The sequence below is a fragment of the Malaclemys terrapin genome, chromosome 13, assembly GCF_027887155.1.
Source record: "Malaclemys terrapin pileata isolate rMalTer1 chromosome 13, rMalTer1.hap1, whole genome shotgun sequence".
Lineage (NCBI taxonomy): Eukaryota > Metazoa > Chordata > Testudines > Emydidae > Malaclemys > Malaclemys terrapin.
Genome location: NC_071517.1, coordinates 39,255,244 through 39,390,402, shown reverse-complemented (window position 1 = coordinate 39,390,402; position 135,159 = coordinate 39,255,244). Strand labels below are relative to the sequence as shown.

At 51.6% G+C, this 135,159-nt stretch overlaps 3 protein-coding genes across 3 annotated transcripts; all 3 read right to left on the bottom strand.

Annotated features, from left to right (window-relative positions):
- Positions 1–20,828: 20,828 nt before the first annotated feature.
- Positions 20,829–29,455, bottom strand: LOC128847374 (E3 ubiquitin-protein ligase TRIM39-like). The gene is made up of 3 exons (XM_054046763.1): positions 29,354–29,455; positions 28,275–28,347; positions 20,829–21,430 (listed from the first exon to the last, which is right to left on the bottom strand). The coding sequence occupies exons 1-3, from the start codon at positions 29,453–29,455 to the stop codon at positions 20,829–20,831; spliced, it is 777 nt and encodes a 258-aa protein (XP_053902738.1).
- An 18,121-nt stretch (positions 29,456–47,576) lies between these two features.
- LOC128847373 (E3 ubiquitin-protein ligase TRIM39-like) lies at positions 47,577–70,395 on the bottom strand. Its single transcript, XM_054046762.1, has 6 exons — positions 70,288–70,395; positions 68,733–68,921; positions 68,188–68,210; positions 67,985–68,088; positions 57,334–57,600; positions 47,577–47,869 (listed from the first exon to the last, which is right to left on the bottom strand). Exons 1-6 carry the CDS (start codon positions 70,393–70,395, stop codon positions 47,577–47,579), a joined length of 984 nt encoding a protein of 327 aa, XP_053902737.1.
- Positions 70,396–100,338: 29,943 nt separating this feature from the next.
- On the bottom strand, positions 100,339–131,440 carry LOC128847241 (butyrophilin subfamily 1 member A1-like). The gene is made up of 7 exons (XM_054046622.1): positions 131,179–131,440; positions 121,381–121,662; positions 118,959–119,066; positions 113,801–113,821; positions 111,066–111,086; positions 110,936–110,962; positions 100,339–101,434 (listed from the first exon to the last, which is right to left on the bottom strand). The coding sequence occupies exons 1-7, from the start codon at positions 131,438–131,440 to the stop codon at positions 100,875–100,877; spliced, it is 1,281 nt and encodes a 426-aa protein (XP_053902597.1). The 3' UTR covers positions 100,339–100,874.
- Positions 131,441–135,159: the final 3,719 nt, after the last annotated feature.

Below are 135,159 nucleotides of genomic sequence, written 5' to 3'. Positions count from 1 at the left end.
CCCTTCATCTCCCTTCAGCCATTGCCCTAGCCAGATCACTTATTCCCCATCCAGCCAAATACCTCCCCTCTGCCCTTCCCTCCCCGAGACCAGCCTCGTGCAGAACCCTGTTGATTTTGGTGAAAATCAGAAACATTGAAAAGCTGGATTTTAGTGGATTTTGGTTTTCCAATTTTCACCTAGATCAATAGGGATCCGCCCCGAATGGGGGGTGGGGTGGGGTGAAGGACCTGGCTGTAGTGGGCTGAGGGCCTGCCTGGGTGTACAGCTCAGCCTACATTAGTAACAAAGCGTGTTCCCCTCTCTGTGTTATGGCAGTGCCTAGCGGCCAGCCCAGGCCAGTGCTGGGCACTGCACAGACACGGAGGAGTCACAAGTCCCTGCTCTGAAGAGCTCACAGTCTAACCAGACAAGACAGGCACAGGGCAGGGAAGTTCGAGCAAGTTAGAGCGCTATAAAATTTAAGTGTAGACAAGTCCTTAAACTGCTCTTGTTACACAGGTATAACACTCCATGCCAGTGCTGTTATTCCGTAATGGGAGTGAGTTTTTCTGGTTTAGCTTGTGCCTTTAGTTATGGCAGCCGTTCCCTGGGGGAAGGGCAGCAGCACGGCCCAGAATCTCTGCAGCACTGGGCCCCTTTCCTGACACCCCCCTCATGTTCCCAGGCCCATCTCCCACACACCCCTACAATAGAGCTTGTGGGTGGGTCCTCAGAGGGCAGCCTGTAGCTGTTCTCTGTACCACCTGCACTGGAGGAATCCTCCCACAGCTGGATACAAGCCTTCTGCAGCCCTTTTATGCTGCTCTGGTCTTTTTACTGACCATAAAGGGGTTGAAGTATGAGTGAAAATCTCACCCTCCATTTATTAAAATGTGCCCAGCTTTTATGGGTGTGAAGGTATAATTGAGCAAGTGACCTACCTGGGTGTAAGCAGTGCTCCAGCCCAGAGAGATCTGCCTGAGTCTGCAGGCAGCACTGTTTGCTGCTCTCACTTTCAGGTGACATTGTAAATAAGAAGCGGGCAGCATTATCTCCCATAAATGTAAACAAACTTGTTTGTCTTAGCGAAGAAGTAGGACTCAGTGGACTTGTAGGCTCTAAAGTTTTATATTGTTTTGTTTTTGAGTGCAGTTATGTAACAAAAATAGTCTACATTTGTAAGTTGCACTTTCACAATAAAGTGATGGCACTCTGGTACTTGTATGAGGTGAATTGAAAAATACTATTTCTTTTGTTTATCATGTTTACAGTGCAAAATATTTGTAATCAGAAATAATATAAAGTGAACACTGGACACTTTATATTCTGCGTTGTAATTGAAATCAATATATTTGAAAATGTAGAAAACATCCAAAAATATTTAAATAAATGGTATTCTATTATTATTTAACAGTGCAAGTAATCACACAATTAATCACGATTACTTTTTTTAATTGCTTGACAGCCCTAAAACAAATGTAAAACTTCAGAGCCTAAATATTTAATAAATTTCAGCTGGTATTCTATTATTGTTTAACAGTGTGATTAACAGTGTGATTAAAAGTACAATTATTTTTTTGAATTGCAATTAATTTTTTTTTAGTTAATCGCGTGAGTTAAGTGCCATTAATTAAAGTCCTAGTATTTTTAGTAAAAGTCAGGGACTGGTCACAGCCAATAAACAAAAATTCATGCAAGCCCGCAACTTGTCCCTGACTTTTACTAATAATACCCTGGGGGGGGGGACGGGGGACTAAGACTGTGAGCAGTGCCAGGGGCTGACTGCCGGCAGGGGCTGCTGCCACTGCTCCATGTCTCTGTGACAGAATCATATCCTCACGTATGACATTTGCTGCATGTGAACACTCAATAATGTTTAGAGCAGGACACAAAAGTTTAGTCATGGAAGAAAGAAAAACTTTCTAAGGGCCCCATTGTATCTGCAGTTATATTTCATCTCAGAAGCATTCAGAAAGGATGTAATTCTCCTCTTCACAGGGGACCAGCACAAGGTCTAGCCACTTACATCCCATTTAGAGCCTAAAAATGGGACTTAAGCAGAATTTCAGTTGGGTCTAGGTTTCATGATGGCCTTCCAGATGGATGTACATTTGCCACAGAGCTCCCCTGGTCTACTTTGGGTTTATCTATTTCATCACAGAAAATGTGGCCATGTGCCTCTCAGTTCTACAGCTCCCTGTTTAGGACCAATGCTAACACCAGCATAGCTAATTATTATTATTATTATTCACAGACCATTTCTCTCAGTGTCAGAGAAGCTGGAGCAGATGTGTCAGACATTTTTTTGTTTTCAAAAGAGCATTAAAATCAATTTTAGACACCTGTGGAGTCTGAACACAAACCTGGAGAGCCACCACCACCACCACCATTTGAGCTAACGCCCCAACTCCAGGAGATGCTCACATGTGTACATGTGTTCTTGAGACTGGCTGTGCATCCTGAAAGAGCGCGCACAGACTGTGAGGCAGGGAGTGGGGAATGGGATGCCTGGAATGTCCTTAAATGATAAAAAATGAGGTGGTGCAATTGGTTTTGTTCAAAATCTTGTGATATTTGTATCCAGTCTTGTCATGTATTGGGACCTGGCTCAGGAGTTGTGAGCACTTGACGTGGGCACTGCTGAATATGAGAGTGGTGTTCGTTTACCTCTGAGCTCCTGCTGTTGAGTAGAAATGGCTTCCTGTTCCTGACCGTTCACATTTTCACTCCTAAAGAGAAGAGATTCTCAGCTGCTCAGTGCAGTAATGCTGCAGCGCATCGAACAGGAACGTAAGGGAAAATGACAAAGGCAAATGTATGTACAGTACCTGCTCGATGTGCTTGCCTCCCCCTGAAAGGAGAAATGGGGAAACTCTCAATAATATTCTATAATTTAATAAAACCAGGTGAAGAAACATCCAGGGACCATTCCCTATAGGTGTGCCACACACTTCCAGGCACAAAACCCTCTTCCCATAAGGGCAAACCCATTTCAGAAGGGTAAATTCCCAGCTATCCCTGCTTCCCTAGGTATTTATGAATTTCATTCATCTGAGCAAATAATGTAGCTAACTTATTCACCCCTCTATGGCTACTGTTGGCTAAACCCACCGCCATGCACTTTTGTCAACCTCAAAGGGTTACGCTTCTGTATGGAGCAGCATTAGCCAGAATAAGTGATAGATTCACAGCTGATAAGGCCATAAGGGACCTTTCTGAACATCTGGTCTGACCTCTTGTTTTTGAGCACAGGCCAAAGAACCTCCCGCAGAGATACCTGCAGCATCAACTTGTGGCTGAGATAAAGCAGGCCTCTGAGAGATGCCCAGCAATGATTTAAAGACTCCAAGTCATGGGGACCCACCAGAACCCTTGGTAAGTTTTTCCAATGGTAAATCCTCCTTGTGGTAAAATATGGGCACCTTAATTCTAGCCTAAATCTGTCTAGCTTTAACTTCCAGCCATTAGATCTCACTCTGCCTTCGTCTGCTGGATTAAAGAGCCCTCTCCCAGACCTGACTTCCCTCTGCAGGCTAATAAGATTAAAAGGCAGAAAAAACATCTCTTAGTAACTAAAACAAGGAGATCTGACTCTGCTATTGGCATGGGGATGGAGTTTAGTAAAGAATTTATTTGACAAATAAGATTGGTCCGTGGAGCTCAGACAATTCCATGTGGCAAAAGGGGACAGAGACTATATTGAAGGGGGGATTCTCTCAGAACAAGAGGGGCCATCGACCGCCATTTGCCAGAAGACAAGGCTGGAGACAGAGAAAGCAGGAGAGTCTCTGCCTTGCCTGAGTTGCTGACCAGACCTCAGAGTCATATGTCTACACTAGAAGGGCTGCGGCCGCTCAGCTCTCCTGATACAGCTGCGCCGCTGCAGCACGTGTGGTGAAGACGCTTTATGCCGATGGGAGAGAGCGCTCCTGTTAGCATAAAAAACCCAACCCCGGGAGCGGCGGTACCTATGTCAGCGTAACTTATGTCACTCATGTGGGTGGAATATTCACACCCCTGAGCGACACAAGGTTTGCCAACATAGGCTGTAGTGTAGCCATAGTGATAGAAGGGGTGAGACCAGACGCAGAGGATAGGGGGCAGTTTGTCTCAGGACTGTTTGTTATTTTGTGTAGCTCTGTAACTCTCTCTTTGCTTTCTTAAAAATACAAGTGCCAGTGGTTAAGAAATCCCTGTGGTAAGCCTGTGTTCCTGGCTCGCCCGACACATTGTCCCTGAAGGGGTCAATCGACAACTCAGCATGCCCACAGTGAGCTGGAAATCTGCCAGAGCATGTGTAACCAAGTAGGAGCTTGGCAGGGCTGCGGCTCTGGGTCTGGGGTTTCAGACAGCTGAGGTGCAGAGGACCACATCCCAAAGAAGGGGGGCAGACATGGGGTCTGCAGGTGGGAGTGCAGCTGAGAGACCCAGCGCTGGAGTGTTAGAAGCACATGGGATCCTGTGGTTAGGTCCAGTCACAACAGACTGGTATCTGTCCAGAAAGGGGGTGACACAGGGACCTGAAGGGATTGAATTAGCAAACAAAAACACCACTACCTGGGACTCGTGGGCAGCCTTTGCCATGGGAATCCCAGTGTGAGAGCGGTGAGCCGGGATCCTTTGCAATCCTCACAAAGGTCTTTGGCATCCTCTGTACAGAACCACGTGAGCTCTTTGCCATGTTCCTCACAGACATTCCTTTCCCTTCCCCTTTGTCCTGGCTTTAAGCCCCGTTGTTTGATGAATAGCACTATCCTGCCTACCTGCATGTTGGACCTGAAGACTCTTTTCTGGAACGTTTCTCCACACTGAGGACAGGCGGCTGTCTCCACCCCCTCGCAGCGCTGGCTGATGCAGACCCGGCAGAATTTGTGCCCACATTCTAGAGTCACTGGATCTGTCAAATAATCCTGACAGATGTGACAAATGGTATCATCTAGCTTTCTACCAGCTAAAGATGTTGGAGCTGGAGGTTCCTGACCCTCAGCCTTACGTTTCCTCTTCCCTGGTCGAGCAGGTGTCCCCATGGCTGCTGGGCTCTCAGTCTGTCTGTCTCCTTCCCCAGCACTGTGTGTTCTGCTGTCACTGGTGGGAGGTGCCTCAGCCGCTGGCCTCTGCCCTGCTTGGTGGCAGGGGGAGGTGAAGAGAAAGGAGGGGCCCGGAGGGGAAAGAGGAGATGGAAAACAGAAAAACGGGGACACGGAACTGACTGTGAGAGGAGGAGGAATGACAGTTAGAAAGGGTGGGAAAGCAGCTCTGTCAGACACCCCCTCGCCAGTGAGCAGGAGCATGGAGGGGGTTTTAGCTCCATTTTCAGCACCGGTGAGATGGACCCTGGAACGCTGTGGCCATTTCTAATGACCACATTTTGAAAAAGATGTTCAAAAAGAGTGGAGAGGGTGCAAAAAAGAGCCAGAAATGTGATTTGGGGGCTGGAGAAAATGTCCTCAAGGGGCAGAATGAAAGAGCTCGATCTGTTCAGTTTATCAAAAGGAAGAGTGAGAGGTGACTTGATCATGGTGTTTATGTGATCCAGCTCCCTAATCATTTTTGTTGCCCTCCACTGGACTTTTTCCGATTTTTCCACATCCTTCTTGTAGTGTGGTGCCTAAAACTGGACACAGTACTCCAGATGAGGCCTCACCAGTGCCAAATAGAGGGGAAAGTTCACATCCCTTGATCTGCTGGAAATGCCCCTACTTATACAACCCAAAATGCCATTAGCCTTCCTGGCAAGAAGGACACACAGTTGACTCATAACTAGCTTTTTGTCCACTGTAACTCCTAGTTCCATTTCTGCAGAACTGCTGCCTAGCCATTCAGTCCCTAGTCTGTAGCAGTGCATGGGATTCTTCCGTCCTAAGGGCAGGACTCTGCACTTCTCCTTGTTGAACCTCATTAGATTTCTTTGGCCCAATCCTCTAATTTGTCTAGGTCCCTCTGTATCCTATCCCTCCCCTCCAGCGTATCTATCACTCCTCCCAGTTTAGTGTCATCTGCAAACTTGCTGAGAGTGAAGTCCACACCATCCTCCAGATCATTAATGAAGATATTGAATAAAACCGGCCTCATGACTGACCCTTGGGGCACCGCACTTGATACCGGCTGCCAACTAGACATGGAGCCGTTGATCACTACCCATTGAGCCTGACGATCTAGCCAGCTTTCTATCCACCTTATAGTCCATTCATCCAGCCCATACTTCTTTAACTTGCTGGCAAGAATACTGTGGGAGACCATATCAAAATCTTTGCTAAAGTCAAGGAATAACATTCACTGCTTTCCCCTCATCCACAGAGCCAGTTATCTCGTCATAGAAGGCAATTAGGTTAGTCAGTCATGACATGCCCTTGGTGAATCCATGCTGACTGTTCCTGATCACTTTCCTCTCCTCTAAGTGCTTCAGAATTGATTCCTTGAGGACCTGCTCCATGATTTTTCCAGGGACTGAGGTGAGACTGACTGGCCTCTAGTTCCCCGGATCCTCCCTCTTCCCTTTTTTAAAGATGGACATTACATTAGCCTTTTCCCAGTCATCCTGTGCCTCCCCCAATCACCATGACGTTTCAGAGGTAAGTTACCTCTGTGTCAGTTACCTCTGACCTATCTGAGGGTACGTCTACACTACGAAATTAGGTCAAATTTATAGAAACTGGATTTATAGAAATTGGTTTTATACAGTCGATTGTGTGTGTCCCCACATAAAATGCTCTAAGTGCATTAAGTCGGCAGACCACGTCCACAGTACCAAGGCTACCGTCGACTTCCGGAGCGTTGCACTGTGGGTAGCTATCCCACAGTTCCCGCAGTCTCCGCTGCCCATTGGAATTCTGGGTTGAGATCCCAATGCCTGATGATGCAAAAACAGTGTCGCGGGGGGTTCTGGGTACATGTTGTCAGGCCCCTCCCCCTCAGTCAGAGCAATGGCAGACAATCGATTCATGCCTTTTTACCTGGGTTTCCTGTGCAGCGAACATACCGCGGCAAGCATGGAGCCCGCTCAGCTCAGGTCACTGTCACCATATGTCATCTGGGTGCCGGAAGACATGGTACTGCATTGCTACACAGCAGCAGATAATTGCCTTTTGGCAGTAGACGGTGCAGTATGACTGGTAGCCATCATCAGCTATCTGGGTGCTGGCAGACGCGGGGCTGCATTGCTACACAGCACCAGCTCCTTGCCTTTTGGCAGTTAATGGTGTATTACGACTGGCATCCGTCATCGTCATATTCCTCAGTGAGTTCAATCAGAGGCACCTGGGCAGACATGTTTTGTCTCCTGGCCTATTGAACAATCTTGACGATGATGGCTAGCAGTTGTAGAACATCATTTTCTGCCAAGCGCCCAGAAGATGCCGATGGCTATCAGTCATGCTGCACCATCTGCTGCCAGCTTAAGATGTAAAAAATAGATGGACCAGATTTGTTCTGTATTCATTTGCTTCCCCCTCCCTCCGTGAAATCAATGGCTTGCTAAACCCAGGGTTTTGATTTCAATCTTTGGGTTGGCCATTCTGTGTGACAGTTGTTTGTGTTTCTCCCTGATGCACAGCCACCTTTGTTGATTTTAATTCCCTGTACCGGTAAGCCATGTCGTCACTCGCCCCTCCCTCCCTCCGTCAGACAATAGTTTCATGCCTTTTTTCAGCCCCAGACGCCATAGCACTGGGATCATGGAGTCCACTCAGATCACCGCGGCAATTATGAGCACTATGAACACCACGCGCATTGTCCTGGAGTATATGCAGCAGGTCCGGCTTTAGGCCGATTCAGCCGATTCGGCTGAATTGGGCCCCGCGCCAAGAGGGCCCCGTGCTGCAGCTCTCCACCCCGCCCTCAGCTCACTTCCCCCTCCTCCCCTCCCCTGAACGCTCCGCCCCCTCCCCTGCTTCCCGCGAATCAGAGATTCGCGGGGAGTCTGAAAAGAAGCAGGGGCGGGCCGGCAGCACCAGGTAAGCTGGGGTGGTGGGGGCACGAGAAGGGCTCTGGGGAGGCGCGGCCCATTCCCACCGAGCAGGCAGGCCCCAGCGGCTCTGGCCTGGCTTGGCTCCAGCCCAGCCCCTGCGGCGCGGCCCGGCTCCGGCCCGGCCCCCTGCGGCTCGGCTAGGGTTGGCTCCAGCCCGGCCCGGTCCCCGCGGCTCGGCTCAGGTCGGCTCCAGCCCGGCTCGGTCCCCGCGGCTTGGCTCGGGTCGGCTCCGGCCCGGCCCGGTCCCCACAGCTCGGGTTGGTCGGCTCCGGCCCGGCCCGGTCCCCGTGGCTCAGGTCGGCTCCGGCCCAGCCCGGTCCCCGCGGCTCGGGTTGGCTCCGGCCCGGCCCCGGCCCGGCCCGGTCCCCGCGGCGCGGCGCGGGTCGGCTCTGGCCCGGCGCGGCCCCAGCGGCGCGGCTCCGGGTCGGACCCAAGCCTGGCAACCCTGGGCGGAGCACGGCTCGATTCCTGGGGGCGGGGCTTGCAGCAAGCCCCGCCCCCAGAAATCGGGCCCCGCTCTTGCTAAAGCCGGTCCTGATATGCAGAGCCAGGACATGCCAAAGCAAAACTAGGTGAGGAAGCGATTGCAGCTTGGCGACGAGAGTGATGAGGAAATTGACATGGACATAGACCTCTCACAAAGTACAGGCCCCAGCAATGTGCAAATCATGGAGTTACTGGGGCAGGTTCATGCCATGGAATGCTGATTCTGGGCCCGGGAAACAAGCACAGACTGTAAAAAGCAACAGAGAGTCCTGTGGCACCTTTAAGACTAACAGAAGTATTGGGACCATAAGCTTTCATGGGTAAAAACCTCACTTCTTCAGACTTGCATCTGAAGAAGTGAGGTTCTTACCCACAAAATCTTATGCTCCCAATTCTTCTGTTAGTCTTAAGGGTGCCACAGGACTCTCTGTTGCTTTTTACAGATTCAGACTAACATGGCTACCCTCTGATACTAAGCACAGACTGGTGGGACCGCATCGTGTTGCAGGTGTGGGACGATTCCCAGTGGCTGCAAAACTTTCCCATGCATAAGGGCACTTTCATGGAACTTTGTGACTTGCTTTCCCCTGCCCTGAAGCACCAGAATACCAGAATGAGAGTAGCCCTCACAGTTGAGAAGCGAGTGGCGATAGCCCTGTGGAAGCTTGCACCGCCAGACAGCTACCGGTCAGTCGGGAATCAATTTGGAGTGGGCAAATCTACTGTGGGGGCTGCTGTGATCCAAAGTAGCCAACGCAATCAAAGACCCGCTGATATCAAGGGTAGTGACTCTGGGAATCGTGCAGGTCATAGTGGATGGTTTTGCTGCAATGGGATTCCCAAACTGTGGTGGGGTGAGAGACGGAACCCTATCCCTATCTTGGCACCGGAGCACCAAGCCACCGAGTACATAAACCGCAAGGGGTACTTTTCAATGGTGCTGCAAGCCCTGGTGGATCACAAGGGACATTTCACTAACATCAACGTGGAATGGCCGGGAAAGGTACATGATGCTCGTGTCTTCAGGAACTCTGGTCTGTTTCAAAAGCTGGAGGAAGGGACTTTCTTCCTGGACCAGAAAATAACCGTTGGGGATGTTGAAATACCTATCGTTATCCTTGGGGATCCAGCCTACCCCTTAATGCCATGGCTCATGAAGCCATACACAGGCAGCCTGGACAGGAGTCAGGACCTGTTCAACTATAGGCTGAGCAAGTGCAGAATGGTGGTGGAATGCGCATTTGGATGTTTAAAAGCCCACTGGTGCAGTTTACTGACTTGGATAGACCTCAGCAAAGCCAATATTCCAATTCTTATTGCTGCTTGCTGTGCGCTCCACAATATATGAGAGAGTAAGGGGGAGACATTTATGGCAGGGTGGGAGGTTGAGGCAAATCGCCTGGCCACTGATTACATGCAGCCAGACCCCAGGGCGGTTAGAAGAGTACAGCAGGGCGCAGTGCGCATCAGAGAAACTTTGAAAACGAGTTTTGTGACTGGCCAGGCTACGGTGTGAAACTTCTGTTTGTTTCTCCTTGATGAACCCTCCCCCCCAGTTCACTCTACTTCCCTGTAAGCTAACCACTCTCCCCTCCTGCCTTCGAGCACCGCTTGCAGAGGCAATAAAGTCATTGTTACTTCACATTCGTGCATTCTTTATTAATTCATCACACAACTAGGGGGATAACTGCCAAGGTAGCCCGGGAGGGGTGGGGGAGGAGGGAAGCGCCAGGTGGGGTGGGGGAGGAGGGAACGGCAAGGACACACTGCAGTTTAAAAAACTTTAAAACTTTAACTCTTATTGAAGGCCAGCCTTCTGATGCTTGGGCAATCATCTGGGGTGGAGTGGCTGGGTGGCCGGAGGCCCCCCCAGCGCATTCTTGGGCGTCTGGATGAGGAGGCAATGGAACTTGGGGAGAAGGGCTGTTGGTTACACAGGGGCTGTAGCGGCGGTCTCTGCTCCTGCTGCCTTTCCTTCAGCTCAACCATATGCTGGAGCATATCAGTTTGATGCTCCAGCAGCCGGAGCATCGACTCTTGCCTTCTGTCAGCAAGCTGATGCCACCTATCCTCTTCAGCCTGCCACTAGCTCTCTTTAGCCCGCGATTCAGCCCGCCACCTCTCCTCTTGTTCATACTGTGATTTTTTGCACTGTGACATTGACTGCCTCCACGCATTCTGCTGTGCTCTGTCAGTGTGGGAGGACATCTGGAGCTCCGAGAACATATCATCCTGAGTCCACTGTTTTCTCCTTCTAATCTTCACTAGCCTCTGTGAAGGAGAAACATTTGCAGCTGGTGGAGGAGAAGGGAGAGGTGGTTAAAAAGACACATTTTAGAGAACAATGGGTACACTCTTTCACGTTAAATTTTGCTGTTCACATTACATAGCACATGTGCTTTCGTTACAAGGTCGCATTTTTCCTCTTATATTGAGGGCCTGCCAGTTTGGTGTGAAAGATCACTCACGCAGTGCCAGGCAACAGAATTCGGCTTGCAGGCAGCCATGGTAAGCCACAGTCTTTTGGCATTTTTAACCTCATAACATGTGGGAATGGTTTCATACAGCAGCGCCCTTATTTCCCATACCAAGGACCCGTTGGGTTGACCATTTAAAATGGGTTTGCAATGTAAAAGGAGGAGCTGCGGTTTCCGGGTTAACATGCAGCACAAACCCAACTACCCCCCCCCCCCCACGCAATTCTCTTGAAAGATCACTTCATCCCTCCCCCCCACCGCGTGGCTAACAGCGGGGAACATTTCTGTTCAGCCAAGCAGGAACGGGCACCTCTGAATGTCCCCTTAATAAAATCACCCCATTTCAACCAGGTGACCGTGAATGATATCACTCTGCTGAGGATAACAAAGAGAGATAAGGAATGGATGTTGTCTGCATGCCAGCAAACACCGGAACCATACACTGCCATGCCTTGTTATGCAATGATTCCAGACTATGTGCTACTGGCCTGGCGTGGTAAAGTGTCCTACCATGGCGGACAGGATTAGGCAGCCCTACCCAGAAACCTTTTGCAAAGGCTTTGGGAGTACATGAAGGAGAGCTTTCTGGAGATGTCCCTGGAGGATTTCCACTCCATCCCCATACACGTTAACAGACTTTTCCAGTAGCTTTACTGGCCGCGATTGCAAGGGCAAATTAATCATTAATCATTAAACACGATGGCTTTTAAACCATGTGTAATATTTACAAAGGTAGACTCCACAGAGGTCCCTTGTGTGCCCTCAGGGTCTGGGAGCACACCTTGGGTGAGTTCGGGGTTACTGATTCCAGGTCCAGGGTGATAAACATATCCTGGCTGTTGGGGAAACCAGTTTTTCCGCTTCCTTGCTGTTCGCTATCTTCATTGTCTTCATCATCATCATCCTCTTCCGTGTACCCCAAACCCACTTCCCTGTTGCGTGTTTCTCCATTGACGGAGTCAAAGCACACAGTTGGGGTAGTGGTGGCTGCACCCCCTAGAATGGCATGCAGCTCCGCGTAGAAGCGGCATGTTTATGGCTGGGCCCCAGACCTTCCGTTTGCCTCTCTGGCTTTGTGGTAGGCTTGCCTTAGCTCCTTAATTTTCACGTGGCACTGCTGTGCATCCCTGTTATGGCCTCTGTCCTTCATTGCCTTGGAGACTTTTTCTAATATTTTGCCATTTCGTTTACTGCTACGGAGTTCAGCTAGCACTGATTCGTCTCCCCATATGACGAGCAGATCCCGTACCTCCCGTTCGGTCCATGCTGGAGCTGTTTTGCGATCCTGGGACTCCATCATGGTTGCCTGTGCTGATGTGCTCTGCGTGGTCAACTGTGCTCTCCACGCTGGGCAAACAGGATATGAAATTCAAAAGTTCGCGGGTCTTTTCCTGTCTACCTGGTCAGTGCATCTGAGTTGAGAGTGCTGTCCAGAGTGGTCACAATGAAACACTGTGGGATAGGTCCCGGAGGCCAATAACGTTGAATTCCGTCCACACTACCCCAAATCCGACCTGCAAAGGCTGATTTTAGTGCTAATCCCCTCGTCGGAGGTGGAGTAAAGAAACTGGTTTAAAGGGCCTTTTAAGTCGAAAGAAAGGGCTTCGTCGTGTGGACTTAATTCAATTTAACGCTGCTAAAGTCCACCTAAACTTCTAGTGTAGACCAGGCCTGAGACTCTCTGGGCCTTGGAGCATGACCCGGTGCCCATTGCAGTCAATGATCAGATTCCTATTGGCCATTGGATCTGGCCCTAGCACACATCTCCTCACCTGTTATTGCACTGTGCATTGTTAGGGGCCTAGCAACCCCCTGGGTTATTGTTACAGAGAGACACTGAGCTGAGCTCACAGAGTTCTGTCTTGTCTGTTAATCTGCTCTGGGTTTCTGCCATCCTGCCCCTGAAAATGAAAATGTCAGAAAGTAACAACAGCCCTGGGGCTGCTCCGAGTGACTCTGCAGAGACACTGCGACTTCTATTTCTCCAGAGGCTGAAGTGCAACCCCAGCCCAACCCAGGTGCCAGATAAGACGCAGGCTGCAGCTTTCAGCTTGAATGTGGCAAACCTCAGGTAACTGAAGAGGAAGGAGCAAAGAGAAACTAACAATGTGATTTTATCAGCTGTTCTTTTATGTGGCCACATTATTTTTTTCCAAGAAAATAGGCTCAGTCCAGTGAGAGTGAAGGAGAAAAATAGCAATTCAAAATTAAGGGGAAAAGTTATCAACACACCCTAGTTAATGTCTAGCTCTACCCACCATTCCCAGGGTATTCTAACCACACACTAACCCATGGAAAGCTTCCTACCAACACTACAAAAAGAAGGATTCTGCGTGGACTCCTCCTGAAGATCAAAACAACAGACTGGACTTCTACAGAGAGTGCTTCCGGCAATGTGCACGGGCTGAAATTGTGGAAAAGCAGCATCACTTGCCCCATAACTTCAGCCATGCAGAACACAACGCCATCCACAGTCTCAGAAAAAACTCTGACATTATAATCAAAAAGGCTGACAAAGGAGGTGCTGTAGTCATCATGAATAGGTTGAAATATGAACAAGAGGCTGCTAGACAACTCTCTGACACCATTACCCACTGACCCCACTGAGGATTACCAAAAGAAACTACACCATCTGCTCAAGAAACTCCCTAAAGAAGCACAGGAACAAATCTACACTAACACACCCCTAGAGCCCCAACCAGGGGTATTCTATCTGCTACCCAAAATCCATAAACCTGGTAATACCGGATGCCCATCATCTCAGGCATTGGCACCCTGACAACAGGATTATCTGGCTATGTGGACTCTCTCCTCAGGCCCTATGCTACCAGCATTCCCAGCTATCTTCGAGACACCACTGACTTCCTGAGGAAACTACGATCCATTGGTGATCTTGGAGAAAACACCATCCTAGCCACTATGGAGGTAGAAGCTCTCTACACCAACACTCTACACAAAGATGGACTACTGGCTGACAGGAATAGTGTCCTGAATACTATCGCGGAAAACCTGGTGACGAAACTTTGTGACTTTGTCCTCACCCACAACTATTTCAGATTTGGGGACAATTTATACCTTCAAGTCAGTGGGACTGCCATGGGTGCCTGCATGGCCCCATAGTATGCCAACATTTTTATGGCTGACTTAGAACAAATCTTCCTCAGCTCTTATCCCCTAACACCCCTACTCCACTTGACCTACATTGATGACATCTTCATCATCTAGACCCATAGGAAGAAGGGCCCTGAGGAATTCCACCAGGATTGCAACAATTTCTATCCCACCATCAACCTCAGCCTGCACCAGTCCACACAAGAGATCCACTTCCTAGACACTACAGTGCTAATAAGCGACGGTTACATATACACCACCCTATACCGGAAACCTACTGACCACAATACTTACCTACATGCCTCCAGCTTTCATCCAGACCACATCACATGATCCATTGTCTACAGCCAAGCACTAAGATATAACCACATTTGCTCCAATCCCTGAGACAGAGACAAACACCTACAGGATCTCTATCAAGCATTCTTAAAACTACAATACCCACCTGTTGAAGTGAAGAAACAGATTATCAGAGCCAGAGGGGTACCCAGAAGTCACCTACTACAAGACAGGCCCAACAAAGAAAGTAACAGAACGCCACTAGCCATCACCTTCAGCCCCCAACTAAAACCTCTCGAGTGCATCATCAAGGATCTACAACCTATCCTGAAGGATGATCCCTCACTCTCGCAGACCTTGAGAGACAGGCTAGTCCTCGTTTAGAGACAGCCCCCCAGCCTAAAGCAAATACTCAGGAGCAACTACACACCATACAACAAAAATACCAAACCAGGAACCAAACCCTACAACAAACCCCAGTGCTAACTCTGTCCACATATCTATTCAAGGGACACCATCATAGGACTTAACCACATCAGCCACACCATCAGGGGCTTGTTCACCTGCACATCTACCAATGTGATATATGACATGATGTGCCAGCAACGCTCCTCTGCCATGTACACTGGCCAAACTGGACAGTCTCTATACAAAAGAATAAATGGACACAAATCGAACATCAAGAATTGTAACATCCAAAAACCAGTAGTAGAGCACTTAAATCTCCCTGGTTACTCGATAACAGACCTAAAAGTGGCAATCTTCAACAAAAACCCTTCAAAAACGGACTCCAATGTGAAACTGCAGAATTGGAATTAATTTGCAAACTGGACACCATCAAATTAGGCCTGAATAAAGACTGAATTAGGGCTGGTTGGGTCATTACAAAACCTAAACCTAATTTCCCCCCTACTAATTTCCCCCTACTGTTACAACTTTTTGTCAACTGTTTAAATGGGCCACTCTCATTACCACTATAAAAGTTATTTTTCCTCCCTTGGTATCCTACTGTTAATTGAATTGTCTCGTTAGACTGACCTCACACTCGGTAAGGCAACTCCTATCTTTTCATGTATTTATATCTGCTCCTGTATTTTCTATTCCATGCATATGATGAAGTGGGTTCTAGCCCATGAAAGTTTATAACCAAATAAATTTGTCAGTCTCTAAGGTGCCACAAGGACTCCTTGTTGTTTTTGCTGATACAGACTAACATGGCTACCACTCTGAAATCTCCCCTCCCTCATTGTTTATGATCCTGCTAAGATGATGACCTTGGGTAACAGCAGCGGAAAGGTGCAGGAGGCGAGCGTGGGGTACAAAGGGTAACAATAAGCAGCAGTTTATTGAGCTGCAGAGGGGAGCCTCTGGGGTCAGAGTCTCCTTTTTTATTGCACATCATTGAACTATTATCTGAAAGATGGTAACATGGTAACAGCAACGATGTTAGGGTCACAGCAACGCTGAGCCTGTGTGCCCCAGAACACACTGATAGGGAACGTAAACACTCCGCTGCCTGTGCTGACAGAGCTCAGGGGATCTGAGACCCTTCAGGTGCGGCTCTGAAGGGAGTGCCAGGGTAAGGTGCATAATTCCCTTCTCTGCTACAGACTCCCTGTGTGGCCTTAGGCACATCACTTAGGCCCAGAGTTTCCAAGGTGTTTTGATGTCTAACGATTCTGATAGGTGCCTAGTGGAACTTTCAAGGGTGCCTGGGAACTTAGTTTCCAATGGCAGTTAGGCACCTAGGTGTTTTTGAAAATCCCACTTGATGACTAACTACATCTTTCGGTGACTACAGACCTTCAGTCTCTGACTACAGGCCCCTTAGTCTCTGTGCCAGATTTGCAAAGCTATTTAGGCTCCTAAAGATGCAGACAGGAGCCTAGTGGGACTTTCAAAAGTGCCTGCATGAGTTAGGTGCCTGACTCCCATGAATTCCCTTTAGCGCCTGCCCCTTCTGCACTCGTCCCATGTACGTTCCATCGAAGGCGCCTGCTGGCAGGAATGTCCACGCGAACAAGGGATTTCTACTAAATGTTATAAAGTATTCCTGGGAAGCAATGTCTGACCATTTAGGCCCTGACCCAACAAGGTCCTTAAGTATGTGTATAACTTTCAGCATGCAAGCATTCCCACCAAAGCATTAATCACAAATATTTGCACCAAAAACCTGTTTCTAAGAATTAAATCCAGCCAATCAAGAAACAGAAACAATCCCATGTGACCTGGGTGTCGAATCATAACGAACCCCTCAAAGGTCAATGTATTTGACAAATGTATTTAGTAAATATTTTTGAACAACAAATAAATCTGAGAAAATTGTGGGCAGTTTGCAAACTGGAACAGAAGCTGAGCTCACTGGACACATCACATGCTGCACATTATTCTCCCAGCTCTGCTTTCAGCCCTTCTGTCCTCTCTCTGCCATCCCCCCCTACCCGCAACCCTGGGTCTTGATCTCTTGCCTTTTATTTATGCCTTTGCTCTGCCTGAAGAATTACTGGTGTTACTATTATTCCATGTTATTTCTGTAGCCCCCTCAGTGCTCTGGGCATGTTGCATGGTCCCTGCCCTGCGAGCTCCCAAGCAGGGCTGGGCTCAGGGGCTCACTAATGGGTGTATGGAAGGAGAAGTCTTCAGGCCCTGAGCAATAGGTCAGGGTGGGTGTCCCAAGCATGGAGGCAGGTACAAAGATAGAAGGACATGGGGAGGGGCCTCTTAGTCTCTGTGCCAGATTTGCAGTTATTTATGCTCCTAAAAATGCAGACAGGAGACTAGTTGGACAATCTCACCTGCCCTGGAAGCTGATTGATATTTTTTAAGATAATGTAAAAATGGACGGGAAACAGTAAATGTTTAACAGTTTCCCTCTATTCCACAATATCACTATTGCAAGAAAAATGTATTTAACTAAGAATATCAACTTTATTAATACGACAACAACCCAACACTCTTGGCTCAATAACCCTCAAAAGCAAATACTTTTTAAAATTAAAACAAAATGTAGCCCCTTTTTTGTGATGTTCTTCAGGGGGCAGCAAACACTTTTGTCATTGTTCAGTGGGGGATGGGGCTGCCCCTTGCCCAGCCTGGGGCAGGAGTGGTGACAGTGGGGAGTGGAGGGGGGGCAGGCTCTCACGACACTCACCCAAGTCCCAGAAGCTCTGGTTCAGGAAACCCACTTGCCTCCCTTGTGGGGGGTGCCCAGGTGGGGCTTCCATCACATGTGCGCCTCCTCCCTCTGCAGCTGCCCCTCACTGTAGCATCACGGGGGTGGGGGATGGGGCTGCCCCTTGCCAAGCATGGGGCAGGAGAGGTGACTGCAGGCGAGGGCCTGAGTCTGACATTGACCCAAGCCCCAGCTGCTCAGGTGCAGACTCCAGAAAGCCCTTTCAGAGTCAGAGTCATCTCCCAGTGGGTGCCAGGGGGGGCTGCCATCACATGTGCGCCTCCTCCCCTCCTCCCTCTGCAGGCACACAGCCACCTCAGCCTGCTGATGGTACCGATCCCTTTGCAGTAGCCAGCCCAGCAGCGGCTGGTGAGGGAGCGCAGTGCAGAGAGGCTGGTGGGGCAGGAGGTGCTCCAGGGGAGGCCTGCAGGGGTGGCAGGTGGACCCAGACCCCCAGCCCTGAATATTGCTGGAGCACGAGCACCATGGGCCCATATAACTCGCTGCCACTGCACAGTGTATCTATGCAAGTTTTCAGTTGCAGACGTTTGGCCTGTATTTATTTACTTCTGAAAAACAACAAAAGTTAGATTCTGACTGTGTGGAGACATCAACTATTATAGAAACCACATTATAACATTTACTTTGCTTACTATGTAAGGGATTATAACAAAAATGTCATAGGAAAGATCCAAATGATAACTCTAGACTGTTTTCCTGCACATAAGTTGCTAAACCCTGGGAATTGCTGGGAGCAGATTTAATCAGGCTATATCCAGTACCACAGAAGTGATACCAGTATGTACTGACAGCTACAGATGATTTTTCAAAAGAACATAGAGGAATTTCCACTTAGAACTATGACAGAACATGAGGTGGAGAAGAAAACATGTGAAATTATATACCAACATGACTGTCCAGAGCAGATCCTGGCAGATCTAGGTTCTGAATTGAATAATGAGGTAACAGTTTACATTTGGTGTTATTTTCACTAAAGGGTCAATTACACACTCACGGTCATGTGACAGGGGGCTGTTAGCAGCTACAAACTGAGCCCTTTAGAAGCCGGCACCCTGGTCACTGAGAACACCCAGGGCACGAGTGCAGTTAGAGGAGGAGGGACTGAGTAGTTTGGGTTTGGAAGGGCAGAGGGGATCACTTGCACCTGTAGGGAGCCTGATGAGGTCACTAGCTCAGCACTGAGAAGAAAGCAGCAGTATAAACGTCTGAATCAGGGAGCAGGAAGGGGGCTCCTCGTAACTGCTACTCTGTTGTGATGCACCATAAAAAGTCATAAAGACACTTGGTGGAGGTTCCTGTCAGACCGCCTGCTGCTTCATTCACACAGAGCTCTGCCAGCCAGGGGTTGCAGGAACTGATGGGGGAGCCCTTTCATAGTTAGAAATTTAAAAATGAACATTGCCTGCAATCTCTTCATGACACTTCATGCTGTCAACTGTGAGTCACAACACATTTTTATGTCTTGTCAGATACTAAAAACCATGTTGTATATTAACCTATTTGCCAACATATTTTCCCATGTAATAACACAATAAGATTGGTTAAGAGACTACAGTAATTACACATAATTCAGTGGGAAATAGGGAAAGGAACGCAGATATTTCTGAAGGAAATTTTAGGAGAAATCTATCTATTTTTAGATTAAAATTTCCCTGTGTTAAAAACCAGGAAAAACACAAAGCTTCAGCAGCTCATGCCATCCAGACACCAGCGGACTGGATAAAAACACAAATGAATTCATCGAAAGATAATTTCAGGGTATTTATTTTCAAATAATCAAGGTAAGTTTAGGGCACTCTGCAATGAACGGCATATTGTGAATAAATCTTCAAAACTGAATTATGACATTGAAAATGTTCATAACACATCATGTTTAAAACGAACAGTTGTCCTAGCAATGCCATGTGATGTGCCTCCCCTCAGACTCTGCTCAGCTAGATCTTCAAGAAATTAGGTTCAGTTGCTCATTTGAAGGAATTAGACCAATCAGTCACTATTTTTACAGAGCATTCCAGAAGGTGGTGGACAGAACCCAGAGGAATTGTGATGAATTTCCTGGAGCAATTTTCTTTTCTTTGTACTCTAAACCTCACATGACAACAAAAATATCACCCTTTTGACTGATTTATGGCTGAGAAGAAAGGTTTCCCAAGAAAGCTTCATCAATTTTCATGTTATGTGTCATTAAGTGCTGGTGTCTTTAATACAATTAAGTGAATTTGTGATGATTCAGTAAAGGAATCCAACCCCTTCTCTATTTCTTTATCAAACTGCATTTGTTGTGTCCTTATGAAAAAAGAACATGAAGAGCCCAGCAGTGCACTGAAATCAATAGTAGACACTGACAGTGCATTGCCTGCAAATAATATTTCTAAAAGAAATAAACTAAAAAATGGAGATTGTAGAAGAGATTTTTGTGTATAGGAAGATAGCATGTGAGGTTGGGGACCATGTTTTGTTAATTGCTGTGAGAAAAACAAAGGAAGGGTCATATCTTAATTAACGATTATATGTAGCTAGAAAGTTAAAAATCACATGAATTAATGCTGACAGAAGTTCAAAGAACATTATGTAATTTTGGGTGAGTTCACTTAAATATATTGCTTAATTAAGTCTATAATTTTTAACCTATTAATTTTCAAAGATGTAGTGCAGGAGGTCGGTGTATGTCCCCTGCCTGCCAAAGAGAACCAGTCAAGACAATAAAGAGAGGGGGAGAGAGAGAGAGAAGCTGCACATGTGTGTAGTTGTGATGTTTAAGACATATGTACATTGTAACTGAACAGCCCAGTCTGACAATTTAATAGTTTATTTTGTGACGATAAACATTTTAGATTTCTTGAAATTCCACAGTTGAAATACAAATGACATTATTTAGAGAAGTTAAACTTCAATATAGATTTGATGGAAGAATCAAAAAATAAATGTAAATTCCATTTCTAAAAATATGTTTAGATGCTTGATTTTGAAATACTGTTGAAATGTAAATTAAAATATTATTGTATTTACACCTTGTTACAATAATATTTTCTAAATTAGAATAATTTTTTTTCTTTCATATTTTACATTGAGATTTCACAGGGGTAGAAAATTCTGACAGGATTGAATGACCCCATCCACCAACATCTGCTGCCTCTGGGGCAGAGGATGGGGAAAGGTGAGGGCTGGGGGTTGCCAGGTGTCCAGTTTTTGATTGGAACCTCCAGTTGAAAAGGGAAACTGGCAGTGTCCGGTCAGCACAAAACATCCAGTTACTGCAGTAACTGGGGCCCACCACTGGGGGCGGGAAGATTAGCAGGGCTGGGAGGGGACAGTCTGTGCCGCGGGGTCACTGTCAGGGACAGAGATTCCCTCCGGCCTCAACTGGGACCTGGCAGATTATCAGGGGAGCCGCGTTTGTACCAGTGTTGACACCAGGACAGAAATAAGGGCGGAGCTTCCTGCGGAAGGTGACAGTGAAAGTGTAGAGATGGGACCTGTCAGTCACATTGTAAAACGAGACCTCGCCCGTCTCACAGTCCAGGAAAATCCCCACCCGGGTGGGCCTCACACTCACAGGGAGGGAGGTCGGTGGGGAGGTGATGGCCTTGTATTCCCCATCCCACAGCCACACGACCCAGTATCCATTCCTAGGTGTGGGCATGGCATTCCCCTTCCTGCTCAGAGATTCCCTGCAAACCCCCAGGTCCCAGCCTGTCTTGTCTCCCACCTCCACCTCCCAGTAATGCCTCCCGCTGTTGAACACCTCAGCGCCCAGGACACAGGGACGAGAATCAAATCTCTCAGGGTTGTCGGGCAGATCCTGGCGTTTGTCTCCATAACTCACACGTTTCCGATCCTCAGACAGGACGAGTCTGGGATGAGCCGTGTCTGGATCCAGAGTCACGTCCACTGGGGAGAGAGTCACAGAGTCAGGGCCGGGGCAGAGGCTGGTCACTGGGATCAAAGGAAAATTAACCTGTTCCCTGTTAATCACTGGGGGGGGGGGGGAATTGTTGCCTGAGGGAAGTCAGGGCCCCTCTACCTGTGAGGAGGGAATGAGGGGGAAAGGGCAGAAGGAGTGGGGGAGGGGTGGGAAGGTGTCAGTGGAGGTGAGGAGGGGAGGGGAAAAGATGCTGGGAGAAGAAAGGGGAGGGGGAGGTGACAGGAGCAGAGGCGGTGGAGGGGGAACAGAGGAGTGGCACAGGGGAGAAAGGGACATACCCCATTGGGTTGTGGGGGGGGAAAGAGGATCAGGCACCATGAGGACAGAGGGGGGTGAAGGGAAAGTTCCAGGGGATGAAGGGGCTGAGGGGGGGGGGAACAGGGAAGAAGGGGACAGACCCCAGGGGGCACAGAGTAGCAAGGGAAGGGGTGGGCAGCAGGGGGAAGAGGGATGTGAGGGAATGCAGGGCTCCAAGGGGGCAGAGGGAATCTGAAATCACCAGTGGATTGCCTGGAAATAATATTTAAAAAAAATAAACTAAAAAAATGGAGATTGTAGAAGGGATTTCTATCTATAGGAAGATAGCATTTGAGGTTGGGGACCGTGTTTTGTTAATTGATGTGAGAAAAAGAAAGGAAGGGTCATATCTTGATTACCGATTGTACGTAGCTAAAAAGTTAATAATCACATGAATTAATGCTGACAGAAGTTCAAAGACTATTATATAATCTTGTGTGAATTAAGTTAAATATATTGCTTAATTAATTCTAACATTTTTAACCTATTAATTTTCAAAGATGTAGTGCAGGAGGTGGGTGTATGTTCCCTGCCTGCCAGAGAGAACCAGTCAAGACAATAAAGAGAGGGGGACAGAGAACAGAGAGCAGGGAGAGGCTGGTACCTAGTGGGAGAGAGGGGAGGGGTGGGCACCAGGGGGTCAAAGATGGGCAAGAGAAGGGGCATGCACTGGGGCACAGTGGGCAGCAGAGAGGGAAGGGGGTTGCACCATTGGGCACAAGGGGTGAATGGAGGGGAAGGCACCAGGGGGGCAGAGGAGGTGAAAAAGGAGGGATTGGCACCAGGGGGCTAGAGGGGAGCAAGGGAAGGGACGGGCATGAGATGGGCAAAGGAGGGGATGGGCGAAGGCGCAGGTTACCAGTGGTCAAAGGCAGTGAGGTGTGGGGCTCCACCAGAGGGGAATGGGGGGAGTGAGGGGAAATGTAGGCATCAAGAGGGAGATGGTGGGAAGGAGCAGACCCCAGAAGGGTTGGCGGAGTTGAGCAGAGGGGCAAATGCAAGTAGGGCAGGGTGGCAGAGTGGGGGGTGAGGAAGAAGATGAGCACAAGGGGAGCAGAGACAGGAGTGTGGAAAAGGGCAGGCGCTAGAAGGACACAGGGGTGTGAAGGAAGGTGTGGGAAACAGGGGGGCCGAGAGAACATGAGGAGAGGAGCATACTGCAGGGGGTGAGGGAAGGAGCTTGTGTCAGGGGGCAAGGGGAGTGGAGGGGGTCAGTGTGGGAGAAGGAAGAGGCAGGCACCAGGGGACAGAGTGGGGGAGAGGCAGGCAGTGATGGGGTGTGGTATGGGCTAGGCATAGGGTGACCAGATGTCCCAATTTTATAGGGACAGTCCCGATTTTTGGGTCTTTTTCTTATATAGGCTCCTATTACCCCCCACCCCCTGTCCCGATTTTTCACATTTGCTGTCCGGTGGTCACCCTAGGCAGGCACCAGGACCAACAAAAGTCAAGGGGAGGGGAAGGCAGGAGAGGGTAGAGGGGACAAGGGAAGGGGTGGGTGCCAAAGGGGCAGGGTGTGGGGAAGGTGCCAGAGGGACAAAAAGGGGAGGGAAAGGAAGGGCCAGGAAAAAGGAGGGAAAGCGGGGAGGGCAGGAGTGTGTGCCAGGGGCAGAGGGAAGGGGGTGGGCACCAGGCAGGAAGGGGGCAAAGGGAGGGGAAGGTGCCAGGGGGATTGAGGGGGGTTGAGCAGGGGCAGACAAAAGAAGGGTTGGAGGGAGGGACTGGCATCAGTGGGGCAGAGGGAGGGGTGAGTAGACGGGAGGACTAGAGAGGGGCAAAGGGGATCAGAATGGGTCTAGAAGAGGGGTGGGCACAGGCGGGCAAGGGGAAGGATAGGGGTGAGGGGTGAGGAGAAGGACAGGAGCCAGGAGGATGAGGGTGGGGTGGGAATCGTGGGCGAGGGCAGTGGCAGGCACAGGGGGGCAGATGGGGGTGATGGGAGGGTGGGAGATATGGGATCAGAGGTGGGAAAGAGAGAGGTGGATGCCAAGCGGTCAGGACTGCCCCCAGGGTGGGCAAAGGGGGCAATTTTCCAGGGGCCCAGGCAATGCAGAAGGACTCGGGGGCTTCCAGCCACCGCTAGCAGTGCAGTGGGGCTAAGGTAGACTTCCTGCCCACCCTCGTTGCATGCCACTCCTGGAACTGCAGTCAATGGGAGCTGTGGGGGCAGAACCTGTGGGCAGCAGTATATGGAGACCCTCTGCCCCCCTCCGCCCACCTAGAAGCCACTGCCAGAGGGGTGTGCTGGCCATTTTCCAGAGCTGTCTGAGATAAGCACCAACCCCTTGACCCCCTCCTGCATCCCAACCCCCTGCCCTAGGCTAGAGCCCACCCCCCACCCCGGTTCCCAGAGCCTACACCCCGCATCCCCTCCCGCACCCAAACTCCCTCCCAGAGCCCGATCCTGCCCCCTCTCCCACACACAAACAGGGGTGTGGCTTCAGGGAAGGGGCGGGGCAAGCGTCTTTGGGTTTGCGTGATTAGACAGTTGGGAACCCTTCCAGGCGGGCACGTGGAAGCCTTGGCCGTGCCAGAAGAGCGCGGCCAGCAGTGCAACCTGCAGCTTGCTGTGCACCAGCCATTGCAGGTGCAGCACCCCCCCTAATGTCAGGCGGACGGCGTCCACATGGGCTCAGCTTGTGCCTGCCTGGAGCCCATTGACTGTTCTGCCCCAGGGCCTGGAATTGCTGTCGGCAGGGCTGCAGGCACTTGAAAGGGGGTGAAGTGACGGGTGGGATCCAGGGTGCAGACGGTGTTTGGGGGAGAGGGGCAGGTGCCAGGAGGTCAGGGGGACAAAGGAGAGGGGAAGAGGTGGGTGGAGGGCAGGGGCACGTTTCAGGGAGACAAAGCAGAGGGGGAAGGGGCCAAAGGGAGCAGAAGGGGTTGAAAGGAGGGGCTGGGGAAAGGTGGAGGGGGGAGGATAAAGGCAGGGGCCAGGTGAGCACAGGGGTGAGGGAAGGGTAAGGGAGGGGCAGGTGCCGTGGGCGTAGAGGGGCGAAGGGGGACCGGCCCCAGGGAATCTGGGTTGGTTTGTTACTAAGAGCAGGTCAGTGCCGTCCCCACACACAGGACAAAGACACAATAATCAGATAATCAAATCTCTCAGGATTGTCAGGCAGAACCTGGCGTTTGTCTCTGCGTCTCACGTTTCCGATCCTCAGACAGGAACCTGCCCCCTCCATCTGGGAGAAGCTGTACCGGGGGACAGTCCCAGTTCACATCCGTGTCTACACTAGGGGTTTGCACAGAGGCACTGACATGGCTGAGACACTGCTGTGCCAGGGGCCATAACCCCTCCCCTGACTGGGGTTATGGATCAATAATTACAGGGTCACTGGAGCAGGGGAACTGGATTCTGGGCTCCCAGGTGTGGCCCAACCCACTGGGCTGCAGAGTCATTCTCACTCCCACGCTCTGGCCCAGTGCCTATGGCAGTGCTTAGACACAGGGGGACGTCTTCAGCAGGAAAGATTGAGGGAGCCCCACATCAGACACCTGGAGCTCACCTGAGGGGAGGAGACCCACATTCCAATTCCTTCCCCACAAGACACGGGGGACTGAACCCAGGGCTCCCAGCTGAGGGCCCAGCCACTAGGCTAAAGGCTAGATGGGAAGCGGCTGCACCTTTTTCTGTTCATTGAATCTATTCAGCAAACTCGACATGGACTGGCAAATAGTTCCAGTCGACATGAAATATAATTTTTCTGCAAACGAACTATTTTCACCCAAAATTCACCCAGTTCCACTGCAAACCTGTCTGAGCAATTTAGGAGCCCAAATCCCAGTGACTTGCAATAAGTGACTGTCAACACCCCCAGAAACGCACTGTTTTGGGCAGGCCAGACTCAGGACATCAGTTATGAAACACTCCTGAGCTGCTATTTAATTTGCGCTGGGTAGAAATATTCCCCGTGGACCCCTGATCTCACCCCCATGAATCAGGCTGAAAATGGAGACTTGGCTCCAGCCTGAACTCTCTGCCCAGAGTGATTTGTCCCATGATGCTGCTAGCAGCACAGACCCTCTGCAGCTGCACCTGGGCATCTCCCAGAGCGGATAATGGTCCCAGAGACCGTCTCAGAGCCCCAGGGGCTCAGGTGTCTCCATCTAACGACTGCACCAGCCACCCCTCCCCCCACCTCGCTCTCATTAACCAGCCCTGGGTCAGACACGCTGGGAACTTTCACACCCAGACTCTGGAGACACTTTGGGTTCATCTACACAGCCCACGGCAGCGAGTCTCAGAACTGGGTGGACAGATTCAAGCTTGTGGGGCTCCCTCTTTGGCACTAAAAATAGCCGGGTAGACATTCAGGCTCAGGCTGGAGCTCAGGCTCGGAAGCCCAGGGTCGAGCCGGGTCTGCCCCTCCGCGCCGCGCGGGGGGACGGGGACGGGGGGGGGGATCCCAGCCGCGCCGCGGAAGCTGCGCCGGGGGGACGGGGGGACACGAGCCGCGCCGCGGGGGGGACGGGGACGGGGGGGGGATCCCAGCCGCGCCGCAGAAGCCGCGCCACGCCGCCGGGGGGCCCCGAGCCGCGCCGCCGGGGGGGACGGGGACGGGGGGACCCGAGCCGCGCCGCGGGGGGGGATCCCAGCCGCGCCGCGGAAGCCGCGCCGGGGGGGGGATCCCAGCCGCGCCGCGGAAGCCGCGCCAGGGGGACGGGTGGACCCGAGCCGCGCCACGCCGCCGGGGGCACCTGAGCCGCACCGCGCCGCCGGGGGGGCCGGGGGGACCCGAGCCGCGCCGCGCCGCAGGGGGAACGGGGGGACCCGAGCCGCGGGGGCCGCGCCGGAGGGGGGATCCCAGCCGCGCCGCGGAAGCCGCGCCGGGGGTGGGAGGGATCCCAGCCGCGCCGTGCCGCGGGGGGGACGGGAGCCCCGAGCCTCGGGGACCGGGACGGGCCGGAGCCGGGCAGCGGGGGCCGGGCTGGAGCCAAGCCGGGCCAGAGCCGCTGGGGCCTGCGGGATGGGCGCGCCTCCCCGGAGCCCTTCTCCCGCCCCCACCCCAGCTTACCTCGTGCTGCTGGCCCGCCCCTGCTTCATCTCAGACTTCTGAGATTCGCGGGAAGCAGGGGAGGGGGCGGGGCGTTCAGGGGAGGGGAGGAGGGGCCGGGGAAGTGAGCTGGGGGCGGGGCAGGGTTGATAGCTGCAGCGCGGGGCCCTCATGGCGCGGGGCCCAATTCAGCCGAATCGGCTGAATCGGCCTAAAGCCGGCCCTGCCCCCCCCCCGCCCGGCACCGCACCAGCTAGCACGGCTTCCTCTACCCCGACGCCACGGCCTCTGTTGGCTGGGCGCATCTGGGTATGTGTGTTGGCGGGGTGGGCACGTGGAATGCAGAGCGCGGGGGGCTGGCCAGGCCCAGCCAGTCCGTGGTGGGAGGCCGGCCTGTGTGGATTTAGCATTCCAGCCTCTGCCTTTCTCCTGCTCACTGGCAATTCCTGTTCATCCAATTAGCCAGAGACAAGGCCGGGTCTGTGCAGCGGCTGGGCTAATGACCCCCATGCACCCCCCCAGCCCATCTCTTCAGGGAGAGACCCGCTTGCAAATATGCCTCTCCGCTAAGAACCCCAGACAATAGCCCCTTGTACACACACACACCCCCAGCAGCCACCGAGCCCCAGTGATTTGCCTAATCAAGATATTTATGCAAATTAGTCCTCGTTAGGCCCCATGGGAAGGGAGAGGTTTTTAAGGGCGAAAAGGCCCGGCAAGCCGGGCATGGCACCTCTGCTCTGCCTGCATCCTGGGGTTGACAGCAAACCCATCTGCGGAGGCGATACCGGTTTTCAAGCGCCACCTTGTTCAGGGCCGGCTTTAGCAAGAGCGGGGCCCGATTCCTGGGGGCGGGGCTTGCAGCAAGCCCCGCCCCCAGGACCCGAGCCGCGCCGCCGGGGGGCCGGGGCCAGGGGGACCCGCGCCGCGCCACGGGGGGAATGGGGACGGGGGGACCCGAGCCGCGCCGCGGGGGGGACAGGGACGGGGGGACCCGAGCCGCGCCGCAGAAGCCGCGCCGGGGGGACGGGGGGACCCGAGCCTTGTAAGAACAGGACAAACCCCTGCCAGGGAGGGTCTAGGCCTTGTCCCAGCACGGGGCACTGGAGTAGACAACCTCTCGCGGTCCCTTCCAACCCTGCATTGCCATGAGTCTAGGTTACAGCTGTTCTGGGCTGGGCCCAGGGGGCTCTAAGTGTGGCGTATGGCACGTGGGAGAGTTAACACAGTTAATGACCCTGGCAGCTCAGAGTCCCTGCCAGTGGCCTGAGCTGGCACGTGTCTTGCTACCTGTACCCGGCTCAGCTGGGTGTTACTGGGCTGTGTGGACAGGTCTTAGGGTTGGCACCTGTCCAGGTTTTCCCAGGATCATCCCTTTGTTCAGGTCACTGTCCTGGGAAATCTGTGAGTCTGTCCAGGACATGACAAGGCCCGGTGTGTCAGTGGCTATAGCGGGGGGCAGCGGGGTGTCGGTGCCTGCACAGAGGGAATGGGGCAGCTTGAGAGCAGTGAGTGAGATGGGGAGCTCGGGGCCAGCAGGGCCCATTCACTACCACGCAGGTACGGGCTGTGGGGGTCACCGCTGGGGGCGTGCGGGGTAGATTTAGTGCCATGCCCTCCTTGGTGAAGTTGTGTGCCTGGGGCAGCCAAAGGGACAGGAGCCTACAGGGGCTGGTGCCCTCTCCCGGGGATGGGGACACAGTGCTCTGGGTGGGGGGACAGGTGCTGTATGTGCAGCAGAGGTGGCAACCCTAACAGGACCCCAACGGTGTTTGTGTAACTGTCCTGGGCTCCCTCCCAGCTCTGTGTGGTAGGACACCCTGGGGTGCATGGACACCTGGGCCAGTGCTGCTGTAATGTGTGCACACAGCCCCTGGAGCTGGAACTGCCGGGGAGCTGCCAGGCTCTCCCAGCATGCAACAGGACACACACTTGGTCAGGCAGCATAGTGGGAGCAAACACACACACGCACAGCTCAGCCATGGCTGTGAGGCAGGAAAGCTGTTGCGTGGGCACAATTTGTTGTAACTGGGTCAGGGGAGTGTCACAAGCCAGTTATAAAAATGTGTCTGCTCTTGCAGTGGGGACAGGGCCTTCCTCACCCCAAATCCACGGGGACACTGAACAGCTCCTGTCTGGGCATGTTATGCTAGAAGGAAATTGTGGGCTAAAGCCTTCTCTGATCGTGCTGCTGGGAAGAGAGCTTGGCAGTTCAGTTCAATTATGGCCAGATAAGAATGTCCATCCAACCCCCCCTCCTCGTCCCCTGACCACCCCCTCCTGAGACCCCCCCCACCCTAACTGCCCCTCCCAGAAACCCCCCACCCAACCCCCCTGCTCCCTGTCCCCTGACTGCCCCAAGCCCTATCCACCCCTCCACCTCCTGACAGACCCCGGGACTCCCACGCCCATCCAACCCTCCTGTTCCCCATCCCCTGACTGCCCCGAGCCCTATCTACCCCACGTCCCCTGACAGACCCCCCCAGGACTCCCACGCCCATCCAACCCCCCTCTTTCCCATCCCCTGACCGCCCCCCCCGAACCTCTGCCCCATCCAACTCCCCCTGTCCTCTGACCACGCCCCCAGGACTCCCTGTCCCTTATCCAAACCCCCGGCCCCAGCCACGGCTCCAGCCCCCTTACCATGCTGTTCAGCAGTGTCTCTGGCAGCTTTGTGGAGCCAGACATGCTGTCCCTCAAGAGCGCGCAGCCCTGCCTCCCAGAGCGCTGCCAGCGCATCGGCATAGCTCCAGGGGAGGGGTGAAGGCGGGAGAGGGGCTGGAGCTCAGGGGCCGGGCAGGACTATCCCAAGGACTGGATGTGGCCCACGGGCTGTAGTTTGCCCACCCCTGGCCTAGGTAGATGGGGAGTCCCCCAGCTAAGAATGGGTTTGAGATGCCTTTCTTTAGCTGGGTGCTCAGGTCAGCGTGAGCCAGGGAGTGAGGTGTGGATGGGCCCCTACATGCACCGCCTCTAAGATCAGCTCTTTCCCACTGGGAGTTGACCCCATACAGACTAACACGGCTACCCCCTGATACTTGACCCCATGGTGTGTCAGCCCTGGGGTACCAACACTGCTGGGAATGGAGGTCGCGTCATGTCTGCCAGTCACTGCTGAGCACAGCCTGAGCTAGAGCATCTTGTGTCCTAGAGTCAGGGCCGGCTCTAGGTTTTTTGCTGCCCCAAGCAAAAAAAATTTTGGCTGCCGCCCCCTCCCCCCACTGCACCCTCCTGCCACCCCAGCCCTGGGTTACTGGTAACTCGCTCCCAGGGCGGGTCATTCAGCAGGAATTTTGGATGTGCACAGAACACAGACAGGATTGGTTCCCATATGGTTACAGAACTGCAGTAAAGTGGAACAATTTTCAGCTTGTGTGATTGGAGGATATCTGGATGCATATTATAAGACTGTCCTCCATAAATGAGGAAAAGTTGAGGTGCCTTTATTATTCTTTTGTTCCACTCTTTGTTTCTATGGGGAATTTGCCAATGCAATATCACTGTCTTCCTTTTAAACAAATAAAACTAAAACTTAAAATAAAATAATAATAATAATTTCTGTATGTGCCCAGAGAGAGCTATGTTGGGCGCATTTCCAACCACTAAAAAATCAAGAACAATTAACTGTCACTGTCTTGTTCCCTGGGCCTTTTAGAGAATTCTCCACACCAGCTGCACTGGTGAGCTGCGGCTAGGATGCTGTAATAACACAAACACACTCAGGATTTTCACGGCTGGTCTGACACACATAAAGCAATGGCTGTTGAAAATAGCAATTCCTATTAACCACCGGGAAGCATTTCTTGCTCAATTTTATCCTACTTTTTCTACAGCAAGTTACAGTGGATCAGTATATTTGATTTGGGGGAAATGAAGTAACAGCTGCCCAAATTGAGCTTGAGCACTCCTGAATTTTGAGGGTGTTCAAATCTGGAAGGCAGGTGCTAGATTCCCTTTCTGAATATTAGCTAAATCTGGAAAGGAAAAGTCAATTTCTGCTTCCATGGCTCAGAAGTGGAAATCCTCCTAAGTGCCTGATACTGTATCTAAAGCTGCCCAGTCTAGCAGAGCCTCCCCTCCCTTACTTTTCATTTTAAATTCTAGTGGGATCCACATACCTCCCTTGCTAGGCTTCAGATAGAGAGGTGCAATGTCTATTTGCTGAGGGTGAGCACTCTATAATGTTTAGAGCAGGACACAAACGTTTAGTCATGGAAAAAAGAACAATGTTCTAAGTGCCCCATTGTTTCTGCAGTTATATTTCATTTCAGAAGCATTCGGGAATGATGAAATTCTCCTCTTCACAGGGGACCAGCACAAAGTCTAGCCACTTACATCCCATTTACAGCCTAAAAATGGGACTTAAGCAGGATTTCAGTTGGGTCTAGTTCTCACGCTGGCCTTCCAAATGGATGTACGTTTCCCACAGAGCTTCTCCAGTCTACTTTGGGTTTATTTAATTCAACACAGAAAATGTGGATATGTGCCTGTCAGTTTTACATCTCCCTGTTTAGGACCAATGCTAACACCAGCATAGCTAATTATTATTATTATACACAGACCATTTCTCTCAGTGTCAGAGAAGGTGGAGCAGATGTGCCAGACATTTTTTTTCAGAGCATTCACATTAATTTTAGATTTTAAGAAATTGAACTTTTAAAACCATGGACATTAAAAGTTAAGATTCAGCTTTAAGTAAAATCACTCAGAAGTTAAACTATTGCAAACCACTATTGCAAACCACATTTCGGGTCACCCAAACCAATGTCACTTGATCACCACAGTATTGAAAATGTTGCCCACATCTCTTTAGGATTAAACACACATCTCTGGTACTGAGTAGAATACTCTGACAGGAGACTGAACTCTTCTGGTGCTGGTGTCATAATCTGTTTTGGTACTGATCTGGCCCTCATTACCATCCCCTCTGGGCTCCTCACAACCTTTAGTGTATTTATCCTCACAACCCCTCTGGGAGGTAGAGCCCAACTACTATCCCCATTGTACAGATGGGGACCAGAGTCACAGAGGGACAGGTTTCCTAAAGGGATTGAGGCACCCAAAGACTCTGATAGGCACCTAGTAGGATTTTCAAAAGCAACTAGGCACCTAACTCCTATTGAAATCATTGGGAGTTTGGCAAGTGAATATGTCCAATTTAGGCACCTACACAGCTTTAATAATCTGTCCCTAAGTGACTCACCCAGATCCCACAGCATGTCTGTGGCACAGCAGGCTAGTTCTGTAACCACTGGACCATCCTGCCTCTCTAATCTCATTATCTCAGCCTGAGTATTTGCACATGAGGGTATGTGACCAACCCCACCTGTGGAGTCTGAACACAAACCTGGAGAGCCACCACCACCACCACCATTTGAGCTAACGCCCCAACTCCAGGAGATGCTCACATGTGTACGTGGGTTCTTGAGACTGGCTGTGCATCCTGAAAGAGCGCACACAGACTGTGGGGCAGGGAGTGGGGAATGGGATGCCTGGAATGTCCTTAAATGATCAAAAATGAGGTGGTGCAATTGGTTTTGTTCAAAATCTTGTGATATTTGTATCCAGTCTTGTCATGTATTGGGACCTGGCTCAGGAGTTGTGAGCGCTTGGTGTGGGCACTGCTGAATATGAGAGTGGTGTTCATTTACCTCTGAGCGCCTGCAGTTGAGTAGAAATGGCTTCCTGTTCCTGAATGTTCACATTTTCACTCCTAAAGAGAAGAGATTCTCAGCTGCTCAGTGCAGTAATGCTGCAGTGCATCGAACAGGAATGTCAGGGGAAATGACAATGGCAAATGCATGTACAGTACCTGTTTGATGTGCTTGCCTCCCCCTGAAAGGAGAAATGGGGAATTTGTCAATAACTTAAAAAACCAAGTGAAAAAATCACCTAGTGACCATTGCCCATGGATGTGCCACACAAAACCCCCTCCCCATCAGGGCAATCCCATTTCAGAAGGGTAAATTCTCAGCCATCTCTGCTTCCTTAGGTATTTATGAATTTCATTCATCTGAGCAAATAATGAAGCTTCTTTATTCACCCCTCTATGGCTACAGTTTGCTAAACCCACTGCCATGTACCTTTGTCAACCACAAAGGGTTACGCTTCTGTATGGAGCAGCATTAGCCAGAATAAGTGATAGATTCACAGCTGATACGGCCTGAAGAGGTCCATTCTGAACTTCTGGTCTGACCTCCTGTTTTTGAGCAGAGGCTAGAGAACCTCCCCCAGAGATTCCTGCAGCATCAGCTTGTGGCTGAGATAAAGCCTCCGAGAGATGCCCAGCAATGATTTAAAGACTCCAAGTCATGGGGAACCCACAACAACCTTTGGTAAGTTTTTCCAATGGTAAATCCCCCTCATGGTAACAAAAACAAAAACACCCCTACCTTGGACTCGTGGACAGCCTTTCCCATGGGAATCACAACGTGAGAGCAGTGAGCCGGGGATTCTTTGCTATCCTCACAAAAGGCTTTGACATCCTCCGTACAGAACCCTGCCAGTTCTTTGCCATGTTCCCCACAGACATTCTCTTCCCTTCCCCTTTGTCCTGGCTTTAACCCGCGTTTTTTGATCGCCTGTATTATGCTGCCCAGCAGTGCATCCTGACCCTCAACCTTACATTTCCCACTCCCTGGTGGAGCAGGTGTCTCCATGGCTGCTGGGCTCTCAGTCTGTCTGTCTCCTTCCCCAGCACTGTGTGTTCTGCTGTCACTGGTGGGTGGTGCCTGCTGCTGGCCTCTGCCCTGCTCCGTGCAAGGGGAGGTGAAGAGAAAGGAGGGGCCGGAGGGGAAAGAGGAGATGGAAAACAGAAAAAAGGGGATGAGGAACTGACTGGGAGAGGAGAAGGAATGACAGTTAGAAAGGGTGGGAAAGCAGCTCTGCTGGACACCCCGTCGCCAGTGAGCAGAGGCAGGGAGGGGTTTTAGCTCTGTGTTTGGCACGGGTGAGATGGACACTGGAACACTGCACCTGGTTCTAATGGCCGCATTTTGAAAAGGACGTTCAAAAAGAGTGGAGAGGGTGCAAAAAAGAGCCACAAATGTGAATCGAAGGCTGGAGAAAATGCCCTCCAGGGGCAGAATGAAAGCACTCAATCTGTTCGGTTTATCAAAAGGAAGAGTGAGAGGTGACTTGATCATGGTGTTTATGTGCCTTCGTGGGGAGAAAATCCTGGTCATTAAAGGACTCTGTAATCTAGTGGAGAAAGGCAGGACAAGAATCAATGGCTGGAAACTGAAGCCAGACAAATCCAAATGAGAAATAAAGCACAAGTTTTTAACAGTGCAGGTGATTAACAAATTCCAAAGGTGGTGGCTGCTCCATCCCTTAATGTCTCCCAGTCCAGACTGGTGCCTTTCTGGAAAGACAGGTTAGTCAAACACAAGTTATTGGGCTCAGTAACTAGATGAAATTCACTGGCCTGTGTTATAAAGGTCAGACTAAATCTAATGTTCCCTTTGGGTTTTAAAAACTAGGAATCTGTGAATTCCAGCAGGGCTAAGATCATCCGAGGCCTCAGTGCTGGAGAAACAGCATCAATAATGCTATACTGTGTAGGCTGTGGGTAAAGTGTGCTCATTGCCAGGATCTTTCCTGCAGGAGGACGATAGGGAAAAGAACCCATGAGTTTGAGGGTCTGAGACCAGCCTAGTGCTTCCAAGGGAACAATGAATGTTCCACTGTCCTCTGTTCACACTCACTTTCCATCCAATTTTGATTCTGGTTTCATATTTAGAATAAAACATTGACCATTACACCGTGACCTGAACCCACAAGAACACTCTCTTATTCAGTAGTGCTGGGGCCAGGTTTTCTCTGCTCCTAAGAACAGACAAATAAGTGTGTTAGCCAGAGGCGTAGCGAGCACCCTCCATACCCTCCGACCGGAGGGGGCCCCGCAAGGAAGGGGACCCCTAAAAGTGGCAAAATAAATACCGCATTCCAGTTTCTGCATTGTAAGGGGCCCCGCCCAGACATATGTTCAGAGGGGGCCATGTTCGGAGGGGGCCACGTTCTTTGTTGCTACAGCCCTGGTGTTAGCGCTCACACCCCACTTGGATTTATTGTTTCCTCATCCTCCCTGCACACAGTTGTGCTGGAAGTCTCTGTCACTCACGTTACATCTCTTGTGTAGATTGTGAGCTCCCTGGGCCAGGAACGTATCTTTGTTACACGTTGGTGACTGGGGTTCCTAGGCACTAGTATACCATTACTGATACTGATAACCATTAACAGCAACTGGGGGAATAAAGAAATGTTGTGGCCAGGCTGCCTCCTTCATCGCCAAGCCCACCTCAGAGTAATACAGCACCACTTGCCCCTACTTAATTCCCCAGAGAGGGGTCCCAGGGGGCCCAAGGCACAAATGTGGACAAGGGAGCTGACTTGGGTGAAAGAATGTATTAGAGGGAATTACTGAGCTCCTGAGGACAGATGGTTTCTTTAGCAAAGCTTTGATACGGTCTCCCACAGTATTGTTGCCACCAAGTTAAACAAGTATGGATTGGATGAATGGGCTATAAGGTGGATAGAGAGCTGGCTAGATCATTGGCCTCAACAGGTATTGATCAGCGGCTCGATGTCTAGTTGGTAACCGGTATCAAGCGGAGTGCCCCAGGGGTCGGTCCTGGGTCTGGTTCTGTTCAACATCTTCATTAATGATCTGGATGATGGGATGGATTGCACCCTCAGCAAGTTTGCAGATGACACTAAGATGGGGGAAGAGGTAGATATGCTGGAGGGTAGGGATAGGGTCCAGAGTGACCTAGACAAATTGGAGGATTGGGCCAAAAGAAATCTGATGAGGTTCAACAAGGACAAGTGCTGAGTCCTGCATTTAGGACAGAAGAATCCCGTGCACTGCTACAGGACAGGGACCAACCGGCTAAGCGGCAGTTCTGTAGAAAAGGATCTGAGGATTATAGTGGCCGAGAAGCTGGATATGAGTCAACAGTGTGTCCTTCTTGCCAAGAAGCCCATCGGCATATTGGGCTGCATTAATAGGAGCATTGCCAGCAGATCAAGGGAAGACATAATTCCCCTCTACTCAACACTGGTGAAGCCAGATCTGGCGTATTGCATCCAGTTTTGGGCCCCCTACAGAAACAATGTGGACAAGTTGGAGATAGTCCAGCGGAGGGCAATCAAAATTATTAGGGGGCTGGGGCACATGACTTACGAGGAGTGGCTGAGAGAACTGGGTTTGTTTAGTCTCAGAAGAGAAGAATGAGGGGGGATTTGATAGCAGCCTTCATTTACCTGAAGGGGGTTCCAAAGAGAATGGAGCTCGGCTGTTCTCAGTGGTGGCAGATGACAGAACAAGGAGCAATGGTCTCAAGTTGCAGCGGGGGAGGTCTAGGTTGGATATTAGGAAACACAATTTCACTAGGAAGGTGGTGAAGCACTGGAATGCATTATCTAGGGAGGTGGTAAAATCTCCTTCCTTTGAGGTTTTTAAGGCCGCCTTGACAAAGCCCTGGCTGGGATGATTCGGTTAGTGTTAGTCCTGCTTTGAGCAGGGGGTTGGACTAGATGACCTGCTGAGATCTCTTCCAAACCTATGATTCTATGATTTTACATCCATTGCAGCATATCAAGAGGAATAGGAGAGGGCAGGTAGCCATTAGCTCAGCTGAAATAGGGTCATAGATCTCCAGCTTTACCCACTGGACCTGCTGCCTCTACGTAACCCATTTCTAGTAAGGTTGAACCCCAAATGCACAAATACAGAGTGGGAATAATTGTTTTGGCAGCAGCACTGCCTGGAAGGATTTGGGAATTGTAGTGGATCACAACTTCAACATGAGTCAGCAATGCGATGCTGTTTCAAAAAAAGTAAATGCAATTTTAGGTTCCATTAACAGAGGAATAGCATGCAAGTCATGGGAGATAATAGTACCACTCTACTCAGTGCTGGTTAGGCCTCAGCTGGAGTAGTGTCCAGTTTTGGTCACCAATGTAAAGAAAGGATGTGGAGAAACTGGAAAGGATCCAGAGATGATCGAAGAGATGGAATGCAGCCATCCGAGCAAAGGCTGAAGGAACTGGGTATGTTTAGTTTAGAAAAGAAGAGATTGAGGGGGGACACGATAATCTTGAAATACTTGAAAGGCTGCCATAAAAAAGATGAAGAAAAGTTGCTCTCTTGCCACAGAAGGCAGGACAAGAGGCAATGGGTTCAAACTACAGCAGAACAGTTTTAGATTAAATCTCAGGAAAAGCTTCCTAACTGTAAGAACAATTGTGCAATGGAGCAGACTGCCAAGGGAACTCGTGGAAACTCCTTCACTGGAGGTTTTCAAAAGGAGGTTGGGTAGCCATCTGTCTCGTATGGTTTAGATACAACAAATCCTGTTCTCGGCAGGGGTTAGACTAGATGGCCCTTGTGGCCTCTTCTAACCCCGTTGTTCTATGATTCAATGATTGTAACCAAAAACACATGGTGACAGCACAGCCTGCCACACCCACACCAGCTGCCCCCCTCCCATCTCTTCCCCTGGACTCTGCTCTTCCTTACTCCTACTGAAAGTGGCAGCTGTCTAATAAGGACACACATGTTACAGCTCAGTATTAGCGCCTGTGCCCCCAGCACCACCCTGGGTTATTGTTACAGGGAGACATTGAGCTGAGCTCACAGAGTTCTGTCTTGTCTGTTAAATCTCCTCTGGGTTTCTGCCATCCTGCCCCTGAAAATGAAAATGTTGGAATGTAACAACAGCCCTGGGGCTGCTCCAAGTGACTCTGCAGAGACACTGCGAGTTCTATTGCTCCAGAGGCTGAAGTGCACAGCCCAGCCCAACCCAGGTGCCAGATAAGACGCAGGCTGCAGCTTTCAGCTTGAATGTGGCAAACCCCAAGGAACTGAAGAATAAGGAGCAAAGAGAAACTAACAATGTGATGTTATTGACTGTTCTTTTATGTGGCCACATTATTTTTTTCCCCAAAAATTGGCTCAGTCCGGTGAGAATGAGGGAGAAAAATAGCAATTCAAAATTAAGGGGAAAAGTTATCAAGACACCCTAATTAATGTCTAGCTCTGCCCACCATTCCCAGGGTATTCTCCCCTCCAGGGCCGGCTCTAACTTTTTTGCTGCCCCAAGCAGCAAAGAAAAGCGCCGCCCCACCCCGCCGAGCGCTGCCGGAGCCCGCCCCCCGCCCCCCGAGTGCCGCCGGAACCCCCCCCAAGCGACGCGCCCCGTGCCACCCCCCCGCCGAGCGCCGTGCCGCCGGAGCCCGCCCCCCCCCGCCGAGCGCTGCCGGAGCCCGCCCCCCCCCACCGAGCGCCGCCGGAACCCCCCCCAAGCGACGCGCCCTGCGCCGCCCCCCCCGCTGAGCGCTGTGCCACCGGAGCCCACCCCCCCCCCCCGAGCGCCACGCCCCGTGCCGCTCCCCCGCCGAGCGCCGCGCCGCCGGAGCCCACCCCCCCGCCGAGCGCCGCCGCAACCCCCCCCGAGCACTGCGCCCTGTGCTGCCCCCCCGCCGAGTGCTGCGCTGCCAGAGCCCACTCCCCCGCCGAGCGCCGCAGGAACCCCCCCCCAGCGCCGAGCCCCACGCCGCCCCTTACCAGGTGCCGCCCCAAGCATGTGCTTGGGTGCCTGGAGCCGGCCCTGCTCCCCTCCCTCCTCGTTTATGATCCTGCTGAGATGAGAAGCTTGGGTAACAGCAGCGGAAAGGTGCAGGAGGTGAGCGAGGGGTACAAAGGGTAACAATAAGCAGCAGTTTATTGAGCTGCAGAGGGGAGCCTCTGGGGTCAGAGTCTCCTTTTTTATTGCACATCATTGAACTATTATCTGACAGACAGGCCCTGAGTCAGGGTAACAGTGACGCTGAGCCTTTGTGTCCCAGAGCACACCAAGAGGGAACGATAATTAAACACTCTGCTGCCTGTGCTGACAGAGCTCAGGGGATCTGAGACCCTTCAGGTGTGGCTCTGAAGGGAGTTCCAGGGTAAGGTGCATAATTCTCTGCTCTGCTACAGACTCTCTGTGTGGCCTTAGGCAAGTCACTTAGACTCAGAATTTCCAAAGTATTTTGATGTCTAAAGATTCAGGTAAGTGCCTAGTGGAATTTTCAAATGTGCCTGGGCACTTAGCTTCCAATGGGAGTTAGGCACCTAGGTGCTTTTGAAAATCCCACTAGACACCTAACTACATTTTTAAGTGACTACTGACCTTCAAAAATTTGCGCCTTAGTCTCTGTGCCAGATTTGCAGAACTATTTAGGCTCCTAGAGGTGCCTGATTCCATGAATTCCCTTTAGCTCCTGCCCCTTCTGCACTCTTCCTGTACGCAGTCCATCAATGGCGCTTGCTGGCAGGAATGTCTATGTCAACAAGGGATTTCTACTGAATGTTATAAAATATTCCTGGGAAGCAACGTCTGACCATTTAGGCCCTGACCCAACAAGGTCCTTAAGTATGTGTATAACTTTCAGCATGCAAGTGTAAGCAGAGTCAGGATGAGCTCTACTCTGACATCTGGTGGTGAGTTGTGGAAAAGGACTTCAGAGGCTGATCTCGTTTGCACGGGTGCATCCACCCTGCCTAGCATGATGGGACTGCTTGCCCAAAACGTCACTTTGGCTGCTGTGGGATCCCCAGTCTCTTCGTTATTGGGGCAGGAGTAATAAAACGTTGTTATCATGGTTATGTTAATCAAGGACAGTAGAACTGTACTTGGCATTTTATGATGGAGGGACTCACCCTCAGCTTAGTAGCACTTGCTAGTCAGGGGATGTGGGTTCCAAAACCCAGAAAACTGAGAAAAAGAGGGGCCTAGGGTTCTTGGAGTTTTTTTTTTTTTTTTTTTTTTTTTTTTTTTTTTTTTTTTTTTTTTTTTTTTTGGGGGGGGGGTTTGCACCCTGTTAGGTGTTCGGTTATATGGTGTAGAGCTGATACATTGGTCTAAGTATTAGATTTTTTTTTTGAGCTAGTGGTGTACCAGCATTGAGATTGGCCTACTGCCACTTGAACTTACTAAAGAGCTAAAATCACTGAGAGCTGTGTTAAGGGGGGGCTAGAGGAGAAGTGAGAGGGATGACTAGTGGAGAGGAGTAGCTAGCAGGATGCCTAGTGGGGAGGTGATCAGGGCTAGCAGGATGGCTGGTGGAGTGGAGAGGCATGGCAATTGACTATTGACATGAGCAGCAGAGCACATAAGGTGCCCCCATACCTCCCCCCCTTTCCACCCAGGCTGGGAGGTAAACTCTGCAGATGAACTTCTGAACCCTGGGGGTGGGGGCTGCACTGACCAAGGACAGAAGCTGTGAGTGGAGTAACTGTTGGGTTGCTGGACTTCAGACCCTTAGGGGAAAAGGACACTGCCAAACTTACTTGGGGGTGGGTCTTTTGCTCATGGTTGGTGTTATGAATCCTGTTTGTGGTGTTTCCCCAATATAATGCAACATTGTTTCTTTCTGTTATTAAAAGGCTTTTGCTACACTCAGACTCCGTGCTTGTGAGAGGGGAAGTATTGCCTCTTCAAAGCACCCGGGGGGTGGTATGTAATTGTCCTAGGTCACTGGGTGGGGGCTTGAGCTGGTTTTGCATTGCGTTATTGGAACTGAACCCCTAGATACTGAACCCGGCACTTGTTGCTGCCAAATCTGTTGGGCAGAAGGGTTACATAAGCAACCCCACCAAAGCATTAATCACAAATATTTGTACCAAAAACCTGTTTCTAAGAGCTAAATTCAGCCAATCAAGTAACAGAAACAATCCCATGTGACCTGGGTGTCCAATCATAACTAACCCCTCAAAGATCAATGTATTTGACAAATGTATTTAGCAAATATTTTTGAACAACAAATAAATCTGAGAAAATTGTGATCAGTTTGTGGGCAGCTGACAAACAAGAACAGAAGCTGAGCTCACTGGACACATCACATGCTGCACATTATTCCCCCAGCTCTGCTTTCAGCCCTTCTTTCCTCTCTCTGCCGTCCCCCCAACCCTGGGTCTCGGTCTCTTGCCTTTTATTTATGCCTTTGTTCAGCCTGAAGAATTACTGGTGTTACTATTATTCCGTATTATTTCTGTAGCCCCCTCAGTGCTCTGGGTATGTTGCATGGTGCCTGCCCTGCGAGTTCCCAAGCGGGGCTGGGCTCAGGGGCTCACTAATGGGTGTATGGAAGGAGAAGTCTGAAGGCCCTGGGCAATAGGTCAGGGTGGGCGTCCCAGGCATGGAGGCAGGTGCAAAGATAAAAGGACATGGGGTGAGGGGTGGGCTAGGCAAGAGGCTGAGGTGGAGGTAACACATGGGGAGAGGGGTGAAGAGCTTCCTGGGCTCCCAGGTCCCATTCACCCATCCTGGGCCCCTCATTCACACAGCCCTGGGGCGGGGGTCTCCCTCCCCTTCCCCTGGCCCAGTTACCAACTCCCCTTCCCCAGCTCTCCCGACTCCCCATCCCCACCCCTCCTCCATCACGCTGGGGAGAGTTTCCCTGACACAGCTGAGCTGGCAGCACAAAGCAGCCCGTACAGCAGGGCCTGACATTCTCACTCTTGGCCCCTGTGGCTGTTTCACTCCTTGCCATGGGCAATGAGTCCCTAGGGCAGTAAATGACGGGACATTCCCTGTTGCTCACTGGCCCCATCGTACTCACTGGGGTCCTGGGCTCGGCTTTTCTTTGGGAGTCAGATCCTGCAGTTTTGGCCCTGAGGGGACTTGGGAATCCCCCCAAGCCAAGCCTGGAGCTGACCCCACTGGGGTTCTCTGGGGGACTATGGCAGAGGCTTCAAAATGAGGGGACCTAGGTCTCCTCCCCTAGAACATTCTGAAATCCCGCTGCAATTTTCTGAATTTGACACAATAATAAAAAAAAGTTGAGGCCAAAAAATTGTTAGTGCCCATGTGGGACCCTGTGTGGGGGAAGCAGCCTGTGGTGAGCTGGCCAAGTTGTTCTAGTGGAATTTTCAAAAGTGCCTTGGCACCTCACTTCCAAAGGGAGTTAGGCACCTAAGTGCTTTTGAAAATCCCACTAGATGTTGAACTACATCTTTATGTGACTACAGACCTTCTAAAATCTGCCCTTTAGTCTCTGTGCCAGATTTGCAAAGTTATGTAGGCTCCTAAAGATGCAGACAGGAGCCTAGTGGGACTTTCACATCTGCCTTATCAGCTGATCTGTATTTTTAAAAATAATGTAAACATAGACTGGAAACAGTAAGTGTTTAACAGTTTCCCTCTATTCCACAATATCATTGTCATAAGAAAATTCAGTGGGGGGTGGGGCTGCCTCGTGCCCAGCCTGAGTGGTGACTGCGGGGGAGAGGGAGGGGGGACAGGGTGTCACGACACTCACTGAAGCCCCAGCTGCTCAGGTCCAGGAAGCCCCCTCGCCTCTCTTGTGGTGGGTGACAGAAGGCTGTTGTCACATATGCGCCTCCTCCCCTGCTGCTGCCCCTCACCCTAGCGTCACTGGGGGTGGGGGATGGGACTGTCCCTTGCCAAACATGGGGCAGGAGAGGTGACTGCAGGCGGGGGCACGAATCCGACACTGACCCAAGCCCCAGCTGCTCAGGTCCGGACTCCAGGAAGCCCCCTCAGAATCAGAGTTGTCTCCCGACGGGTGCCGGGGGGGGCTGCCATCACATGTGCGCCTCCTCCTCTTCTCCCTCCACAGGCACAGCAGCTGCGTCAGCCTGCTGCCAGCGCCGGTCCCTTTGCTGTAGCCAGCAGCAGCTGGTGAGGAAGTGCTGCGCACAGCGGCTGGCAGGGCTGGGGGTTCTCTGGGGGAGGCGCGTGGGGGCACAGGTGGGGACAGGGCAGAGACCTGGCCCCCAACATTGGTGGGCCTAGGCCCTGGGCCCTGAATATTGCTGGAGAATGAGCACTATGGGCCCATATAACTTGTTGCCCTGCACAGCGTATTTATACAAGGTTTTCAGTTGCAGAAGTTGGGCCTGTATTTACTTACTTCTGAAAAACACCAAAAGTTAGATTCTGACTGTCTGGAGACATCAACTATTATAGAAACCACATCATAACATTTACTTTGCTGACTATATATGGGATTATAATTAAAATGGCATAGGGAAGATCCAAATGAGAACTGTAGCCGGTGTTCTTGCACATAGGTTGTTAAACCCTGGGACTTGCTGAGAGCAGATTTAATCGAGCTCTATCCAGTCCCACAGAAGCGATACCAGTATGTACTGACAGCTACAGATGATTTTTCAAAATAGGTAGAAGAATATCCACTTAGAACTCTGACAGCGCATGAGCTGGAGAAGACGACATGTAAAATTATATATCAACATGGCTGTGCAGAGCAGATACTGGCAGATCTAGGTTCTGGATTGAATAATGAGGTAACCGTTTACATTTGGTGTAATTTTCACTAGATGGTCAAGTACACAATCATGGCAGTGTGACGGGGGCTGTTAGCAGCTACAAACTCAGCCCATTGGAAGCCAGCACCCTGGTCACTGAGAACACCCAGGGCACCGGGTGCAGGGCCGGTGCTACCATTAAGGCGAACTAGGTGGTTGCCTAGGGCGCCAAGCTTTGGGGGCGCCAAAAAGCGGTGCCCCCAATTTCCTTCCCGCGGCAGCTCCCCAACCCCCCGGCCCGGGGAGCCGTGCGGCAGCTCCCCACCCCGGCTGTTTGGCGCCACAAGCCTGTCAGGGGAGGAGAGTTAGAGCAGGGCTGGCATGCTTGGGGAGGAGGCAGAGCAGAGGTGAGCTGGGGTGGCGAGCTGCCTCAGGGCTCCCTAGGCTAGGGGGGAGCTGCCGCTGGGGGGGCGCCTCAGAGTGGAGATGGGGCGGGGAGCTGCCACAGGGCTGGGGGGGCGCAAGGTGAAGTTTTGCCTAGGGCATTGTTATACCAATAGAATAAAAACCAGCAGGATCTTATTAAGAGGGATAAGGCAAAGATGCCACATTTATTGTAAATATAATGGTAAAGCAAATGATAAAAGTAAACAATATTGTTTGACTACTTATTCCTATCACTACTTATTCCTTATACACACATACATATATATGTATTCATTCACACAATCATTCATTCAAGTTCTGTATAGGTGTTATAGTTACCAGCCTAGAAGTTGCTCATGCCAAATTACTGGCCAGGTATCTTGGTCATGAGGATGGAGCCGAGTCTGAGTCAGATGCACCTGATGCTCCTGGAGGTTGGCAGCAGAACCAGAGACTCAAAATCCTCAGTCTTGAGAGTCCATTCTTATAGGAATTAATTCCTATGTTAGTCTATGGGAGCTGTTTCATCCTGCTGTTGCTGACTCAATCATCGGATAGCACATTCCTGGACACATTCCTGGTGGCTCCAAACTGTCCAAAGTTTGTGTTTCTCATCCTTCCAGGTGATGGGATGGAACCCAGTTTACCCTCCGGGTGGGGTTTTCTGGTCATCCACTTGACACATTCTTCGGCCAATGGATACTCCCTTTCTAGGCTGGCACCTCCCTAACCATTCATGTACATCAAGCATTCATCAACATACATTCCATATCTTAACCATATTTTAATTTACTGTCTCCACCACTTTCGGGGTGTGTGCTAATTCATTTGAGACTCCCGGCTCTTTAATCAGAGAGGGTGGGGGTCTGTTCCTAGGAGCCCTTGCTGTTACAATGAAGTGAAAGTCACTTAATGGATTATAGCGTTTGTTTACATTGTATCAATTACCTCAAGAACAAAGTCAATTAACTTGTTTGTAAGTTTTACATAGTGATAAAGTATCTTTCACAGGGCACATACAATAAATGGTTTCTACAGACAGTAGTTTACAAGTTTTAACAGAAGACCCAAGAGATTTTTGTACTTGGTGAAACTGTTGGATTTTAAAGTGTGGGGGACAAATTATTGGGGGGTCACTGTCACTTGGGGGAATCACTGTTAGTACCTTCTTTAATATCCCTACAGCGTGAAAATTCCTTGCACCAGCCCTGCCTGGGTGCAGTTAAAGTAGGAGGGACTGAGTAGTTTGGGTTTGGAAGGGCAGAGGGGATCACTTGCACCTGTAGGGAGCCCTGATGAGGTCACTAGCTCAGCGCTGAGAAGAAAGCAGCAGTATAAACGTCTGAACCAGGGAGCAGGAAGGGGGCTCCTCATAACTGCTGTTCTGTTGTGATGCACCATAAAAAGTCATAAAGACACTTGGTGGAGGTTCCTGTCAGACCACCTGCTGCTTCATTTACACAGAGGTCTGCCAGCCAGGGGTTGCAGGAACTGATGGGGGAGCCCATTCATAGTTAGAAATTTAAAAAATGAACATTACCTGCAATCTCTTCATGACACTTCATGCTGCAAATTGCGAGTGACAACACATTTTTATATCTTGTCAGATAGTAAACTGCACAGTGGACTGCACTCTCAGCAAGTTTTCAGATGACGCTAAACTGGGAGGAGTGGTAGATACGCTGGAGGGTAGGGATAGGATACATAGGAACCTAGACAAATTAGAGGATTGGGCCAAAAGAAACCTAATGAGGTTCAACAAGGAGAAGTGCAGAGTCCTGCACTTAGGACGGAAGAATCCCATGCACTGCTACAGACTAGGGACCGAATGGCTAGGCAGCAGTTCTGCAGAAAAGGACCTAGGGATTACAGTGGACGAGAAGCTGGATATGGGTCGACAGTGTGCCCTTGTTGCCAAGAAGACTAATGGCATTTGGGGCTGTATAAGTAGGGGCATTGCCAGCAGATCAAGGGATGTGATCATTCCCCTTTATTCAACATTGGTGAGGCCCATCTGGAGTACTGTGTCCAGTTTTGGGCCCCACACTACAAGAAGGATGTGGAAAAATTGGAAAGAGTCCAGCGGAGAGCAACAAAAATGATTAGGGGGCTGGAACACATGACTTATGAGGAAGCACTGGAATGGGTTACCTAGGGAGGTGGTGGAATCTCCTTCCTTAGAGGTTTTTAAGGTCAGGCTTGACAAAGCCCTGGCTGGGATGATTTAGTTGGGGATTGGTCCTGCTTTGAGCAGGGGGTTGGACTAGATGACCTCCTGAGGTCCCTTCCAACCCTGATATTCTATGATTCTATGATTCTAAAAACCATGTTGTATATTAACCTATTTGCCAACATATTTTCCTATGCAATAACACAATAAGATTGGATAAGAAACCACAGTAATTACACATAATTCAGTGAGAAATAGGGAAAGGAACGCAGAGATTTCTGAAGGAAATTTTAGGGGAAAATTATCAATTTTTAAATTAAAATGTCCCTGAGTTAAAAACTAGGAAAAACACATAGCTTCAGCAGCTCATGCCACCTAGACACCAGCAGACTGGATAAAACCACAAATGAATCCATCACAAGATAATTTCAGGGTATTTATTTTCGAATAATGAAGGTAAATTTAGGGCACACTGCCATGAATGGCATATTGTGAATAAATCTTCAAAACTGAATTATTACATTGAAAATGTTCCTAACGCATCACGTTTAAAACAAACAGTAGTCCTAGCAATGCCATGTGATGTGCCTCCCCTCAGACTCTGCTCAGTTAGCTCTTCAAGAAATTAGGTTCAATCGCTAATTTCAGGGTATTAGACCAATCAGTCACTGTTTTTACAGAGCATTCCAGAAGGTGGTGGACAGAACCCAGAGGAATTGTGATGAATTTCCTGGAGCAACTTTCTCTAAACCTCACATGACAACAAAAATATCACCTTTTCGACTGACTTATGGCCGAGAAGAAAGGTTCCCAATAAAGCTTCACCAAATTTCATGTTATGTGTCATTAAGTGCCAACGTTTTTAATATGATTACTTTAATTTGTGATGATTCAGTAAAGGAATACAACCTCTTCTTGATTTCTTTATCAAACTACATTTTTGTGTCCTTATAACCAAGAACATGAAGAGTACAGCAATACATTGAAATCAATAGTGGACACTGACAGTACATTGCCTGCAAATAATATTTCTAAAATAAAATAAACTAAAAAATGGAGATTGTAGAAGGGATTTCTATCTATAGGAAGATAGCATTTGTGGTCAGGGACCCTGTTTTGTTAATTGATGTGAGAAAAAGAAAGGAGGGTCATATCTTGATTACTGATTATATGTAGCTAGAAAGTTAAAAATCACATCAATTAATGCTGATGGAAGTTCAAAGAATATTATAAAATCTTGTGTGAGTTCACTTAAATATATTGCTTAATTAATTCTATCATTTTTCACCAATTAATTTTCAAAGATGTAGTGCAGGAGGTGGGTATATGTGCCCTGCCTTCCAGAGGGAACCAGTCAAGACAATCAAGAGACGGGGAGAGAGAGAGCAGCTGCACATGTGTGTAGTTGTGATGTTTATGACACATGTACATTGTAACTGAACAACCCAGTCTGACAATTTAATAGTTTATTTTGTTAAGATAAATATTTTGGATTTCTTGAAATGCCACAGTTGAAATACAAATGACGTTATTTAGAGAAGTTAAACTTCAATATAGATTTGAGGGAGGAATCAAAAAATAGATGTAAATAATTCCAATTCTAAAAATACGTTTAGATGCTTGTTTTTGAAATACTGTTGAAATGTAAATTAAAATGTTCTTGTATTTACACCTTGTTACAATAATATTTTCTAAATTAGAATAATCTTTTTTTTCTGTATTTTACATTGAGATTTCACAGGGGTAGAAAATTCTGATAGGAGTGAATGACCCCCATCCACCACCATCTGCTGCCCCTGGGGCAGGGAACAGGAAAGGTGAAGGCTGGGGGATGCCAGGTGTCCGGTTTTCGACTGGAACCTCCAATTGAAAGGGGAAAGTGGCAGTGTCCAGTCAGCACAAAAAGTCCAGTTGCTGCAGTAACTGGCCCCCACCACAGGGGGTGGGAAGAGCAGCAGCGCTGGGAAGGGACAGTCTGTGTCGCAGGGTCACTGTCAGGGACAGAGATTCCCTCCGGCCTGAGCTGGGATTGGGCAGATTATCAGGGGAGCCACGTTTGTACCCCCAGCACTGACCCAGGGACAGAAATAAGGGCGGAGAGTCCTGGAGAAGGTGTCAGTGAAAGTGAAGAGATGGGACCTGTCAGTAACATTGTAAAATGAGACCTCGCCCGCCTCATAGTCCAGGAAAATCCCGACCCGGCTGGGCCTGACGCTCACGGGGAGGGGGGTCAGGGGGTAGGTGAAGGCTTTGTATTTCCCATCCTCCAGCCGCAAGACCCAGTATCCTTTCCCGGGTGTGAATGTGACCCAGCTGTTCCTGCTCAGAGATTCCCTACAAACCCCCAGGTCCCACTCAGTCTTGTCTCTCACCTCCACCTCCCAGTAACGCCTCCTGCCCCCGAACCTCTCAGTGCCCAAGACAATGGGATATGTATCAAATCTCTCAGGATTGTTGGGCAGATTCTGTTGTGTGTCTCCGTGTCTCTCACGTTTCTGATCCTCAGAGAGGATGAGCCAGGGATTTGCCGTGTCTGGATCCAGAGTCACATCCACTGGGGAGAGAGTCGCAGAGTCAATGCTGGGGGCAGGGGCTGGGCACTGGGATCAAAGGGAAATTAACCTGTGTCCCCATCAATTGCAGGGGTGGGGGGTTGTTGCCTGGGGGGAGTCAGGGCCCATCTGCCTGTGAGGAGAAAATGAGGGGCAAAGGGGAGGAGAAGTAGGGAAGGGGAGGTGGGAAGGTGTCTATGGGGGTGGGGGAGGGGACAGGCAGATGCTCAGAAAGGAAAGGGGAGGGGTAGGTGACAGGAGTAGAGGGGGGAGAGGGGAGGGGCAGGCAGAAAGGCAATGCGGGGGCAAGAGGAACGGGCACCAGGAGGATGAAGGGGGGTGAAGGGAAGGGCAGGTTCCAGGGGGCTGCAGGGGGTGAGATGAGGGGTGGGCACCAGGGTAGAAGAAGGAGACAGACCCCAGGGGGCACAGGGAAGCAAGGGAAGTGGCAGGCACCAGGGGGCAGAGGGATGTGAGGGAATGGGGGGAGCTCCAATGGGGCAGGGGGAATCAAGGAGAGAGACTGGTATCAGGGGGTGAGGGGGGATGAGGAGTGGGACAGGTGCCAGGACTATGGGGAGGAGGGAATGGGCAGGCACCAGGGGGATGGAGTGATGCAGGAGCCTGGGGGCAGAGGGTCTGGCTAGGGCAGGGGCAGTCACCAGTGGGTGGAGGAGGGCAAGAGAAGGGGCAGGTGCCAGGAGTATGTGGAGGGGCAGTGAGCAAAGGAGCATGTACCAGGGGGCAGAATGGGGTGATGTGAGGGGCGAGCACTTGGGGGAGCTAAGGGGGAATGGGAGGGGCATTCATCAGGGCTGTATAGGATGCGTGAGAGGCAGGACTGGTGTCAAAGGAAAGAGAGATGAAGGGAGGGGTGGGCACCAGGGGTCCAAAGGGTGGGCTAGAGAAGGGGCGGGCGGCACTGGGGGATGGGGGGGAAGGGAAGGGGCTTGCACCAGGGGACACAAGGGGTGAACAGAGGGGCAGGTGCTAGGGAGGAAGAGGGGGAGTAGAAGGAGGGGCTGGAACCAGGGGAAAAGGAGGGGGTGGGAGAAGGTGCAGGTAACAAGGGGACAAAGAGGTATCAGGGGTAGGACAAGTGTCCGAGGGACATGGGGGGCAAGGGTTGTGGCAGACCCCAGGGGACAACAGTGGAGTGAGGGAAAGGGCAGTCATAAAGGAGGAAAGTGACACGAGGGGTGTGTGCCAGGAAGACAGAGGTGGGAGGAGGGAAGGGGTAATCACCAGGAGGGATGGGGGGAGATGAGAAGAGGGGAAGATGCAAGGAGGGGAGAGAGGAGAGGGGCAGGCACCAGGGGGAAGGGTGGGGGCAAGGAAGCAGTTGAGCACAAGGGGGGCAGAGGGAGAGTGAGGGGAGAGGTGGCACACAGAGGAGAGGGTGAGGGGAGAGGCAGACACCAAGGAGCCCAAAGGGGGACAAGGGAAGGGGTTTGCACCAGGCAGGTAGAGGGGGCAACAGAATGAGCGGGCACCATGGAGGTAGATGGGGGCAATGGTAGAGATTGGTCTCAGGGGGGCAGAGTAGGAATGGCCAAAGAGTTGTTCTGAACTATGACATGCTGAAGACTATGGGGGATTTAGAAAATTGGGGAATCAAACTCCTGGTCTCTTTATACTTCAGTAATGAGAATAAAATTATGGCCAAGGGCCTTGCAGATTTCCTTGTGGCAGCAGGGCCGGAAGTACCCCCACCTCACCCCGGCTGGAGAACAGAACCAAGTGTCAGCCATGGTCAAGCCTATCTTTGAATACAGGTTGGCTCTGAGGGTGGGAGGAAATGTATCAAGAGGGCTGGCCCTTTTAGGGGAGTCAGGGACCAGCCTACCTGTGACAGGCTCCTGTAAGGGAGAATGAGACAACCCAGACCAACCTGGAAGTAATTAAATCTCTAGGTGGCTGGTTGGCAGCGAAACAGCTAATGAGCCTGATAAAGGGTTACCAGGGATCAGCTGAAGGGATCCTAGGGACAGAAAGCTGCTGAGGAGAGGAGCTCCCAGGAGAGCTCACCAGAGCAAGGAGCCTGGAATGGGTGTTCCTAGAGCAGTGGTCCCCAAACTGTGGGTCGTGCCCCCCTAAAGGGTGTGGAGGAACATTTGGGGGGCATGGCAGGGCCTGGACCTGCCCCCATGGGTGGCGGGAAGGGAACCCCACCCAGCCCTGCTCTGCCCCCAGCTCCACTCTGACCCCACCCTAAGGCCCAGCTGCAGCTCCAGCCCCAACCATGGTTCCACCCCCAGCCGAAGCCCCTGGCTCCCAGTCCCAATTGTGGGTCCACTCCCAGCCATGGTCCCTGGCTCGTGGCCCAGCTCCCGACCGCAGCGCCTGGGGTGGGGGTGCAAACCAGGTAAGGGAGAACATGACCAAAACAGTTTGGGGACCACTGTCCTAGACAGAGGAGCTCCCCTAAGGGGGAGGAGCTGCCAGAGATGACAATGACAGCAGCAGCTGTAGCAGGACAGAACCCTGGAGAGCTGGCCCCGGCTGGAGAAAGTGGATGCAGAGAATAAAGGCACAGTCTGAAATGACCCCAGCTCCAGGAGGGAGGGCTGGAGTCATCTGATTCCACAATGGAAACTAATCCAACCTCAGCTCCAGGAAGGACTGAGGACTCCTGCCTGGAGGAGCTTGAGTGAGAGCTGGAGGCTGGAGCAGAGTGAGGGAAAAGATTTTATTTGGGGGTTTACTTGGACTCAGAGCAGACCCCAGCAGGGGACTTTTCTCTCAGATCTTTTAGACTGTGAGGCATAATTTAAGGAGTGCAGAAGATGGTAAACTGAGGCAAGTTGCTTGCCAAGACATCCTGAAATGGCTGAGAGTGGTACCTGAGGACGCTGCCCGATGTTGAGTCCACAAAACTGGAACCCATTTAACAGAATTGCTGCCCCTTCCCCATGCAAACAGAGCCGCTCTCTTCAGTCTTTCTGTGTGGGCCCCTTACTGCATCTGACCCCAACAGAGCCTGCATCACAGAGTGGGAACCTGGAGCGAACACAGCACAGGGTTTTGGGCACCCACCTGGCTTCCAGTATCCCTGTCCCAGCTCCCAGGCTGCTCCCCCTCCCCCACAGCCTCCAGCTCCCCCAGACCTCAGGCTGCCTCTGCCCTGTCCTGTTCCCTGGGGGGTGACCCAGGGCCCAGCATGGAGCCATCAGGGTCACTACAATACTGTCTACCACACCCAGAAGACAGGCACAGGAGGGCTCAGGGAGTGGCTGGCCCCACAATGGGACCCTCGTGCCCCCTCCCCCAATGTTTGCTGCTGCCCTTGCTGGGCATTGTCCGCACTTAGATCAGGAGCCCTGTGGGGCCGGCAGCCCCTTGTTCTTTCTCTGCAGCGCCTGGCTCACTCGTGGGTGCTATATCAATAATAACACTCACTGCCCAGCCCCTAAGGCAGGGATGGACAAACTTTTTGGCCCGAGGGCCACATCTGGGTTGCAAAACTGTGTGGAGGGCCGGGTAGGGAAGGCTGTGCCTCCCCAAATAGCCTGGCCCCCGCCTCCCATTCTGCTCCCTCCCACTTCCGGCCCCCAGACTGGTCCCCTCAGAATCCCCAACCTATTCAACCCCCTCCACTCCTTGTTCCCTGACCACCCCCTCCTGGGACTCGCCACCCCTAACCACCTCCTGGGGACCCCACCCCCTATCCAAAGCCCCCGTTCACGGACTGCCCCCCTCAGAATCCCTGACCCATCCAACTCCCCCCCTCATTCCTTGTCCCCTGACCGCCCCCTCCCGACCCTCATGACCCCTCAGGACCCCAACCCCCATCCAACCCCCACTGCTCCCTGTCCCCTGACTGCCCTGAACCCTATCCACACCCCCATCCCCTGACAGGCCCCCCAGGGCTCCCACGCTTATCCAATCCCCTCTTCCCTGTCCCCTGAGCCCCCTGCCCCTTATCCAACCCCTTGGCCAGGCCTCCTTACCATGCCGCTCCGAGCAGCGTGTCTGGTGCAAGCTGATACACAGCAACGCGCCATCCCCCAGCGTGGTGCCCGTGCAGCGTGCTGAGGCTCCAGTGGAGTGGGGAAGGTGGTAACGTGGCCGGGAGGAGCCTTCCCAGCCGAGAGCTCAGGCAGGCCGGACAGGAAGTGCCCACGGGACATAGTTTGCCCACCCCGCCCTAAGAGCTGCATGACAGCGTGGGGTCTCCCCCATTGCACATGGGGACCCTCGGGCATAGGGAGCCCTGGTTACTCTGCCCCACATATTCACCCAGTGACTCCCCCGAGGTGCCGACCCGGGTCCCTGGGGTCAGAGCGCAGGCAGTCGAGTGGCACTGATAGGCCGGGGATGCTGGGGTGGTGAAAGGAAAGGGTTAATCCCAGCGTGGTGGCAATTTGCTGCCTGGCCCTGGCTGGTCTCTGCCCTCTGGGTGCAGCACAGGGCGTGTGTCTCTCAGCAGGTCCCTGCCCACTCACCCGCCATTTGCCCCAGACACAGAGAACCCAGGTGCCAAGGGAAGGAGTCGCATTGGCTGTGGCATGTGCTGAGCTTGTGAGTGCAGTAGCAGAGGCAGCGGCAGAGAGAGGGGCTCAGCCATTGAGAGCAGCAGTGTCCCCACCCGCAGGGGAGGAGTCAGCGCTGGGACAACAGGCTGGGCTGGGTCAGGGGCTGGGAGCTCTGGCAGCGAGCGCGGTGCCAGCACCAAGAGCCCTGCTGGAAACCCTGGGCCTGGCCAGCCTGGAGCAGCCAGTGAGTGACTCAGGGCCTAAGACCCTGCCCAGGAAGGAGCTTCTGGGGGGTGACAGGAGGCTCCCCAGGGGCTGGTGATCCCCTAGAACGAGGCACTGAGGTGACTGGCTCAGGGTCCCAACAGGCTCAGGGGCCAGGGGTGGGGAATGGCCCAGAGCCCAGCCGTGTTCAGGGCCCAGTGGGCACAGACTGTGCTGGGCTGGGAGCAGCGAGCGGGGAGGGGAGCAGGGATGTGCTGGCTCCAGCCAGTCACAGAGAGGAAGCTGCTTCCCCCACAGCCTGGGGTTCCTGCTCCCTGGAGCCCTGAGATCCTGGCCCTGCAGCCGGCACCGACTGCGCAGCCTCCATCGGCCGGGACAGACACACCCAGCTTGGCCCCTTCCACTGCCCCCTGCTGGGGGTGGGGGGGAAGAGAGGAGCGGCGGGGGTGGGATGAAAGGGCCAGTTCAACAATCACAGACTGAGCTCACTGAGCCTTCCCAGTCCCCCTCTCCTCTGCCTTAGTTTCTTCTCTGTCCCCCCTCGCTGTCAGGTTTCTGCCATTGCCCCCGGTCTCCGCGCTGGGGTTGTGGGGAGGGGTTTGGATGGGGGCAGCTCACGCTCAGCCGTTGTGACAGGGTCACACTCTTGTGAGTGAGTCTAACTCACTGAGCAGCAAACCACTGACCCAACCTCACACTGGGCTGCACTCAGAGCAGACTAGGGGCCCGTAGGATTCAGCTTGTTACCCAGTAACACACGGCCCAGGTCAGACCACAGCAGCCAGACTCCTAGAGATGGAGCAGGGGTGGGGGGCTGCAGCAGCCAGGACACCTGGGAGAGGAACAGGGAGGTGTCCAGTGTGACTCACCGGGGCTCTTGCTTAGGGGGCCTGGCCCTGCAGAGACCTGTCACCAGCAGGGGCAGCTCCTCCTTGGGGGAGGGTGGAGTGAAGTCCCAGCAGGAATGTAACTGTTGTGCAGTGCAGCTGACACACTGTAGGGGGCAGCACCGCCTGCTGCCACTGGGGAATCCTGGAGGCTGCAATACACCAGGCTGCTACCAATGCCTGTGCCTCACTTAGCCTGCAGGCAGCACAGGGAGAGGCCCAGAGCAGGGCACAGAGGTGGCTGTGGGGCTGTTTCAGCTCATACGCACTGTGAGGTCTCGGGGGGCTTGGTGATGCAGGGATCCCAGAGGTAACATGGAATAATGGGGAGCCCAGCGCTGGCCCTGGGGAGATGGTTCCCCCCAACCCCCACAGATCTCACTGCCAGAATGTTTCTCTTGAGACTCAGCCTCACTTTCCCCTTTGTTAATTTCTCCCCATCGCCCCTGCTCTTTTTGCCCCTAAATTCTTTATGTACAGAAAAAGAAACAATAGAAACCCCCCCCCCCCAATGGTGGCCACAGAAAATACTGACTCTAGGACCAATTCTCAATACACATCTCACACTTCCCTTGAGACCTCCTGTTCTCAGTCATATCTCTGACCACAGTCCTGCATATCTGGATGGGTCCCTCCACAGTTGGGATGAGCAAATCCCCTCATGCAGCCCCCGCCCCCCCACCAGCTAGGATGGGGGACTCTGGAAAGTGTGGAGGATGCAGCCACATTAACACTGTCCTCCCCCTTCCTCAGACACAGTTGGTGGGGACAGAAATGAGGACACCCCAGTAGGGGATTCATACAGGATTTCATGCAAGGCAAATGTCCTGCTTGGATTGGACTTAACTTTACAACCCCTGCAATGAAGTGGACCTGAGTGGATGGCTCCCCATTAAATCAAACACTTTGCATCTTTCCCCATGTTAAATACATCTGAAGACTCTATAGTCTATTACACAAGCATGGCAGTGTGACAGGGGCTGTTAGCAGCTACAAACTGAGCCCTTTGGAAGCCAGCACCCTGGTCACTGAGAACACCCAGGGCACTGAGTGCAGTTAGAGGAGGAGGGACTGAGTAGTTTGGGTTTGGAAGGGCAGAGGGGATCACTAGCACCTGTGGGGAGCCTGATGAGGTCACTAGCTCAGCACTGAGAAGAAAGCAGCAATGTAAAAGGCTGAACCAGGGAGCAGGAAGGGGGCTCCTCGTAACTGCTGCTATGTTGTGATGCACCATAAAAAGTCATAAAGACACTTGGTGGAGGTTCCTGTCAGACCGCCTGCTGCTTCATTCACACAGAGCTCTGCCAGCCAGGGGTTGCAGGAACTGATGGGGGAGCCCATTCAGAGTTAGAAATTTAAAAATGAACATTGCCTGCAATCTCTTCATGACACTTCATGCTGTACATTGTGAGTGACAACACATTTTTATGTCTTGTCAGATACTAAAAACCATGTTGTATATTAACCTATTTGCCAACATATTTCCCCATGTAATAACACAATAAGATTGGATGAGAAAGCACAGTAATTACACATAATTCAGTGAGAAATAGGGAAAGGAACGCAGATATTTCTGAAGGAAATTTTAGGGGAAAATTATTTATTTTTAGATTAAAATTTCCCTGTGTTAAAAACTAGGAAGAACACATAGCTTCAGCAGCCCATGCCACATAGACACCAGCAGACTGGATAAAAACCACAAATGAATCCATCAAAAGATAATTTTAGGGTATTTATTTTCAAATAATCAAGGTAAGTTTAGGGCACACTGCCATGAACGGCATATTGTGAATAAATCTTCAAAACTGAATAATTACATTGCAAATGTTCATAACGCATCAAGTTTAAAACAAAAAGTAGTCCTAGCAATGCCATGTGATGTGCCTCCCCTCAGACTCTGCTCAGCTAGATCTTCAAGACATTAGGTTCAATTACTAATTTCAAGGAATTAGACCAATCGGTCACTATTTTTACAGAGCATTAGAGAAGGTGGTAGACAGAACCCAGAGAAATTGTGATGAATTTCCTGGAGCAACTTTCTTTTCTTTGTACTCTAAACCTCACATGACAACAAAAATATTACCATTTGGACTGATTTATGGGCGAGAAGAAAAGTTTTCCAAAAAGCTTAACCAGATTTCATGTTATGTGTCATTAAGTGGCGGCGTCTTTAATACAATTAAGTGAATTTGTGATGATTCAGTAAAGGAATACAACCCCTTCTCTATTTCTTTATCAAAGTACATGTCTTGTGTCCTTATAACCAAGAACGTGAAGAGCCCGGCAGTACATTGAAATCAACAGTGCACAGTGACAGTCCATTGCCTGCAAATAATATTTCTAAAGAAAAATAAACTAAAAACTGGAGATTGTAGAAGAGATTTCTATCTATAGGAAGATAGCATTTGAGGTTGGGGACCGTGTTTTGTTAATTGATGTAAGAAAAACAAAGGAAGCGTCATATCTTGATTACCTATTATATGTGACTAGAAAGTTAAAAATCACATGAATTAATACTGACAGAAATCCAAAGATTATTATATAATCTTGTGTGAGTTAACTTAAATATATTGCTTAATTAATTTTATCATTTTTTCAACTATTCATTTTCAAAGTTGTACTGCAGGAGGTGGGTGTATGTACCCTGCCTTCCAGAGAGAACCAGTCAAGACAATAAAGAGAGAGGGAGAGAGAACAGAGAGCAGCTGCACATGTGTGTAGTTGTGATGTTTATGACACATGTACATTGTAACTGAACAACCCAGTCTGACAATTTAATAGTTTATTTTGTTAAGATAAATATTTTGGATTTCTTGAAATTTCACAATTGAAATACAAATGACGTTATTTAGAGAAGTTAAACTTCAGTATAGATTTGAGGGAAGAATTAAAAAATAAAGGGAAAAAATTCCATTTCTAAAAATATATTTAGATCTTTGTTTTTGAAGTACTATTGAAATGTAAATTAAAATGTTCTTGTATTTACACCTTGTTACAATAATATTTTCTAAATTAGAATAATCTTTTTTCTTTCATGTTTTACACTGAGATTTCACAGGGGTAGAAAAGTCTGACAGGAGTGAATGACCCCATCCACCACCATCTGCTACTCCTGGGGCAGGGGACGGGGAAGGTGAGGGCTGGGGGGGTTCCCAGGTGTCTCGTTTTCAACTAGAGCCTCCAGTTGAAAAGGGAAACTGGAGGTCAGCGTCCGGTCAGCACAGAAAGTCCAGTTGCTGCAGTAACTGGCCCCCACTACTGGGGGTGGGAAGAGCAGCAGGGCTGGGAGGGGACAGTCTGTGGCGCGGGGTCACTGTCAGGGACAGAGATTCCCTCCGGCCTGAACTGGGACCGGGCAGATTATCAGGGGAGCCGCGTTTTCACCCTCATCATTGAGACCAGGATAGAAATAAGGGCGGAGCGTCCCGGAGAAGGTGCCAGTGAAAGTGAAGAGATGGGACCTGTCAGTCACATTGTAAAACGAGACCTCGCCGGCCTCATAGTCCAGGAAAATCCCCACCCGGCTGGGCCTGACGCTCACGGGGAGGGGGGTCCAGGGGTAGGTGGAGGCTGAGTATTTATCCCCATTCCTCAAAGTCACGGCCCAGTAACCCTGTTTGGTTGTTAGTGTGACCGGCCCCTTCCTGCTCACAGATTCCCTACAAACCCCCAGGTCCCAGTCTGTCTTGTCTCCCACCTCCACCTCCCAGTAACGCCTCCCGCCCGCAAACCCAGCAGCGCCCAGGGCAATGGCATATTTATCAAATCTCTCAGGGTTGTCGGGCAGATCCTGGCGTTTGTCTCCAAGTCTCACATGTTTCCGATCCTCAGACAGGACGAGCCAGCGATGAGCCGTGTCTGGATCCAGAGTCACGTCCACTGGGGAGAGAGTCACAGAGTCAGTGCCGGGGGCAGGGGCTGGTCACTGAGATCAAAGGGAAATTAACCTGCATCCCTGTTAATTGCTGGGGGTGGTTGTTGCCCGAGGGGAGTCAGGGCCCTCTGCCTGTGAGGAGACAATGAGGGGGAAAGGGCAGGAGGACAGGGGGAAGGGTGAGAAGGTATCAGTGGGGGCAGGGAGGGTCAGGTTGATGCTGGGTGAGGAAAGGGGAGGGGGGGTGACAGGAGAAGGGGGAGGGGCAGGCACAAGGACAAAGGGGGGGAAGAGGAGCAGGCACTTAGAGGACAGAGGGGGGGATAGGCAGGTCCCAGGGGGTGAGGGGAGGGGTGGGCACCAGGTGAGAAGAAGGGGATGGACCCCAGGGGGCACAGGGAAGCAAGGGAAGGGACAGGCACCAGGAGGCAGAGGGGTGTGAGGGAGTGTGGGAGCTCCAATGGGGCAGGGGAAATCAAGGGTGCAGTGGGCTACCAGGGGGTGAGATGATGAGGAGTGGGGCAGGTGGAACCATGGTGGGGAGAGCGAATGAGCAGGCACTGGTGCCAAATGGGCAGAACGGGGGTGAGGGAGCAGGTGAGCAGAAGCGGGGTAGAGAGAGGGGTGTGGAGAAGGGCAGGCCCTAGGGGGGCAGAGGGGTGTGAAGGGAGATGTGGGCACCAGGGGGGTAGAGGGAGGATGAAGGGAGGGGTGGGGCAGTGCTGAGGTGAGGGGAAGGGCTGAGACCAGGGGTCCCAAAGAGGGGTGAAGGAAGGGACTTACATCAGGCAGGCACAGGGGGCAAAGGAAACAGCAGGCACCAGAGGGGCAGATGGGGCAAGGGTAGAGCTGGGACTTGGGGCAGAGGAGGAGCTGGAACCAGAGGACTGGAGGGGTAGTGAGGGGCACAGGTGTCATGGAGGGCAACAAAAATGATTAGGGGTCTGGAGCACATGACTTATGAGGAGAGGCTGAGGGAACTGGGATTGTTTAGTCTCCAGAAGAGAAGAATGAGGGGGGATTTGATAGCAGCCTTCAACTATCTGAAGGGGGGTCCCAAGAGGATGGAGCTCGGCTGTTCTCAGTGGTGGCAGACGACAGAACAAGGAGCAATGGTCTCAAGTTGCAGTGGGGGAGGTCCAGGTTGGATATCAGGAAAAACTATTTCACTAGGAGGGTGGTGAAACACTGGAATGCGTTACCTAGGGAGGTGGTGGAGTCTCCTTTCTTGGAGGTTTTTAAGGCCCAGCTTGACAAAGCCCTGGCTGGGATGATTTAGCTGGGAATTGGTCCTGCTTTGAGCAGGGGGTTGGACTAGATGACCTCTTGAGGTCCCTTCCAACTCTGATATTCTATGATTCTATGGAGCCAGAGGATGAGGGGAGGAGCAGCGGTGACATGGAAAGAGAAGGTGGCATGCGTGATGGTGGCAGAGGGGCAAGGCGAGAGCAGGGTCAGTGGGGAAAGGGTGGTGAGGGGGTGGGCACCAGGGAGGAAGGGGCCAAGGGGAGGGTCAGGTGTTGGGGGAAAGAAAGGAAGGGGAAAGCACCAGGAGGGTGAGACAGGTAAGGGAAAGGGCAGGTGCCAGTGGGATTAAGGGGGTTGAGCAGAAGGGCTCACAGGGAGGGCAGAGGAGGGGAGGAACAAGTATCAGGGGGCAGAGAGGGGTGAGAGGCAGGGCAGGTGGGTAGAGGGAGGTGTTAGGAGAAGGGATTGGGGAGAGGCAGGTGCCAGGGGATCAGAGTGGGGCTAGAGGAGGGATGGGCACAGGGAGGTGAGGGAAGGGGTGGGTGCCAGGGGTCAGAGAGGGTGGGGAGAGGGACAGGTGCTTGGAGGGCTGAAGGGAGTAAGAAGGGCGGAAGCCAGGACAGCAAAGGATGGTGACGGGGTGGGGTGGCCATCAGGGGGCAGAGGGGGGCGAGGGGAGGGGTGGGAGACATGGCAGCAGATAAGGGAAAGGGGAAAAGTGGATACCAGGACATAGCAGGAGTGTGAAGTGATGGGTAGGCTCCAGGGTGAAGAGGATGTTTGGGGGAGGGGGCAGGTGCCAGGAGGGCAGGGGGAGAAGGAAGGGGTGAGTTCCAGCAGGGCAGAGGTGGGTAGAGGGCAGGGGCATGTGCCAGGGAGGCAAAGTGGAGGCAGAGGGGCAGGGGCCCAGGAGAGCAGAAATCGGGGGAGAAGAAAGGGAGGGATGTGGGTGAGGGGTCAGAATAGACCCAGGGTCCAGGTAAGGGAGGGGAAGGAGCCAGAGAGTGGTGAGGGAGGGGTAGGCCCCAGGGAATCTCTCTTGCTTTGGTGTCACGTGTGGTTGGTTTCTCGCTCAGAGCAGGTCGGTGCTGTCCCCACACACACTGGGGGTGCAGCCCTGCCCCAGGGTGAGCTGCTGGGACTCTCCATGCTGGCGGGCCCCACCTTCCAGCCAGGCAAACACCACAGCCAGCCCCTCCCCCATGGGGGCAGTTGTCTGGATTGCGCTCACTGGGGGGGCAGTACAGTGGAAGATTCTGAGGGGGTATAAATGCGCACTAATGGGCTGTTTCTAATGAGGCCAGGGCAGTGGGGAGGGAGCATTTCCCCACTTCCTGCCCCCTCCATCTGGGAGAAGCTGCACCGTGGACCAGTCCCAGTTCACACCCGCACAGCACGTCTGCACTAGGGGTTTGCACCAGTGCAGCTACATCAGTGCAAGGAAACCCTGGCAGACATGGCTTGAGACACTAGTGTGCCAGGGGCCGTAACCCCTCCCATCACTGGGGTTATGGATCAATAATTACAGGGCCACTGGAGCAGGGGAGCTGGACTCTGGGCTCCCAGGTCGGGGCCTGACCCCATGGGCTGCAGAGTCATTCTCACTCCCACACTCTGGCCCAGTGCCCATGGCAGTGTTTAGACACTGGGGATGTCATCAGACACCTGGAGCCCAGCGGTTTGAGCCCTCGTGACATCACCTGGGGGGATTGAACCTGGGGTTCCCAGGTGAGGGCCCAGCCACTGGGCTAAAGGCTAGAAGGGAAGAAGCAGCACCTTTTTCTGTTCATTGAAACTTGACAGCAAACGCAAATAGTTTCTGTTGACTCGAAATATAATTTTGCAGCAAATAAACTATTTGTCCAAAACATTTCACCCAGCTCCACTGCAAACCTGTCTGAGCAACTTAGGAGCCCCAATCCCAGTGACCTGCAGTGAGTGACTGTCAACACCCCCAGAAATGCACAGGTATGGGCAGGGCAGGTTCAGGACATCAGCTATGAAACACTCCAGAGCTGCTGTTAAATTTGCTCTTGGCAGACAAATGCCCCCTGAGGCCCTGATCTCACCCCCATAAATCAGGCTGAAAATGGAGACTCGGCTCCAGCCTGAACTCTCTGCCCAGAGCGACTGTCCCATGGTGGATAATGGTCACAGAGACCATCTCAGAGCCCCAGGGGCTCAAGTGTCTCCATTTAACACCTGCGCCACCCACCCCCCCTCGCTCTCATTAACCAGCCCTGGGTCAGACACGCTGGGAACTTTCACACCCAGACTCTGGAGACACTTTGGGTTCATCTGCACAGCCCACAGCAACGAGTCTTGGAACGGGGTGGACAGATTCAGGCTTGCGGGGCTCCCTCTTTGGCACTGCCCTCCCATTAGTAAAAGTGATGGGGCCATGGCCCCCTTCCCCCTTCTTCCAGTGCCCCTTACTCACTCCCTCAACCCCAGGGAGGAGAAGGGCCTTGGGGCAGTGTCAGTGAGTTCAGTGCTGGGGGTACGAGTGGGGTTTACACCCCAGCTGCTGGAACTCTGTGTATCGAGGGTACAAGGACATCACAGCGGCCGTGTGAGCCCCCCTGTCTTGCCAACGTGGCTCAGCCCTGACTCCTGCTGGAGCCTCTCCCTGGGGAGGAACCGTCCCTGAGGCCCATTCAGGCCTTGACCTCCCTGCGGAGGTGGCCGGTGAGGCTGCCGTTAAAGTGAGTTACGATGTGAACTCCTGTCCTCTGGGAACCGGACTCTGAGTCTGGGCTGAGATCAGTGACTGGGGAGTGAAAGACCCCAGCTCCCCTCACTGCACCCCTGAGCCAGCCCAGCGCCGCCAGCCATTCAGTGCAGGAACAGTGATGCTCACACTTGGTGACACAGCCAGTGCCCCCAGCGAGCAGGGCGAGGGTCTGTCCAAGGAGCAATGGGCACAATCTGCAGCAAGGGAGACTGAGGCTGGAGATGAGGAAACACTTTCTAACTCTCAGGGCAGTGACGCTCTGGACCCGGCTCCAAGGGAGGTTGTGGGATCCCCGTCACTGGAGGTTTGTAAGAACAGGTTGGACAAATCCCTGCCAGGGATAGTCTAGGCCCTGACCCAGCGTGGGGGGGCTGGACTAGGTGACCTCTCGAGGTCCCTTCCAGCTCCACATTGCTATAATTCTAGGTTACAGCTGTTCCTGGAGCTGGGCCCAGGGGGCTCTAAGCCTGGTGTGTGGCACATGACAGAGTTAACATGTTAGTGACCATGGCAGCTGGCAGCTCAGCATCCCTGCCAGGGGCCTGGGCTGGCACATGGCTGCCTGTACCCAGCTGAGCAGGGTGTTACTGGGCCGTGTGGACAGGACCTAGGGTTGGCACCTGTCCATAGGGTTGCCAGGCGTCCAGTTTTCAATGGGAACACCCGGTTGAAAAGGGACCCTGGCAGCCGCTTCCTGGGAGCTGTAGTAAGTGCTGTTGGGACACTGCACCCCCTCATGCACTTCCTCCCACACCCCAACCCCCTGCCCCAGCCCGGAGCCCCCTCCTTCACCCCAAGTCCCTCATCCCCAGCCTCACTCCAGAGCCCACACCCCCAGGCAGAGCCCGCACACCCTCCCGCACTTTGAACCCCTCAGCCCCAACCCCCCTCCCGCACCTCAAACCCTTGCCCCAGCCCAGTGAAAGTGACTGAGGGTGGGGGAGAGCGAGTGATGGAGGGAGGGGGGATGGAGTGGGCTTCAGAGAAGGGCAAGGGCAAGGCCTCAGGGCAGGGGCAGGGCAGGTTTTCAGGTGTTCAGTTTTGTGAGATTAGAAAGTTGGCAACCCGACCTGTCCAGGTTTTCCCAGGATTGTCCCTTTGTCTATGTTTCTCTCCTGGGAAATCTGTGAGTCTGCCCAGGACATTACAAGTCCCAGGTGTGTCATTGGCTGTAGCGGGGGAGCTGCGGGGTAGTGGTGACTACCTAGAGGGAGCTCTGGGTCCAGAGTGCCTGGGAGCTGCAGAGACGGGGCAGCTTGGAGCAGTGAGTGAGATCGGGAGCTCAGGGCCAGCAGGGCCCAGTCACCACTGTGCAGGTACCAGCTGTGGGGGTTACGGCTGGGGGCAGCGGGGTAGATCTGGCGCCATGTCCTGCTTGATGAGGTTGGTACTTGGGGCAGCCCAGGAGCAGGAGCCTGTGGTGTCTGGTGCCCTCTCCTGGGATTCGGATGGGGAGACAGTGTCCCGGTGCAACAGGTGGTGTATATGAAGCAGGCAGATTTCCTGTTTTGTTGCACCTCAGAGATGGTGACCCTAACAGGACCCCCAATGGTGTTTGTGTAACTGCTCTGGGTGCCCCCCTCCCTCCCAGCTCTCTGCGGGATGATACCCTGGAGTGCATGGATCCCTGGGCCAGTGGTGCTGCAATGTGTGTGCATGGCCCCTGGAGCTGCCCAGACTCTCCCAGCATGCGCCAGGGCACACACACTGTCAGGCTGCATGCTGGGTACAAAAACATACCCTGCTCAGCCACGGCTGAGAGGCAGAAAAGCTGTTGCGTGGGCACAATTTGTTGTAACTGCATCAGGGGAGTGTCACAAGCTGGTTATAAAACCCTGTCTGCCCTTGCAGTGGGGACAGGGCCTCCCTCCCCCCAAATCCAGACACTGAACAGCTCCTGTCTGGGCCTGTTACACTAGAAGGAAATTGTGGGCTAAAGCCCGGTCTGAGCATAGAAACCCTGCTGCTGGGAAGAGAGCTGAGCAGTTCAATGCAACTGATGGCCAGATAAGAATGTCCATCCAGCAGAGCCCAGGTACCACCCGGGAAAGGTGACACCAGGGGGCAGGTTTCTTTGCATCAGTTTCCACCAGAAAGGTTGCTGGGGAGAGACCTGCCCTGGAGCTGCTCTGTTCAGGAAATAAAGACCAGGGATCGAGGAGTGAAGAGGAGCTATTGGAACAAACTGACAAACTAAAGAGCCAGCAGCCACCAAGAGAGCTTAGATCCCTGCAAGATGGCAAATCCCAGGAGCTCTCAAATGACATCACATGATATGGCTGAACTGCTAACAATAATATGCATCTCTCATTAAAATCAGCTACACTTCTGGAGAATCGGAGGGTTGGGAATGTTGTAGCCAACTTTAAAATTTTGGTAGGAGTAATCCTGAGAACTACAGCCCAGTGAGCCTTACGGCAGTGACTGCTAAACTAGTTGAAACTAAAACAGAATTCTAAAACAGCTCTATGAGAATGATAGGATAAGGTCTGACTAGCAGAGCTGGAAAGGAAACCTGTGTCCCACTAATCTATTAAATTGCTTTAAGTAGGTCAGTAAAATCGTGCACAAAGGAGAACCCATTGGCATAACTGATGTGGACTTTCAAAGAGCCTTTAACAAAGTTCCTCACAAAAAGGTTATTAAGGAAACTAAGTCATCATGGGGTGAGGTGTAAATTATTGTCCTGGAAAACTGAAAAGCAGCAAATTTCAAACTGTAAGAGGAAATGACCTCTCAAGGTCCCTTCCAGTCCTATGATTGGATGATTCTATGAAATACTGTTTTATAGGATGCATAATTAGTCTGTGGAACAACTTGCCACAAGATAGCATTGAAACCATGAGTTTAGCAGGAGTAAAACAAAAGATATTTAGATTGACAATGAGAACATACAAATTTATACTGGGTAGGGTTAAAACAAAAACTGACAAGCAAAGAAAAAACCCAAATGGACAAAGGATTCAAAAAAGGCCCAGGCAGTGATATGGGAATGTGAATCTCCAGACTTATCACAGTTCTCAAAAAATGCAAGCATTCTAGAGGGCAGAGAAACCCCCTCCTGCTTCAGGGCACAAGCCAATTGTTAACTGACGGGGGTCAGGAGGAAACTTTCCCTGGGGGCAGTTTAGTCTGTCATCAGCCACTAGGGGGTTTCTTGCTCCTTGTGAAGCAGCTACTGCTTCTGTTTTAGAGCCCGATTCAGTGAAACACTTAAGCACACACTGAATAGGGATGTACTGACTCGTGGGCTTAAAGTGCAACATGTGTTTAACTACCCTGCTGAATTGGGGCCCTAGTGAACATACACTAAAGGCCTGTTTAGATAATTATCCCCAAATAAAACAACTACTTTGAGGTTAAAGTTTTTATGAAAATCAACTATTATTTTTGGTTGAGGGAAGTGAGGCCCCACACCTAACTCAATGGCGTTTCTATCTGTCTGTCTGTCCATCTGTCTGCAATGTGATAAGTTTTGACAACCACATTCCATCAACTCCATTTCAGAGTGTTTTAGGCATCAGTGGGCAGAAACTTCTGGATTTTGGTGAAAAATGGAAAACTATAAAAGCCTGATATGCACTAAAATCTCAGGATACAGGGTGAGGCAGTGACCTCAGGGTTAGGATTAGGGTTTAGGGTCAGGGTGCCCCTCATCCCCATCCAGCCATCGCCCTAGCCAGGTCACTTGTCCCCAGTCCTTCCAAACTCCTCCCCCCACCGCTGATCTAGGGTGACCAGAGAATAAGTGTGAAAAATCAGGACAGGTGGTGGGGGGTAATAGGTGCCTATATAAGAAAAAGCCCCCAAAATCAGGACTGTCCCTATAAAATTGGGACATCTGGTCACCCTACGCTGATCCCACTCCCGTGCAGAACCCTGTTGATTTTGGTGAAAACCAGAAACATGGAAAAATGGATTATAGTAGATTTTGGTTTTCCAATTGTTACCTAGCAGCTCTGTGTTCTTGGGCAACCAGGGTGCAGTACCCAGCCTGTCTGACTCACAAAAGACCTCCCCCTACCCCCCAGCCTCTGCTTGAAAGAAAACCGATCAGAAGAAAGACTTACAAAAAGCAATGAAAAGTCATACCTAAATCCCTGGGATAAGGATGACAGGATTAAGGGAACTCCCCTAGCCTCATTTGCATCAAAGATGGGACAAGGAGGCATCTCCATTAGCATACAGACTGGAAAACAGAGATTCCAAGGCAAGAACCACAGGGAACTCTGGGACCAGAAAAGCAGGGAAGCAATGCATCATGGGGGATCTCTGCTCCCGATGTTAGTGAACCTATGCGTGCACACACCCAGCTCAGTGGTTATCAGACCAATTCTAGTAATAATTCCTTTATTGGTATCCAAAATAGTGAAGCTCCTTAATTGCATTGTGAGCTCCCTTGAAGGAACACTGCCCACAGCCAACTCCCATTGTCTAGCCTGAACAAAACACCTTTAGTATACTCCCTTGAGACATCAGTTTACCCATAAACAAATCTAGTGTTCTCTTCCCCAAACCATTATTGTTTCCCTACAAACACCCCTATCCATACTCAAGTGAGTGTTCTGATGCCTGATCCAAAATCTGCATCAGTTCCATTGGGACTTCATCTTCTCCTGACTGATCGTGCTGGGGGCTCTGCCTGTCTCCAGCACTCCGGACCCTCAGCTACCACCATCACCTGGGACCCCCCGATCGATTCAACTGTCACGGAGTGGTGAGAACACACACACACTCTCTCTCTCTAGGTATAGCCTTCTGCAGGGGCGGCTCTATGTTTTCTGCCGCTCCAAGCACGGCAGTCAGGCGGCCTTTGGCACGCCTGAGGGTGGTCCGCTGGTCCCGCGGATTCGGTGGCGTTTCTGCGGGTGATCTGGCGGTCCCGCGCCTTCGGAGTGCCCGCTGCCAAATTGCCGCCGAAGCCACGGGACCGGCGGACCTCCAGCAGGCATGCCACCGAAGGCTGTCTGACTGCCACCCTCATGGTGATCGGCAGGCCTCGCCCCGCGGCTTGCTGCCCCAGGCATGCGCTTGCTGCACTGGTGCCTGGAGCCGCCCCTGGCCGTCTGACCCTGACTTGTGTGATCAGTTATAGTTTTGTAAATCTGACTTTTATAATCAAGTTTAAGTTAGATTTATTATAACTGTTTGTTTGGCTCCCCTATGGTTATTACCTGGAAATAAATAACTTTCATGATTAAGCTGGTTGCTTCTCTCTCTCTCTCCCCCTTCCCCCTCCCCCTCCCCCTCCCACTCCCCCATGGATGTTTTTTGGTTTCCTCATTTGCTCTGTAGCACGTTCCTCGCACCTAAGCTAAAAGATCCCTGCAGCGCCCAAAAACCCTGTGGGGTTTGCTCATCAAGTGGGTTACTACCAGAACGACTGTAATATGAAAGTGGGGGTAGGGACGTGCTGAACTGGGACATATGAGTGTGGCAGATTGAAAGTGCTGCTCAACCCAGCCTGCTCAGGGTTACTCTATTCCATGCGGTGCCCATGGCATATGAGGGTGACAGCTTGGAAATGCTGCTCGACCCAGCCTGCTGAGTCCAGGGACATATAAGGGGGCAGCTTGGGAGTGCTGATTAACCCGGTCCTCTCAGACACGCTCTGGTAATGCGTATGTCTGTGTGTTCATCTGATTCTGGGGCTGGAAGAACTGAGCCCTGGGGAACCTAGGTCCTGCACGATAGCTCCATTGGGAGGGGACTTGTAGAAGGGAGAAGTAGAGCTCTGTATGAGAACACAAGTGACACAAGCAGCACATTGATAGAAGTACAGAACCCCCTGCCCCCAGAAGAGTAACCCTAATAAATGAGTGTACCCCAAAGTAACGGGCAAGGCTGGTAACAATGCTCAAACACTGTGACAGGGTCACACTCATGAGTAAGTCTCACTCACTGAGCAGCAAACCACTGACCCAAACTCCCACTGGACTGCACTCAGAGCAGACGAGGGGCCCATAGGATTCAGCTTGTTACCCAGTAACTCACAGCCCAGGTCAGACCACAGCAGCCAGACCGGCCCCTCCCCCAGCTCAGAAAGTTCAGCAGCCTTGGCTAATGGGGGCTGGGGCAGTGCTGAGCGGTGGCCACGCCATGCAGCCCTCACATGTCCCAGGAGAGAGGCACAGACGTGTCATCTGTTACCAGTCTGTGCTGCTCCCAGCACAATGGGCCCAGTCCAGGCCTCACAGCACCTGGGTCAGTGATACCCATTAACTCAGCCATGGAGGGGTCAGGATGTCAGAGTGATGGGGCCTGGTCAGACACCTGGGCAAGTACCAGCCTCCAGCTATCACACAGCTCCAAGCCTGTCAGCTGGGTCCATGCGTGTCCTGGGGTCCCAGGCTCTGTCCAGATCCCCAGGCACAATACAGCTGAATGTCCCAGTAGACTCCACTCACCTCCAAATTTCTTCAGCACTTCATTCATGTCAAGGGAAATTTTATACATGTCCTTCAGGTCAGTAGAGACAGCTTCTGGTTCCTGAAGTTTCACATTCTCACTTCTATGAAGAAAACATCCCATCATCACTCAGCTGCTCTGTACAGACATCATCCCAGAACCACCACCAAGAATATAAGAGCAATGAAAGTGGGAAACACACCTGCTCAATGTGCTTTTCACATCCTGAAAGGAAAAAGACAATCAATGTTCTGTATTAACACAATGTGCATAAAGCTGAGGGAGTCTCGCTCTGCACATCAAACTTTCATCTAGAAAATGGATCAACCCTCCCAGGCTCCACTGTTTTGTGGTAAAATCTCACACACCGTTTTGCATTAACACTTGTTTCATTTATGTAGGTGAGACAGAAATTTAGCTAAAGGGTTCTCCCTTCCAGGCACCCAACCCATCAGTATCTGTGTCTATCAAATGTGATGGGTCCAATGTTCTGGGGTCAGAGCTGGGATGGGTTTAGCTCCGTATCATTTTTGTATCATCCATTTAATCGCCCATGGCCTCACTGGGTCTCCATGAGGAGAATTCCCCTCAGACATGAACTGCGATACTTTGGAACTGCTGGAGCCCTTAGGCGGATGTTCTGTTTGTCAGTAAACCACAGAACACATTTACTCTAATTGTTGGAATCCAGACCCTGGGATCTGAGTTATAATTCTGGATGGGTGGAGAATTTTGATGCCGTCTCACCTTTAGCAGCTCGACAACTGGTTGCTGACACTTCTCCTCAATCTCTGTGATCAGCTGCTGCAGAGAGGAGCTTTGCTGGGAGAGTTTGGTGACATTTTCCTGTAGTCTCTGCAGAGTCGCCCTCTCCTCCTCCTCCAGGCTCTGCAGAAGCAGCTGCTCCTCCGCTCTCAGCAGTGTGTGACTGGACCTCTCACCATGAATCAGGGGATATTAGATCAGTATCAGGTTTGTAAGGATATTTACTTCTTTGGGAAATGTACCATAAAGGGGTTGTTAATATGGCCAGTTCCATCACGGGGTTGTCCAGGGTGCTTTGTAAAGATGCAGTATGTTATTGCGGGTGGCATGGGATGGACACAGTGGAGTGGGGAGAAATCGAGGGAACAGGAGAGATTTACATGGGGCTGCACAGGGTATTCATTGGGGGGATTTGGGTGCCAAGTGCTGGGCACTCAGACACCCAGGGGAGCCATCGCAGCGGGATGTTGGAGATGCTCCTTCTTTGACAACCTGCTCCCAGGGCTGCAAAGTTCAGGACCTAGGGCTGGTGCTAATAGTCCTTTGGGTGCCAGCCTGGGACTCACGTGGGTGTTGGGCGCCCAGGGCATTGACAGGGCTGGCGTTGGCCTCACCCACACTGGTCAAGTGCCCCATGCCCATGTGCCCAGTGCCCCTGGGATCGCAGCCTTTAGGGAGCCCTCTAGGCTCACAGAGTAGCGGGTTGCCCAGCTGTGTCCCCACCTGAAAGGAGCTGTGGGAACGATGCTGAGCCGGTGCTGATCCTGGATGGGGGAGGGGCTGGCTGCTCTGCACTGGCCTCTCTAGCTCCCCTGCAGCTCAGCCCAGAGGTGCTGGGTGACCCTGGGGTGAGCCTGCCCCGCAGTGTGACTCGGGCCACAGTGATGTTGGGGAAAGTTCCCCTCACTCTTCCTGAGATGCCAACATGGCCAGAGGCTTCAGCAGCTTCCCCTCCCTTTGGAGGCAGGCTGCAGACCTGCTGCCTTTGGAGTCCTGCCAGCGCTCTGCTCACAGCCCTCGCTCCCGCTCTTCTCCCGAAGCCTGCAGCACCCGCGGCTTGCCACCCATCAGCTGTGTGGCAGGGCCCGGCCACTTGCTCCTCTCCACCCCTCCCCCATCACCTGCCCTTAAGGCAGGAGGGGGCAGAAAGGAGCAAGCGGCAGGCGAGGGGGCCTGGGGGGGAGAGGACTGAGCTGCAACAGTGAATGGTGAGTGGGGAGCCTCTGGGGAGGGGGCTGAGTGGGAGCAGGGCATGGGGCAGAGCAGGAGGGGAGCACGGGCGGGGCCTCGGGGAGAGGAGGCCAAATGGGGGTGGAGCAATGTGCAGGGCGATGATCTGGGCGCAGAGGAGGTTCCGGCACTCACGCCCGGCCTCCCCAATGCCGGATGCATGTGCTACCCATGGCCAGCACCAAGCCTGTGCAATGGAGCAAACAACCAGAGCAGGTTCATAACCTCATCCTGGAGCTTTACGGCCCCGTCACTCCTGGGAGCTGCAGGGGGAAGGGCTCAGGGAGGAATAAACCCGGACACCCACCTGCCACTCTGTGGTTTTCTTCTCCTCTTTAAACGTCAGAGCCAGGACCTCTTCCAGCTCCTTCCTCAGAGGGCCCAGGGCTCCCTGGAGTTTCACCTGCAGGGGCATCGTGTGCGATAAACAGCCATTAGTCTGCCTGTCCGATGGGTGGACAGTACTGTCCATATTGGCATTTCATACACCAGCAGTAAATACCCTGGAAGCGAGCAGCAGACTCGGCTCTGCCGGCCCCAAAGGCCTCATGGGAGCAGAGACGCCAGTCTCAGATAGGGTGACCAGATTGGCAGTAGAAAATATTGGGACGGGGGCGGAGCAAAAAAAAAAAAAGTTTTAAAGGGGCCTGGGGCATTAGCCCCGGCCCCACACGCTGCCCTCCCCACGGAGCCTCCCGCCCCCTGGCCCTCCTCAGGCATATGCGGGGCGCGGTGGGTCTGTGCGGGGGCAGCATGGAGCGGACAGTTGCCTGGTGGGCGGCGCGAGCTGAATCCCCGCTGCTGTCAGGGAGCCCCGTGCCTCTCCCTCCCGCTCGCGGCTGTGGCTCCTTCCCGGCGGCGCGCGTCCCGCTGCCCCGGGTACATGCGGCACGCGTCCCCCACGTCTAGTCTCCCTCCCGCCGGGAAGGAGCCGCTGGACGCGCGCCGCATGTGCCCGGGGCAGGCCGGGGGGGGCGCGTCCTGCCGGGAAGGAGCCGCAGCCGCGAGCGGGAGGGAGAGGCGCAGGGCTCCCCGGCAGCAGCAGGGATTCGGCCCCCGCCCCCGCTCTGCCCACCGGGCCCCTGCCCGCTCCGCGCTGCCCCCGACCGGACCCACTGCGCTGCCCCGTGGGCTGCAGGGCTGGAGCAGCCTCCAGGCTGCGCTCCCGGCCCCGGGTGCAGCAGCCCGGGCAGAAGCCCTCTGGTGTGGCGGGGGGGTTCACAGCCCCCCTTTGCCCTCCCTTGCCAGCCCCCCTTTGCCCGCCCGGTGCCCGGGTGCCGGAGCTGACTCACCAGCTCCAGGATCCAGGCACTGCTGCCACCCCCTCCCTCCAGGCTTGCGCCACCATGCTGCAAGCCTGGGAGGGAGGAGGAATGCTGCGTGGTTGGGGAAGAGGCGGGGCCAGGGCGGGAATTTGGGGAGGGAGCCAATGGGGGAAGGAGGGGGCAGAGCCAGGGCGGGGGGGGGGGGGGGGGGCGGGCATGAGCGCCAGAGGGGAGGACAAAATTTCTTTTTTGTCCAGTGTCCCGACCAAACATTGGTTGGGACGCGGGACAAAGAAGCAAATATCGGGACAGTCCCGATAAAATCGGGACGTCTGGTCACCCTAGTCTCAGAGCAGGGGCTCTGCTTCCTGCAGACACTCAGGGCTTCTGAGAGCCTGTGTTTGAGCTAAAGTTTCACATCCCTGAGCACAGGCCAGAGGGGAAACAGCTGGGAAGGTTCTGAACGATCCCTCCTGCCAGTGAGAGTGAAGAGGTTGGGACAGCACCTCGCTGCACTGTACCCAGACCCAGGCCAGGAACAAGACCCCCCTGTGCTCTCGTCTGTCCAGGCTCCCATGTGGCCTCCCTCAGGCAGCAGCTGAGCACCTGAGCCAGCGCAGTCCCATGAACTGTACAGGGGGAAGCTGTGATGTGGCTGGAGGTCAGTGAGGAACAGGGAACACACTCAGTCTGGGGGAATGGGTCACCCATAATAACTGCTCCAGAGCTGTGATAACCCAGGGCTCTCTTCCCCTTTGACAGCATGTGATTCCTTCACACAGCACAGCAATGTGCTCCTGCCCCATCAGCCCCACATCATGGCAGCCCCCCAGAGCCCCTTCCAGAAATTTTCCCGTTTCACTCTTTTCTCTGAGCCCTGGAGTTCTCTCCTCCTCTCTGCCCAAGGGCCCAGGCTGCTGCTGAGAGCTCCTGGGGAGCTGTTCGGTGACACCCCTGCTGTGCTGCTGCAGGGAAGCAGTGAGGGAGGAGCCAGCAGGGGCTAGTGTGAGACAGGAGGCAGAAAAGCAGCCTTTGCATCCAGGAAAACAGCTTCATAAATGAACAGGAATCAGACTGGGGGAAGGGCAAAGGTGGCTGGATTCTTTGACGCTCCACCCACAAAATAAGCTCCACCCATTGGAGTCACCAAAAGGAGACACCATGATCTGTTCACAGTAGATGGTGCAATGTTCAAAACAGGATGGAGTTGCTGATTTGCTCCAAGCGGCTCCTGGGGTCAGAGTCCCCTGATGGGGCTAGAATATTCATCTGGATTCTGCTGGGTGCTCTGGGCCTGGTCCTCCTTTACTGGGGGGGAATAAGAGGTGGGATCTCCCAAACATCACCCACTTGTGGCACCGGAAGGAGGCGTCACTGGCAATAAATGGTGCCGAGCTGTAATTCTCCCTCTCTGGTCTCACAGGGGAACAAAATAATTAACAGTGTTGATATTTAAATGATCAGTTCTCCAGTCTCAAAAGTAATACACTCACATGGACTGGCCTGCAGCTCTTGTGATTTAAACCTCACCGATTGTTAGCACCAGCCATTGTGTAAAAAGTCCCCTTATTTCAGCAGTGGAAGCTGGGTTTGAAAAGCATTCAGAATCTCAGAGAAAAGTTTCCCACAGCAGATATCTTTTAAGACTTGATATTTGATTCTGTCGCCACACAGCCAGATCATTAATTTTGTTATAGCATCTCCCCTACAATGAAGGCTTTACAGAGCTGTATGATGTGTCACCTGTGACAGGCAACTTTCAGTGAAATCAGCCTGTTGGCCCTGAGCGGGCTGAGCGGGACCGGCAGCTGGGACCCCAGGCCGGCAGCAGGCTCAGCTGTGGCCGGGACTTGCAGCCTGCCATTAATACGCGTGCCGTAGGGTGAGGACCCCATTCTACTGTATACGGTGTGTACTGTGTGTACTGTACTTTATGGTAATTTTCACTATATGCAATTTTCTTCTTATGCGCTGACCTTAGAACCTAACCCCCCATGTAAGATGTGACTCCACTGTATTGATTTTTGAAAATTTATAATAAGCGATGCTCGGGGGGTGGGGGAGGCACAAGGTGAAAGTTTCACCTGGGTGCAAAATATCCTTGCACCGGCCCTGGATACTGTGTCAGCTGATCCCCACAGTCTCCAACCTACCTGGGCAGTACAGCAGACATGGCCCTGCCCACTAGCTCCTCTCCACTCCCTAGCCCACCCACCACTTGCCCCCCCTTAAGGCTTAGCCCTTTTACTTTTAAAAATGATTGCTTGCCCCTCTCCCCTCCTCAGGCTTTTCTGGCAGCCCTGTTGCCAGGTATCCAGTTTTAGACTGGAAACTCCAGTAGAAAACGGGACCTGAGTGTCCGGTTAACAGTGCTGACTGGAAACTAAATGTCCAGTTATAGGAGTAACCACATTAGCCTCTGCTCCTCCCACTCCCCTCTCTTCGGCCATAAAGTCTACTAATTTGTGAAAAACTGAGTGTAGCATTGGGAGCAGTGTCTGATGTTTTACTGTCTAACTTGCTTGATTTCTGAAATGAACACTCATTGAGTGGGGTGATCCACAGGGTGTAGCTCAAACCTCCAAAGTGCCTGGCCAGCAACAGGACATTAGCACAGCAAGGGAGAGGTGTGGCAGTGACATCACAAAGGCCTTTTGCAGGACCTCAGACTATTGGTCAAAGGTGGTAGGGAGGTGGTGACCTCACAGAGAGATGCTGACATCAGCCAGGCAGGACAGGGGCCAGGAATTGGGCCCCGCTCTTGCTAAAGCCGGCCCTGCTTGGAAACCCCTGTGGTTTTGCTTCAGCAAGTCTTCTTGAGGTCTCTCTTTGAGGACTGAGAGAGTATTAGGGTACACGTACATGAGCACGAAGAGGAAACTCTTTCAAGTTTTCTCCTTTCCTTTTCCTGATTTTACTAGAAAACAGACATCCCTGTATAGAAGGTAAGAGCCTCCTGGAGGTCTGAAACCGATTCAGTCTGATCTATCTGGTGACAGTTGAATTCTAGGCATGGAAAACATGAGCTTAAGGAGGCAGAATTTTATTCCACACCTAGAATTTTGTCCCTTAGAATCACTGTGGACATTAGGGTTTGTCCTGTTTGTTTCACCGTTTCCTCCATCCCTCCCTCCTTTCTCTTCTTCTCTTGCTTCTTTGGTCCTTTCTCCTGTTCCCCTCCCAACACCAGGCGGTATGTGCTTGTGTGTCATGGGGGAGTGCTCTGCAGCTCCCATTGTGGGAGGTCCACCCAAAAATGTGAGGCTGAAATAGTGCTCGGGCAGTGATCCCCACCAGTGACCTGGGCCATTCTTTGGGCTCTCTGGTGAGAACCCTCAGCCTCCCGTCCTCAGTCTCTACCCTGATTGGCTGAGCAGGGGGTTATTGACAGGGAGGAGATTCAGGTCCTTGTTGTTCTCTTTTAAGATCAAGTAAATAAGTCACAACCAGTTATATGTTTGACGAATTTTGCTGCTTCTCTGCATTAATTGTCTCAGAGCAGTTCATGATTCTAACATTCCGGTTCTCCTAAAATACTTGCTGAATAATTACTGTGCACTGTTGTTAGTCTGGAGCTCATTTGAGAGCACTTTATTCAGGTCATTCAATGTATGAAATTGAAGATCCAATGGTTAGTTTGAAAATCGGGTCTCTTGGGTCCTAGTCCCAACTCTGCCACCACCTTGCTTACTGTGTAGGCCCTTGGGTAGGTCACTTCCCTTCTCTGTATCTCATGCTCCCTCCTGCCCCAATCTGTCCAATGGGAACAGGGACAATTCTCGAACTCTGAGCAGTCGTGAGCCTGAGTGAGATAAGGGGCGTTAAAGCCTTCTGTGAAGGAGAAAGGGGAGTTTCATGGTGTTTAGCACCAAGGAATTCTAAAGTTTGCTAAAATGTCTAGTCTGCAGAAACAAGAAATGGTCAGGGCCAAATTTTTTAACCATTGCCTTTTTTAAAGCCCATTCAGGGATGTGAGTCCCTGTCTTTTAGGTACCTGGGGTTCTTTGCCAGCAGGAGAGAAGAGGTTCCTGCCTCCATTTTTGTGGCCTTAACAAACCAGGTGCTGGCTGTGCCCCAGTTCTCGTCTGAGATCCCTGAAAAAGAACATCTTCCCATCCATTATCAAGAGAGTCGTGTTCGTGGGGATGGTGGGACAGAAAGAGAGTCCCTGAGATAGGACAGACTCTTCTGCTGGGCTAAGTATGTGGTTGGAAAGATTGACACCTCCTCATCTATTATTGGGAGTGGACTACATTCACCCTGATTGAATTGGCCCTGTCAACACTGGTTCTCCACTTGCAAAGTAACTCCCTGCTCTCCATGTGTCAGTATATAATGCCTGCCTCTGTAAGGCCTGGTCTACACTACGACTTTAATTCGGTTTTATCAGCGTTAATTCGAATTTACCCTGCAACCGTCCACACAACGACGCCATTTATTTCGAAATAAAGGGCCCTTTAAATCGATTTCTGTACTCCACCCCGACGAGCGGAGTAGCGCCAAAATCGATTTTAACATTTCGAATTAGGGATAGTGTGGCCGCAATTCGATGGTATTGGCCTCCGGGAGCTATCCCACAGTGCATCATTGTGACCGCTCTGGACAGCAATCTAAACTCGGATGCACTGGCCAGGTAGACAGGAAAAGCCCCGCGAACATTTGAATTTCATTTCCTGTTTGCTCAGCGTGGAGAGCACAGGTGACCACAGATAGCTCATCAGCACAGGTAACCATGCAGGCCGATAATCGAAAAAGAGCACCAGCATGGACCGTGAGGGAGGTACTGGATCTGATCGCTGTATGGGGAGAGGATTCAGTGCTTGCAGAACTTCGTTCTAAAAGACGAAATGCCAAAACTTTTGAAAAAATCTCCAAGGGCATGATGGAGAGAGGGCACAATAGGGACTCAGATCAGTGCCGCGTGAAAGTCAAGGAGCTCAGACAAGCCTATCAAAAAACAAAGGAGGCAAATGGTCGCTCCGGGTCAGAGCCACGGACATGCCGCTTCTACGCCAAGCTGCATGCAATTCTAGGGGGGGCCGCCACCACTACACCACCTGTGATCGTGGATTCCGGGTCGGGGATAGTCTCATCAGCTACACCTGAGGATTCTGCCGATGGGGGAGAGGAGGAGGAGGAGGAGGATGAGCTTGTAGAGAGCACACAGCACTCCGTTCTCCCCAACAGCCAGGATCTTTTTCTCACCCTGACTGAAGTACCCTCCCAACCCAGTATCCAAGACCCTGACCCCATGGAAGGGACCTCAGGTGAGTTTACCTTTTAAAATATAAAACTTGTTTTAAAAGCAAACGGTTTTTAATGATTACTTTGCCCTGAGGACTTGGGATGCATTCGCGGTCAGTTCAGCTACTGGAAAAGTCTGTTAACGTGTCTGGGGATGGAGCGGAAATCCTCCAGGGACATCTCCATGAAGCTCTCCTGGAGGTACTCCAAAAGCCTTGCCACAAGGTTTCTGGGCAGTGCAGCCTTATTCCGTCCTCCATGGTAGGACACTTGACCACGCCATGCTTGCAGCAAGTAATCTGGTATTATTGCCTGACAAAGCCTGGCAGCGTATGGTCCCGGTGTTTGCTGGCATTCAAGCAACATCCGTTCTTTATCTTGTTGTGTAATCCTCAGGAGAGTGATATCACTCATGGTAACCTGGTTGAAATACGGGAACTTAATTAAGGGGACAGAAGTGGCCGTTCCTACTGGGCTGTTTGCCTGTGGCTGAAAATAAATCCTTCCCTGCAGTTAGCCAAGCGCAGATGGGAAATTGGCCCTGAGCTTTTCGCCTTTGGCTAGCAGGGATCTTCCCTGTTACCAGCCACGCGGTGGGGGGAGGGGTACAGCGATCATCCCAGAGAATTCATGGCGGGGGGGGAGTGGTTAGTTTGTTTTCTGCTGCTGCTGAATGTTAACAGAAAAACCGCAGCACTCTACGGGCTTTGCTTGGTATGTGGGAAAGGCGGGCGCAGAAGCCGAAAGACAATGGCTTACCATGGCTGCATGCAAGCCGAATTCTGTTGCCCGGACCTGTGATCTCTAGCAGCAAAGCCACAGGCACTCAGTATTAAGAGGCAAAATGCAACCTTGCACAGAAATCACATGTGCTATGTAATGTGAATAGTATTGGTCACCGTGAAAGAGTATAAGCATTGTTCTGCAAAATGTATCTTTTTAAACAATTCTCTCTTCTTTCCCCTCCCTACAGCAGCTGCAAATTCCTCAAGCCTCCCTCCTCCATCCCGAAGGCTATCACAGATAAGGCGTCGTAAGAAGAAGATGTGAGATGAGATGTTTTCAGAAATTATGGAATCCAGCCGCAGTGACAGAGCTCATCTGAATGAGTGGAAGGAAACTGTTTCAAAGTATAGGAAAGAAGCCAGTGAACGTGAGGACATGAGGGACCAATGTGAGGACATGAGGGACCAACGTGAGGACAGGAGGGACCAACATGAGGAAAGGAGAGACGCTCGAGATGAGAGGTGGCGGCAGGAAGATCAGAGGAGGCAGGATGCAACGCTGGGGCTGCTGCGTGAGCAAACAGACATGCTCCGGCGCCTGGTGGAGCTTCAGGAACGGCTGCAGGAAAACAGACTGCCGCTACAGCCCCTGTACCCCCCTCCCCATGTTCCATATCCTCCTCACCCAGACGTGTAAGAATGCGGGGTGGGGGAGGCTTCGTACACCTTCCCATTCCACCCCAGTAGACAGCCCAAACAAAAGGCTGTCATTTTTTTAACCTTTTTTTAGTGGCCTTTTCCTTCCCACGGATCCTCCTCCCAAATACCACCCGGGTTCCCTCCCTCTTTTTCTAATCTATTAATAAAGAATAAATGATTTTTAAATGATAGTGACTTTATTTGGTTTGAAAGCAAGCTAGGGGAAGGGGGAGCGTGGGTTCCTTACAGAAAATCAGTCAATAAAGGGGGCAGGTTTTCATGAAGGACAAACAAACAGATATTTCACACTGTAGCCTGGCCAGTCATGAAACTGGTTTTCAAAGCTTCTCTAATGCACAGCTCTTCCTGGTGTGCTCTTCTAATCGCCCTGGTGTCTGGCTGCGCGTAATCAGCAGCCAGGCGATTTGCCTCAGCCTCCCACCCCGCCATAAAGGTCTCCCCCTTACTTTCACAGAGCTCGTGGAGCACGCAGCAAGCAGAAATAACAATGGGGAGATTTCTTTGGCTGAGGTCAGAGCGAGTCAATAATGATCGCCAGCGACCTTTTAAACGGCCAAATGCACATTCTACCACCATTCTGCACTTGCTCAGCTTGTAGTTGAACAGCTCCTGACTCCTGTCCAGGCTGCCTGTGTAAGGCTTCATGAGCCATGGCATTAAGGGGTAGGCTGGGTCCCCAAGAATAACTATTGGCATTTCAACATCCCCAACGGTTATTTTCTGGTCCGGAAAGTAAGTCCCTTGCTGCAGCCCTTTAAACAGAGTAATATTCCTGAAGATGGGAGCGTCATGAACCCTTCCCGCCCAGCCCGCGTTGATGTTGGTGAAACGTCCCTTGTGATCCACAAGTGCTTGCAGCACCATTGAAAAGTACCACTTGCGGTTTATGTACTCGGTGGCTTGGTGCTCCAGTGCCAAGATAGGGATATGGGTTCCGTCTATTGCCCCACCACAGTTAGGGAATCCCATTGCAGCAAAGCCATCCACTATGGCCTGCTCATTTCCCAGAGTCACTAACTTTCGTAGCAGCACCTGAGTGATTGCTTTGGCTACTTGCATCACAGCAGCCCCCACCGTAGATTTGTCCACTCCAAATTGATTCCCGACTGACCGGTAGCTGTCTGGCGTTGCAAGCTTCCACAGGGCTATTGCCACGCGCTTCTCAACTGTGAGGGCTGCTCTCATCTTGGTATTCTGGTGTTTCAGGGCAGGGGACAGCAAGTCACAAAGTTCCATGAAAGTGCCCTTATGCATGCGAAAGTTTCGCAGCCACTGGGAATCATCCCAGACCTGCAACACTATGCGGTCCCACCAGTCTGTGCTTGTTTCCCTTGCCCAGAATCGGCGTTCCATGGATAGAACCTGCCCTATTAACAACATGATCTCCAAAGCACCGGGGCCGGTGGTTTCACAGAATTCTGTGTCCGTGTCCGTGTCCATGTCCTCATCATGCTTGTCGCTGCGCTGCCGCTGCCTCCTCGCCTCATTTTTTTGGTCCTGGCTCAGCATAAACTCCACGAGAACGCGTGAGGTGTTTACAATGTTCATGACTGCTGTCTTGAGCTGAGCGGGCTCCATGCTTGCCGTGGTATGGAGTCTGCAGTGTTCACCCAGGAAAAAAGACGTGAAATGGTTGTCTGCCGTCCGTTGCTTTCATGCAGGGAGGGAGGGAGTGAGGGAGGAGGTGAGGCTGTACCCAGAACCACCTGCGACGATGTTTTTTGTCCCATCAGGCACTGGGATCTCAACCCAGAATTCCAATGGACGCGGGAGACTGCGGGAACTATGGGATAGCTATGGGATAGCTACCCAGAGTGCAACGCTGCAGAAATCGACGCTAGCCCCGGTACTTGGACACACACCGCCGAATTAATGTGCTTAGTGTGGCCGCATACATTTTGACTTTATACAATCTGTTTTCCAAATTCGAATTATATAAATTCGGATTAATCCCGTAGTGTAGACATACCCTAACTTTCACTCTATGCATCTGAAGAAGTGAGGTTTTTACCCACGAAAGCTTATGCCCAAATGAATCTGTTAGTCTTTAAGGTGCCACCAGACTCCTTGTTGTTTTTGTAGATACAACAAGGAGTCTGGTGGCACTTTTTTGGGGGGGAGGGATAGCTCAGTGGTTTGAGCATTGGCCTGCTAAACCCAGGGTTGTGAGTTCAATCCTTGAGGGGGCCTCTTGGGGGATCTGGGGCAAAATCAGTACTTGGTCCTGCTAGTGAAGGCAGGGGGCTGGACTTGATGACCTTTCAAGGTCCCTTCCAGTTCTAGGAGATGGGATGGGATGGGATATACAGACTAACACGGCTACCCCCTGATACTTAATGACCAAAGTGGCAGCAGCTCTTGATGACCCCATCCCCAGTTCCCCTTGCTGCAGGGGCAGCTGTGTGACTGCTGCTGGTGTCAGTGGGGTTCACGTGGCTCAGGCCAGACACCTGGGCTGCGGAGCCCCCCACCCGCCATAGCACTGATCGAGGGTCTGGGCCCAGGGTGTTCACATCCCCGTCCTCACCCCTCCCTGAGCCCAGCCTGGCTCCTCACCTGGAACAAAGCAGCAGCGTCCATTGGCCTCGCTGCTGCCAGAGTCCCAGGTGCTGCTGCTGTCCCATGCTGAGCCTCTGGTGCTGGGACAAGGATCTTCTACCTCCTGGCCTGAGGGGGCTGGAAGGTCCTCAGTGACTGGGCAGGGCGATGCCTCCTGCTGGGAATGAGGGTTGGGCTCCTGGGGCTGCTGCTGCCCACATAACAAGCCCCAGAGCCACCCTGTCCGGCCCCCTCCTGGGCTGGGTCCTGCTGTGAAACCACTTCCTCAGCCAGCTCCATTTGCGCCTGGTTGGGGCCTCTCCCAGCTCGGCGCCTGCGCCGGGAGCTGGTTTCATTTGCCAGAAGGCTGGGCACTTCCGCCTTCTGGCCTGGATGGGAGCTGCTTTTCTGCCAGTGGGGATGGAGGGGTTTCTCTGCCTCTTGGGAAGATGGCAGCTGCTTCCCTCAGGCTCTGGGGCCACCTGCATAATCTTCTTCCTGACCATCCTCAGGAGCCTGGCCATCCTGGAACCGAGCGGGGAGCCAGTGTGAGTCTGGGGTCAAGGCAGCCTTTCACTCATGGGCCTTTTCGGTCCCTCCTCATCCCTGCTCCAACCAGAGCAGCCCCTTCTCCTCCCACAGGAGTGCAGGGAGTGCAAGCTATACACACTGGCAGGAGTTCATTGCATGATCTCCTCCCAACGTTCCCCCTCGTAATCCCTGCTGCTGCTGCAATATCCAGGAAGTCTCAACCTTTTAGAGCAATGGGGTCAATCCCAAAGACCATCGGTCACTCTGGACAAGCAGCCCCCTCCCATCGTCCCAGGCCACACTCCCCCGCCCAGCCTAGAGAAAGAACAGAACCCAGGAATCCGGACTTCTTCTGGAAAACCATTCCCCACATCAAAGTCACAAAGACCCTAGGCACAGGAAGACCAGGGCCCTCCTCATTCCCCATTGATTTCCATGCTCAGCAGCTCACAGGGTCTGGCCCAGCTCAGAGACTCTCAGCCTGGGGAACAGTGTCCCACAAGGGAAGAGCTGGGAGCCCCATTGCTGGAACCTTTCCGAACACACTGGAGATGGCTCTGGAGAAGCCCCCGCCCAGTCTGAGAGTGAGGGGCTCTTGGGGGCTGTTTGCAAATTAAATCCCCCTTTGGAGATGTTCTCTCCCCGTGTTTTTGCCTTTTCCCAGACAGACAGGGGAAGCCACCGAGGAACCCGAATGCCACTCACATGCTCTAGGTGATGGTATGATGGTGTTGTCCCACAAACTTATACAGGATCATTTTAGGTGTCAAGACAAAGATGCCACATTTATTATGATAACAATTTGATTTATGACCAATAACTAATATCTTAATCCTAATACACACACATTATACCTAATACCTATACACACACACACACACATACACACACACATTTACACACACACACATTTATCAGATGTTCTGCAGCTGCTGCATAGTTACCAGTCCTGCTTGAGTCTGTGGCTTGAGTTTGCAGCTTGGGTTCGTAGCTTGTGGCGGCTAACTAGCCAGGAAAGCCGGGCACAAGGACGAGCTGGGTCTCTGTTGGGCATGCACCGATGCCCTTCCATGTTGGCAGCAGAATGTTACCCTCCTTCAAAGTTTTCCATCTCACCCATCCTTTGTGTAGGCTTTAGTTTGAATCCAGAGTCCATAGGTCTTGCTGTGTCACGCTGCCTCCAGGTTTGGTGATTGATCACCCGTCAATTGCAGACATGACTTTCAGCCTGGGACCTGGCTTTGATCTTCTTTCTATTGTACCTTTTCTTTTTAGGGTGGATTCTTCTTACTTTGTTAGGGCTCTTGTCTGCATCTTCAGCCGTTGGTGTTTGAACTCTATTTAATCAGGACAGGCTGGGGCTGGAGGTTGATTCCATCATCCATACATACCTCATTCACACATCTAAACTAAACTAATAAGATTACAGAAGGGTTTGCAAAAATGAAGTAAGCCCTTACAAAATGGAGTAAGCGTTTTAAAATGGGGTTTGAATTACAATATGGCAAACAGTGAACAGAAGTTACAATATAGACAAGTATAATGGATGGCAAACAGTGAACAGAAGTTACAATATAGAGAAGTATAATAGATGGAAAACAGTGAACAGAAGTTACATTGTAGGCAAGTGTAATAAATGGTGAACAGAAATTACAATACTGAAACAGTGCAAGTCTCAGTGATTTAAGCAGGAATTGGATTGATAGTGAAACTTACAAAGGCAGCTGACTGAACAGCTATGGCTCTTAACAAGCATCTTAACTATTAATTAGCCAGTTATTGGGGTAACCGGTTTTATGAATGAATATTGTTTCATTCATAAAACTTTACTTATGAAATTACATTAATAAAGTGAACAATTAAAAACAATTTCATTCATCAGTTCTACAATGGATGGCGGATGTTCAGGGTCAGCAGATGTCCCTCACCCTCCTACTCACTCCCCAAGCCCAAGGCAGGCTGGAGAGGGTGGTGATCTGAGGAGTTACCCTGCCCAGCCAGCAGGCAGGGTGATGACAGTGGGCGATCGAATGTCTGTGAAAATAAGAGTTTGTCTTATTGTCAAGGGACAGAGAAACTCAGCCAGCAGCAGCGGGGTGCAGAACACTGCCCTAGTGCGGAGGTGACAGCGCCTCCAGGATCCTGACATCCCAGCAATTTACACACCTTCCTGGAGCCTCCCAACCTCCCTGGTCTGTAGTGATGGGACCCCAACCCTACTGATGGCAAACAGGCCTCAGCTACCGGCTCAGGGTCACACCGAGTGTCAGAGCCATGGATGGACCCTGTCACTAACCACTGCTGCACACTCCCTCCCACAGCTGGCAATTACAACCAGGCCCTCAGGTCCGGTCCCCCTGCCTTTGAGAGGGAGTGTCACTCCTGGTTCCATTGCTGCCTATTGATCTGTGGGACTTTGGGCAAGTTACTCCCCCTCTCTATGGCTCTCTGGGACTCACATCCCTGAATGGGCTTTAAAAAAGACAATGGTTCAAGTTTGGCCCCAACTATTTCTTGTTTCTCTAGACTAACCATTTTAGCAAAGTTTAGAATTCTTGACGTTCAACACCTGGAAACATCCCGTTGCAGATGGTTTGAACATCCCTTATCTCACCCAGGCTCACTGCTGCCGGGAGTTAGAGAACTGACCCTATTCCCTTTGGACCTACCCAAGGTGTCACACAGCAAAGCGGTGACAGAGCCAGAAAGAGAAGCCAACAGTCCTGACTCCTGTTCTAACTAACAGACAACAACCCCCCCGGAGGCAGGGATAGTGCCCAGGAAATAAGGGGTGAAAATTTTCATGGAAACCGTTTTCTGTCAGAAAATCCATTCGACTAAACCATGTTGTTTCTTGAAATCATAACAAGTAGGAGGAAAATTCTTTGCAAAAATATTTGTTTGCAAAATAAGAGCATCTCCTGTTTGTCACAGTGCATTAAACTGTCTCATCGTACATAAAGGGGAGACACTATGATCTACAAAATTAGATGAAATGCTTCAGTCTGAGCTAAGTAGTTGCTGCTCTTAACAATTTCAAAAGAATAAAATACAAATAAAATAGAATATTATGTCATAATCTGATATGGCTCAATGTGATAGGACACCTCCTATTCTGCACTGCTACTAGAGACACTCTTCAATGGATCCCCATCATCCACCCATCGTGAGGTAGGTGGGAGAGGATTGTTATTCGTACTTGACAGAAGGAGAAACTAAGGCTGAGAAAGGAGCAGTGACTTGTCTTAGCTGATGCAGCCAGTAAGTAGCAGAGTTGCTCTCAAATGAGCTACAGATCAACAATTGTTCATAGTAATTATTCAGCAAGTATTTTAGAAGAATTGGAATGTTAGAGAGGATCATGAACTGCTGCAAGACAATTAATGTAGAGCAGCATCAACATTGGACAAACATATAACTGGTTGTGACTTATTTGCTTGGTCATAAAAGACCACAACAAAGACCAGACTTTCCTCCCTGTCAATAGCCTCCTCTTCAGCCAATCAAGGTTGAGACTTTGAGGGGTGGGAGGCGAAGGGTTCTCATCAAATAGCCCAAAGAATGGCCCAGGTCACCACCGAGGGGATCACTCTCGGAGCACTATTCCAGTCTCACCTCTCTGTGAGGGCCTCCCACAAGGCCCTCGGCCCCCGCTCCACACACAGAGCTCCTGGTGGTGGGAGGAGAGCAGAGGAAAAGGACAAAGGAAGCAAGAAGAGAAAGGTAGGAGGGACAGAGGAAAAGGGAAAACAAAAAGGAGAAACCCCAATGTCCCCAGTGATTCTAAGAGACAAAGTCCTACGTTGGGAATACAATGCTGCCACCTCAATCTGGTGTTTTCTATTGCTAGAATTCAGCCGGCACCTGATGGATCAGACTGAACAGGTTCCAAACCTCTCGGAGGCTCTTACCTTCTATACAGGGACGTCTGTTTTCTAGCAAAATCAATAAAAGAAAAGGAGAAAACTCCAAAGAGGGTCCTCCTTGGCTCACGTACGTGAAAGTGAATTCTCTCTCAGTCCTCAAGGAGAGACCTCGAGAAGGAGACACGCTGAAGCAAAGCCACAGGGATCTCCAAAGTTGCCCCTGTCCTGCACCCCTGTCCTGCCTGGCTGATGTCAAGATCTCTCTGTGAGATCATCGCCTCCCCACCACCTTTGTCCAATAGGCTGAGGTCCTGCCAAAGGCCCTTGTGATGTCACTGTCACACCCACCCCTCCCCTGCAGTGCTGATGTCCTGCCCCTGTCCGGCACATTGGATGTTTGAGCTGCTTCCCCTGGATAACCCCACTCAATGACTCTTCATTGTGGGGGTGACACCGACTACACAGTAGAACACGAGAGGCTCTTCTGCAGGCCGCAATCAGGTTTTCATAAGTTAGTAGACTTTATGGCCAGAAGGAACCATTAGAGCATTTAATCTGATCCCCTGCGTATCCTAAGGCCTCCAGTATGTCAGAAGAGCTGGGTTTTTCTTTTACTCACACATTTTCCAGAAAGGCATCTAGTCTTTATTAGAAGATATCAAGAGATGGAGAAGCCATAATTTCTCTTGGTAGTTTGTTCCAATGACGAATCACCCTCTTACAAATCTGGGTCTTATTGTCATTATACTTTTTCTGATTTCTGCTTCCATCCATGCGGTCTTGTCATGCCTTTCTCTGCTAGATAAAAAAAGCCCTCTTATACTCAACATTTTCTCTCCATGAAGTGAAGCAACTCACCACTCATTCTTCTTTTGTATATACTAAACAGATTGAGCTTTTTCAATGTCTCATTAAAAGGCATCATCCCCATCACTCAAGTATGAATCTTTTCTGTACCCTCTCCAATATTTTTAACATAATATTCAAAATGTGGACACAAGAACTGGATTCAACATTCCAATATCAGTCTCACCAATGCTGTATCACTTCCCTTTCCATACTCACTACTCTATCCATCCAAGAATGGCTTTAACCTTTTTTACCACAGTTTCACATTGACAGATCATGTTGAGCAGCTCGTCCACTATGGCCCCAAAATCCTTTTCAGGGTCACTGCTTTCCAGCGGACTGTCCCCCATTCTGTAGGGTGCTGCCTGACTCCTTTGTTACTGGAAGTATGGGTTTGCATATGGCTTTATTAAAACCTAATTATTCAGTAAGTATTTTAGAAGAACTAGCCCATTAGAGAGAGAATCATGAATTACTCAAACACAATGAATGGAGAAAAGCGGCAAGAGCAATCAAATACATGTTTGGTTCTGGCTTATTTCCTTGGTCTTAAAAGAGAGTAACAAGGACTTGAGTCTCCTCCCTCACAAGAGCCCCATGCTCACCCAATCAGCATTGAGACCAGGGCCGGCTCCAGGCACCAGCCTGGCAAGCAGGTGCTTGGGGCGGCCGCTCCGGAGAGGGGCGGCAGGTCTAGCTATTCTGCGACAATTCGGCGGACAGTCCCTCACTCCCGCTCGGAGCGAAGGACCTCCCGCCGAATTGCCGCCGCAGATCGCCATCACGATTGCGGTGTGGTTTTTTTTTTTTTTTTTGGCTGCTTGGGGCGGACAAAACCCTGGAGCCGGCCCTGATTGAGACTCTGAGAATCAGAAAGCTGAGAGTTGTCACCAGATGTCTCAGGTCACCACCGGAGGGAGTCACTCTTAGAGCACTATTCCAGCCACATGTCTTTGGGAGGGCCTCCCGCAATGAGAGTTGGAGTGCAAACCCCCCGCCCCCCACTCCACATGCACAGACAGGTCCTGGTGGTGAAAGGAGAGCAGGGGAAAAGGACAAAGATGTAAGAGAAGAAGAGAAAGGAGGGAGAGACAAGAAAAGGGAAAACAAAAAGGAGAAACCCCAAATGTCCCCAGTAATTCTAAGGGACAAAATCCTAGATCGGAAATAAAATGCTGCTCCCCCAATCTAGTGTTTTCCTTTCCTGAAAATCAGCCGGCACCTGATGGATCAGACTGAACAGGTTCCAAACCTCTCGGAGGCTCTTACCTTCTATACAGGGACGTCTGTTTTCTAGCAAAATCAGTAAAAGAAAAGGAGAAAACTCCAAAGAGGGTCCTCCTTGCGCTCACGTACGTGAAACTGAATTCTCTCTCAGTCCTCAAGGAGAGACATCGAGAAGGAGACATGCTGAAGCAAAGCCACAGGGATCTCCAAGGTTGCCCCTATCCTGCACCCCTGTCCTTCCTGGCTGATGTCAAGATCTCTCTGTGAGATCATCACCTCCCCACCACCTTTGTCCTGCCAAAGGCCCTTGTGATGTCACTGCCACACCACCCCTCCCCTGCAGTGCAGATGTCCTGCCCCATCCAGCCACATTGGATATTTGAGCTACTTCCCCTGGATCACCCCACTCAATGACTCTTCATTGTGGGGATGACACCGACTACACAGTAGAACACGAGAGGCCCCCCTGGAACTTGGCTGTCATCTAGGGTGCCAAGTGGTTGGAGGTAAAAAGCAGTGCCCTGGCTCGGCAGTGAGGAGCCACCTTCTGGAGGACCAGAGAGCCAAAGCATCGGCTTACGGGGGCGGCGAGCTCAAGCCATGGAGGAGCCAGTGCGGTGCAGGGGGGGCAGCATCCCTGCAAAGGCAGCAGCGCCGCTATTGGGGAGCAGCCGCACCCCCCGCCCCTCCTGCCCAGGCTGCAGCCCGGCACCCCGCCTGGGGCTTCTGCAGGCTGCAGCAGATGCAGGCAGGCAGCGGCCCCCATGCGCCCCCCAGCTTCCCCCTCGCCATGTTTGGGTTCTGCGGCTCCCAGGTGTGTGAGCCGCCACTGCCCCTCCCGTAGCAGGTTCAGGGCCCTGAACCTGCTCCAGGACAATTACTTACTAGCTCCATAGTACAGTGTGTACAGAGAGATGTGAGTGGGGGAAGTCTGTGTGTAATGCCTGGGAGATGGCCTGAATGGAGACTGGAAAAGGGCAAGTTGGTCATTTTCATCCTCCCTTTGCCTCCACTACTGGCTGCCGTCTGTATGATGCTGATGCTCGATTTAGAGGAAAAGAAGTGGGATATTGGATCTTCTCATTTTGCCCACTCTCCCATCCACCCTATTTAGAATCCCCAAGACTAGATTTTAATAAATCATTTCTATAATAATTCCTCATTTTTTATACTGAGTCATGTTATTAAGTCCTGCCTAACTATAAAGACAATGAAATTCCACATTTTTGGACAATACCAGTTGCTTCTGTGAGTTGCTGAAAATAAGAGCCCCTTTCAAAGTGAATTTTATTTTATTTTCCATATTTTGTTGTGGTATTTTCATTTCTGGAGGGTCTTCCAATAAAAGTGTTTTCCATCCGTGACTGTTTGTTTGTTTCAAAATGTTCTTCTGATTGTGTAGGATTTGCAGTATGCAGCAAAATCTGACCAGTCAGATTTCCTGATCTATCATCTTTTTCCTGCTTTGTCCCTAACTTTGCTGTCATTTTCCGAATTGGATTTTTAAATGATATCACATTTCAATATTTACTACTAATTACACACAAACAACATAACAAATAAAATAATTATAAATGTTGATCATTGCTGTCAGTTTCACTTCAGGATTACTTATAGCTTGAAGGGCAGATTATTTTTTCCAGCACAGGGAAAGCTGTAGAACTTGCCAGTAGACACTCAACTTTCTCCATTCAGTACCATAGACTCATAGAATCATAGATTATCAGCATTGGAAGGGACCTCAGGAGGTCATCTAGTCCAACCCCCTGCTCAAAGCAGGACCAATTCCCAACTAAATCATCCCAGTCAGGGCTTTGTTAAGCCTGACCTTAAAAACCTCTAAGGAAGGAGATTCCACTACCTTCCTAGGCAACCCATTCCAGTGCTTCACCACTCTCCTAGTCAAATAGTTTTTCCTAATATCCAACCTAAACCTCCCCCACTGCAACTTGAAACCATTACTCCTTGTTCTGTCATCAGGTATCACTGAGAACAGTCTAGATCCATCGTCTTTGGAACCCCCTTTCAGATAGTTGAAAGCAGCTATCAAATCCCCCCTCATTCTTCTCTTCTGCAGACTAAACAATCCCAGTTCCCTCAGCCTCTCCTCATAAGTGATGTGCTCCAGCCCCCTAATAATTTTTGTTGCCCTCCACTGGACTCTTTCCAATTTTTCCACCTCCTTCTTGTTGTGTGGGGGCCAAAACTGGACACAGTACTCCAGATGAGGCCTCACCAATGTCGAATAGAGGGGAATGATCACGTCCCTCGATCTGCTGGCAATGCCCCTACTTATACAGCCCAAAATGCCGTTAGCCTTCTTGGCAACAAGGGCACACTGTTGACTCATATCCAGCTTCTCGTCCACTGTAACCCCTAGGTCCTTTTCTGTAGCACTGCTTCCTAGCCATTCGGTCCCTAGTCTGTAGCAGTGCATGGGATTCTTCCATCCTAAGTGCAGGACTCTGCACTTGTCCTTGTTGAACCTCATCAGATTTATTTTGGCCCAATCCTCTAATTTGTCTAGGTCCCTCTGTATCCTATCCCTACCCTCCAGCGTATCTACCACTCCTCCCAGTTTAGTGTCATCTGCAAACTTGCTGAGAGTGCAGTCCACGCCATCCTCCAGATCATTAATGAAGATATTGAACAAAACCGGTCCCAGAACCGACCCTTGGGGCACTCCGCTTGAAACCAGCTGCCAACTAGACATGGAGCCTTTGATCACTATCCGTTGAGCCTGACGATCTAGCCAGCTTTCTATCCACCTTATAGTCCATTCATCCAGCCCATACTTCTTTAACTTGCTGGCAAGAATACTGTGGGAGACTGTATCAAAAGCTTTGCTAAAGTCAAGGAATAAGACATCCACTGCTTTCCCCTCATCCACAGACCCAGTTATCTCCTCATAGAAGGCAATTAGGTTAGTCAGGCATGACTTGCCCTTGGTGAATCCATGCTGACTGTTCCTGATCACTTTCCTCTCCTCTAAGTGCTTCAGAATTGATTCCTTGAGGACCTGCTCCATGATTTTTCCAGGGACTGAGGTGAGGCTGACTGGCCTGTAGTTCCCCAGATCCTCCTTCTTCTCTTTTTTAAAGATGGGCACTACATTAGCCTTTTTCCAGTCATCCAGGACCTCCCCCGATTGCCATGAGTTTTCAAAGATAATGGCCAATGGCTCTGCAATCACATCCGCCAACTCCTTTAGCACCCTCGGATGCAGGGCATCCGGCCCCATAGACTTGTGCTCCTCCAGTTTTACTAAATAGTCCCGAACCACTTCTTTCTCCACAGAGGGCTGGTCACCTCCTCCCCATGCTGTGCTGCCCAGTGCAGCAGTCTGGGAGCTGACCTTGTTTGTGAAGACAAAGAGATTTCAAGTAACAAGCCCACCTGTAAACATGTCTAAAATATTACCTCTGTATTAACACAATAAATGGGAACTGAATGTTAAACATTGTCAGAGTTCAGTCAAATACCCCTGGTGTATTAATATAGCTGTTTCTGTCTGTAGCTAGAGCAGACACCGTGCTAGTACTAATTACCAATCAACGCAGGATAATCCATCCATTGGTGCAGCCGCAGCTTCTCCACCTCCTCCTGCAACCTCTTGAAATTCAGTTTTGTGCGCTTGACCTATCACGTTTTACCAATATCAACTGGCTCTCTGACAGCATCTCCAGTTTCCACTGCAAATTTAAAATCACCTCCTTTAATAGCATTTGCATCTTCTTCAAGTTGACGTTTTTTTCTCTGCTTCTCTACTTTTCCCTTCTGATATGTTTCTGTAGCTGCAGGCAGCTATTCTGGCTGGGCCTTATTGAGGCATGTGCTAGCTGATCATATTTAGCTCGGCTGCAAAGACTTTTTTATTTCCTTATTTTGATGTCATCAGGAAGAGAGAAGAATGTGTTATAAAAGTAACAGTGTGATTTATAAAGTGTGGAATAATAATGATACTATGACTATACTAGCATGAATAGTACTACACAGAGTCCATTCCCAGTGTTGTGACTGGATAATTGAATTTAAAATTCAAGTAGTATTTGGCCAAGCTTGTGAGGACTTACGTTCAGCTCAATTGCCTTTCACTATTTTTTTCCCATCCGTCATGGGACCTTTCCCATGATAACGTCAGAATGTCGTCATATCCAATTCATTCCAGAATTTCAGGGGATGTTGAAGTCACCAATGGACAGAATCCAATTAACTTTGGAGGGAATGAAATACTGAAAGAGGGAAAATGGGGGACACATGTAGATGCTGTCATCTATTAATGGCACTTATTAACACCTTGCAGAATAACAATATTTCTGCTCATCCTTCCAATACATTTTAACCTATTGATATCCTGAATCATAGAAGAGAAATAATTGTTCACCTTACTAGGAGCTGTGGGGCAGATACTCAGCCAGAGGGAGAGAGGAGGCTTCATTATTTCCTTCCTCTTTAAAGCCTGTTCCAAGTAGGGAATAGAAAGTACTAGGGGGTAGGATCCACAAAGGGATCTAGCTATTGCAAGGCTGAGTGTCACATCACCTGACTTTTAGGCACCTAGACAATCACAGGAACGATACTATGATCCAGAAAGACAAGTAAAGTTCCTAGGCGCCCTATAAACTGAATGGGGAGAGAGAGGTCCCTAAAAATAAAATGCATAAAAGCCAGCACACTTGGTGGTAAACCACCTAAAATACCAAAGGGAACTACCAACAAGATGGAGGAGTTAAGCCCAGGGCCGGTGTAACCACTAGGCGAACTAGGTGGCTGCCCAGGATGCCAAGATTTGGGGGTGCCAAAAAGCAATGCCCCCCCAATTATTTTTTACACTATTGCTCCCAGCGGGGAGATGGGCCACTCGCAGCAGCATTAGCACCTACCTCTGCGGGCGTCCTCTGCAACCGCGGGCCCCACCACCTCCCTCCGCCACACCTCACATCACTGCCCACCCACACCCCCCTTCCCAGCCCAGAGCCGCCTCCTCCCCAAGCCGCATTGCTCCCTAGCCTGCTCCCTCCGGCTCTGGCAGTCCTGGATGCCCTGCATCAGCAGTGGCTGCTGCCCAAGGGCTGCCGGCTGCTGATCGGAGCGGGTGACATAAGCCCGCCTGCAGCTGGCCCTATTGACAGCAACGCAGTGGTGGGGGTGGGGGAAAGGAAGAAGAGACCATGGCCACCGGACCACCTGCGGGGATGGATCATGGCCCTGCCAGAGGATACAGGGTTAAAGAGCTGCAAAAATGTAACCATCCTCAGCACATGCCACCTTCCAAGGCTTCATCCCCCTCCATCCCTGCAGCCCTGTGGAGCAAGGAAATAGAGCCCTATTTTGGGGAAAACTAAGGCAGAGAACAGGGACATGAGTTGCCCAAGATCACTCGGGGAGTCATTGTCAGAGTCCTGCTCTGAACACAGGAGATCGAGGCTCCTAGTTCTGCACTGGCTCAGACCATTAGACCAGAGGCCTTCAAGCCCTGAGCTCTGCACCTGCCCACACAAGGTATTAATCTGGGATGCAGGGGCAGCACACTGCAAGTTTTCAGTGAAGAAACACAGCTGTCTCGAGCCCTTATGGCTACAAGGAAAATCTTCCAAAGGTGGTGGGCATCTAGCCGACACAGTTCTGTCGGCCTGAGTCTGCAGCCAGCCTGGGACAACAGTTCTAGGAAATGCGGCAGTAACTGTTAAGTCTAATTACAACACCATCAGAGCCAGATTTTCATGTAACATGGGTGACCAGTTGTGTGGTGCACAACCACTGCACGTGTGCGAGCAACTCAGGTTAAGTGCAGCGGAGTTAAGTGTGTGAGCAACTCAGGTTAAGTGCGGCTGGGCAGGCTGCAGCACCCAAGAGATTTTTGTTCTCCCATTGAATGACAGCAGATGCACCAGTAACTTTACTAGGTAGAAGTTCAGTGACCACATTAGGGCCATATCCTCCCCACTCCCAGCATTGGGCCAACTGCCCCTCATCATCCTCCTGATTGCTTGTATTGTGATTGATGGGAGATCTGCTGTGGATTGAGGGGTGTATATGGACCTGCCTTTGCAGGCTCAGTCCTGGCCCAGCATTCGAAATAAATTGCCTTGAGTTTCAGAAGTACTGAGAACCCTGGAGTTCCCACAGACATCGGGGGAACCGCAGGTGCTCAGCATCTCTGAAAATCAGGCCCAGAATGACACTGACACCTCTGCCCTGGGCCAGAGCTCTCTGAGTAAGGGGCTTCATCAGTGATTGGTGTGGGGCAGAGTAAAGCAACCAGGACAGTCATGACGGAGGCTGGAACTCTGTCCTCACCTCACACCTGTGGGGAAGACAGGCCTTCAGACACCCCTCCCACCTGCATTGCACTTTCCAGCCCAGGAGCAAGGAACCATTTCACACCTTAGCGCTGGGGGGAGCTGAAGCCCAGAACGGGGAAGTAACTTGCCTGAAGTCATCCAGTGAGCTGGTGGCAGGGTGGAGAATAGAAGCCAGATCCCGACTCCCAGCTCTGTGCGCTGATCCCCAAAACAGCCCTTTCCACATCCATGGGGTGGAGGGCAGGAGGGACTCTAGCCACATGCAGGAGACCCAAGGTCATTTATTTTCATTAAATATGTAGACAAAATAATGAAATAAATAAAATTTCAAGCCGAACGTGTATTAATTCTAATGAACAATGCCACATTATGCAGTATTCATTTTTGAAAGTTTATAATAAGCGATTCTCCGGGGGGAGGGGCGGAGGGGGGGCACAAGGTGGAAGTCTCGCCTAGGGCACAAAATATCCTTGCACCGGCCCTGGGTGCATGTCCACGTTCCTATGAAGAAGTGATGAAGTAAGTAATGAATTTACACAGGCCAGGCCCCTGACCAGTGCAAGGCAGCATAATTCTGGGGTGTAAGGCAGGAGAGCTGGGGGGAATTGGCTGGAGCCTCCCTATTGACCGTCCATGAGTGGCTGGGAGATCATTCATGTAACACTGCTGGGTGTGTCCCTGTCTGTGAATGGCTGTGTATGTGCAGTGTCTGTCAAGGCTAGTAGCTTGACACCAGCATCACAGGGTGAACGGCAGCCCCGGTTGGTGAGTTTGGAGGGCTCAGTGGTCCCATAGTCCAGGTTGTGCTGTGGGGACCCATCACACCCACCTCCTCCTCTCAGGTGAGCCCTCAACCTCTCTTCCCTCCCCTGTAACCCATTCCCATGTATTCCCATCTGTATAATCCCCCATCCCTCGATGCAGAACTAAACCCCTCTTCCCCATGCCGCCTACTCCTCTGCCCCCAACACCCCTCTTCATCCCAGCCAGCCGGCAGACGTGTATTTTTTTTCTTACATTCAACTCAATTCATTTTACCTCTGTGTTTTCATAATGATCTGACAGTGATGAATATGGGGGTTCCAGGGTGCTGCTTTGATGTACAGAGGCCTTACATTCAACTCAATCCATTTCACCGCTCTGTCTGTAACACAATAATGTTTCAATGCTGCATCTGATCAATTCCAACACTTCAGTGAATGTTCTAGGTACCAGCGGGCAGAAATCTGGACTGCACTGATTGTGTCAGAAATCTGGAAGCAGGAAATGGGAGACACTTGGGGCCCCTGGCACTGGGTGGGGTGGGCAAATGGGGGACCTTGATGAAAGAGTTGGGGGTAAATGAACCTTTAATCCCCTCTGTGGTCTATTGAGAAGCCACCTACAGCAATGGGAGCGACAATCATTCCTGGTGGGGAAGCCCCTGCCCCAGCCAGTTTTGTACTGGTGAACAGGGCAGGGATTTTGCAGGAGGCTTCCACACGCGCTGTTTACACCTGTTGGTGAAAATCTCCCTCTAACTCCTCCCAGCTGCGAGTGATGCAGACTCAGCAGAAATTCTGCCCACAGTTCAAAATTGAGGCAAACTGGGCAGGTGAGAGCCTCCTAGAGATGGAGCGGGGGTGGGATGGGGGCTGCAACAGCCAGGGCCCTGGGAGAGGAACAGGGAGGGGAAATTCAGTCTCATTCATTCATTTCACAACAATGGGCCTCACCTCATGGAACTAGCTACAGGCAGAACAGCCAAAGGCTCTGAGCCCTGGCACTTTAGGGCCTGTGCACAATTGATTCTGCTTCCCCCAGGATCTCTCCTTAGACTCTCTCCTGTTGCACTGTGTGTTCCAGTGCGACTCACCGGGGCTCTTGCTTAGGGGACCGGCCCTGGCCCTGCAGAGACCTGTCACCAGCAGGGGCAGCTCCTCCTTGGGGAAGGGTGGAGTGATGTCCCTGCAGGAATGTAACTGCTGTGCAGTGCAGCTGACACACTGTAGGGGGCAGCACCGCCTGCTGCCGCTGGGGAATCCTGGAGGCTGCAATACACCAGGCTGCTACCGATACCTGTGCCTCACTCAGGCTGCAGGCAGCACAGGGAGAGGCCCAGAGCAGGGCACAGAGGTGGCTGTGGGGCTGTTTCAGCTCATATGCACTGTGAGGGCTCGGGGGGCTTGGTGATGCCGGGGTCCCAGAGGCAACATGGAACAATGGGGTGCCCAGCGCTGGCCCTAGGGGGATGGTTCCCCAGCCCCACAGATCTCACTGCCGGGAAGTTTCCCCTGAGACTCAGCCTCACTTTCCCCTTTGTTAATTTCTCCCCATCCCCCCTGCTGCTTTTGCCCCTCATTTTTTTATGTTCAAAAACAGAACCAGAAACAATAGAACCCCCCAGATGGTGGCCGCAGAAAATACTGACCCTAGGACCAGTTCTCCATCCACATCTCACACTCCCCATGAGACCCCCTGTTTTCAGTCCAATCTCTGAGCACAGTCCTGCATGTCTGGATGGGTCCCTCCACAGCTGGGATGGGCAAATCCCCTCATGCAGCCCCCTCCCCCCACCAGCTGGGATGGGGGACTGTGGAAAGTCTGGAGGATGCAGCCACATTAGCATTGGCCTCTCCCCTCCTCAGACGCAGTTGGTGGGGACAGAAATGAGGACACCCCAGGAGGGGGGTGTCTAGAGGGACCTGGGATTGTTCTGGGGGTGGCCAAAATAAAGGCCCACCAGGGCTGAGGAGAACTTGGCCCCAGGGAGGGTGTTGTAGGGCCCTGAATGGCAGCAGGGGCCACGTTTCTCTGGGTCTGTCTCTGGTTTGTTTGTTTCCCCAGCTGCCCCCACCAGAGGGCTCTGGCTATTGCTCAGGGAGGGGAGGCTGCTCGCTCCTGTCCCTGGACAGATGCTGCTGCAGCCGCCATTGTGAACCAGGAGCCCAGGCCGAGCCGCTGCTGCTCCCACAGAATTGAGTTTTCCCCTTTAATTATTGAATAATTAAATCTCCTGAATTCTGATGCTTTTTTCCATAATCCAATACTGATACTAGAATTCCCTCCAATTTCCTGCCCGTCCCTGTAATTCTCAATAAGGCTGTGACTGGGCCATGGGGATTTTTAGTACATTTCACTGCAGAAGTGTGGGAAAAACACAAGGAGTCATGGAAAGGTCACTTGGCCAGGACTGATCTGGTTTTAGCCCCAGACGGAGCAGCATGAGGAGTCACTCTCCACCCAATGGGGGCTGCTCTGTGTGTGACTGGGACCCTCCTCCCCTCACGCAGCACCCAGAGTGGTCACAAATCTAAATTTAATTTCCCACCATCATCACCACCTAGGGTGACCAGACAGCAAATGTGAAAAATCGGGACAGGGGGTGGGGGGTAATAAGAGCCCATATAAGAAAAAGACCCAAAAATCGGTACTGTCCCTATAAAATCGGGACATCTGGTCACCCTACCACCACCCAGCCCTGACACTGACACGGGCAGCAGGGAGCCCTGAGTGATGCACATTAACAGGGGCAGGGTGGGGGATGGAGCCAGAAGATCCCATGGCACTTGGGGGTGGGGGGCAGCAGGGGAGGAGAGGCAGGTGATTGACTGTTGGGGGTTGGGGTCTGGGTTTGGTTAATTATAAATAATTTGGGGGAAGGGGGCACAGTCTGCAGAGGATATTACATCAATATTTAATGCGTAGTTGGGAGTTTAAGGGATCCAGCCCACTGGCCCGTTAGCAGCCAGGCAGCACCGTCCCCCACGTTCTGTTCTGTTCTATTCAGTCCTTACAGCCCCTCGTCCCTGCAGGGTCCCAGTCCTTCTAACCGGGAACCAGCCACACAACTCACATTCGTCCCCTGGGATTCTCTCCTGCTCCCTTCTCTCCCCAGTGCCAGGGATTTTCACTCTGTGTATCTGTTGGTGGATGTGGTGCCTGCCGTGCTCTGTGCGCTGGGGACTGGGGGCAGGTCTGACACGTCCCCTGGCACTGGGAACCCAGCGTGGGGATGTTTGGGGGGTTCTCAGCTCCTGTGGGAGTTTGTCCCATAGCCTGGGAGCAGCTCCTTAGCAGCCTGGCAGATCCCGATCAGCAGCTCTGTGAGTGAAGGGATCCCACTCCCGCTAAGGCGCAAAGATTCAAGATGATCACACTAGCAGCAATTATTCCATCTCTGGAGCAGGGAGATTGGTTCTCTGCCCTTGACATACAGTATGCCTATTTCTACATCTCAATCCTACCGTCCCACAGAAGATTCCTTTGATTTACCTATGGGCAGGACCACTACCAGTACAGAGTACTTCTATTCAGTCTCTCACTGGCACCCAAAGTATTCTCCAAGGTCCTCTCTGTCATAGCAGCACATCTACGAACACTGGATAGCGTAATCTACCCATATCTGGATGACTGCCTTCTCAGTCCTTCAAAGATGCCCTACGAGCCACACAAAGGACATTTTTGCGCAACTGGGTCTACAACTCAATACCCAGAAATTGGCCTTGACTCCAGTAAAGCATTTGGAGTTTATAGGGGTTGAACTTGATGCAGTTTAAGCAACAGAATTCCTCCTGTTGCACAGATTCAACACTCTGACCAGTCTCCTAGAGACAGTTCAGGCCAGCCCACAAATGACAGCAAGAAATTGCCTTCATTTTCTCAGGCACATGGTGTCATGCATATTTTTGACATCTCATGCCCAATTACATATGAGGTATCTACAGACATGGCACACATATGTTTAGAGGGATAGGTCAGTGGTTTGAGCATTGGCCTGGTAAACCCAGGGTTGTGAATTCAATCCTTGAGGAGGGCATTTAGGGATCTGGGGCAAAAATCTATCTGGGGATTAGTCCTGCTTTGAGCAGGGGGTTGGACTAGATGATCTCCTGAGGTCCCTTTGAACCCTGATATTCTATGACTCCATCCTGGGCTTCCCCTCCACAGCACTGTCCCTGATCTGCACTGACCTTTTTGCTGCTGGCCTCCCACTGGGGCCATGGGAAATGACAGGGGAGGGGCCAGCACAACCTGCTCTGTCCCTGCGTGGTCCCAATTCTGCTCATTGTCAGGCAGCCAGGCCAGGAATTAAAGCCAGGAAAACAAGAATAACATAACATGGATCCCAATGACATCTCTATTGGGTCTGTGAAATGACGGGGTTAATGTCACACCCAGCAGCAGCATCTCAGCACACAAGGGGGATACACAGAGAGAAACACAAAGGAAAGTGAATGTCTGTGAGGATCTCATGACTCCCATAGCGTGTGTGGGCTGCTAAATCACCCGTGTCACTAGGTGTGTGCGATGAAGCTCTTTTAACACTGCAAAGCCAACCTGCTTCCAGCCTCCCCTGTCTGACCTCAGCACAACACTCGCCCAGCTCAGGCTCACCAGCTCCCTCCCCACAGACGGCACAGAGGGCTGGAGCTGCTGGGTACAGAGCAGGGCAAGGAGGGGTTAGGGGTGCGGTTGTACAGGAAGGTGCCCAGGTGAAGGACGTGGAGTTGGGGAGGAGCCGTGTGGTCAGGTGAACACGTGGCGAGAATGGGAAACAAGCTGCCTGGGCTCCTTCCTGTGAGCGGGTCCCATTTACCCAGCCTGGGCCCATCACTCACACAGCCCTGAGGCTGGGCTCTCACGCCCCTTCCCCTGGTCCAGCCACCGAATCCCCTTCCCAGCTCACTCCACCCCTCACCGCACTGGGACCAACTCCCCCACACGGCTGAGTCTGTAGCGCAGAGCATCCCGTACAGCAGGGCCCCGGCGCTCTCACTCCTGCCTCCGTGCTGGCCCTTGGGGCTGTTTCACTCCCCTCCTTGGGCAGAGACTCCCCCAGGGCAGGAAATGCCGGAGGTTCCCATCTCAGAGTCAGATAACACAGTTAATGGCCCTGAGAGGACCTGGGAATCCCGCAAACCCACCCCCCCTATTGCGCAGACACAGCCCTGCCAGGTAACGCTGAGTGGGGCCCTATCAGCACAGATAAAGGTCTCTCTTGTGCTGGTCACTGTGTGTAAGAGGGATGTAAATTCCTTTATCAGGCCCTGGTCAGCATCCCAGTCACGGCCCCTCAGTGACACCACAGACAGATCTCTAGCGCAGTGACTGGCTACAAGAGCTTCCTGAACCAACGCTTCTTCCCCAGTGTTGCTGAGATCCAGGTCTCAGCACGGCTCCCAGAGGCTGCTCAAGGAATGTTGTAGGGATCCTGGGGTAATATTGCAGCAACAGTGAGACACTCAAACCCAGGAGGAAATGGGCAAAATTTGGCCCCATCCCAACTTTTGAATGGGGGATGGGTCATCCTGGGAAGTAGACACCAGAGGACACGCAGGTAAACAGGTCAATAACAGTTCCCTGTAAAGCAGTGTGGGATAGCTATTGGAGGACTGCCAAAGTGGTGTGCAGCAGGATTGTGTGCACTCAAACAATAGACGGATGGAACTTTATTCGCAGCATGGGGATCCACTTTGCAAGAGGACTCCAGAGTTCACCATGAATGCAGAATTAGTGTGCTGGGAAGGATTGTGGTATGTGTGCACATACGTTTTTAAATCAAATTAACTCAACTTAATCCAGTTTAACCCCCCTGTGTAGACAAGTAGGGTGGCCACTGACACATCCCCAGACTACTGGATATTACAGAACTTCTGGAACAGGATGGGCCCGCCCTCGTTGGCTTGACCCTGCCCCTGCCATCATGACTTCACAGGCACCACGTGTTGAAAGTCACACTGTACAGAGGACACCGTAGGTACGCTGTTTTGTTAATTGATGTGAGAAAAAGAAAGGAAGGGTCATATCTTGATTACCAATTATATGTAGATAGAAAGCTAAAAATCAAATGATTTACTGCTGACAGAACTTCAAAGACAAATATATAATTTTGGGTGAGTTCACTTAAATATATTGCTTAATTAATTCTATCATTTTTTCACCTATTAATTTTCAAAGATGTAGTGCAGGAGGTGGGTGTATGTGCCCTGCCTTCCAGAGAGAACCAGTCAAGACAATAAAGAGAGGGGGAGAGAGAGCAGCTGCACGTGTGTAGTTGTGATGTTTACGACACATGTACATTATAACCGAATAACCTCCTCTGACAATGTAATGGTTTATTTTGTTAAGATAAATATTTTGGATTTCTTGAAATTCCACAGTTGAAATACAAATGACGTTATTTAGAGAAGTTAAACTTCAATATAGACTTGAGGGAAGAATCAAAAAATAAATGTAAATAATTCCAATTCTAAAAATACGTTTAGATGCTTGTTTTTGAAATACTGTTGAAATGTAAATTAAAATGTTCTTGTATTTACACCTTGTTACAATAATATTTTCTAAATTAGAATAATCTTTTTTCTTTCATATTTTACGTTGAGCTTTCACAGGGGTAGAAAATTCTGACAGGGGTAAATGACCCCATCCACCCCCATCTGCTACCCCTGGGGCAGGGGACGGGGAAGGTGAGGGCTGGGGGTTCCCAGGTGTCTGTTTTTTGACTGGAAGCTCCAGTTAAAAAGGGAAACTGGCAGCGTCTGGTTAGCACAAAAAGTCCAGTTGCTGCAGTAACTGGCCCCCACCACTGGGGCGGGAAGAGCAGCAGGGCTGGGAGGGGACAGTCTGTGCCGCGGGGTCACTGTCAGGGACAGAGATTCCCCCCGGCCTCAACTGGGACCGGGCAGATGATCAGGGGAGCCGCGTTTGTACCCCCAGCGTTGAGACCAGGATAGAAATAAGGGCGGAGCGTCCCGGAGAAGGTGCCAGTGAAAGTGAAGAGATGGGACCTGTCAGTCACATTGTAAAACGAGACCTCGCCCGCCTCATAGTCCAGGAAAATCCCCACCCGGCTGGGCCTGACGCTCACGGGGAGGGGGGTCGAGGGGGAGGTGAGGGCCTCGTATCCCCCATCTCTCAGCCACAGGGCCCAGTATCCATCCTCAGGTGAGAGTGTGACCTGCCCCTTCCTGCTCACAGATTCCCTACAAACCCCCAGAGCCCACTCAGGCTTGTCTCCCACCTCCACCTCCCAGTAATGCCTCCCGCCCGCGAACCCCTCAGCGCCCAGGACACAGACACAAGGATCAAATCTCTCAGGGTTGTTGGGCAGATCCTGGCGTTTGTCTCCGAGTCTCACACGTTTCCGATCCTCAGACAGGACGAGTTTGGGATGAGCCGTGTCTGGATCCAGAGTCACGTCCACTAGGGAGAGAGTCACAGAGTCAGGGCCGGGGGCAGGGGCTGGTCACTGGGATCAAAGGGAAATTAACCTGCATCCCCGTTAATCGTTGGGGGTGGGGGGGGGTTGTTGCCTGAGGGGAGTCAGGGCCCATCTGCCTGTGAGGAGACAATGAGGGAAAGGGCAGGAGGAGCAGGGGGCGGGGGGAGGGGTGAGAAGCTGTCACTGGAGGCGGGGGAGGGGACAAGTAGATGCTGGGAGAGGAAAGGGGAGGGGGAGGCGACAGGAGCAGAGGGGGTGGAGGGAGGGACATAGGGGAGGGGTGGGCACAAGGGCAATGGGGGGACAAGGGAAGGGACGGGGTGAATGGAGGGGCAGGTTCCAGGGGGCTGCAAGGACTGAGGGGACGGGTGGGCATCAGGGCAGAAGAAGAGGACGGACCCCAGGGGGCACAGGAAGCAAGGGAAGGGGCAGGCACCAGGGGGTAGAGGGGTGTGAGGGGAAATCAAGGGGAGGGTGAGCTGCCAGGGGGTGAGATGATGAGGAGTGGGGCAGGTGGAGCCATGGGGGGAAGCAAATGGGCAGGCACTGGTGCCAAAGGGGCAGAATGGGGGTTGAAGGAGCAGGTGAACAGAAGGGGGCAGAGAGAGGGGTGTGGAGAAGGGCGGGACCTAGGGGGCAGAGGGGTGTGAAGGGAAATGTGGGCACCAGGGTGGCAGAGGGAAGATGAAGGGAGGGGTGGGACCCAGAGGTTAGGAGGAGAGGTGAGGGGTGGGGCAGTGCTGAGGTGAGGGAAAGCGCTGAGACCAGGGGTCCCAAAGGGGGGTGAGGGAAGGGACTTGCACCAGGGAGGCAGAGGGGGCAAAGGAAACAACAGGCTCCAAGGAGGCAGATGGGGCAAGGGTAGAGCTGGGACTTCGGGCAGAGGAGGAGCTGGCACCAGGGGACTGGAGGGGTGGTGAGGGGTGCAGTTGTCAAGGAGCCAGAGGGGGAGGGGAGGGGCAGGGGTGAGAAATAAAGAGAAGGTGGCATGGGTGATGGTGGCAGAGGGGCGAGAGGACAGCGGGGTCAGTGGGGGAGAGGGTGGTGAGGGGGTGGGCAACAGGAAGGAAGGGGACAAGGGGAGTGTCAGGTGTTGGGGGGCAGGAGGAGGGAATAAAGGGGTAGGCAGCAGAAGGGTGTGGGGATAAGGGGAAGGGCAGGTGCCAGGGGGTCAGAGTGGGGCTAGAGGAAGCGTGGGCACAGGGGGGTGAGGGAAGGGGTGGGTGCCAGGGGTCAGAGAGGGTGGGGAGAGGGGCAGGTGCCAAGATGGCTGAGGGGTGTAAGAAGGGCAAAAGCCAGGACAATAGAGGAGGGTGACGGGTGGGGTGGCCATCAGAGGGTGGTGTGGGAGTGATGGCAGTGATAGGCACCAGGGAAGCACATGGGGGTGTGGGGAGGGGTGGAAGACATGGCACAGAGGAGGGAAAGGGGAGAGGTGCACATAGCGGGGTGTGAAGTGATGGGTGGGGTCCAGGATGCAGAGGATGTTTGGGGGAGAGGGGAAGGTGGCAGTAGGGCAGGGGGAGAAGGGACAGGTGAGTTCCAGCGGGGCACAGGTGGGTGGAGGGCAGGGGCACGTGCCAAGGAGGCAAAGTGGGAGTAGAGGGGCAGGGGCCCAGGGGAGCAGAAGGGGAGTGAAAAGAGAGGGAGGGATGTTGGTGAGGGGTCAGAATAGATGCAGGGTCCCTCACAGGGATGAGGGAAGGATAAGGGAGGGGCAAGAGCCAAAGAGAAGTGAGGGAGCGGCAGGCCCCTGGGAATCTCTGTTGCTTTTGGGCCATGTGTGGTTGGTTTCTGGCTCAAAGCAGGTTGGTGCTGTTTCCACACACACTGGGGGTGCAGCCCTGCCCCAGGGGGAGCAGCTGGGACTCTCCATGCTGGCGGGCCCCATGTGCACCACCTTCCAGCCAGGAAAACCCCACAGCCAGCCCCTCCCCTCGCTGGGCCCAGCCCCACCCCCACGGGAGCAGTGGTCTGGGTTGGGCTCACTTCGGGGGCATTACAGTGGAAGATTCTGGGGGAGTATAAATGCGCACTAATAGGCTGTTGCTAATGAGGCCAGGGCAGTGGGGAGGGGAGGGGGCATTTCCCCACTTCCTGCCCCCTCCATGTCGGAGAAACTGCACCAGGGGCCAGTCCCAGTTCACACCCGCACAGTGCGTCTGCACTAGGGGTTTGCACCGGTGCAGCTACATGGGTGCAAGGAAACACTGGCAGACACGGCCTGAGACATTGATGTGCCAGGGGCCGTAACCCCTCCCGTCACTGGCGTTATGGATCAATAATTACAGGGGCACTGGAGCAGGGGAGCTGGACTCTGGGCTCCCAGGTGGGGGCCCGACCCACTGGGCTGCAGAGTCATTCTCACTCCCACGCTCTGGCCCAGTGCCCATGGGAGTGTTTAGACACAGGGGGATGTCACTCGGATCCCAGTGCTTTGAGCCCTCATGGCATCACACGGGGGATTGAACCTGGGGCTCCCAGCTGAGGGCCCAGCCGCTGGGCTAAAGGCTAGAGGGGAAGCAGCAGCACCTTTTTCTCTTAATTGAAACTCGACAGCAAACTCGACGTGGATTCGCGAATAGTTTCTATTGACCCAAAATATAATTTTGCAGCAAATAAACTATTTGTCCAAAACATTTCACCCAGCTCCACTGCAAACCTGTCTGAGCAACTTAGGAGCCCGAATCCCAGTGACTTGCAGTGAGTGACTGTCAACACCCCCAGAAACGCACAGTTACAGGCAGGCCAGGTTCAGGACACTCCAGAGCTGCTGTTTAATTTGCCCTTTGCAGACAAATGCCCCCTGGGCCCGTGATCTCACCCCCACAAATCAGGCTGAAAATGGAGACTTGGCTGCAGCCCAAACTCTCTGCCCAGAGCCATTTGTGCCATGGATGCTGTGAGTGGCACAGACCCTCTGCAGCTGCACCTGGGCATCTCCCAGAGCAGATAATAGTCACAGAGACTGTCTCAGAGCCCCGGGGCTCAGGTGTCTCCATCTAACGACAGCGCCAGCCGCCCCCCCCCCCACTCTGATTAATCAGCCCTGGGTCAGACACGCTGGGAACTTTCACACCCAGACTCTGGAGACACTTTGGGTTCATCTACACTAGGGTGACCAGATGTCCTGATTTTATTGGGACAGTACCGATATTTGGATCTTTTTCTTGTATAGGCTCCTATTACCCCCACCCCCGCCCCGATTTTTCACACTTGCTGTTTGGTCACTCTATTCTACACAGCCTGCAGAAGCGAGTCTTGGAACGGGGTGGACAGATTCAGGCTTGCGGGGCTCCCTCTTTGGCCTTAAAAATAGCCGCATAGACGTTCAGGCTCAGGCTGGAGCTCAGACTCTGAAGCCCAGGATGGAGCCGGGTCTGCCCCTCACAGCGCAAGCTGGGACATTGTCTGTGTCTACGTCCCCTTCACCCCCTTCCTGGGATGGGGAACAGCAGCCCCAGGGCCCCTCCCTTCACCTCCAGGGCAGGGGAGTGAGAATCCTCGGCCTCCTGGGTTTTGGGGCCTCCCAGCACAGGTTCCTGGGTGAGCGTGAAAGTGTGTGCACCTAGAAAGCTCTGTGCACCCGGCAAATACACAGATGTGCCCGTGGATCAGGATCCGGGATGGTCCTCTCCCCAGGAGTGATGGAAGCTCTCTAAAAGTAGAGGGGTAACCGGTGCCCAAACCATGGCGCCACCCTCTCATGCCGGCCCTTTTTCCCAAACTCCTGCCCCCGCACCACCCCTTCTCCCTGAACCCCCGCTCTCACACCGCCCCTTCTCCCCGACCCAAGCCCCCGCCCTCACACCGCCCCTTCTCCCCAAGCCCCCACCCTCACACCACCTCTTCCCCCCAACACACTGACCCCCTGGTCGCTCCTCTCGGCCCCCTCCCCGCTCGTCGCTCACCCTTACAGCTGGTAAAAAGTGGGAGGGAATAGCCCTCCCACTGGTAAAAGTGATTGGCCATGGCCCCTGGCCCCACTCTTCCAGTGCCCCTTACTCAGCCCCCAACCCCAGGAGGAGAGGGGCCCTTGGGGCAGTGTCAGTGAGTTCAGTGCTGGGGGTACGAGTGGGGTACACCCCGGCTGCTGGAGCTCTGTGTATTGAGGGTATGAGGACGTCACAGCGGCCGTGTGAGCCCCCCACTGTCCTGCCAACATGGCTCAGCCCTGACACCTGCTGGAGCCTCTCCCTGGGGAGGAATCATCCCTGAGGCCCATTCAGCCCTTGGCCTCCCTGCGGAGGTGGCCAGTGAGGCTGCCGTTAATGTGAGTTATGATGTGAGCTCCTGTCCGCTGGGAACCGGACTCTCAGCCTGGGCTGAGATCAGTGACTGGGGAGTGAAAGGCCCCACCTCCAGGGCTGGCTCCAGGGTTTTTGCTGCCCCAAGCAGCCAAAAAAAAAAAAAAGTGCGATCTGCGGCACTTCCGCCACGACTCTACCGCCGCCGCTTCGTCGGCAGCAGGTCCTTCCCCCTGAGAGGGAGTGAGGGACCCGCCGCCAAATTACCGCTGAAGAGCCGGACATGCCGCCCCCTTCCATGTGCCTCCCCAAGCACCAGCTTGCTACGCTGGTGCCTGGAGCCGGCCCTGCCCAGCTGCCCTCACTGTCCCCCTGAGCCAGCCCAGCGCCGCCAGCCATTCAGTGCAGTAACAGTGATGCTCACACTTGGTGGCACAGCCAGTGCCCCCAGCGGGCAGGGCGAGGGTCTGTCCAAGGAGCAATGGGCACAATCTGCAGCAAGGGAGACTGAGGCTGGAGATGAGGAAACACTTTCTAACTCTCAGGGCAGTGAAGCTCTGGACCCAGCTCCAAGGGAGGTTGTGGGATCCCCGTCACTGGAGGTTTATAACAACAGTTTGGACAAACCCCTGCCAGGGATAGTCTAGTCCCTGACCCAGCATGGGGGGCTGGACTAGGTGACCTCTCGAGGTCCCTTCCAGCCCTGCATTGCTCTGTTTCTAGGTTACAGCTGTTCTGGGGCTGGGCCCAGGGCCCTGGGGACTCTAGCGTGGGGTGTGGCACATGGCAGAGTTAACACTGTTAGTGACTATGGCAGCTGGCAGCTCAGCGTCCCTGCCAGGGGCCTGGGCTGGCACATGGCTGCCTGTACCTGGCTCAGCAAGGTGTTACTGGGCCGTGTAGACAGGACCTAGGGCTGGCACCTGTCCATAGGGTTGCCAGGCGTCCGGTTTTTGATTGGAACGCCTGGTCGAAAAGGGACACTGGTGGCTCCGGTTGTCACCACCGACTGGGACGTTAAAAGTCTGGTCAGTGGCGCAGGGGGGGCCCGGGGCTAAGGCAGGCTCCCTGCCTGCCCTAGCTCTGTGCGGCTCCTGGAAGCGGCCACCAATTTACTTCCCTGGAGTTTGAAACTTTTCTAGCAGAGAGGAACATTTTACACAGAAGGTCATCCCTATATTACCCTCAAGCCAATGGGGAAATCGAATGGTTTAACAGAAGTTTGAAAGAGAGTTTGCAAACGGCTAAACTGGAAGGGCGATTGTGGATACCCTTCACTACCGATTTCTTGCAAGCATACCGGTCTACACGACATGCCACAACGCAAAGGTCATCTGCAGAGTTACTACATGGGAAACAGATGAATACTAAACTGAACATTGCTGGATTGTTAAAGGCACGACCTGAGGCCCCAACCGAGAATGATGTGAAAAAAAACATTTGAACGGAACCAAGCAAAGTCTAAGGCTTTCACAGACAAGCAGCGGGGTGTTAAGGAACCAAAGTTTGAGTGTGGTTCCTTCGTTAGAATACGAAAACCTGGAATTTTATGCAAAGGGGACCATAAATTCACAGCTCCTCTTAAAATCATAGAGAAGAAGGGACCTTACATCTATCGACAAAAAGAACAGGAGTACTTGTGGCACCTTAGAGACTAACAAATTTATTAGAGCATAAGCTTTCGTGGACTACAGCCCACTTCTTCGGATGCATATAGAATGGAACATATATTGAGGAGATATATATACACACACATACCTCCTCAATATATGTTCCATTCTATATGCATCCAAAGAAGTGGGCTGTAGTCCACGAAAGCTTATGCTCTAATAAATTTGTTAGTCTCTAAGGTGCCACAAGTTCTCCTGTTCTTTTTGCGGATACAGACTAACATGGCTGCTACTCTGAAACCTGTCAAAATACATCTATCGACTTTCTGATGGGCGGGTATGGAATGTTTCTTATCTTGCACCAAGAGGCGATTATGCCAACACCCAGTCTGCACTGGATGACTTCACAGTAGAACCAACACAACAAGACATTGCACTGGAACCGGGGCTTGAGAGATGCTCTGTCAGACCCAGACGACCACCTGTCTGGACTAGAGACTATGTTATGTAGTATCTACAGTGTTTTCAGTGTAATATTTCTGCCAACATTATAGTGTCTTGTTTCCTATTTGTTCCTGTGGTTAGAACACCAATGTTTATTTTAATTGGGAGAGTTTCTTAAGAGAGGAGGGAATGTGGTGTTTAGATGTTGTTTGTAATTATTAGAACTGGGAGCACTGGCTGTGGGGAGTCTGAAAGGACAGGAAACAGGAAGGGGGGGGAGGAGTTGAGGAGGCTGAGTGAGAGCTACCGAGGGTGCAGCAGCAGCTTGGTAAAGAGGTTTCCACTTTAAAAATAAAGTCCTGTTGAAGTTTGTTAGTACCTTGCCTGGTCACTACAACACCATGGTAAGTGCTGCCGGGACCCTGAACCCCCTCACGCACTCCCTCCCACACTCCAAACCATCCCCCTGCCCCAGCCCGGAGTCCCCTCCCGCACCCAAGCTCCCTCCTGGAGCCCACACCACTCACTCCCACCAACACCCCAACACCCTGCCCCAGCCCAGAGCCCTTTACTTCACCCCAAATCCCTCATCCCCAGCCCCATCCCAGAGCCCACACCCCCAGCCTGAGCCCTCATCACCTCCTGCACCCCAAACCCCTGCCCCAGCCTGGAGCTCCCTCCTTCACCCCAAACCCCTCATCCCCAGCCCCACCCCAGAGCCCACACCCCCAGCCGGAGCCCTAACCCCCCTCCTTCACCCCAAACCCCTCATCCCCAGCCCCACCCCAGAGCCCGCACCCCCAGTCAGAGCCCTAACCCCCCTCCTGCATCCCAAACCCCTGCCCCAGCCCAGTGAAAGTGACTAAGGGTGGGGGAGAGTGAACGACAGAGGGAGGGGGGATGGAGTGAGCAAGGCTGGGGACTTGGAGAAAGGGAAGGGCAGGGGCAGGGCCTCTGGGCAGGGGCAGGGCAGGAGTGTTCGGTTTTGTGAGATTAGAAAGTTGGCAACCCTTCCTGTCCAGGTTTTCCCAGGATTGTCCCTTTGTCCATGTCATTCTCCTGGGAAATGTGAGTCTGCCCAGGACATGACAAGTCCCAGGTGTGTCAGTGGCTGTAGCGGGGGAGCTGTGGGGTGCTGGTGACTACGCAAAGGGAGCTCTGGGTCCAGAGTGCCTGGAAACTGCAGAGACGGGGCAGCTTGGAGCAATGAGTGAGATCAGGAGCTCAGGGGCAGCAGGGGCCACTCACCACTGTGCAGGTACCAGCTGTGGGGGTCACTGCCGGGGGCAGTGGGGTAGATCTCGCGCCATGTCCTGCTTGGTGAGGCTAGTACTTGGGGCAGTCCAGAAGCAGGAGCCTCTGGGGGCTGGTGCCCTCTCCCGGGATTTCGATGGGGTGACAGTGCCCGGGTGAGGGGACAAGTGGTGTACATGAAGCAGGCAGATTTCCTGTTTTGTTGCACCTCAGAGGTGGCGACCCTAACAGGACCCTCAGCAGTGTTTGTGTAACTGCCCTGGGTGCCCCCCTCCCTCCCAGCTCTGTGCGGTAGGATACCTCGGAGTTCATGGACCCGTGGGCCAGTGGTGCTGCAATGTGAGTGCATGTCCCCTGGGCTCCCTGATCATTGCTGGAGCTGCCCAGACTCTCCCAGCATGCACCAGGCCGTCCCTAGCTATTTTGGTGCCCTACACAGCCCCCCCACGGGTGGGGGGCTGTGTGGGGCCCCAAGCCTCCGCGTGGAGGGGGCTGTGTTGGGCCCTGCCCCAGGCCTCTGCGGGGGGTGGCGGGGAGGGAGACAGGCCACTTCCTGCGGGACGTGGAGTGACCCGGCCCCAGCCTGCTCTACTCCCCTGGCTTGGAGCAGAGCAGGCTGGGGCTGGGTCACTCCACTTCCTGCAGGAAGTGGCCATCCCGCCATCCCCCACGGAGGCCTGGGGCAGGACCCCACACAGCTCCCCTGCTGAGGCCTGGGACCCCAGTCTGCTCTGCTCCCCTGACTCCCAGGCTTGGGGGGAGGAGAGAGGTGGGAACCGGTAGCGCAGCTGGGAGCCTGGGGAGCGAAGCAGGCTGGGGCCGGGTTGCTCCACTTACCACGTGGTGAGTGCAGGGTTGGGCCTGGCTGCAGTCTTCAGGGGAGTGGGGGCGGGGGCCATGGGGCGGAGCAGGGGAGCCCGCCCTGTGGCAACTCCCAGCCCTGCGGTGCCCCCCCGCAGCAGCTCTCCGCCCCCACTCCGCCCAGGGGGCCCCCCTGCGGCAGCTCCCCACCCCAGTTCACCTCCGCTCCTCCTTCTCCCCTGAGCACGCCAGTGCCACTCCACTTCTCCCACGTCTCAGGCTTGCAGTGCCAATCAGCTGTTTGGTGCGGCAAGCCTGGGAGGGGAGGAGAATTAGAGCAGGGGCGGCGTGCTCAGGGGAGAAGGCGGAGCGGAGGTGAGCTGGGGCGGGGAGCGGTTCCCCTGCAAGTTCCCCTCCCCCCCCCGGTTACTTGCTGTGGGCAGCCCTCCCTGCGCCCTCCTGCCCCAGCTTACCTCCATTCCACCGCCTCCCCTGAGCGCGCTTTTCGGTGCCCCCAACCACTTGGTGCCCTAGGCAGCCGCCTAGTTCGCCTAGTGGTTGCACCGGCCCTGCACACACAGCTCAGCCACGGCTGTGAGGCAGAAAAGCTGCCGCATGGGCACAATTTGTTGCAATTGGGTCAGGGGAGTGTCACAAGCTGGTTATAAAACCGTGTCTGCCCTTGCCGTGGGGACAGGGCCTCCCTCCCCCCAAATCCAGGGGACACTGAACAGCTCCTGTCTGGGCCTGTTGTGCTAGAAGGAAATTGTGCTAAAGCCTGGTCTGAGCACAGAAACCCTGCTGCTGGGAGGAGAGAGCTGAGCAGTTCAATGCAAATGATGGCCAGATAAGAATGTCCATCCTGCAGAGCCCAGGTACCGCCCTGCAAAGGTGACACCAGGGGGCAGCATTTCCTCACTAATCAGCCCTGTCCCAAAGGGGGCAGGTCCCTGCTCTGCAATAAACCTGGGGTGTCACCTGCCCCTTTCCATCTGCCCCTAGCGATATTGCTTTTTCCAGCCTATTGAATGTCACAGGAAAATGCTCTGTGCAGCGAAAGGAGCAGAGAGCTCCCAGGGGGAGGTGGGTCTCACCATGGATAAAACATCAGCGGTATGTACAGTACCTGCGTAGAGCTGGGCGCTTCTCCACCCTGCAACCAAACACAGACAGAGGGGTGAGAACGCCCCTGAACACAGACACGCTGAGCAGGAGACAATGTCACACAGGGTGATACTGGGGGGAATAGAACTTACTGAGCTCAGCCTGGAGTTTGTCTAAAAATAAAATAAAGAGAAATGAGTCAATACCATATAAACTGACCAGATGTCCTGATTTTATAAGGACAGTCCCGATATTTGGGGCTTTGTCTTATATAGGCGCCTATTACCCCTCACCCGCTATCCCGATTTTTCACACTTGCTGTCTGGTCACCCTAATATCACATTATCTTGCAGAAGAGAAATGAGTCAAAAATACTTTAAAGTAAGGAAGTTACAATCCTTAGACTCAGCCTGGAGGCTACGTCAGCAACCAGAGCCTGACACCTCCTGAGCAGCAAAGGAATTAGCAAGGGGAGGAATATTGTAACCCCACCTGGCCAGGTGCAGGAGGTGTTAGAGCCAAACAGGGATCCCTCAGCAAGGGGAAAATATTAACCCTGTAAAGCCTGCAGAAAGGAGCATAAAGTACATCAGGTGAAGTGCATGATGGGAATTAGGAGGCTAAATGGAATTAGCAGAGTGAACAGTAGGGTGACCAGATGTCCCAATTTTATAGGGACAGTCCCGATTTTGGGGGCTTTTTCTTATATAGGCACTTATTACCCCCCACCACCTGTCCTGATTTTTCACACTTATTATCTGGTCACCCTAGTGAACAGCCAGAGATATAAAACAAATACCAGGGAATTATTTCAGTCCATCAGAATCAGGAAGTCTGTGAGAGAATCGATGGGTCCCCTGGATCAGCAGGGGCGAAAGGGAACAATTGAGGAGGGTAAGGACAATGCTGAGAGACTGACTGATTTCTTTGCATCAGTTTTCACCACAGAGAATGTTGGGGAGAGACCTGCCCTGGAGCTGCTCTGGTCATGAACTGAATATCAGGGATTGAGGTGTGAAGACGAGATATTGGAACAACTGATAAGTTAAAGAGCCAGCAGCCACCATGAGCAGCGTAGATCCCTGCCAGGTGCCAAACACCCAAGAGTTCTGAAATGACGTCAGAGAGATATGGCTGAGCTGCTAACAATCATACGCATCACTCATTAAAATCAGCTACACTTCCGGAGATTCAGAGGGTTGGGAATGTTGTACCCAGCTTTAAAAATTTGGCCGGAGTAATTCTGAGAGTTACAGCCCAGTGAGCCTTACGTCAGTGCCTGGTAAACTGGCTGAAACAAGAACTAAACCAGAATTCTAAATCAGCTGTATGAGAATGATGGGAACAAACCCAACTAGCACAGCTGGAAAAGAAAACTTAAACCCCTACAGCAGTGCAGCTGCACCACTGCTGCTGGGGGGCTTCAGCCTAGACACTCCCTCCGCTGAGGGGAGGGATTCTCCCATCGTCACAGGTAACCCACCTCCCCCAGAGTCAGTAGCACAATTATTTAGATTACCAAAGAAGTCTGAGTTATTTCAGAGAGACCAAGCTTGGATAACATGATGGCTGATGAAATTCAGTGTTGATCAATGTGAGGTAACGCACATTACAAGGATAAATAGACCTATACACGCAGGTTATTGGCTTTAAAATACTCAGGAAAAAGACCTGGGCATCACCGTGGACACCTCTGTGAAGAGCTCTGCTCAATGTGCAGCGGTATTTAAAGAATGAAGTGTCAGGATGCACAAAGAACAGGACAGAAAAATCACACTTATATACATCCTCACCTGTACTGGTCGCCCTATCTCAGAAAGGATATTACAGAGACAGGCAATAATAATGATTAGAGCCCTGAAGGCACAGCCATATAAAAAGTGATTGAAAGAGATGGGACATTTTAGTTTCGATAGGAGACTTGACAGAGAAATAGAAAACAGTGAGTGAGAGCGAGAGAAATTGGGTGCTCAGCCCTACCTTCCCTCCTACTACTAGAACAAGAGGATACTCAACTAAATTGAAAGGTAGCAAATTTCAAACTATAAGAGGAAACACTACTGTTTACATGATCCATAATTAGCCTGTGAACCTCCTTGCCACAAGATAGCATTGAGGACAAGAGTTTAACAGAAATAAAATGAAAGGACATTTGTATGACTAATGAGAACATGCAGTTTTACACTGAGTAGGGTTAAAACAAAACAGACAGGCAAAGAAAAACCCCAAATGGACAAAGGATTCAGAAAGGCCCAGGAACTGATAGAGAAATGCAAATATCCAGAGTGGTGATAATTCTCAAAAACCCAAGCATATTGGAAGGGAGAGAAACCCCCTCCTGCTTCAGGGCACAAACCAAAACACTGACGGGGGTCAGGAGGAATTCGAGGGAACTCTCCCTGGGAGCAGATTAGTCTATCATTGGGGTGAAGGGACTGGGTGGGAGGGGGGTGGAGCCCACAACCAATAACACAGGAGAACAAATGGGCAGAGTGACACTGTAGCAAGCAACATGAGGACATCATCAGCCACCATGACCCTGGCCATCTTCTGCCTGGCAGGTCACACCGGGGGTGTTAACGACTACAGCCAGCTCACAGCCTGGGAACAGTGCTGCCTACCCGCAGAGTGAGCCCAAACCCGCTCCCACCCCCACTGTGTGGGAGCAACAAATCCCCTGTGAGTTCAGTGAGTGCGGTTTGGGTCTGTTCATTCTGTGTCCTGAGTGTGAAGGACGAGGGGCCGAGCTTCTCTGTGCACCACACAAACCAGACTGACTTTCTGTTCACAGTGAGAGCTCTCAATACCTGCCCCAGTGGTCTATGAAACTTGTTGCAAAGTTTTAGATTCCCCTCCCCTCCCATTGCAATGAACAAAGGGACTTTACCTTTCTCTGCACGATGCGCCGCTGGAAGTGAACAACAGGAGAAGTGGGTTACAAGGTAGAAGTTTTATCTGTAAGTATTGCAAACTCATAGGAGTCATTTTTCTATTGGTAGAAAGTAGAACACACACGGGGAGTTCTGCCTCTAGCTATTCCCACTGCCAGCGTTATATTGGGGACACAAGGCCTCATGCAGGTAAAACACTGAGTAAATGGCTGTCTCCTTTCCCCTCTGGCTGAGGCCCCACACTGAACTCAATGGTGTTTCTATCTGTCTGGAACCGGATCACTTTTGATAACCACATCCAATCAATTGCAGCGTTACAGGGCATGTTCTAGCTATCAATGGGCAGAACCCTCCGGATTTTGGTGAAAACTGGAAATTGGTAACAGCCTGATTTCCACTTAACTCACCGTTTGATCCCGTAGGATACAGGCTGAGGCAGTGACCTCAGGGTTAAGGTTTAAGGTGAGGGCGACTGTGGCTTTTACCACAAACTCCACATCCCCTGATCCTGGGTGCTCTGGTTGCCAAAGCAGCCCCCTCTGTAACTCAGGGGTTGTCTGCATGGGAAGGTTACACCAGTACATGGTAAGGTGGGAATTTAAACTGCTCTTGTTACACCAGTATAACGCCCATGTCAGCGCTGTTATTCCGTAATGGGAGTGAGTTTTTCTAGTTTAGCTTATACCTTTAGTTCCAGCAGCCTTTCCCTGGGTGCATATGGACAGCAGCACGGCCCAGAATCTCTGCAGGTCTGTGCACTGTGGCTCCGCCCTGACACATCCCTCTTGTTCCCAGTCCCTTCTCCCATACACCCCTACAATAGGGCTTGTGATTGGGTCCTCAGAGGGCAGCCTGCAGCTGTTCTCTGCACTGGAGGAATCCTCCCCCAGCTGGGTACAGGTCTTCTGGAGCCCTTTTATGCTGCTCTGGTCCTTTTACTAACATAACAGGGTTGAGATGGGAGTGAAAATCTCACCCTCTATGTATTAAAAAGTGCCCAGCCTTTCTGGGTATGAAGGTAGCATTGAGCAAGTGACCTGGGTGTAAGCAGTGCAGCAGCCCAGTGAGATCTGCCTGAGTCTGCAGGCAGCGCTCTTTGCTGCTCACACTCAGCACAGTGGGGTTGGGATGGTAACACTAAAACCTGATTGATGACAATTTAATTGTCACCATTTGCAATTAGCTCACTGCTGATTATTTTAGCAGAAACATCCAACTTCTGTGCTTCTCCCTCACAGCTGGATGCAAGGGCAGATACTGGGGAGAGGGGCATTGGGGCAGCTACCTGTCTTCAAAGGTTGATCGGGTGAAGAACAGTGAATTCAAGCCCTCTCCCACCTCCATCCAAATACAGGGTGACTTCTGTGCATAGTAAAACAGGGCAGGAAGAGAGAAGATAGATTCCGCCTCCTTCCTCCCAGTACCAAATGTCTCCTTCATAGCAGAACACACACACACAGTCACCGAGAGTGAAATCCTGTCCCTTCTCATGTTACATGGCCATGAAAGGCCAGGACACGGGGGGGGGGGGTCATGAGGGGGGAATCCCATGTGTGGGATTCTGTTAAACACTGGACACGTCTAACAGTCCCCAGCAATAACCCTGGCCCCTGGCTCAGCTTGTCTAGGGCGACTCAGGGTCTGGGCTCAGGATGCTGTGTCTGTAATTTCCATGGGGTTTTAGGACAATTGGCCCCTTCCCCTTCAGAGCCCGTCTGTGTCAGCACAAGCAGCCCTGAGCTCACTGCTTGGGCTCTGGTGACAGTCGGAGACATTCCCCATCACCCATTCAAACACCAGCACGTTATTTGTAATTGTTCCATCCCACATGTGTTTTGTACTTTCCCCACAACACACGTGTAGCCCCCTCCCGCCCCGTCTGAATTGTCTCTGTGCAAATACCTTCCCCCCACCACCCCTGCTGAAATGGGGGCTCTGCTCATTTCTCACCCATCCCCCCATTGCTCTGCTGTGTCCCCACTTCAGGTGCTGCAGCGCGCTCAGTTCCATAGCCACAGCCTGAGCCATCACTTCCCATGGGCCTCCAGGCACAGCAGGGTCCCCAGGGCAAGGGAGGGAATCCTCGTCCTGTGACGAGCTTTACACAGAGGCTTTGTCTATACACTGGCAACTCAATGAAAAAACTTCTCAGAGTTGTTAAAACACACATACACATACACACACACACACACACACGACAAACGTTTTGCCGGCGAAAAGTGTTGGTGTGAGCGGGAGAGCTCTCCTGCCGATAAAGCTACTGCCGCTTGTTGGGGGTGGAAGTTTTTAGTCAGCGGGAGAGCTCTCTCCCACCGACAAACAGCGGCTACACTGCATGCCTTTTAGCGGCACGGCTGTAGCGGCACAGCTGTGTTGCTAAAAGGTGCATAGTGTAGACAAAACCCAAGTCACAGCCTCCCTTTGGCTTCATTCCAAATGTCCTGTCCGCCCGGTAATCTCCAGTTTACTGATCCACCACATTTTGGGGAAACATTCTCATGTAATCTTTACGCCACCCCATTGGCCCCAGACACTGACCTTTCTCGCTTTACAGTTCAGATCGCAGCATTTCTAGGGCAGTGGTTTTCAACCTTTTTTCATTTGCAGACCCCTACAAAATTTTGAATGGTGGTGCAGACCTCTTTGGAAATGTTAGACAGAGTCTGCAAACCTGCCAGGGTCTGTGGGCCACAGGTTGAAAACCACTGCTCTGGGGGGAGAAAAGGGGGAGAGGTGAGATTCCCCTATCACATTTATAGGAATAACCCTTACATCAGGCCCAGACACTGACCTTTCTCGCTCTCCAGTTCAGATCGCAGCGTCTCTAGGGGGAGAAAAGGGGGAGAGGTGAGATTCCCCTATCACATTTATGGGAATAACCCTTACATCAGTTAATGTAACTGGCCCAGACACTGACCTTTCTCGCTCTCCAGTTCAGATCGCAGCGTCTCTAGGGGGAGAAAAGGGGGAGAGGTGAGATTTCATTCAATCATGTTTATGGTGAAGTTCCTATTCTTGTTTCATGAAGCTCTGCTGTAATTATGCAATAGAGAAACTAATGGAGACATACAGACAGGTCCATCTGTTGAGGTCCCTGCACCCTCTTCCTAGGCCAGCTCCTGAGTTTGTGGGTGGTGTCTGTCCCCTGATCCTAGTGACACATGGGAACAGCTCCCTGTAAGGCCAGGTTAGTTGGGTGGTGCCCTAGCTAAGAACAGGGTGGAGGTGTCTTTCTTTAGCTGGGTGCTCAGGTCAGCATGAGCCAGGGAGGGGGGTGTGGATGGGCCCCTACAGGCATCACCTCTAAGGTCAGCTCTTTCCTATGTGGAGCTCGTCCTTTTGGTGTCAGCCCTGGGTACCAACACTGCTGGAAATGGAGGTCACGTCATGTCTGCCAGTCACTGCTGAGCACAGCCTGAGCGAGAGCATCTTGTGCCCAGTGTAGGGTTACCATATTTAAAAAAAAGAACACTCCACAGGCCCTGGCCCCGCCCCTTTCCCACCCCTGGTCCCGCCCCAACTCCGCCCCTTCCCCAAAGTCCCCGCCCTAACTCCCCCTCCTCCCTCCCAGCCACGCGAAAAGGACTGCCCAAGAGCTACCGGCTTCAGGGTTTGCCGGGCAGCCTCCAGACCCTGTGCCCCCGGCCGGCGCTTCCCCAGCGCAGCTGGAGCCCGGGAGGGGAAGAGCCCAGCCGGGGGCGCAGGGTCTGGAGGGTGCCCAGCAAACCGTGAAGCCGGTAGCGCTCGGGCTTCAGGCAGCCCCCATGCCTCCGGACCCTGTGCCGCCGGAGCAGAGCAGCTGGAGCCCGGGAGGGGAAGTGCCCGGCCGGTATTTTTCCCAGACACGTTTGGCTTTTTGGCAATTCCCCCTGGACGGGGGTTTGATTACCAAAAAGCCGGACATATCCGGGAAAAACCGGACATATGGTAACTCTAGCCCAGCATGAGCAGCGTCTCAGACCAGCTGTGCAAATCCTGAGTGTGTTTGTGTTATTACAGCATCCCAGCCACAGCTCACCAGGGCAGCTGGTGCGGAGAATTCTCTAAAAAGGCCCAGGGAACAAGACAGTGACAGTTAATTGTTTCGTGTTTGGAAATGAGCCCAGCATAGCTCTCTCTGGGCACATAGACAAACTTCACATACAATTCAAAATGAGTGAATCCCTGTCACCTAAATGTGGACTCGACTCACATAATGTGTCTGTTAAAGTCAGGAACTAAACCAGTTCACACCTAGTGGTGACAGTTCTGAAGGTACAATACCCAGTTCCAACTTTCACAAGTAAACAGCACAGCTCCTCTCTGCTTCTCTGAATTACCTGCTTCTGTCCCCACTGGGAAATGATTTGAACAGACATTTCCCCTTCCCAATTCTTCCGACACTTGCAAATTTCTACATAAAGTTCACAGCTCTTCAGGCAAGAAAACCCTCTGGGTGGGACTTTCACAGCAGCCTTGCAGGTTTGCACACTTGGTGCCCATTAATTTAAACAAAAATTGAGTATTCAGACCCCTTAGGCAGCTTTGAAACCCCCAGCTCCCTATAAACTCACAGATCACTGAAGGTCAATATCTGCCCTTTGTGACCAGAGGAAAAACTACAGCTGAGCACTTCTACTACAATAGAGAGTTCACTGCCCTGGTCCTGTAGCAGGATCTCAGGCTGAGCAAATCTGTAGTGTAGCTAAATTGCTAACCTGTCCATTTGCACAGCCACTACTTCGCCCAGCCACAGCTCCTACTTGGAAGCACAGACTAGGGGGCAGAATTGGGCCGTAACGAACCCCTCTTCTCCTCCTTTGCTTTCTGTTTTTCCTGCAAGCAGCCAAGTGCCATATGTTGGAGCGCCAAGCCCAGCTCACTGAGCCCCACATGGGTGTTTCAGACTGAGCCAGGCCGATCCCCAGGGAACAGTTCAGAATCACAGTCGACTGGGATCCCTGAGTGAGATCCAACAACCACTTGACACTTCTCGGTTCACATGTGAAGTCATAATTCATTCAGCTCCCCCTCCACCCTCAGCCCAGCTCCCGTTGCCTGAAACTCCTCCAAACATTGAATCAAAGCCCCTCAATGCCTGTATCACTACTTTTGGTTTTGTTTTTAAATGGCTCTGTCTCTCTCTCACCAAGTTCCCCCCTCTTGTTACTTCACCTTTTGCTCTGTGTTGCCTCCAGAAGCAGTAACTGGCCAGGGGGATGAGAACAGCCAGGATCACCCCCAGAGCCACCATCCAGGGATTGACCCTCGGGAAAAACAGCTCTGCAAGAGAAAGTGCCATTGACTTGGGAGCAAACGCGCAGAATGAAGGCAGGACACAGTGACAGTGGTGACTCTGTGACTAGTTAAAAGAGTCTCACCGGGAAATACACAGTGAGATGTGGCTCCTCTGTGCTTTATTATTAAACCAATGACAGTCCCAGCCTGGTTACTGAACATGGTTAATTAATGGGAGGGGGTGGGGTGGACTCTGCTATGCTACACCTACCTCCCACTGGCATAAGCTTAAGCATTCCCTAGGCCGGGGTAGTCAGTAGGTGGACTGCGGGCGAAATCTATACTACTGGATGCTTTTGAATGGACCCTGGAATCTTTTTATTTACTTATTATTAACATTGTTTTTTTTATTATTATTATTTTCTCTGGAGTCTGGACCTTGGCTAAACCTTGACCAAGAAATTTGGACCTTGACAAAAAATAATTGATTATCCCGGCCCTAGGCTGCTCTAAGTGATGCCAAGGCTGCATCCAGTGCAGACTGGCTCTGAGAATCAGAGAGTTATGACCTGACACCCCCGACTCTCCTGTGCTCACTGGGGTTCAGTTACACAAGAGAGTCAGGCCCAAAATGTGTTAATACAGAATTTTAATAAAAACAAAACTTGAGCCTGGAAATTTACAGTAAAAATTCCTCTAGAGTCCTCTTCCCTGAGCCTTGGAGCAAAGGCTGACTAGAGAGTCCTTGTTAAGTGATTGGTGTATTGAAAACTGTAAAAATTATGAACTGACACTTTAAATACAGAGGAGTTTCTTGGTGCTGCTTGCAGGCTAGGGGGCTCTGTGGGGAGTGTGCATCTGGGTCCTCTGAAGTCACTCTGCAAAGAGCCAGCCTAGAGCAAGGTGAGCTGAGTTCTGGTTCTCTCCCTTAGGGAGCAGCCTGCTTTTTCTCTCTCTGTATTTAGCTCTGGTGTGTTAGAGTTCTGGATTCTTAGAAATAAAGCAGTGTTACATTGCAGCCTTACAGGAAGAGTATTTATGTTTTGTTTTCAACTCTCGGTGTGTATGCCATGAACATAACAGTCAGGTAATACTGGGCATATCATAGACTAACCAGCACTTTGAGATCTCAGATGAACAATGTTTTACAAATGCAACATTTATATTATTGTGTAGATTAAATATTAATTCAGTATTAACCAAGTTATTTGGCAGATAATAATACATAAAATCAGGACCTTTTCCCCCTAAAAAATAAGATGCTCTTAGGTAAGATTTTGTTTCTGCATATTTTGGGCCTGAACTTTTATTGCTGGTATTTTCAGATGTAGTCTAAGTAGTAATGCTCATACCATACCCAGGGGTCTCGTCTGCTGTTTGGGAAAAATGACTTTTTTAAACAGATTTTCATAAACACTTAGCATACAGCAGCTCTCACTGAGGAAAGAGGAGAATTCCCTCCCCTACCCCTGCTGACTGTGATGGTCACAGCACACATAGAGAAGTCAGATACAAACATAAATACTCCTGCTTGGAGGTTGCAGTGTAACACGGCTTTATGTCTTAGAATCCAGAATATTAACACACAAGAACCCTCAACAGAGAGAGGGGCTGCTCCCTAAGGCAGGGGGCACAACTCACCTCACCCTGCTTTAACTTGGCTTGTCTATAGGAACAGTTAGTGCGTGGCAGGCTGAGGTGTAAATCTACCTTGCACTAGCTTGCTGCACACTAACAGGATGTGTGGATCCTGCTGCACCACACTAAAAGTTCCCTGGTGCACTTCGAACTGTTCCCATTTCAAAGCAGGACAGATGAAAGTGCACTATGGAATTGTTAGTGCATGTAGCAGGGTCCACACAGACAGTGCGCACCAGGCTACAGTGAGGCAGATTTACACCTTGCCACAAACTAACTGTTCCTGTAGACAAACTCTGATTCTGCTCGCTTTGCTGCAGAGCCCACTAGCCTGCAAACAGGACCTGGAAAACCTGCACCCCAACCCCCACTCTTAAATTGATAGTGATAGCTTGCAGTTCCAACACAGTCCTCACTACAGCACAAGATCAAAGGAAAATTCCCTCCTCCCGCCGCCCACACCCCCAATTGAGAAGAACGATGTTTGCTGGGTGCTGAGCTCTTATGAAAATCTGGCCCATGGCGTCCCAGCTTGTAAGGTGCTAAACACCTTCAGCTCCTACTGGAGTCAAAGAGACTTGAGAGGTTGCTCAGGACTTTCCAAGACGTGCTCAGCACATTGAAGGTCCAGGCCAATGAACAGGAGACACAATGATAAATACTCTCCACCAACGTCTGCAGCATGTCAGTCTATCCATGTGCGGCACGGATGGTCACTCACCTGCTATGGAAATCGCTGACTCTCTCTCCTGGTTGAGTCGCGGGTTCCTGACACAGCAGGACACTTTCTGATTGGATTCTTCTGTTATAACAGTGGCAACCACTGTTTGAAACAGGCCATTGGCCTCTTGGGATATGTTTTCAGAGGTTGATGGTAAGTTCTGACCCTGGAGATCTCTCAACAGCACCTCGGGCTTTGGGTACCATCCGGCTGATCGACACACAACCCGGATCCCTCCATCCTGATGTCCCTCCACAGAGATGACAGGAGCAGAGCCCAAACCTACAGAAGAAATAAATGAACTTGTGATAATCCTACAGTGACCAGTAATGAGCAAACAGCTTCATTACACTGTTATCAAAAGCTATTTCCTATTAAATTAATAATCGAATGTGAGTCCACGAGTGCGGCTGGTCAGTTAAGCTGTTCAGATTCCCATTTAATATACAGCAAGTAAAGTTAATGTTAATGTCAGGGCTGTTCTATGCTCAAACTTGCTCCAGTTTAGTTAAAGTGATTTGGTTAAACCAGTGCAAACCCCTGTGTGGACACTCTTAAATCAAGAAGGAATCGACTCAAGCTAAAGTAATATTTCCAAGTCATTTAAGAGTGTCCATATAGGGTTTTGCACTACTTCATTGAAACCAGTGCATGTGTCTGTATAGACAAACCTTCAATTAATTCACTACCAACAAACTTTGTTACTGGGCAGTTAAGGTTGCCTTGGCTGTGCCTTGTACCCTTCCAGAGCACAGAAGTTGGCAGCAGAAAACTGGATTCCTCTGAGAGCCAGGAAACACACCCAAAAAACACAGACATTAGATAACAAAGAAATGCAGGGTTAAGGTAATGCCTTCTGCCCCAGATCACACTTTTACTGATGAGCTAAACTGAAATAAAATGATCTTAATCCGAAATAAGAGGCTTCAATTTACCCAAAGGTGTGAATTCAAACTGATTTAGTTATTTCGGCTGCAGCTGGTGTGCAGAGAAGGCCTTATGCTGTTTAGAAATTTCACACAGAAGATCCTCTACGGACAGGTAGAGAAGGGATGTGTGTCTAGAGCCTTCCCCACTCAGGAGTCTTTTTTTAAAAACTTTATTTTTATTGTTTTTATATAAAATGTAAACACATAATGAACAAAACTTATATATACAAATAATCCAAAAACATGCACTAGATCAGTGGTTCACAAACTATTGTACTGGTGACCCCTGTCACATAGCAAGCCTCTGAGTGCGATCCCCCCCCTTAAAAATTGAAAACACTTGTTTATATATTTAACACCATTATAAATGCTGGAGGCAAAGCAGGGTTTGGGGTGGAGGCTGACAGCTCGTGACCCCTATGTAATAACCTCGTGACCCCGAGGTGTCCCGACCCCCCAGTTTGAGAACCCCTGCACTAGATGGAAATAACATATAAATAACAAAATACTACTTTCATTATTTCCAAATTTGTGGAAAAACAAAGCAAAAACAAACAAAAAAACTTGAACCCATAGAGGTCATGCAGGGCATCAGTTATGAAAGTGACTTGTAGCGAGGGGCATAGCCTCACTCCAGGCCTGACAGGGAGAAACCACCACCCACTCCCTGGCGGGTGGAGCCTGGCAAGACACAACCACGCTGCCGGAAGCAGAGGGGCTGGACAGGAAGTTCAAAAGGTGGGTGCTGCAGCTCAGTTGGGCTGGAGATGGTGAAGGAGACAGATGCCTCCCATGCACTGCTGGGTCTTGCACCTAAGAGGAACCTCTGCAGCACTGAGGACTCACAGGGACTGCCAGAGATATCAACCAACAAGGACACTGAAGAGCTGCTGGGACTGCCACTAGCTGTGTACCCCGGGGAGAGGGAGGACACCCAACAAGATAAAAGTGCACGACAAGGGGGTCGTAGGAAGTAGCCCAGGGACACCAGACAATAGTAAGGTGGTGGTGCCACAGCGCTGGTCATCGTGTTGTGGTGGGATCCCCACCGACCCAGTGGTGGAGCCCTCTGTCACTGCTAGGGCTTGGGCTTGGACCCAGTGAGGTAGGTTGCTCCCGGGTCCCTCTACCCCCTGTGGCTGCCCCACCCCTGGGATGGCCACCTACCCACCTTAGGCCAAGAGGCCTGCGTTTGTCTGCCATCTGCCTGAGCCATTTCGTCAGGTGATAGACTGTTCAGTGCTCTTCCCTGCCTGAGCGCCCAAGCTCCCTAGACTGTCTGGTGCTCTGCCCTGCCCAGACGGCCTGAGCCCCAAAACCGTTCACTGCTCTTCCCTGCCCAGAGGCCTGAGCTCCAGCAACTGCTAATTCCCCACGAAGGATTGCCTTTACAGAAATGTGGTAGTAAGGGGGTGTGTTCTCACTCCAAGGCTGATGGGGAGGGATGGCCAGAGATGCCTACATGACTAAACAGATAAATAAGTGAGAATATAAGTGTATTGGGCACTAATATATACTAAACTGCATCTTCAGGAACACTGGCCCGTACAGAAAGCTGAAAACAGGGACTTTCTTTCCAGACCAGATGATTCCAGTGGGGGATGTTGAAATGCCCATAGTGATCCTGGGAGACCCAGCCTACCCCTTACTGCCATGGCTCATGAAATCTTACATGGGAAACCTGGACAGCAGCAAGCAGGGCTTCAACAATAGGCTTAGCAGGTGCAGCATGACAGCAGAATGTGCCTTCAGCAGATAAAAGGTGCGCTGGTGCTGCCTTTATGGCAGGTTGGACATAAATGAGAAAAATATTCCCATGGTCATAGCAGCCTGCTGTGTGCACCATAATATCTGTGAGGGGAAGGGTGAAAATTTCCCCCAGGGGTGGAGCACTGAGGCAGATCGCCTGGGTGCTGAATTTGATCACCAGATACCAGGGCTATTAGATGGGCACAATGGGGGCTGTGAGAATCAAGGAGGCTTTGAGGCAATATTCTGATATTGAGCAACAGTAATCTGTATTTGTATACCTCAATCTGCCATGCTTGACTAACTTCTGTTACCTCATTTTGCTTAACCATTGTGATTAAACTACTTCTATGTATTTCTACCAGCATCAATCACTCTGTGTAGGACACTAATAAAGATTGGTCATCTCTCAGAGACTTTGTTTTTGTTAAACACCAATTAACACACACACACAAGGCTTGGTGGGAAGGGAGATAATAATGAAGAGCAGTGGAGGCTCTCAGAGCTGGGCATAAGTCTAGCTGTGATTCTGGAAGCTGTCAAAGGGGTGGAATGAACAGGATACACCGAGAAGTTGCAAGGAATGTGTGAGTGGAGTTTGTGGAGAGCATGGAAAACAGTTTTGTATCAGCTGCAAGGGGAGGTGAGCATGCATTTGCTCTAACTGAAGCATGATTAGGGACTTCAGCATCTCTGTTTGCTCCTCCATCACTTTAGTCATTCATTCCTGTCCCTTTAGAATGTGCTCCTCGTTCTTTCTGTCCCGCATTTCCTTTTCTCTCCACTTCCTGCATTCTCTTTTCTCTCTGAGGATTGGAGCATCTCTCAGAATTTGTCCTCCTTGCTCCACCTTGGTCGCTTCCTTACCTGGCGATGGTGCTCGGACAGTGTGTAGGGAGTTCCCCTGAAGGCAACATTTGCATTAGCACAAGAAACAATACACAGAAGCATCATTGTTAGTTCACCCACAGCATTCAATCCTTACAGAAAAATTCACCTCCTGTAACATACCGACCACTTTCTCTATGAACCCTGGAAAGCACACATCTCCACAAACACCCTTAGCATAATGAGCGAGGCCTGGACAGATTGTGGGCATTCAAGATGAGGCAAGGATGTAGGTGATGTTTTCAGGGGATCACTGAGGGCGACCGAGGACAATAATGAAAATTCTGCCCCCATTTTCCACAGGCGGGGGTCACTGAAGTTGATATCTCTCTCCTGAGCATAAGCAAGGTTACATCTACTGCATGCATGCAGGTTCAGAACCAGTCCCTATGCTGCTCACGTGTGTGCCTATTTGGTCCCAGCACAAGTGATTGCCAAGTTGCGCGGGAAAGTGTCCTACAATGGCGGAAGGAACAAAACAGCTCTGAGAAGAAACCTTTGGCAGAGGATTAGTGAGTACCTCCTGTAAAGTTTGCTAGAGATCTCTCTGGAGGATTCTTCTGAAATCTTGGTGTGCATTAACACACTGTTCCGCTGCACTTCTTAGCTTCACAGGGAAATGTGGAGCACACTGAAACACAGCTAGTCTTGCAGATTTGTAACCCTTCACCCACTTCGACAATACACAGACCAAAGGACAGCTGAACCTCATATAACTGAGCAGCATCAACTCAAAAAGATCACTTACGGGGGCTCTCCTCTTCTGCATCATGCACACCAGAGATGGACTGCTGGGACTGGCTGGACCCCTCTGCAGTGGAAAAGAGGCCCTAACTCTTCACACCGGTGACCCTGCCATGTGCTCCAAATCATCCTCCAACTCGACCTCCTCATCCACGACTTCATCATCAGGGTTGAGTCTGCTGTCCACTGTCTCCAGCCCCACTGAAGTACCCACAGGGCTCTTGGCATTGGAGGTGGGGTACCGCCAAAGATGGCATCCAGTTCCTAACAACAGCAGCAGGTTGGTGCAGCACCAGAGTGACTGTTTGCCTCCCTTGCCTTCTGGCATGTCTCCCTCATCTCCTTTATCTTTGCGCGGCCCTGCACCATGTTCCGTTCATAGTCACAGAGAGGGTCGGTCTCATTCTGATGTCCTTGCATCACAATGCTGGGGCGAGCTCCGGACACAGTTCCAGGAAGGTGGCTTTCCACATCTGAAAGTTCTGCAGCCACAACTCGTCATCCCAGACCTGCATAACAATGCGATCCCACCACTGAGTGCTTGTTTCCCGAGCCCAAAAGTGACGGCCCACCATGTGCAGCTGCTCCGTGAATGCCAACAGTAATCTGGTGTTGTTTCTTTAAATGGCACATAGAAGGTCGGGCAGCTCTTACTCCTGTTCAGATTGGGAGCTCATGATATACTGCATGGCCGTCTGCAATGTGTTCATAACAGCAACCTCAACAGTAGAGAGCAATGTGGGGCCATCCTTTCAGGTAGAGATGGTGGATGCACAGTAAACGGGGGCAGTTAAAAAATGCAGCGAAACACAGTACGAAGCTCATGGAATGCTGGGATGGAAAAATGCATCATGGTATGCTGAACCCACACCCATGATGCACTACGATCCACTCCACCTTTCCCACAACACCTAGCTGCAGACGGTGGCGAATAGCACAGGGGGTAGCTACCCACAGTGACAGGTTTCAGAGTGGTTGCCGTGTTCGTCTGTATCAGCAAAAACAACGAGGAGTCCTTGTGGCACTTTAGAGACTAACAGATTTATCTGGGCATAAGTTTTCAGGGGCTAAAACCCACTTCATCAGCTGCATGGAGTGGAAAATACAGTAGAGACGTATAAATACATAGCATATGAAAAGATGGGAATTGCCTTACCAAGTGGGGGGTCAGTGCTAACGAGCCAATTCAATTAAGGTGGAAGTGGGCTATTCTCAACAGTTGATAAGAAGGGAGGGAAAAAAATCACTTTTGTAGTGCTAATGAATTCAATATAATCAAGATGGCCCATTTCAAATGGTTGACAAGAAGGTATGAGTATCAGCAGGGGAAAATTTAGTTTTTGTAGTGAACCATCCAACCCCAGTCTTTATTCAGGCCTAATTTGATGGTATCCAGTTTGCAAACTAATTCCAGTTCTGCAGTTTCTCGTTGGAATCTGTTTTTGAAGTTTTTTTTGTTGAAGAATGGCCACTTTAAAGACTGTTCTTGAGTGTCCAGGGAGACTGAAGTGTTCTCCTACTGGTTTTTGAATGTTATAATCCTTGATGTAAGATTTGTGTCCATTTATTCTTTTGCATAGAGACTTTCCGGTTTGGCCAATGTACATGGCAGAGGGGCATTGCTGGCACATGATGGCATATATCCCATTGGTAGATGTGCAGGTGAATGAGCTCCTGATGGTGTGGCTGATGTGGTTAGGCCCTATAATGGTGTCCCTTGAATAGATATGTAGACAGAGTTGGCACTGGGGTTTGTTGCAGAGTTTGGTTCCTGGGTTAGTGTTTTTGTTGTGTGGTGTGTAGTTGCTGGTGAGTATTTGCTTCAGGTTTGGGGGCTGTCTGTAAGTGAGGACAGGCCTGTCTCCCAAGGTCTGTGAGAGTGAGGGATCGTCTTTCAGGACAGGTTGTAGACGCTTGATGATGTCCTGGAGAGGTTTTAGTTGGGGGCTGTAGTTGATGGCTAGTGGCGTTCTGTTACTTTCTTTGTTGGGCCTGTCCTGTAGTAGGTGACTTCTGGGTACCCTTCTGGCTTACCTACATGCCTCCAGCTTTCATCCAGACCACATCACATGATTCATTGTCTATAGCCAAACTCTAAGATACAACCGCATTTGCTCTAATCCCTCAGACAGAGACAAATACCTATATGATCTCTATCAAGCATTCTTAAAACTACAATACCCACCTGGTGAAGTGAAGAAACAGATTGACAGAGTCAGAAGGGTACCCAGAAGTCACCTACTACAGGACAGGCCTGTAGTAGGGAGAGAAAGAAGGATTGAGGCCTCCTCAGGTAAGGGTAAGGAGTGGGATAGGAAGGATTTGGTATGGTGAGGGGTGGTGTAAAAGTTGTGGGTTTTGAGGCAGGGAGTCCTGTCAGCCCCAAATTTTCCCCTTCCCCTGCTGGGATCTGGAGAAGCCCTACCCCTTTGCAGGGCTCTGAACTCCTTTTTTTGCCCCCGTATGGTCTGGGATCTGGGAGACCCTGCCACTCTTGGGGTGTCTAACCCCCTCAATCTGTGATCAAGGGGAAGTGGGGGGCTGAATGTGATGAAAATGTAAACACCTGAAATGCAGGAAATGAATAGTTAAAATACACATCACCCCTGTGTGGGGTTGCCAGAGTGTGTGGGGGAGGGGGAGAGGGAGTTGGATTGGGTGGGCCTGCAACATGGCTGGGTAAGTCTGGCTGGACCAGGGCTGGGGTGAGGAGCACAGCTCAGTGTGCAGCTCAGGCTACATAACCGAGGCACTGTGTGGCCAAACAGTAAGCTGCTGCCTGTGATGTGGGCACCCAGAAACGCAGGGCAGAGGGGAGCTACATGTTGTGGGGGATGGTGGAGAAGGAGACAGACACACCAGTTTCCTCTCACACGCTTAAAATATCCGCTGTATAATAAAACTGTCAAGGTATTGGGGCAGGGACCTGGGATGAGATTTCTCTCACCAGCCCTGTTACAAGCTACACACTGCAAACATTGCACAGCACGACCATTATCCCCACTGCACTACCAGAGTGCACAGCGGGAGGGACACTGAGCAACCACGGGGCAACCAGCCCCAGCGCCGGGCTGAGCAGCTGGCCTCCCTGCCCCTGAACTCCGCCCTCTCCCCGCTCTGCCAAGCCGGAATGGCTCCAACACTGGGCCGAGCCACTGGCCCCTGAGCCCCAATGCTGGGCTGAGGCGCTGGCCCCCAGAGCGGTAGGCCAGCCCCAGTGCTGGGCCAAGCCACCAGCCACCCGAGCGCCAAGCCAAGACGCTGCCCCTCACCCCAAGCCACCAGCCCTCCCAGCACCACGCAGCACCTGACCAAGCTGCCACACTCCCCCACCAGACGCCCCCGGCTGGCCTCCCGCTGGCTTGCCATGTTCCCTCCTCACTCCCCCTCTCAAGAGGAGGAGGGACGCAGTGAGCAGCAGGGATTTCTGGAGGGGTGGTGGTGATGGTGATGTGGCAGGGCCACTGTGGCACCGGCATCCAGCAGGGGTCGGCGGCAGGGAAGGCTTAGCTTTCCCATACCTATTATACCCACCGCCCATGACTACAACTACCTAAATGGCCACTAACTCCTGCAACAAACGTTTCCATTTCTGTTTAAAAAACCAAGAAAATTCACTGACAAAACCTTCGTTAGCACAGAGTTCAGGCTGCCTGGTGAGATTATCTCCTGCCCTTCCACAGCACAGTGACAGCTCTGAGACCCTGTCCCCACTACTCTCTCCACTGGTCAGTACAGCTACACTGAACACAGGGAATGCAGCTGCAGTGGAGGCAGATACATGCTGCAATTCAAATCTGTGGAACACAACACGACACAAACAATGGCACCTTCCTGTAATCCTTCCTCATGTCTATTCACTGACAAAAAACTTAGGGTAGGTCTATACTATCGCAGTAAAAAGAACAGGAGTACTTGTGGCACCTTAGAGACTAAAAATGTATTTGAGCATAAGCTTTCCACTGCATACATCCGATGAAGTGGGCTGTAGCCCACGAAAGCTTATGCTCAAATAAATTTGTTAGTCTCTAAGGTGCCACAAGTACTCCTGTTCTTTTTGCGGATACAGACTAACACGGCTGCTACTCTGAAACTATCGCAGTAAGTTGACCTAAGGTATGCAACTCCAGCTACATGAATAATACATATTATTATTCAGACAGTCTCCCGTTGACTTACCTTACGCTTCTCATCGGGGGTAGAGTACATGGGTTGACTGGAGAGCGATCTGCGGTCGATTTGGCGTGTCTTCACTAGACCCGCTAAATCGACTGCCTGTGCATCGATCTCCACTCTATCGATCCCGGCTGTAGTGTAGATGTAGCCTTAGTTACCTTCAGGCAACCTTAACTCTATGCACTTCCAGAACGCTGAATTCAGCAATACTCAGACCTCTAAAACTAGGAAATCCATCGGGAAGGTAAACACCCAAACACCTTAACTCTGCCCCTTTGGAGCTGGCAATAACCACTGGGACTTGGTTGCATGCACTAAAGCTGCATCCACTGTGCTTGATGTAGCTGTAATGACCAGTGGAGGGATTAATTGGAGCATATTGGCAGAGCTGTCACAGTGATGTCAGGAGAGGCGCAGGTGTACCTTGAGGGATCAATCATGCCTCATTTCAGCACTGAGCGGTGCAGGGTCTGTCAGTAGCAGGGCACAGACTCCTTGCCGTGGATATTGTCAGCAGCCTGGTATCAGATATGTCAGTGATCACTAAGGCTTGGTGGGGGGTAAGTGAAGGCAACGTCCCAGAAGAAATCCACACCCACAGGGCAAGGGTGACGAGGCGATAACATTTTGCAAGTTGGGGGTGGTTTGTGTGGAGTAGGCTCAGTGTTTGAGTGTAGACCCAGGTGTTCACTACACGTGGCCTAAACCTCATGTCCTCGTTACAGAACTAGCTGCGCCTGTGTCCCCTTGCTGGTCTCTCTGACAGCACCTTCAGGGGTCAGGCCTCCTGCCTCTACCTGTCCTGGGGGCAGGAAATTCCTCAGTTCTCCCACTCTTAGACCAGGCTCTGGGCTACAGGGCCCTGTGTATCAACCACTGTTACCCTAAAGGGGCCAGACACGAGCCGAGATCAATCCCAGCTGGTGGCATCAGTTTGGGGAGGATCAGAGTCATTGTTCAGCCTCAGGCGTGCACAAAATAGTTGTAATCACGACAACATGTTAATGTCACCTGACTATTTAGGGGTGTTTGTGTGTCTCATTAATTCCTTGCTCTAAAGACCTCACATTTGGGCCACTAACCTGACCCCAGATTCCAATGGGTCACAGCAATTTTCAAAACAATCTGAGTATGTGTGTGAATTTTGAAGAACTTAGAAAAAATGGATATTAAAAAGCAAACTAGAATCAACCTTATCCAGAGCACAGTTACTGCCCCACTATAATGAGAAAAATTGTCATCTCACAATTAACCCTCTGACTCCACTTATTACCCTGTTGAAGACATTAAATCATCAGAAGAAGTTACTGACCTGCCACCTGCAGTTCCAATATAGCATTTTCATAAGAGACATCAGACTCAAAAAAACACACATATGGCCCATCATCGGAGGGTCGGATATCGCGTATTCTCAGGGAAACTCTCCCATTGGTGATGTCGTCTTTCAAGAGCTCAGTTCTTTCTCGATACTCCGGCATCTGCTCTCCGTACTGATCCTGCCCATCACGGTACAGGTGCACAGCTGGAGAGAACTGGGATCGGAACCATCTCACCCCCATGTTCTCAGCGCTCATCCTGGGGGAGAGGTGGCAGGGCAGGACGGCCTCCCCACCTACAGAGGCAGTGATTGGGTGATCAGGTCCAGTCACTGTGAATTGTGCTGTGAAATGTATAATGAAAAAACGAAATTAAATTGGCATGGGGTCTGGGGGTAACATTAATTCAGCAGTAAGAGAGCACCCTGCGTTAGAAGTGAGAAACCATTTAAAGACAAAAGCCTGGCAGAGCAAACTTACCATAAACCAATCAAAGGCCTGAACACACGTTACACTTATACCAAAGGATTCTCATCTGGCACATGGGACTCTCTGGTAGATTCCAAAGTCTTTCAAACCTTTCTCTTAGGGTTTGTCCTCTTGGTTAACAGGTCCTGTCACTTTGCAGCCCAAGATCTCAGGCCTCTGGTCAGTTCAAATCCAGCTTTTATACTAAAAATCTTTGTTCTCTTGGGCTTCTGGGACCTGGTCTAACCCAGTTTATGCAACTCTCCCTAGGGGTGGTACTTCTCTGGAGCTGTTACCTGTCCCACAAGTAATTAGCCCCATGGTTTGTAAATTCTGAAGGAGATGGGGTAACCCTCCCCCATGGCATAGATTACAATCCCAGTCCCACAAAGATACATATAGCATGTATAGGTACCATTGAGAAAGGGGGTACAAAAATAAACAGAACATTCATAAAGCGAATTTAATAGTCCCCAAAATGCTGCATGTGGCTGCAATATCTGTCACACAGAGTTCACACGAGTGTTATACACTGTCCCTATTATCTCTGAATAAAGCTCTAACTTCTCATAGGCACCCTGGGGATAATGGTCCTGGGAGCCTGGTTCTCTGATACACCAAGGGCTTTTCATGCTGCTCCAGCACAGGGGCCTCCTCATCTGCAGGAGGGGTGGTGTAAAGGCTGACAAGGGGTAAAGATATGAAAACAGATCATCACTATGCAGGTGATGGCTTTCAAGGTAAAGTCAGGGGTCAGATAATGGAGGGAGGGCAGGAGGCAGATAGAAAAGTGGAACTGCACAGGATGTGGGAGTCTCGGTGCAGAGACTCAGCATCAGGAGAGACAGAGAGAGCTGGTTAAATTAACAGGATGGAAACCACAGCAGGAGGGAACCAAAATGCCCAAGTAGCTGTGGAGCCAGCCCTGGGGTGGAGTGGGTCACTATCAGGGCTTCACTTAAGGCACAGAAGGAGGAAGCCAACAAATATCCTCACATCCTCACTGTGAGATGAGGACTAGCGCTGAGCCCTAGTGAGATGTTCTTAGTGCAGCATGAATGATTTGTGGGTTGTTACGTCTAAACTGGAGAGCCTAGGATTCAGGACTCCTTCGTGGCTGAAGAGTCTGATTTGTGATGTATTCGGTCTGTCAGTGCAGTGTCTAGGAATTGGGTAGTGTCCTTTTAAATAGTTTGCGATCCCTGCAGTGGTGTTCCCTGTGTTCTGTGTTTTAGAAGCTGCCAGAAATCAGCCAGAGCCGTAGGAGGGATGTAGTGTCAAGGCCTGACAAGATGGTGTATAGATAGTAACCATGGTTACTGGGGACCCAGGTGTAGCCTGTGATTTCTCCATGTTGCTGGTTGTGGGTAGGTTGAGCAGATGCGGTTTACAAGACAAGGCAGTGATGCGAGATATATGCTGATGACCAGCAATAGCAACAGCAGCAAACCCAGCGAGGAGGCTGAAGCTCCTACCTGACGCCAGCCTGTGAACCTGTAGAGCGAGGCAGAGAGCGACGTAGCCGGGCAGAGCGGAGCTCACTGTGGAGCCGGGGGAGAACGAGGGAACCTTCCCCATCATCGTAGCTTGGTCTGGGGAACAGGAGAAATAACAAACCAGACGGCGAGTGAGTGAGATGCAGTGACAGTGCCAGGTTTCATAGCCCTGGTCCATTGATCAGTTATGTTTACATTAGCGCACTTCCCAATATTCATAGACTAAGGTCAGAGGGACCATTAGATCATCTAGTCTGATCTGTGGCACAGGCCAAAGACTCTCACCCATTTACCCCTGTACTGAGCCCAAACTTGTGTTTGACTGAAGCATCTTCCAGAAAATCACCAGTCTTTATCTGAAGACAGCAGGAGATGGACAATTCATCAGTTCCCTTGGTAGTTTATTCCAGTGATTAATCACCCTCATGGTTACAATTCTGTGCCTTAATTCTAATTAGAATTTGTCCAGTTTTAACTTCCATCCATTGGTTCTTGTTATGCCTTTCTCAACTGTATTAAAGAGCCCTTTAGTACCCTGTATTTTCTCCATGAAGGTGTTACAGGTGGGGAATTTTACTGAAATATTTTTATGAACTATTGGTAGGACTCTGTACTGATCCCCTTGGCATCACTGCTGCTTCGGGGGAAAGAATTGCTTCTCTCGCTGGGACGTGGCCAAACAGGCTAGGTGTCTGAGATGTAGAGCCACACGGACAGTCTGGGCTGGAATTAACATATCAATGGAGGATTTTGAAAAGACAATGGGAAGCCTCAATGATTAAGCATCAACTCCTACACCAAGTTTCTTCCTTCCACCTCTCTACAGGGAAGAGGAGCAATAGCCAGGAGCTGGAGCACAAAGGGTGAAGGTGCCAGGTGTCGGTGTTAAAGGACTGGGCTGACAGAGACACAGGGACTCACTTGGGACTGAGACACAAAAAAGGGACCGGGAGAGAGGGAGCCAAGCGGGACCCTCCAGCAGCACGGCTCGGCGGAGCCCCAGCTCTGGCCAGGCTGAACCCTCTCTTAAACTGTGCTTCTCTGTGCTGACCTAAGGACTTTCAGACTCCATAGGCCAGGTGACTAACACATGGTTAGTTGGTGTGGAAAAGGTGCCTGGTGTCTCTGCAGATAGTCACTGAGAACACTGAGCCCTGAAGGGGTAGAACAAGTCTGCTGCAGGAGGCTGGCTTGGTTGGACTTGCTGCAGGGAGCCGTGGAGAAAGCCAGGGGTCGCTGGTGCTCAAAGGCCCAGTTTCTGAGTCACTGAACCCATGGACTTGCCTCTGTGGAATTGTGTGGATCGTGGGGTCCAGCACAATCAAGGGGTCACTCCCAAGGGCCTGGCTGAAGGCCAGGGCACAGACCAGGCCTTGTGAATCCATGACAGAAAGTCACCTCTCACTCTTCTCTTTGCTAAACTGAATAGATCGATCTCCTTCAGTCTCCTACTGTGAGGTGTTTGCTCCAGCCCCCAAATCATGTTTGTGACCCTTTTCTGAAGTGTCTGTGATATTTTGGGGTGCAATGCAGACCTGTAAGGGGTTGCTCCAACACCCGCCCTGCCCTCCCGAGTGCGGCTGTTCAGAGCCCCTGGGGAACCTGCCCACGTCACACAGGCGCCTGCCTGGGAGCAGTTCAGAGCTGAGCTCTCTTGGAAACGTGGCCCTAGGCCCCTATGGCCGCCAGCACCTGCAAGAGGCTGCATGGCTGTGAAGGGCAGTGGGGGGCTTCCCACAAGGGCTGACGTCACTCGGGGCTCACACCACATAGCGCCGATGGAAGCTCTGGCTGGGTCTGGGCTGTGACAAGGGGAAATGGCTGTAACCTGCCTTAGGCCAGGATAGCAGCAGGGGCTGGCACAGCCCAAAGAGCAGCCGCGCTGGGGAGGAAGTAGGTGAGAGCAGGGCTGGCGGGGGAGTCACTCACTGAGCACCTGCATTCGGTGCCGGCTGCTGATAACCTGCCAGTGAGAGGTAAAGCTCCCCCCTCCCTGCCAGAAACTCCCCTAAG

Coding starts and splice junctions, on each gene's coding strand:
- LOC128847374 (XM_054046763.1), bottom strand. CDS start 29,455: ATGCCGATGCGCTGGCAGCGCTCTGGGAGGCAGGGCTGCGCGCTCTTG. Junction 28,348..29,353: donor AGACACTGCTGAACAGCATG/GTAAGGGGGCTG, acceptor TGGCTGCCCCAG/GCACACAACTTCACCAAGGA. Junction 21,431..28,274: donor AGCGGTGACCCCCACAGCCC/GTACCTGCGTGG, acceptor CTTTGATCCCAG/TGACCAGCCTCTGCCCCGGC.
- LOC128847373 (XM_054046762.1), bottom strand. CDS start 70,395: ATGCCCCTGCAGGTGAAACTCCAGGGAGCCCTGGGCCCTCTGAGGAAG. Junction 68,922..70,287: donor AGAAAACCACAGAGTGGCAG/GTGGGTGTCCGG, acceptor ATTCATGGTGAG/AGGTCCAGTCACACACTGCT. Junction 68,089..68,187: donor GTGAAAAGCACATTGAGCAG/GTGTGTTTCCCA, acceptor TTTTCTTCATAG/AAGTGAGAATGTGAAACTTC.
- LOC128847241 (XM_054046622.1), bottom strand. CDS start 131,440: ATGAGCGCTGAGAACATGGGGGTGAGATGGTTCCGATCCCAGTTCTCT. Junction 121,663..131,178: donor ATTGGAACTGCAGGTGGCAG/GTCAGTAACTTC, acceptor TTTCTTCTGTAG/GTTTGGGCTCTGCTCCTGTC. Junction 110,963..111,065: donor CAAACTCCAGGCTGAGCTCA/GTAAGTTCTATT, acceptor GTTTGGTTGCAG/GGTGGAGAAGCGCCCAGCTC.